We start from the raw sequence: 144,179 nt of genomic DNA, 5'->3' as shown, positions 1-144,179 counted from the left end.
CGCGCTGTCGGAGGAGGACATGATGATGGATCTGAAGCATTCCTGGTTCCGTCACAATCTCCTCATGAAATTACCTCATTTCCGGTCAGCTTCCAGCACATCACTTCCGGTGGAACGTCATGCACGAGTTTTAAAGTGCTCCTCGGGGCTCTGCCGTGTACTCCTGTGTCCGTGAGAAAAGCCCACTTTGTATGCCTCATACACACTTGGCTCCGCTCCGTAAATGCAGTACACATATGGCTCCACTCTGTACACACGCGGCTCCGCTCCGTACACAGGTACACACAGGACTCCGCTCCGTACACTTCATACACGTGCGGCTCCGCTCCGTACACCTGCAGTCCGCTCCATACACATGCGACTCCGCTCCGTACGCCTCATACACAAAACGTGGCTCCGTACACCTCGTAAATGCGGCTCTGCTCTGTACACCTCATACGCACAAGACTCCGCTCCGTCCACCTCGTACACATAAGGCTTCACTCCGTACCCCTCGTACACATGCGGCTCCGCTCCGTACCCCTCGTACACACGTGGCTCCGCTCCGTACCCCTCGTACACAGATGGCTCTGCTACATCCACACTGTAAACCCCTCCTGACCCCACACAGAAACTTCACCTCATCCAGCACATGACAACCAGCACAGCAGAGTCCTGCAGACACAAACCCTGATCATGTGATCCCTGACTCCTCCCCTCCTGTGACCTCATCACAGGTCCTGTAGTCGCTCCTCTCCTGCAGCTGTAGCATCTTCACTTCAGATATCATGTGACCCCCTGACTCCTCCCCTCTCACAGGTCCTGTGTGGGCAGCCACAGAACATCCCAGCCACATTATTGCAGGCTGCAATGGATCTCTCTGGGACGGCGAGGATGGGGTCGGTACATGGGGGGCATGGCGGCTGAGCACAATGCGGGAAAAATAGCGTCCCGGGCGGGATGCTGGAGGGGGTGTCAAAAACAGGATTGTCCCACGGGAATCGGGACGCTTGGGAGCTATGCGAGGTATACGTACACACGCGATTCCGCTCTGTACACCTCATACACACGGGGTTCCGCTCCGTACACCTCATACATACATGGTTCCGCTCCGTACACCTCGTACACATGCGGCTCCACTCTGTACACCTCGTACATGTGTGGCTCCACTCTGTACACCTCGTACATGTGCGGCTCCGCTCCGTACACCTCGTACACACACGGCTCCACTCCATACACACGCGGCTCTGCTCCGTACACCTCGGACACACACAGCTCCGATCAGTACACCTCGTACACACACGGCTCCGCTCTATACACGTCGTACACACAGCTCCGCTACGTACACCTCGTACACACACAGCTCCGCTCCGTACACCTCGTCCATGCGCAACTCCGTCTGTACACCTCATACACACGCGGCTCTGCACCGTACACACATGGCTCCGCTTTGTACACCTCGAACACACACGGCTCTGCTACATCCACACTGTAAAACCCTCCTGACCCCACACAGAAACTTTACCTCATCCAGCCAGCACCATGACAACCAGCACAGCAGGGTCCTGCAGAGTGCAGACAGACACAGAGGCAGACACGGTCCCTGATCATGTGACTCCTGATTCCTCCCCTCTCATAGGTCCTGTGCGCACAGAACACACACAACCCAGCCACATCATTGCAGGCTGCAGTGCGTCTATGGATGGCGAGCATGGCTTTGGTTGATGGGGGGGCGTGGCGTGGCGGCTCACTGCAATGCGGGAAAAATAGCGTCCCGGGCGGGACGCGGGAGGGGGGTGTCAAAAACGGGATGGTTGGAACTTGGGAGCCATGAATTAGCCATGCGGTGCTGGAGGGGCCCCCTCTCCTCCGTTCAATGAACGGGCTGCACGGGCAGTAGGTTCGCCCCTGAAATGACAAGGTGGGATACAGCAGGCTGTTACACATTTATCTTGTGAAAAAATATTAATTAGAATGCTATAATCTTGCATGGAGCAAGATTTGTTTGGCTTTGTCTGCAGACCTCAGTAATGACAAAAAAAAATGCTAGAATGTAAACTTAGCAGCCACACTAGACACTAGCTCTCTACACTATCTGACTGATATACAACTACCTAGCTAAATAGCTAAAATGTGGGATACAGCAGGCTTTTTCACATTTAGACTAACAGCACGCTAGTACCGATAAACTAACAACAACTTAAAACTAGTGTTGAGCATTCCGATACTGCAAATATCGGGTATCGGCCGATTTTCGCTGTATCGGAATTCCGATACCGAGTACCGATATTTTTTCAATATCGGACACCGGAATCGGAAGTTCCCATAATGCAATGAGCCACTGTTGTGGCTGTGATTGGCTGCTGAAATGATGTCATCATGATGCGCGGTCTGTGCGCATCATGATGCGCGGTCTGTGCGCTTCATGATGCGCGGTCTGTGCGCATCATGATGCGCGGTCTGTGCCGACTGCGGGGGGTCTGTACGGGCCTGCCGGGGGCCTGTGCCGACTGCCGGCGGTCTGTACGGGCCTGCCGGGGGCCTGTGCCAGCTGCCGAGGGTCTGTACGGGCCTGCCGGGGGCCTGTGCCGGCTGCCTGGGGTCTGTACGGGCCTGCTGGGGGCCTGTGCCGGCTGCCTGGGGTCTGTACGGGCCTGCCGGGGGCCTGTGCAGGCCTGCCGGGGGTCTGTGCGGGCCTGCGGGGGGTCTTGTGTGTGTGCAGGCATCGTCCGATGGGACTACAAGTAGTAGTCCCATCATCCAGCTAATGTGTTGAATGTAAAAAAAGAAAAAAACATACATACTACATACATACTTCATATATACTACATTCATACAAGATACATACATAATTCATACATGCTACATATATACATTCATACAACATACATACTACATACATATATACTACATTCATACTACATACATACAACATACAACATACATACTACATACAACATACATACTACATACAACATACATACTACATACAACATACATACTACATACAACATACATACTACATACTACATATATACTACATTCATACAACATACATACATACTACATACATACTACATACATACAACATGCTAGATATACAACATACATACTACATATATACTACATACAATTCATTCCTACATTCATACAATACATACATATAGACATACAGTACATATAACAGAGTACATACTCACCATCACTTGTCTCTTTGATCCCCGAAGCCAGTGTCATCTATGAAAAAAATTATAAAAAAACAAACAAGCAATATACTCTCTGATCCGCAGAAATCCACGAGTGTCCCACGATGATCTGCTGCACTGCATCACTGAGAGGTTACTATCGTTCAGTGGTCTCACTTTATGGCAAAAGCTGTGTGGGAACTTTCTCGCACAGCAATGCCAAAAGTGAGACTAGGGACTATTTTTTTACAGTGGCGGAGGAATACAGTGCAGAAGGATACCTACCTCCCGTCATTGTATTCCTGGAGCCCCCTAGAGAGCGGTCGCATCAGCTGATGCTGCTGTTCCCACAGGAGATCGGCGTAGGACACTCATGGATTTCTGCGGATCAGGGAGTATATCGGTTGTTTGTTATGTTCATATTTTTTCACAGATGACACTGGCTTCTGGGATCAAAGTGACAAGTAATGGTGAGTATGTACTCTATGTTATATGTACTGTATGTCTATATGTATGCATTGTATGAATGTATTGTATGTAGTATGTATGTAGTATGTATGTAGCATGTTGGATGTATGTTGTATGTATGTAGTCTGTATGTTGTATGAATGTAGTATATATGAAGTATGTAGTATGCATGTATGTATGTTGCATGAATGTAGTATATATGAAGTATGTATGTAGTATGTATGTATGTTGTATGATTTTTGTATATATGTAGTATGTATGATGTAGTAGTATGTATGTATGCTGTATGAATATAGTATATATGTAGTATGTATGTATGTTGTATCAATGTAGTATATATGTATGTATGTTGTATCAATGTAGTATATATGAAGTGTGTATATATGTAGTTTGTATGTATGTTGTATGAATGTGGTATATATGAAGTATGTATGTGTGTTGTATGAATGTTGTATATATGTAGTATGTATGTTGTATATATGTACAGTATGTTGTATGAATGTAGTATATATGTAGTATGTATGTATGTTGCATGAATGTAGTATTTATGAAGTATGTAGTATGTATGATGAATGTTGTATATATGTAGTATGTATGTGGTATATATGAAGTATGTATGTGTGTTGTATGAATGTTGTATATATGTAGTATGTATGTATGTTGTATGAACGTAGTATATATGTCGTATGTATGTAGTATGTATGTTGTATGAATGTTGTATGTATGTAGTATGTATGTATGTATGTTTTGTTTTTTACATTCAACACATTAGATGTCCCATCATTGGCTAATGCGTCAATCACTGTCATTGTAGCAGGCATAGCCTGATGGGACTTTTAGTCCCATCGGACGATGCCTGCACACACACAAGACCCCCAGCAGGCCCGCACAAACCCCCGGCAGCCGGCACAGGCCCCCGGCAGGCCCGTACAGACCCCCGGCAGGCGGCACAGACCCCGCCCACACACACAGACACACACAGTGTCCGCCCACACTCTTCCCCCCTCCCGAACTGGATATGCAAGGAAAGAAAGGGTTTTTTTTAATTCCGATATTTCTGTCCCATTGACTTGAATAGGACTTCCGGTATCGGAATCGGCAATACCCGATACTTTTTGGGTATCGGTCCGATCCAATCCGATATTTCTCTATATCGGATGGTATCGCTCAACACTACTTAAAACTAATCTACTTTAATAGAACCCATTAAAAAGGAGAAAATCCTAGTAAAAGTGCACGTGACAAAAACAGACAAACACATATAGACTGTCCCAATATCCTACAGAGATAGTCAAGGAATAACCACACTGATCTCCAAATAAGCACACTGCTATTATGAAAACCCTTTAATTGTCTTCAGGGGCAATACAATCAATCCCTCTGAAACCAGGCTTTCCTTTATTATATGATCATTGCAGTCAACAATCCCATTTCTCATTATATTAGTAGATGGGATAGAAGAATTGTCTATGGTAAATCAAAAGCTTAACTCAAGCATTCAAAATGGTACATCCCCCTCTCTACAAGGAGGGCATCCAAGACATAGACAATCTAGCAGCAATATATATCTTCAATGCAAATGACATCTCTAGCAGACTGAGGCACATTCTCTAGTAGATATTATCTTCCCATTCGGGCATACATCAAAATTTACCCAGCCTCCAAGTGACTAGAGTTTGCATAGTGGCATACACACAGGGAGGATCTCACCCATTCATATGGTAATGGATTCCTCCATCTCAAAACATCTCCATTCTCCCGACCTGTTTCACTGTTATCCAGATCATCAGGAGAGTTAGTATGATGTGAATTGATGCCTTCACATTCAAAAACTGCCATCAGACAGGCTGCTCACCAGTTTCTCTTTATATCATGTGCCACCACTCATGCTTCCTGTCTTCACATGTGTGGTGAATGAATTAGTGTTGACAACTTCCTCCACACCAAGTCACAAGGAACTCCCAGTACACTCATCGCACAGGTGCAGAGCTAAGCGGTGAAGGGTGCACCCACCACACTAGCGCAGAGCGAAATAACATCACCGCTCTCACATCGGGCACCCAATGCACTGACAGCGCAGGCGCACACCAAGGCGGCACTGAAGGGGGATGACTCATCACGCAGGCGCATATCAGAACAGCCAGAGGGAGATAACTCAAAACCTGCGCAAAGCGCAGTTCGTGATACTGCTTCACCTTACAAATCGCCACCCCCATTCATCGCACAGGCGCGATTTACCGTAGCGTCATCAATTTTCACGTGCACGAGCAGGATCAATTGGCATCCAGGGCTCCTATCAGGACCGCCCCCTGCCTTGTTCATGCAGGCATGGGTACAGATAATGTCACTACAGGACTTAACCATTACTGACACAGGCACAGGGCAAAACAAAAAACATCAGTCTCACCCAATGCACATGTGGAGAGGCGCAAGGCCAAACAGTGCCACCAAACTCAGGACAAAAGGATAGAGAGAGATACAAGAGTACCAATCCTTCAGGGAAAAAAAAACACCTTTTTAAGTATCTATCACACCTACCTCCTTCCTGTAATAATATATCGTATACACACAGCCATCATTGTAACATGAACAGAAAAATATATATATATATATATATATATATATATATATATATATATATATATATATATATATATATATATATATATATATATATATATATATGACCTTAACCACACATTGCAAAGAACGTACATCCTCTCAGCATCAGAAAATTCTGCTACAACAGATGTACCATCTATGTGTATATAGATAAATATATCTATTCCCGTGGCCCATCGGACAGGCAAGCCCTCTATGCCAAAAAAATCATAAACATTGTATTGGCAATACCATAATCAATTAATTTAATCAGGATTAGTAAAGTCAAGGTGTCAGCACCATTCAAGAGGCATAATTAAACACCTCAGAACAAATCTCATGTTTCAAAATTGTTTCAAAATTATGACCGCTCCTATGGATAAAACCTTGTCATAATTAAGATATACATCACAAACTAGGCTATATGCCGTCCCCTAACATAGTAAAGAAAATTGAAGAGGTAGAGGTAACTCTGTTTATTACCAAATTTTCTAATGGATCGGCAAAATTGAAAGAAATCCTTCAACGCCATTGGTCCGCTCTTCAGATGGACGTGGACATTGAAGGAACTCTGGGACCAAGACCTCAATTTACGTTCAAAAGAAATAGATCTTTAAAAGACAGGTTGGTTCATAGCCATTTTAGAGAGGAAAAAACCTGCACCTGGATTGGGAATGAGTTGAAAGGCTGCTATAGGTGTGGGAACTGCAAGGCTTGCCAGTCAGTGATACAAGGAAAATCCTTCAAAAGGAACAATACAGGGATGATGTACACTATTAGACAGTTCATAAATTGCCGCACTGTAGGTGTGATCTATAAGGCGACCTGTTTGTGTGGTCTTCAATATGTGGGGAAAACAAGGAGGGAATTTAGAAAAAGGATCCGTGAACATGTTGGAGATGTGATTAATCGCAGGGACACAGATAGCGAATCACATTAATCAGGTACACCAAGGGGATTATAAGATCATGAAGTTTATGGGGATAGATAAAGTCCCCTTTCCTATTCGTGGTGGAGATTGGGACAGACTCATTTTGCAAAGGGAATGCAAATAGATTTTTTGGCTTAAAACCCTTCAACCTACGGGTTTGAATGATCAGCTCTCCTTTGTTTCATATTTATGAGCCTTCCCCCCTTTTTCCCTATTGGTTTCTCCGCATTCTTTTCTACCCCGTTTTTGGTGCATTTTCTAGGATCTTTCTCAACTGGACTCCATGTAAATCCAGATCCCTGTATAGGGGTTTAAGGGCTGTGGAGTTTCTCGGGAGATTGCTCTCGGGATTTGCACTTCTTTTTCGGGTTATTTTTAATTATTTTTTTGGTTGTTCTGATCTGATTTTATCATTTTCGATAGAAACCTCCATTTCCTTTAAGATTAAAATCAGGCTTGGTTTTCTTTACTATGTTAGGGGACGGCATAAAGCTTAGTTTGTGATGTATATCTTAATTATGACAAAGTTTTATCCATAGGAGCGGTCATAATTTTGAAACATAATTTTGAAACATGAGATTTGTTCTGAGGTGTTTAATTATGCCTCTTGAATGGTGCTGACACCTTGACTTTACTAATCCTGATTAAATTCATTGATTATGGTATTGCCAATACAATGTTTATGATTTTTTTGGCATAGAGGGCTTGCCTGTCCGATGGGCCATGGGAATAGATATATTTCTTATCTATATACACATAGATGGTACACCTGTTGTAGCAGAATTTTCTGATGCTGACAGGATGTACGCTCTTTGCAATGTGTGGTTAAGGTCATATATATATTTTTTTTTCTGTCCATGTTACAATGATGGCTGTGTGTATACGATATATTATTACAGGAAGGAGGTAGGTGTGATAGATACTTAAAAAGAGTTTTTTTCCCTGAAGGATTGGTATTCTTGTATCTCGCTATCCTTTTGTCCTGAGTTTGGTGGCCCTTTGGTGGCGCTGTTTGGCCTTGCGCCTCTCCACACGTGCATTGGGTGAGACTGGTGTTTTTTTGTTTTGCCCTGTGCCTGTGTCAGTAATGGTTAAATGCTGTAGTGACATTATCTGTACCCGCGCCTGCGTGAACAAGGCAGGGGACGGTCCTGGTAGGAGCCCTGGATGCCAATTGATCATGCGTGTGCGCATCAAAATTGATGACGCTGTGGTAAATCGCGCCTGCACGATGAATGGGAGTGGCGATTTGTAAGGTGATGTAGTATCACGAACTGCACTTGCGCAGGTTTTGCGTTATCTCCCTCTGGCCGTTCTGATATACGCCTGAATGATGATTCATCCCCCTTCGGTGCCGACTTGGTGTGCGCCTGCGCTGTGAGTGCATTGGGGGCCCGATGTGAGAGCGGTGATGTTATTTCGCTCTGCGCTTGCGTGGTGGGTGCACCCTTCACCGCTTAGCTCTGTGCCTGTGCGATGGGTATGCTGGGCGTTCCTTATGACTTGGAGTGGAGGAAGTTGTCAGCACTAATTCATTCACCATACATGTGAAGACAGGAAGCATGAGTGGTGGCGCGTGATATAAAGAGAAACTGGTGAACAGCCTGTCTGATGGCAGTTTTGGAATGTGAAGTGTTATGAATGGGTCACCGAGGAGGAAAAAACCTAAACATGCTAAGCCCAGAAAAACCAGAGAGGTTGGTAACTATGCAGATTGCAGATCCCTGATCCTACCACACAACTAGCAGCAGCCGTGGAGCGTGCCTACGATGCTCCTAGACGCCTCGTCACGGCCAGAGGACTAAATAAGCCTAAAGCAAGAAAAGGGTAAACTAACTGCCCCAGAGAAGAACCCCAAAGGAATAGACAGCCCCCACACATGTATTGATGGTGAAACAAGATGAAAACACAAACACAGGTAGGAAAATAGGCTGAGCAAATGATGCGGCACAGACTAACCAGAAAGGAGAGGAAAGGAAACGCACTGTCTGTAATCTGCCCAAAACCCTACAAAATAATGTCCAACACTTCTGATAACAAAATTAACCCTGAAGTCACTAGACTTCTCCCACTATATCAGCACTCTGAAATATTCTGAGACAGAGCAAAAAGAGGCCAATCTAATAAGGGACAAAAAGCAATTTGGCAAATACAGATAAATAAGAGTGGAAATTCAGCACAGCCCCTAGCCGGGGCTGGCTGACCACACAAAAACCTGAATAGACCAACAAAATCAAGTGTGAACATTAGCAGAAAAACTTAGCTTTAGATGACTGGAACAGAGCAGAAAACCAAGAGCTGACAAGCCAGAAGGAATCACCAGCAACTGAATAGGGCGTCGGTTGTCTTAAATCCAATCTGAGACTCCTGAGATCCAATCGTCATCCTCATTCTCAGGTGGCAGACCTCCACCTATCAAATCAGCCTCAATACCTCCTGTTACCACCAGAGGGAGTCTGGAAGGAGAACTCACAACTGGTGAACCAGAGAATGAACTCAACAGTGAAGGCATCTATTCACATCATACTAACTCCCCTGATGATCTGGATAACAGTGAAACGCGTCGGGAGACAGGAGATGTTTTGAGATGGAGGAATCTATTACCATATGAATGGGTGAGATCCTCCCTGTGTGTATGCCACTATGCAAACTCTAGTCACCTGGAGGCTGGATAAATTTTGATGTATGCCCGAATGGGAAGATAACATTTACTAGAGAATGTGCCTCAGTCTGCTAGAAATGTCATTTGCATTGAAGATATGTATTGCTGCTAGACTGTCTGTCTTGGATGCCCTCCTTGTAGAGAGGGGGATGTACCATTTTGAATGCTTGAGTTAAGCTTTTGATTTACCATAGACAATTCTTCTATCCCATCTACTAATAGCAATGAAAAATGGGATTGTTGACTGCAATGATCATATAAGGGAAGCCTGGTTTCAGAGGGATTGATTGTATTGCCCCTGAAGACAATTAAAGGGTTTTCATAATAGCAGTGTGCTTATTTGGAGATCAGTGTGGTCATTCCTTGACGATCTCTGTAGGATATTGGGACAGTCTATATGTGTTTGTCTGTTTTTGTCACGTGCACTTTTACTAGGATTTTCTCCTTTTTAATGGGTTCTATTAAAGTACATTAGTTTTAAGTTGTTGTTAGTTTATCGGTACTAGCGTGCTGTTAAGGTACTGTCACACTAAGCGATATCGCTAGCAATATCGCTATAACTTGTGACGTTATAGCGATATTGCTAGCGATATCGCTGTGTCTGATACTTACCTACGACCTGCTCCCCCGCTGGTTATCGCTGATCGCGCGAGAATGTCCCGGACTGATTCTCGTCGTCAGCTTCCTGCCGCGCTTCCTGTGGAGAGACGAGCGACGAGCATGGAGCCGGGCGGGAGGACGTCAGGATCGCCTTGTGTGATAGGTAAGTAGCGACCTCCGTCCCCAGCGATGTCGCTGGTGAGATCTGCCTGTGTGGCAGCTCACTAGCGACCACTTAGCGATGTACCAGCGATCCCGACTGTGTCATATCGCTGGTCGGGATCGCTGGTACATCGCTAAGTGTGACAGTACCTTTAGTCTATTCTAATTCCGGCTAGTGGATCACTTGCTATTTTGATTTTTCATATTTAGCTAGTGAAAAAATAATTAGAATGCTATACTCGTGCATGGAGCACAATAGAAACAGTGCACAACACGTGCCCTGCTGGCTTTCTTTGTGGACCTCAGTAATGTCCAAAAAAGAAATAAAAGTGCTGGAAGATAAATTTATCAGCCACACTGTACAGTAGCTAGCTACACGATCTGATATACAACCGCCTAACTAGCTAACTAAAATCTTGCTGCTAATAGTGCCAGCATCAGGAGTAGCCTCTCTGTGCTGTTACAGTATCAAAATGGAGCTAAAACAAGGTGTCCGCTATTTATATGGAGAGGGACATGTGATTTCAGCAGCCAATGATGCGAGCCGTTGTGTCAGGACACTGTGGGCGTTTCTTGCACCCTGATTGGCTAGCTGCAATGTGCACACTTAAAGTTAACCCCTTAACGACCGCCGATACGCTAATTAAGGGCGCTGTGGAAAAAGTAAATAGTGCCTCCCAGAGTCGGAATTTCTCCGGGGTCTCAGCTGCCAGGGGTAGCCGAGACCCCAGAGAACATGATTCGGGTTGATATTTACTGACCCCGGTGTTGCGATTGCCGTTCTTAACCCTATAATGGCGACCGCAACACAAAAAAAGCTGCAATTTCGCATTAAATTTCTCTCTCCTCTGATGTGATCGCACATCAGAGGGGAGAGAAATAGAGCCCCCAGGTCCCCCGATCAGTCCCTCGTACCTCCCGGTGTCCCCACCGTCCACCCACGGCTCCCGGAGCTCCTGGTATCTTCTTCCTGTAAAGAAAATGGCATGAGCAGTACACCCGCCGAGATCTGCCGGCCGGCACCCGGCAGATATCATTCATTCATTCCAGGTACATTTTCATCACTGTGATAGACCCTATCACAGTGATAAAAATAAAAAAAGTAAATAAAAGCCCTCTTTATCATCCCCTTAGTTAGGGAAAAATAAAATAAATAATATGTATTTCCATTTTTCTATTAGGGTTACGGTTGGGATTAGGGTTAGTTTTGGGAGTAGGGTTAGGGTTGGGATTATCGTTAGGGTATGTTTCCACGTAGCGTATGCGGTAAGGATTTGCTGCGGATTCAATGCTGCGTACAGATGCAGCATCCAGATGTTACAGCATAGTGGAGGGGATTTTATGAAATCCCGTCTCCACTATGCATGCAGGGACGCGGGTGTCACATCCAAAATTACAGACATGTGGTGCGTCTTTTTAGACTGCAGCATGTCTATTTATCTTGCGGAGACACTCCGTCACCGCAATATAAATAAACCAGTCCATGGATAGGATGCAGTGATTCCGCATTTGTTCAATGAGCACATCCAGAATCGCCCTGCGTACAAAAGCCGGCAGCGCTTTGGGTGGAGCTGGGTATCTGCTGCATCCAATGCGCTGCCAGCATGCAGCTTGGAAACATGCTCTTAGGGTTGGTATTAGGGTAAGGGGTGTGTTGGCAATAGGGTTATGGTTGGGGTTGGGATTAGGGTTAGGAGTGTTTTGGGATTAGGGTTGGGATTAGGGTTAGGGGTGTGTTGGAGTTAGGGTTGTGGTTAGGGTCATTGTTAGGGTTGGGATTACTGTTAGGGGTGTGTTGGGGTTAGGGTTGTGATTAGGGTTGTGATTAGGGTTAGGGATGTGTTAGGATAGAGTTGAAGTTAGAATTGAGGGATTTCCACTGTTTAGGCACATCAGGGGGTCGCCAAACGCGACATGGTGCCACCATTAATTCCAGCCAATTTTGTGTTCAAAATGTCAATTGGTGCTCCCTCCCTTCTGAGGTCTGCTGTGCGCCCAAACAGTGGTTCCCCCCACATATGGGGCATCGGTATACTTAGGGCAAATTGCACAACTTTGTCTAATTTCTCCTGTTACACTTGGGAAAATAAAAATTGGGGGCTAAAAAAATGATTTTTGTGGAAAAAAATGATTTTTTATTTTCACGGCTCTGCATTAAAAACTTTTGTAAAGCACTTGGGGGTTCAAAGTGCTCACCAACCATCTAGATAAGCTCCTTTGTGGGTCTAGTTTACAAAATGGGGTCACTAGTTGGGGGTTTCTACTGTTTAGGCACATCAGGGGCTTTCCAAACGCAACATGATGCCCACAGACTATTCCTCAAAGTCTGCATTCCAAAATGGCCCTCCTTCCTTTCTGAGCTCTGCCATGCGCCCAAACAGTTGTTCCCCCCACATATGGGGTATCGGCATACGACAAATTGCACAAGAACTTTTGTGGTCCAATTTCTCCTGTTACTCTTGTGAAAATAAAAATTTGGGGGTGAAAACATTTCTTTTGTGGAAAAAAAATGATTTTTTATTTTTACGGCTTTGCGTTAAAAACTTCTGTGAAGCAATTGGGGGTTCAAAGTGCTCACCACACATCTATATAAGCTCCTTAAGGGGTCTAGTTTCCAGAATGGTGTCACTTGTGGAGGGGTTTCCTCTGTTTAGGCACATCAGGGGGTCTCCAAATGCAACATGGCATCCGATTTCAATTCTAGCCAATTCTGCATTGAAAAAGTCAAACAGCACTACTTCCATTCTGAGCTATGCCAAGCGCCCAAACAGTGGTTTACACCCAGGTATTAGCGTACTCAGGACAAATTGCACAACTTTTTTGGTCTATTTTTCTCCTGTTACCCTTGTGAAAATAAAAATTTTGGGGCGAAAAGACGGCAGTGCTTTGGGTGGAGCTGGGTATCTGCTGTGTCCAATGCGCTGCCAGCACGCAGCGTGGAAACATACTCTTAGTGTTGGGGTTAGGGTGTGTTGGAGTTAGGGTTGTGATTAAGGATATGGTTGGGATTAGGGTTAGGCGTGTGTTGGGGTTAGGGTTGTGATTAGGGTTATGGTTAGGGTTCAGATTATGGTTAGGGGTGTGTTTGAGTTAGGGTTGTGGTTAGGGTTATGGTTGGGATTAGGGTTAGCCCTGACTTGTGGCCAAACATAGGTTTACCCCCACATATGGGGTATCAGCATACTCAGGACAAATTGCACAACAACTTTTGCGGTCCAATTCCTCTTGCTACCCTTGGTAAAATAAAAAAATGGGGGTGAAAAGATCATTTTTGTGAAAAGAATATGATTTTTTTATTTTTATGGCTCTATGTTATAAACCTCTGTGAAGCACTTGGGGATTCAAAGTGCTTACCACACATCTAGATAAGTTCCTTAGGGGGTCTGTCATGCCCGCCATGTCTGGTATGCCGCATGACTCCTGGAGCAGTGTGCACATGCACTAAATTCTCATGCCAGTTATGTCTCATGCTGCAAGATCCCTGGAAGCAGTGTGCACATGCACCTCATGACTGTTGTGCTGCAAGATGCCTGGAGCAGTGTACATGCGTGCCTTACCTCTTGGCGGCATGCCGTTGCTAGGTAACTATCCGTCTCTGCTCTGATTCTGCAATCCTCTCTGTATTCCTGGAGCCCCTGATCATGTGACCTTTCCTATTTTCCAGCACTGTCTGATTCTGCAATCCTCTCTGTATTCCTTGAGCCCCTGATCATGTGACCTTTCCTATGTTCCAGCACTGTGATTCTGCAATCCTCTGTATTCCTGGAGCCCCTGATCATGTGACCTTTCCTATGTTCCAGCTCTGTCTGACCCAGCTAACCTCTCAGTGTTTGTGGAGCCCCTGATCATGTGACCTTTTCTATGGTTCAGCCCAATCTGATCTAGCAACGCTCTCTATGACCCTGGAGGATCTGAACCGGAAGACCTTCCCTGGTCCTGACCCGGAAGTGCAGGTGCTATATCAGACCGCCCCATCCTATGGTCGGGGCCTGAGTATTGTGTTGCTTCCCTGCATGGTTGCTTGGTCTGCTCGGTCGCTCCCTGTATTCTGTGCCCCTGCACTCTGCCCTGTCATGCGTCTCACCACACGCTCTGTGCTTGTACTCTGCCTCTTGTCTCGTGCCATGTCTTGTGTTTGTCCATTGTGCCATGTTTTGTCTCTGTCATGCTTGGACTTGTAGTCCTTCCTGTGTTATCTGCCTTTGCCTGCTTTGCCATGTTTTGTCTATGCTATGCTTTCCTTGTACTGCTTCCGCTTCCCTGTTTCTGCCTTGTCTTCCTTGTTCTGACCTATGGTGCTCTGTTGTGCCTCCTGGCACATGCAACATTCCTCTGCTCTCTGACCTATGGTGCTTCTCAAGCACATTTCCAGGCTAGACTCAAGGTTCTTCCTTGACCCAGCTCTGGGCTTCAGCCTACGCTCTGCTGCTAGCCCTTTTCTCTGCCTGGTTCTCTGTTGTGCCTCCTGGCACACGCACCATCTCTGCTCTCTGACCTATGGTGCTCTCTTGCACATTTCCAGGCTAGTCTCAAGGTTTCCCCTTGACCCGGCTCTGGGCTTCGGCCTACGCTCCGCTGCTAGCTCTGTTCTTGCTCTGACCTGACTCTGGGTTTCTTCCTACGTTCTGCTCCTTGTCCTGTACCTTGTTTCTTGCTTTGCCTTGCCTTGTCTCTTGCATTGCCTTGCCTTGTTTCTTCGTGTGCACTTTGCATGCGCCTGGCCTTCCTAGCCTCCTGTTTGTGCCTCAGCCGTGCTCGCCCTAGCCGTGCTCGGTCAGTGACAGCTGTGTTGCCCCAGCCGGGTTCGCTGGAGTTTTGCCCGCCTGTTTGTGCCGCAGCCCGACCAGCTAGCCAGTGCCCCAGCCATGCTCTCTGTGCTTCTTTGCACCCACGCTGTCTCTGCATTGTGTCTTTGCGTGCTCCATTAGCACGCGCAGGCCCTCGCCTTCCCCTTGGCATACCTCCCTGTTCTTCTGTAAAAGTACTCGAAGGTCTTGCCATGTACTCTGTCGTGCCCTCTAGCACACACAGGTCCTAGCCTATACCCTGGCATGCTCCTCTGCTCGCGCAGGACTCTGCTTTTAACCCTGACCCTGGCGTGCCCCTCTGCACACGCAGGACTCTGCCTTGAACCCTGACCCTGGCGCACCTCTCTGCACGCGCAGGACTCTGCCTTGAACCCTGACCCTGGCGTGAGCCTCTGCACACGCAGGACCTTGTCTCGAACCCTGACCCTGGCGTGTCCCTCGGCACGCGCAGGCCCTCGCCTGCCCCTTGGCATACCTCCCTGTGCTTCTGTAAAAGTACTCGAAGGTCTTGCCATGTACCCCATCGTGCCCTCTAGCACGCACAGGTCCTAGCTTATACCCTGGCATGCCCCTCTGCTCACGCAGGACTCTGCTTTTAACCCTGACCCTGGCATGCCCCTCTGCACACGCAGGACTCTGCCTTGAACCCTGACCCTGGCGCACCTCTCTGCATGCGCAGGACTCTTGCCTTGAACCCTGACCCTGGCGTGAGCCTCTGCACATGCAGGACCTTGTCTCGAACCCTGACCCTGGCGTGTCCCTCGGCACGCGCAGGACCTTGCTTTGGACCTTAAATCTGGCGTGTCTCTACACACGCACCCTGTCTTGTATGTTGAACTTTGAACCCTGGCGTGTCCCCTACACACTCACCTTGCCTTGCACCTTGCCCTGGTGTGCCCTAGCACGCATCCTGCCTGGAATCTTGCCTTGGACCTCGTTGTGTTCCCTAACACACACCATGCCTGGAGATCTGTCATGCCTCCTTGCCTGTACCCTGGTTTGCCTGCTGGATTCCAGGAACTTGCCATCACTGCCAGAGATCGTAAGCATGAAGACTACAGCCTGATGCCCTGATCCAATTCCATCATGTCCTTGCCGGTAACCGGGCTTGCCTTCTAGCACGTACCATTCCATGGACCTTGGCGTGCCACGCACGCACCTTGCTGTGTTTGCTTGTTATCACGTTTTGCATTTAATACTATCCTAAATTTGCCTTAATGAAGATACCTTGAATTCACATATTGTCTTGTTTCCTGCACGTCCTTTGTCCTCAGACACTCGTACCTAGTGTCTACTTGAGCCGGCCGTCTGGTTCCAGCAGACGTGGTGGCTCACCCCCTGGGTCTTGCCCCTGACACTCCCTGTATAGGGGGTGACTCCTCACAAGGTCAGCTCGCCCTAGGTGGGTGGGTGCCACGACCCAGAGGGTCCACTCTAAAGAAAAAGTCGACTCAGCGTAAGCTGACCTCGTCACAGGGTCTAAGCAGACAGCTGAGGGTTGCAGCCTGCAGCGGTCAGTTTTGCCTGACTGATCGTTAAAAATAAAGGGTAACATATGTCGCTTTTTTTAAATGATTTATTTATAGCACAGGTGCCGACTGATGAATGCTCCCATCAGCTGCGCCTGTTCCACTGTTTTTAGCAGCAGCAGGCATAATTTTATGGGAGTAGTAGTCCCATCAGCTGATGCCAGTGACCATAGGTAAACTTTTTACCTCCGATCACAGCTGGGGGTTCAAACTGTAATTTGACCGTGGCTCTCTGATCAGCAGTAATGATTTTACTGCCAATCAGAGGCAGTGTTTGCTGCACTGTCATGCACATGATAGATTGGCAAACACTGGATGTTCTGCTCCCCCCCACTTAACTGTTCGACGAACCCGAACATACAGAGGTGACTCTCATGACTTAAAATAAGTGGTTGCATTACAAATATGTGGGTATCTAAAGTTATATTTGCAGCAAACTAAAAAGATGGATTACAGCTAGTTCTGTCACATATTAAGAAAAAATAACAAATGTCTCCAATTAAAGCAAATACTATTTGTAATTAATGACATTTGATAATTGTTATAGCGGACCTGTTGATTCGGAGAATTAAAAATGACAAGATGAAAAAAATAAAAATGTTCATACGTCATTTGCAAGCAAAATATTTTCAATCTACTTTAAAGGTCCACAAGCTCTATATTTATTTTAACAGAGAGAAATACAAGCCGTTTTGCTGTGTTGTTAACTTGCTGGTCTATGAATGCTAATATGAGAATTGAATCACTTATTGTACAAATGTGGTAATTTTTTCTCAAGTGCATGCCAATCTGCATCATGTCAGAAAAACTTAAATCATTCACAAATTTTCCTAACCTCCCACCAGGATCCTGATCTTCATACTCAATCTTATCATACTGTATATGAGTCATGTAACCACAAATCTGAAGAAATTAATCAACAGACTAAAAAGAGTTCCAGATAATATAAAATACAACTTTTATTTATATTAAAAGATCATACTACAGTAATAAAAGATTGTCTCACCATAAGAGACGCCATCCAATTTATAATACATTTTAAATGCACACATACAAATCACTAATAGAACTCTGGAGTATATACAGGGTGAGCCATTTATATGGATACACCTACCGTATTTTCCGGCGTATAAGATGACTGGGCATATAAGACGACCCCTCAACTTTTCCAGTTAAAATATAAAATCCTCTTAAAAGTCAGGGGTCTTCTTATACGACGTGTGTCATCTTATACGCCGGGTGCGGAGCAATCTGCATATGATGGGGGAGTGGCCCCAATGATGAAGGGAGGGGGCATCTCACAGGGAAGGTGGAAGTGGAGTTATCCCCCTTTTACCTCATTGGTGGCAGTGGTGCTATCTGCGGGTCTCTGTGCTGGGGGCGGCGGCGGCTCCTCTTTATGCAGCGTGAGGGCTCTGTGTTGGGGGCGGCTGCGGCGGCTTTGTCCAGCTTAGAGGCTCCACCGGCATTTCCCCAAAGCCCAGAGGCCCAGGCAGCTCCATTGCTGCGATGCGGTGGCCTCCGGGGAAAATGGCCGCTGGAGCCCGCTCATACTCAGATTCAGATCTCGTCTCCCGAGATCTCAGGACGAGATCTGAATCTGAGCATGCACGGGCTCCAGCGGCCATTTTCCCAGAGGCCACCACATCGCAGCAATGGAGCTGCCGGGGCCTCTGAGCTTTGGGGAAATGCCGGCGGAGCCCGACGCTGGACAAAGAGCCGTCGCAGCCTCCCCCAGCACAGAGCCCCCACGCTGCACAAAGAGGAACCGCCGGCGACCACAGCATAGAGACCCACAGATAGCACCGCTGCCACCAATGAGGTAAAAGGGTGGATAACTCCACTTATACCTTCTCTGTGAGACTCCCCCTATCTTCGTCATCGGGACCACTCCCCCACCATATGCAGATTGGTTTGCACTCGGCATATAAGACAACACCCAGCGTATAAGACGACCCCCGATTTTAAGAAGATTTTCAGGGGTTAAAAGGTCATCTTATACGCCGGAAAATGCGGTAAATAAAATGGGCATAGTTGGTGAAATCAACTTCCTGTTTGTGGCACATTAGTATGTGGGAGGGGGGAAACTTTTCAAGATGGGTGGTGACCATGGCAGCCATTTTGAATTTGGCCATTTTGGATCCAACTTTATTTTTTCCCAATGGGAAGAGGGTCATGTGACATCAAACTTATTGAGAATTTGCACTTTATGATGCAAAATGCATCATAAATGTAAAGGATTGTTAAGCATGTGGCCTTTTTCAAGCATAAACAAAAATTGAGCTTAATTTGCCATTGTTTTATGCTTGAAAAAGGCCAGCTGCTGGCTGAAACCTTGCTTTTATGATGCATTTTGGATGATGAAATGAATAGAATCATCTCTCTGGTGTCTTGGAAACTGTTTGTCTCTGTACGGGATAAAGTGGACATCTGAAACACAATATGCCCAGAACATCCTGGATCCTGAAACAGAGGAGAGCTCTACTGCAATGATTATAGATAAGAGCTCAATGAGTTATGGTTAACCTTGTGCTAGCACAGGTATAGAGGGGCGGAAGAGAAAACAATGAGACCAGATTTGTGAGCCTTTCTAAATAAATAATGGACTTGTCAGGTTGGGGCAAGGGCACCTTATGAAAGAAAAATTAAAATTACATATTCAGAATGGGAGGAAAAGAAATAAGCAACAGTACATGTGAAAAATACTTGGCTGTACTTCTAGATCACAGACTGCACTTGAGTCAACAGTGTGATGCAGCAGCTAAAAAGGAAACCAGTGTTAGAATGTATTGAGATGCATAGAGTCTAGATCACATGAAGTAATTATCCCCCTCTCCTCCATGGTCAGGCCTCAACTGGAATACTGTGTCCAGTTCTTGGCACCACATTTTAAAAGAGACATTGAAAAACTGGAACAAGATCAGACAAGAGCTACCAAGATGGTGAGCTGATTGCAGAGTATGTCCTATGAGGAACAGTTAAAGAATCTGTGAATGTATAGCTTGCAAAAAAAGAAGGCTAAGAGAATTAATAACTGTGTACAAATGTCTGAAGAGATGTCACAGTGTACAGGGATAATTCTTATTCTCATGTGCATGTGGAAACACGAGAAGCAATCCAATTAAACTGAAAGGGAGAAGATACAGATTAGATATTAGAAAAAAAACCTTTTGACAGTGAAGGTGATCGAGTGGAATAGCCTGCCACAAGAGGTGGTGAGTTCTTCAATTGAAGTCTTCAAACAGAGGCTGGACAGACATCCATTTGAGATGGTTTAGTGAATCCTGCATTGAGCAGGGGGTTGGGCACAATGACTCGAGGTCCATTCCAACTCTTACATTCTATGTATCAGGATCCTGACAGCGCCGGCGTACAGCCTCCGCTGAGCAGGGACTCACCCGCACTGTAGGGACCCCTGGGGACCAGAACAGCCAGAAAGTATAGGTGCACAGGACCTTAGTGATGAAGTTTAGCAAGCCGGCACGGGACCAACGGTCATGTGACTGCAAGGGGGCGGGGCTTAGCGTCCTGCTTTCAGAGAAGACAGCAAACTCAGAGTCAGGCAAAATGGAGGTCGTTCACAGTACGACAGTGAGGTACAGGAGGGGTAAACAGACAGGAGGTCACACAAAGCCAAAGGTCATACACAAGAGGGCGACGCGGTACCAAGGGGACGAGCAGAGAGAAGTCGGGTCACAAGCAGAGAGTCATACACGAGAGGTAGCGCAGTACAAGAGGGACAGGCAGAACTCGTAACAGGGACCGAACCGAATCAAAACCAAACAGTCATGATCTGAATTTGATCTGACAGTTTTTTAAAAGCACAGAGTGAACTTTTTTTCCTTTTGGCAAGTTGCCAAAGTGACTTGACTGTCCCCGGTGGTGGTTAGTGGTATCACACCTTAGGTTTCAGTTTAATGTGCACGTAATTAGGAATCAGGTGTGGGGCTCTATAAATGAGTCTCAGGGTGTGTAATCACTGCTGGTGATATTCATTCTTTCATTGATTCTGAGTTGGTGAGAGCCTGGTGGAAGGATGGAGCTGAGGAAGAGTCCTGTGCAGCTTAGCCAGGGGGGACGTGTGTCAGCTATGGTGTCTGGACGAAGGGCTGGCATGGCATGGTGGGGTCGCAGTGATGGTGTCAGCAGGAAGTGTCTGCATGGACTGGTGGAGTGGCTACTATGGAGAGTGGCACTCACCATGTGGGACTTGGCTGCTGAGCTGGACTCAAGCATGCTTGACTTCGTGGCAGAAGCTGAACTCATCCTTGGGACTCTGTTACTAAGCAGCAACTGGTGGTGGACTCTGCTCCAAGGCTGCACTATGGTGAAGGATCCTGTTATGGTGATGGATCCGGGTGGAGAAGACGCACGCAGGTGGAGGGCTCTGTTGCAGGAGCATAAGCACAGAGCATAAAGCTAAGTGGTGTCCCCCTGTATTGTCTCTTTCCCTCATGTGTTATTAGTGCAGTGGTGGGATTAGTTTCCGCACCGACCAATTCCCTAGTGAGGGTTTAGGGTCAGGGCGAGCAAGGGCTTTGAGGTACACGTGCAGCGCCCGGTGCGGAACCGGCATAGGGAACGTTAGGAGTGCAGGGACACTGGCTCAGGGGAGCTCAGGAGGTCTCCACTTCCCTTTTCCCTATCACAGGGCCCACCATTGTTAATGTTTCCCAGGTCCCCCTTATTATTTAAATTCGCCGTACTGGAGGCGGAGTTTCCAGAATTTATATTAACGTGTAATACCTAAATTTGCCAGGTGGAGGCGGTGTATCCATCTGCACGTTTTATTATTTAAATTCGCCCCACTGGAGGCGCTGTATCCAGGGTCACGTGTGTTATGGGTCCGCCTTGCGGTATCATCTGCGTCCAGACACGTGACCATGACACAAGCAAGCAAGATATCAGGCACAAGGCACACGTACGCACAAGGTCAACTAACTCAGCCGAGGGCAGGAGTATAACTGACACCGGACCTAGATCCAGTGAGCATTAAATAGCCGCCCTCTGCCAGGGAGAGGCGGAATAATTAACCCCCAATCAGGACAGGCCAAAGCGAAACCCCGTCCTGGATCATGACGCTATGATTGTAAGTTAGCTATGGTCAGTTAAGGACAGAAAGAACGAATGTAGTATTCAAGTCAATCATGCCATATTGTTGAAATGTTGTTTACAAGTAATGTGCTGCCACATAAAACCAATACGTAGAAACACAAGATGTGAAAACAAAGCTTTGTACTTGCTAGCCAATGTATTTATGTAAAGAAGACTTTATAATTATAAAAATGACTGCATCATTCCTTGCTAATGCACATCTGGGGTTCTTGAGTCCTCTCAGGGTATGCGGCTTGAGTGGCAAACATCACAAAGGAATAACATCTAACACAAATTAGGCTTGTTTTTTTACTCGTTTTTGTCCACTCATTACTATGGGTGAAATCTGTCAAACGCTGAAAGAATTGACATGCTTCAGGATTCTTATTCACTTTGCTGGCACTAGTCCTTCAGATTTTCTGAAAAATCTGTGCAGAAACAAATGTATCAAGAACATGACAAAACGGCAACGTGTACAGAGACCCTCAGTATGACTCTGCTTGCTTCATCAACTTCACTTCTGCCAAACTTGGATTTTCATCAGTTTCTGACTGCTGGCACCAAACTTTGGCTATCTGATTGCAGAGCAGATGGTTTAAATATATAAAGTAAATATACAGTGTCTCAGGTTTAAGAAATCTATATTTGCAGCAGATATTATTTAAGCTTTTAACTTAGATTACACAATCTGTTATTTTGTTTCATTCTTTTCTTACTTTCTCTTTTCGTAAAGTTAAGCAATAACAAGATAAAAAGATTTACATCACTACATTTTACTTTAGATGTCCATGAAACATAGAAATGTGTACAATGCTCATAAACTATCATTTTAATGCTAAACAGTATACATTTCATTTACAGATGACTCCAAAATTGATTTGTGTTAAAGGGGTTGTTTCCTTTCAGAAAATAAAAGGCTTTGCCTGTGTAGGTATAACTCCCTGCTAGGAGCATCTGATCTCACTGATTGGCTGCTGCGCTGTCAATGCGATATTGGTGCTGCAGCCGATACAGGACACAGGGAGCAGGAGCAGAAATTCAGTTCTGGACCTGGGAATTGTGGGCAAGGTGTAGTTTGCTTATGTTTTATAAGCAGCTGCACCCAGAGACCAATATTTTCTGAAAGGGGACAATATTTAAATTTGCTTTATAAATGAAAAAGAAATATCTCTTTTAGACACATTTTCCAGGGCATAGTCATCCAATCTATGGCATTTGAATTAAGAAGAAGTGCATGTAGCGCATGACATTTCACCCTGTAAGGCCGGGATCACACACAGCGAGATACGGCCGAGTCTCGCAGGTTAAAACCAAGCTCTGGCGCCGGCACTCCGGAGCGCAGCGTGCAGCCGCACAGCAATACATGGAGCTGCACGCTCCGCTCCAGAGTGCCGGCACCACAGCTTGGTTTTAACCTGCGAGACTCGGCCGTATCTCGCTGTAGTGTGACTGCGGCCTAAGAGTGTGTCCAGGACAAATATGCTCTTCTTTCCTCACTACTAGTGATGAGCGAGTGTACTCGTTACTCGAGATTTCCCAAGCATGGGGATCTCCGAGAATTTTGGATATGCTCGGAGATTTATCTTCTGTCACCGTAGCTGCATGATTTGCGGCTGCTAGCCAGCCTGAATACTGTGGGGATTGCTTGCTTGTTAGGAAATCCCCATATGTATTCAGGCTGCCTAGCAGCCACAAATCATGCAGCTATGGCGACACAAAGTAAATCTCCCGAGTACATACAAATACTCGGAGATCACCAGAGCATACTCGGGAAAGCTCAAGTAACGAGTATACTCGCTCATCACTACTCACTACTAAAGCAGATACACTTTTCAGGTATTTTAAGTGCATACAACGTTATGAGCAGTTTATGTGTAATAATACAAGTAACATAGCATGTACGATTTTGTAGCTATTTGATATGTGGATGACTTATACTGATGCATTTTGATAGTTATAATGTAGAATTGCAATAAGATAGGGACAGTATAAAGTTAAGAAATAGGAATAAGATAAGGAGATATAGATAAGAAACTGTGAATTACAGTGGAGGGCACAATAGAATCAGGAAGGAGATTGTTACAGTGTAGGAACAGCTAAACTGTTCAGGGACAGCCCCAGTTTGGGAGGGGCAAGGGTAGACATATGGGCAGGCATTTCCTGGTTATAATGTGATTAATAAAGCGATAATTGGAGTACTGACTTCATAAATTGAACATGATTTTAAAATTAAAATCATACATAATATATAGCCAAAAAATATCAAACAAAAATACAGAGGTAGATAAAGATAGGATTCACAATTTGTAGCCCGGGAATGGACTGTCTCTATTGAGAAAGCTTACGCGAAACGCGCATCTGGGGTGGCCCCAGAGAATTCTTTGGTCTGTGCATGTGCACTTTATGCTCTGGGTGCCTTTGATATATCTTTGCACATACATGCATTCCTACAAGGTGCCTCATTTCCACATAAAATTTTATTGTATCAGGGTACAAGAACTTCCCTGAAATTTGTTGTGCAGTGTATCTTATAGATTTTGATATGCTGAACATGAATATGTGCTCCAAAAGTCGGTATCACGTAAGGTTTAACCCCTTCATGACTGGAGCTTTTTTCGTTTTTTCATTTTTTCACTCCCCTTCTTTCCAGAGCCATAACCTTTTTATTTTTCCATCAATATGGCCATGTGAGGGCTTATTTTTTGTAGGATGAGTTGTACTTTTGAACGATACCATTGGTTTTACCATGTCTTGTATTCCAAAATGGGAAAAAAATTTCAAGTGTGGTGAAATTGCAAAAAAAAAGTGCAATCCCACACTTGTTTTTTGCTTGGCTTTTTTGCTAGGTTCACCAAATGCTACAACTGACCTGTCAGTAGGATTCACCAGGTCATTATGGAGTTCATAGACACCAAACATGTCTAGGTTCTTTTTTATCTAAGTGGTGAAAAAAAATTCCAAACTTTAAAAAAAAAAATTGCGCAATTTTCCGATACCTGTAGCGTCTCCATTTTTCAAGATCTCGAGTTGGGTGCGGGATTATTTTTTGCGTGCAGAGGTGACTTTTTTCATTGATACCACTTTTGTGCAGATATGTTCTTTTGATTGCCCGTTATTGCATTTTAAAGGGAAATCTGTCACCCATATTTGGTGATATCATGTAAAGATATCACCCAATTGCGCGTCCCATAAGAATTCTATTAGGGCTTTTGACTCCCCCGACCCCGCACCTTTGAGGCAGAAATACCTTTATCTTGTTGGGGATGTATGCAAATCGCCGCGGTCCGGTTCGATGGGCGTGGCTTAGTCGCCTTCTTCCCCCCCTCGGCTTGATGCATGTAATCTTCATCTTTGAATATCACAGATAACGTTGGTTTCCGCGCTTGCACATTGTAAAGGCCACCGGCAACTGCGCAGTATGCTTTGCCCAACTGTGGGCAAAGCAGATAATCGCTACTGCGCATGCGCCGGTATTTTCCAGCGCGATCTATGCACCGGAAGTCTTCACATGCAGGACACACTTCCGGGGCATAGACCGTGGTGGAAAATAGAGATTACAAAAAAATTCTCTTCAGAGCCCGATTTTGCAAAGAAAGAGACACAATTGCAAAACACAGTAGAGCGATACCAATACCATCTCAAAGAAAAAAAAAGCATAGATTTTTCATTAGGGACAAACAGGAATTTAAGGATAAAGTCTATTCCTTTTCCACTATAAAGTCCATTAGGAAACCCGAAACAGACATATCTTCGTCTGAAGCGGAAGCCTCAGATTGTGACATTCGTTCCAATAACCCTAGAGGTAGGGGAAGAGGCAACGGTAGAAGACCCCCCCAGGACAGTGGTTTTTTAGACCTAAACTATCCACTCAGAAATCGCACCCCATCCCACAATCCATCCTAGGACCTCAGGTTATCAATCTATCCTCTAGGCCCCTAAAACCTGGAGATGGGCTTACTAGATAGGGGTTTGTCTTTTGTACCTACCTCTGATATTGATATTTTTGAAACTGTGAAAGATTTGAATTTATTTGCCAGGCAGCTAAAATGGAAAAGGTTTTTTGCAAGGGAAGAAACCAGAAAATGTGAGGAATTAAGATTACGGGATGATCTACTGCACGATATTCAATTCCTTTACCATCTAAGTGACCGTGATCCCAATTCTGAAGGACTAGGTCCTTTTACGGACCTAAAAAACAAAAGTTCCAGAATGCCCCCGGTGGGAGTGGACGTTAGTCCAATTGATGTTTTTATAAGTGTAGTGACTGAGGATTTGTTGAAAATACCAACCAATGTTCAGAGACATAGCCATAACTTGACTAAAGAGGAAATAGCATGTCTTTGTGATCTTGAAAAAGATGGTAACATCACGATAAAACCTTCCAATAAAGGAGGCAACACAGTAATCATGGATAGCTCTGAATATCGGTTGATGTGTTTGGCTATTTTGGAAAAAGAGGGCGATTATGAGATTCTTGAAAAGAATTCCACCTCTGGTTATCTAAAGCAATTGAAATCATTAGTTGAAAAAGGTTTTTTAGTCGGCGTGTTGGGCAAGGATGAAAAAGCTTTTCTAATTCCAGAGTACCCAGTTATGCCAACTTTCTATTCTCTCCCAAAGATACATAAAGGCACTAATCCCCTTAAAGGGAGACCAACAGTATCTGGTAACAACAGCCTTACCAAAAAATTGGGAGTATATTTAGATCAAACTTTAAAACCCTTTGTGACATCCCTAAATTCATTTGTAAGGGATTCCATGGATCTACTGCGGAAGCTAGATGGCATCTGTCTTGATGATGACATGGTATTGGGCAGTATTGATGTGGAGTCTTTGTACTCCTCCATCCCACACGACAAGGGTTTGCTTGCAGTAAAGTATTTTCTTGGTACTAGGGGGACCCAGTTTTCCAAGCTTAATTGTTTTATTTTGGAGGCCTTGGAATTTTGTCTTACAAAAAATGTTTTCACATTTGATCGCAAGTATTTCCACCAACTCAGGGGCACCGCAATGGGCAGCCCCTGTGCGCCATCGTACGCAAATCTGCTCCTGGGCTGGTGGGAAGAAGTGATCTTTGGGGACCAAGGGCCTGGTCCAGATGACAGGATTGTCATGTGGTTACGATATATTGACATCCTGATCATCTGGAGAGGAGACATGGTGGAATTTGGAATCTTTGTAGAGAGCCTCAACATCAATAGCATTGGCCTACGGTTTACCTATGAAGCCCCCATACTTTGAACTTTCTCGATTTATGTGTGACAAAGAATGCGGAAGGCCTTCTTTGTACTAAAACCCACAGGAAGGATAATGCCACAAATTCCTTTCTTAAATGGGAGTAACCATCCATTACCTCTAAAAAGAGGGATACCGAAAAGTCAGCATTTAAGGATACGTAGGAACTATTCTGAAAAAAATGGACTTTGAAATTCAAGCAAAAGACCTCCAAAAGAGGTTTTTGCACAGAGGTTATCCTAATGAGGTTCTGAAAAAGGCCTACAAGGAATCAGCTGGAAGGGATAGGAGGGAACTCCTAATCCCTAAACCAAAAAATGATGATGAGGTTGTCCGTTTCATTGCAACATTTTCCAATGCGTCCAGTAGAGTAAGGTCTATTTTGCAACAACACTGGCCAATCTTGAGGATGGACAACATCATCACCAAATTTGTCTCCACGAATCCCCAAATTTCCTATAGGAGAAGCACCTCCTTACAGGACCGTTTGGTCCATAGCCACTTTCAACCCAGAGAGACAAAAAACATTATCTGATCAACCTAAGGGATATTTCAGATGTGGTAGGTGTAAGGCCTGCGCATCTGTTACACAGTCAAAAAAACTTTAGGAGTAATGTGACTGGGACAACCTATTCAATATGGCAATTCATCAATTGCCGCACCAGTGGGGAGATATATAAATCCACATGTAGGTGCGGCATTGAATATATTGGAAAAAGAAAAAGAGAATTTCGTAAGAGAGTGGGTGAACACATACGGGACATCATTAATGGGAGACATACCCCAGTAGCAAACCATGTGAACATGTGCCATCAAAGTGACCCCAAAGTGATTTCTTTTATAGGTATAGATAGAATCATGCCCCCCCAAGAGAGGTGGAGATTGGAACAGGATGATTCTTCAAAAAGAAAGCAAGTGGATTTTTCAAATGCGCACGACACATCCACATGGTCTAAATGAGCAATTGTCGTATTGCTGCTTTCTATAAAGATTCTTGAAGCATATGTGGCATTTTTTGACAATGGATATTAATTACATTATCTCTTTCAAATGGTTATGTCTTCATTTTTGGGAGCCGGTCTCTTGGTTTTTTGTGCCGTGCGATAGGGTTCTCTGGGCCTGCCCCCAACACTCCCTGTATAGGGGGTGGTCATCTCACCCAGCTTGTCCATCTCACGGCCCCAGGGACCCACTCCTTTTCAATAGTATATTCCTTAGACTTAAGTTCCGTTCTGAGCAAAAATATCAAAGGATCCAGATCAACTATTTAAAATTGAGTACACATACACTTCCTTGGACATGTTGCACATGGTTTGTTCTACACTGTGTGGTGAGGAATTCGAGACTGTTATTTGGGATTTCCTTTCCCCATTTTTAGCCTAATTTGCACATGGGGAGTTATCTTTTAGGCATATATAAACTGATACTATGATTGCAGTTTATTATGATATGCATTGCCTATGGAGTGTTAACTAAGCACCAATAGCGACTCCTAGCTATAAACAGTTAACTTAGTAATACGGCGCCATGATAATACACATTATAAGATAATGAACACTGGCATTGGGTTTTTTTCCTCTGGCTTCTAATGCTGCTATAGCAACAGGAGCGCTCCATTGCCTGTATGGATGTGACATCACTCTGAGCACCGTCCCATTAGAGGCGCATCACACGCCGGAGGCGTGGCTTGCTAAGGACGCGGCCCCCAACCAACCTTATATGAATCACAGGAATGGGGGGATCCCGGTAAGGCAGCCATACTTTTGCTAAACTCCCCTGATGAGTTATAATAACGAAACGCAACTCTAAAGGCAGGTAGTGTCTGGTACCGCTCTTCACGGTTTCACAGAATGATAAAGGTTTATGGACAGAGCGAACTCCTCAATATGGGTGAGATCTGACAATTTTCAGCCGCTATAACATATGATAAGGTGGTATATGCTTAATTGCCTACGGTCACTTGGAACGCTCACTGTTAGTGAGGCAGCATGGTTCCTATAAATGTGATTTTGTTGCAATATCTTTGCCTTTACACCTGTCTTTATTAATCTGCACTGTTATACTTTTGGGCCTCATGTTTAATATGATGTACCTCTGTCACCTCCAATGACTATTTGGAGGGAGTGATTTATCTATTATCTGGGTTATTTAATATACCATATTGTGGTAACAGGTATAGGAATCATTGTTGAGATTTGGCAGTTATCAGTCTGCTAGAGTACCCATTATGATCAAGAGGCCATGTACTCATTGAAGGCAGGAAAATACCTGCGAGTACTTTTATGTACGTGTCTTCATGTTCTTGTGGTATTGGTTTGTTGTTTGCTTGCGTTCAATCACATGGGTGTGTAATATTTTAATGTGAATTGATTAAAAGTTAAATTTTATCCTTGCTAATCATACGCGCTGGAAAATACCAGCACATGCGCAGTAGCGATTATATGCTTCGCCTACAGTTGGGCAAAGCATACTGCGCAGGCACCGGTGGCCTTTACAATGCGCAAACGCGGAATCCAACGTTGTCTGTGAAATTCACAGATGTGCAGCAAGCCGAGGAGGGGGGAGAGAAGGCGACTAAGTCACGCCCACCGGACCGCGGGGATTTGCATACATCCCCAACAAGATAAAGGTATTTATGCTTCAAAGGTGCGGGGTTGGGAGCCAAAAGCCCTAATAGAATCCTTACGGGACGCGCAATTGGGTGATATCTTTACATGATATCACTAAGTATGGGGGACAGATTCCCTTTAATGCAATATTGCGGCGACCAAAAAAAACGTAATTCTGGCTTTTCTTATCGCTAATTCTTTTTCATTTCTAGATCGGGCAAGTCTGAATGCGGTGATACCAAATATGTGTAGGTTTGATTTTGTTATTGTTTTATTTTGATTGGGGCGTAAAGGGGGTGATTTGAACTTTTATTTTATTACATAGTGTATTACATATTTACAATTTATTACAGTTTGTGTTCTAAAGTTGTATTCCAATAAATATATATTCTGTTCTATCTAAATATCTTGATTATCGAACATAAAAATGATTAAATGTCTGATGTTCACATTGTACTACAATAAATTTTTCACTTAAATATAAGCAATATATGTGGGAGTCAGAGTCAGTGTAAGGGAAATTGAGGAGTCGGAGGTTTGGCTTACCGACTCCACAGCTCTGTTGAAGCTATGGACTGGCGCGCCCGTTCCCCAGACCTGAATCCGATTCAGCACATCATGTCTCGCTCCATCCACCAATGTCACATTGCACCACAGACTGTCCAGGAGTTGGATACTTTAGTCCAGATCTGGGAGAAGATCCCTCAGGAGACCATCAGCTGCCTCATCAGGAGCATGCCCAGACGTTCTAGGGAGGTCATACAGGCACACTGAGGCCACACAAAATACTGAGCTTCATTTTGACTTGTTTTAAGGACATAACATTCCACTTTAATTTTGTATGTGACTCCAAATCCAGGCCTCCATTGGTTAATAAATTTGATTTCCATTAATGATTTTTTTGTGATTTTGTTGTCAGCACATTCAACGAGAATATATCATTCAGATCTAGGATGTGTTATTTGAGTGTTCTTTTTGAGCGGTGTATTTTTAATAAAAATGATATAATGAATCATTGTTTTAAATTTGATAGAATTTTTTTTTTTAAACAAACATGACTTTGGGGGTAGTAGGATTGTTTCACTCTCCAGGGTGGGCCTATATGGATATACCTAAATAAAATGGGAATGTTTGGGGACCCAGATCAGCGTGCTGAATTTGCAGAATGGGCAAAACAAAAATTGGACCAGGACCCTTAGTTTACACAGAACATTATGTTCATTGATGAGGCAAACTTTTTTGGGTGGGCCATTTATATGGATACACCTAAATAAAATGGGAATGGTGAGTTTTCTTGCATTGAAATCTGCTGCAATTACCCAGGTACTGCTTCACCAGACAACAACACAATTTCTATCCGCTCCTGCAAGACAGGCACAACACTATGTTCAAATTTGATAACTAGTTGGGATCCAACCTCGTGGCCTGCCACCCCCTTCCAATTGGTGTGGAGGTGTGTTAGTCCTGTTGCATTCACAACTCCAAAAAGGGAAATATGAGAGAAGAAAATTCAGAGGCGCAACTCCCTTTTGTGGAGGAAATCCCAAACAAAGGGCAGATGTGGAACATAACTCCGGGTAGTATTCGGAGTAGTGATGACACTGAGTTTGAATTACAATTTTAAAAATCCATAAGGCGGTAATGATCTGTGCATGCTGGTTACAAATAAAATAGCAAGAAAACCTAAATACATTTCTGCTCAAAAAGCCTTCCTCAGGTGTATAAAGCAAAATGACATGTGGGGAGTTTTGTACATCCCCATCAATTGTGGGCAGTTTCCACATTGAAAGCTTTCGTTTCTCCTTTCTTGAAACAAAATCCTGTGTGTTCGAGTGGAGTCAAATTCTGTCTGGAGCCATTAGAAGTGATATCTAATAAACTCCTCTTCAAAACTATATGTAAAATTCACCTTGCAGAGAGAACTCCTTAGGTTCATCTTCCTTCCTGTATACCTACTGTCTAAAACAATCATATTGTGTTGGAATCCTCTTAAAAGCGAATGTCAGCAGTTTTGGCCGATACAAGATGAGCCCTGAAAGGCAGTGGCTGTATCTACAGCATTATAGAATGCTGTAGATAAGCCCCCGATCTGACCTGCAAGATAATAAAACTTATTTTTCTCTCTCTGGGGCAGTCCGGTCCGATGGTGTCACAGGTCCGACGCCTCCCATCTTCTTGCAACGCCACCATCCTGCTTGCTTCATACCTCTCCGGCGTTGCATTGCTGCGCAGGCGTATTTCTCCGCCCTGTTGAGGGCAGATAAGTATGCCTGCGCAGAAGTGCGATGCTGGGGAGCCATGAAGCAACAGGAGGGTGACGTCGCAAGAAGATGGGAGGCGTGGGACCCAGACTTGCGACACTGATCGGACTATAATAAAAACTTGTTTGTCATCTTGCAGGTTGGATCAAGGGCTTAGCTACAGCATTCGATAATGCTGTAGATAAGCTTGATTTCCCCCCCCCCAAAAAAAAAGAAAACCTGTTGATTTAAATATTAATTGTATTCCTTGCATGACCGTTTAATTTCCTTTGCCCCACGATCAATTCCAGAGTTCCCCTCATTAAAAAAAAAAAAAAAGTCTTAGTTACTCACCGGTTAACGGTATTTTTCGGAGTCCATGACAGCACCACCTGAGAGAGGGGATCCGCCCTTTAGGAACAGGAAACCTACAGATACAAAAGGGTGGCACCTCTCCCACGCATCAGTTGGATTACAGAGCACAAGAGGACTTCCAAAGTTAATGCATGATTTATGTACAGTATTCTTATTATAAATGTTTATCACCAGTGGGCATATACAATAGGAAGACGTGCACACCCAAATTAAACTAAAGGGAGGGAATATACGGGTGCTGTCATGGACTCCGAAAAATACCGTTAACCGGTGAGTAACTAAGACTTTATCGGTCGTCCATGACAGCACCACCTGAGAGAATTACACAGAGTAAAACTATTTAGGGAGGGACTACAGCCTGCAGTACCCTTATACCAAAAGAGGTCTGTGGAAGCACCCAAGTCTAGCCTATAATGACTATAAAAGGTGCTTGGAGAGGACCAAGTAGCCGCCTTACATATCTGGTCAATGGAGACTTCTGATCTTTCGGCCCACGAGGTCGCCATGGCCCTGGTGGAAAGCACCCTCAGCTTCACGGGTGGCGACCTGCCCTTTGAGGTGTATGCTATTGAAATCGCCTCTCTAATCCATCTGGCTAGTGTATTTTTCGAAGTTCTACAACCTTTCCTAGGGCCTTGATGGGAGACAAATAGGGTATTATCTTTCTTCCAGGGATCGGTGACTGCCAGATATTCTATGAGGCATCTCCTAACATCCAGGGTGTGTAGTTTCTCTTCCTTCTCGTTAGCTGGGTTAGGGAGGAAGGATGGGAGGACAATCTCCTGTGTCCTATGAAAGCAAGAAACCTTAGGTAAGTACGCTGGATCAGGTCTAAGTATTACCCTATCGTCTTTAAACTGTATATAAGGAGGACGCCTAGATAATGCCTGGATGTCGCTTACTCTACAAGCTGACGTCAGAGCTACCAGGAAGGCTATTTTGAGGGACAGCTTTTTTATGGAAGCCGATGAGATAGGTTCGAATGGGGTTTCTGTCATAGCAGTGAGGACTAGGTTCAAGTCCCATGGCATGAATCTATCTTTCACTATTGGTCTGGTTCTACCTGCCACCTTAATGAACCTGCTGACCCAGTAATTACCAGCGATGTTGCAGCTAAAAAGGGCCCCCAAGGCTGATACTTGTACTTTAAGGGTACTGATAGAAAGCCCCATGTCCAGACCTTTCTGTAGAAACTCTAATATCTGAATTATAGGTGCTGAATCCCCAGCGACTACTCCTGAGTTTCGAAGGAATTTTTTCCAAATTCTAAAGTAAATTTTCGTGGTAATGATTTTTCTACTTTTAAAGTAGGGTGTTAATTAGGTATGGGGAGAAGCCTCTCTCTTCTAGCAGTGACCGTTCAAACTCCACGCCGTCAGATGTAGGCCAGCCACCTGAGGATGGAACACTGGGCCCTGGGATAGGAGATGCGGGATGTCCGGAAGAACCCAAGGATCGGATACCGACATGGTCCTGAGGCATGAGAACCATGCCCTCCTGGGCCAAAATGGAGCGATAACTATAACCCTTGCTCTATCTTTTCTGATTTTTCTTATCACCAGGGGTAGTAGAGACAGAGGAGGGAAGGCGTAGGCTAGCCTGAAGTCCCACTTTATCAGAAAGGCATCTACCGCCAGAGGATTCTCTCTGGGATTTAGGGAGAATTGTCTCAATTTTTTGTTCTCCTTGGTGGCGAAGAGATCTACCTCTGGATGGCCCCACTTTTGTACAATTAGGTTGAATATGGAGGTGTTTAAGGACCATTCTCCTTGCTTTAGCTGATTGCGGCTTAAAAAGTCTGCCGTGATGTTGTCCTTCCCTTTTATATGTAGAGCTGTTAAAGATAGAAAATGCTGCTCTGCTAGTTGGAACAACCGCTCTGCTACAATCAGGGGTCTGGAACGGGTCCCACCTTGGTGATTGATATACGCCACGGTGACCTGATTGTCGGAGAACACTCACACGTGATGGCCCTGTAGATACACAAGGAGCTTTTTAGCCGCCTGTTCTACTGCTGTCAATTCTTTTAGGTTAGACGACATTCCTAACTGATGATGTTCCCATTGGTCCTGGACTAGCATCTCACCCATGAGCCCCCCAACTGGAAGGACTAGCATCCGTGGTGACTATGAGGGTTATGTTATACTCCCAGGGTACCCCTTTAGATAAATTATCCTTGTCTAGCCACCACTCTAGGGACTCCCTTGTGTTACGGGACAAGGTTAGCTGGCCCTCCAAGTAACCCCCAAGGATTTTTTGATGTAATAAAACTTCGCTCTGTAGTTTCCTTGCATGAAACTGGGCCCACTGGACTGCCGGGATACAGGCCGAGAGAGAGCCTAGAAGGGACATGGCTTTCCTGAGGGACATGGTGGGGTTATTGGAGGCGTTCAGGACCTGGTAGTGGAGGCGAACAAGCTTCTCCGGAGGCAGATGGCATTCCTGTTTCTCAGAATCTAGGATTAGGCCCAAGAATTGTTGGACTCATCGGTTGCAACCGAGATTTTTTGATGTTCAGCAACCATCCTAACCGTTCTAGGGCAGACATTGCCCTTTGTAGCTGTTCCAAACAATGGTTCGCCGTTTTGCCTACAATAAGAAAATCGTCCAGGTAGGGGACCACCAGAATGTCAGATTCACGTAGATGGGCCATGACCTCCGCTATCACTTTAGTAAATACTCGGGGGGCGACTGGTCTTAGTGCGCCTGCTGACATCTCCCATGTTCCTTTTAGAAAAGAATCTGCTTTTTTATCTAGCGGATCTTTCAAGGAGGCCATATCGTCAAAGGGTATGGAGGATTTTTTGGACGCTTTGGCTACTGCTGCATCTAGTTTCGGGGCCTTATCCTATCTTACTGGGTCATCAAAGGGGTATCTCCGCTTGAAAGCTGGTGGCATGGTGCCCCTTTTTTCAGGTCTCTTCCATTCTGTCTATTAGGCTCTGGACTTTATCATTTAATGGAAAAGCCCTGCGTTTTCTGGGGTCTAAACCCCCGAACATTATGTCCTGTGCTGAGAGTTCCCGTTTTGTGTCCGCTGCTACCCCCATGGTGGACCTTATTGCTTTCACTAGTCTGTCCATTTGATCTAAGGGGAAGCAGAACCGGCTAGTCTTCATCCGAGGAAGACGACGAGGAGGCCGAGGAATTATCGCCTTTCCTAGGGGTGACTGAGGCCTCCGAGCCTGAAACACTAGCCTCTCTTCTTCTAGAAGGTTCCCCTTGAGATAAGACTTTCATCTCCGACCTGATTATCTCCCTCAGGCTTGAAGTGAAGTCAGGTGTCTCTTCCGCTACCTGCGTAAACGGGGGAGAGTATAAGGGCCTGACAATCTACCCCTGGACTCCCTGTCTCTATCAACCCCTACCGTCTGTCGTATGCATGGCTGACATAACTTTTTAGGGTGGCCATCTGGTAGGGGGCAACTACAGAGGGCACATTCCCTGTGCTTCTGTTTTCCCATAGCTTTCTTCCCCTGCGAAAAAACATAATGGAACACTGCATCAGGGTACATTCACGGAGATCTCTTACCCATGCAGTTGAAGCAGGTACCGGATCACGGAGGGAGGCAGGAGGATCCTTTAGTCTGGAGGAGCTTCCGCAGCTTTGGTCGCTTGTTCGTCTGTTTCTTTTGCTGGCCACTCGTCTGTGGTTTTGTTGTGGCCTGTTTTTTGCGGGCGCTCCTGCGCCTCGTCCTGCTGGTCTATGGGGGCTTCCGTCGTATCCATCGCTGGGCCCTTCGGAAGCACCCCAGCAGCGTCCCCCCTGCCTTATATGGCCTATTGGTGTCCGGGTCAGCAGGGATCTGGCCATGGCACCACCCACCCGGGATTCTCCCGTGACCTCCCCCAGCGCTCTGGCCCCCCCCCCCCCCCCCCCGCGACCCCCAGACAGGAGTGCACCCGCAGCGCGCATCGGAAGCCGGCCGGCACCCGACTTCCGGCGTTCCCAGCTCCGCCCCTCACCAGAGCTTTGCAGGAGCACGCGCGAAAGAGGCGGTGCCTCCCGCCCAGAATGCCTCCCAGCCCCACGCGCGCCGCCATGACCGCCAACCAGGCGCCAACGTCGACCGGGAGGACCGGACCCGGGGGAGCGCACCAGGAGGGCCCGGGGCATACGTACCCGGTGCTGGCGTTCTGGAGGCGGTGTCCACCGGACCCTCTGCTCCACCTGCTCCGTCCACTGCCGTGGTGACCTACCCAGCCCCACCATGGCGCTTCCAGGGACCCCGCACTGACCAGGTAGCGGGGGGGTCTCCTACCTCGGTTCGGTCAGCCGGCCTGGGAATCCATGACGACTCCATGACGGACGATCTGTAGGGAGTCCTGTCCTCTAGGAACAGGAAACCAACTGATGCGTGGGAGAGGTGCCACCCTTTTGTATCTGTAGGTTTCCTGTTCCTAAAGGGCAGATCCCCTCTCTCAGGTGGTGCTGTCATGGACGACCGATAGTTAAAATTTAAGAGGATTCCAACACAATTGTATCTAAAACAAGGTACGGTATACAGAAAGGAGGAACCATCTAAGGCGTTCTTCTCTGGAAGGTGAATTTATATATATTTTTGAAAAGGTGTGTATTTTTCGGACTATAAGACGCACCCCAATTTTCAGAAGGAAAATAGGGGAAAAAAAAAAAAAGTCACATGGGGGTCCGTCTTACAGTCCGAATTCAGCTTACCTGGGAAGGAATCCGGCACAGGTGGAGGAGGGGTCATTCAGTGGTCCAGGCTCGTGCAGTGGCGGCGCTGGGCTGGGGCAGGTGGGCTCTCTGTGCTCCGCTGCAGGGGCGGCCGCCGCCATGTTGCAGTGGACTCCGGGAGCATGGACGCCGGAAAGATGGACGCCGGAAAGATGGCCGCCGGTCCGGGGACAGCGCATGCGCAGGTTCAGATCTCGTCCCGAGATTTGAATCTCGTCCCCCGAGATCTCGGGACGAGATCTGAACCTGCGCATGCGCTGTCCCCGGACCGGCGGCCATGCTCCCGGAGGCCACCGTAACATGGCGGCGGCCAGCAAGGGATGTGTGGGGGCCTCCGGGTTTGGCGGAAATGCCGGCGGAGGAGCCGCCCCTGCACCGGAGCACAGCCCGCTGCCACCACCGCACTACAGAGCCCCGCGGCACCCGCACCAGCCTCGGAGGTAGGAACACTGCGACCATAAGGCACACCCCCCCCCTAAAATTTTTGGGGAAAAAAAAGTGCGTCTTATGGTCCAAAAAATACGGTACATATCATTTCTATTGGCTGCAGACAGAATTTATGGCTACAATCGAACACACGATTGTCTCAACTAGACACATTTAAAGGCTTCCAAAGTGAAAACCATGCCTACAATTGATGGGGATGTATATAAAGCTCTCCACATGTCATTTTGTTTTATACACCTGAGGAAGGATTTCAGAGCAGAAACACGTTGCATTTAATAACTTTAGGTTTCTCTTGCTATTTTATTTTTAACCAGCAAGCAAAGATCATTACCGCCTATGGATTTTTAAAATACATTTAATTCAACAAGCACTAAAGTGTCATAATCACTACGCCGAATACTACCCGAAGGCATGTTACACATTGACGTTCGTTTGGGATTCCTTCCACAGAAGGGAAGGGCCTTCAAATTTTCTTCTCACATTTCCTGTTTATCCATGCAAGACTCAAATTGACTGAAAGACGCTGGCGCTGGCTTTACTTCTACATATAGGACTGTTCATTGGGTACACCAGAGGGGGAATGAGGGTGGGGAAACATTTTTTTGACCAAACTTGATCCTGAGCAGTTTATATCTGCACATAAATTACAACACGTACTTTAAAAACAGCTCTTTATTTAGGAAAAAATGAAACATTGTTTACATACAAGCAAGATAACATTTTTCTGAATAGTTTTACTGCACATTACTTCCCTTCTTGCTAAAATATCTATGGAAGGAGGGGAAAACAAAAGCTTGAAATATGAATTCCTAATAAAGAGCTTACAAAAGCACAGTAAAATGTATTTAAATATACTGTGCATACAACACCAAACCCTTTCCACAATTTGGATGTGGTGATATTTTACACAAGCATATTTAGGGATTTATATTTGAGGCAAAACAATCATACTATTATGTTGCAACATGACCTAGGCTATATGCCTTTTAACTCTTTAAAAGCGACCCTCCATCCTGGGATTGAAGTGACATTTCTCATGTATGGTCACTGTACTTGGTGGCCTCCATTCACCTCCTTTGCCGAGACAGTGTTCCTGTGCTCCTGCTTCCAAGATGGCTGCACAGTGGCATTGGGTGGGCAGTAATATGACTAAACCATGCCTGCAAGGAAAGAAGGCAGAGGGCGCCAAGTACGACGACTACACATGGGAAATGTATAATAGCTTTACAGATCCAGCACAAGTAGTCTTTCAATGAAAAATTATATTCCTTCTCCATGAAGTGAGCACTACTACAAGAGGGATGGCTTTTACACTAAATTATGGATTAAGCTGGAAAAGCCTTTTGTAAATTATAAAATAAAAAAACAAAATACTAACACGGTATTTCAATATGCCCAATCCCTTAATCATCATGGGAAATAAGACTACCAGAAGGGCATGGTGGCATCCTTCACCTCTCACCACGTTGAAAACATGCACGCTTTGATTAATTGGGTGTAGTCAGAGAATATCTGCTGGCCAAACGTACATTTGGTTCACAGCTATCTAGAGAGCATTGTTTTAAGAGATTAAACTACATCAAGTTATTCAAACCTATGAATAATTCATATAACTGTAGAAAAAAAAAAAAATGTATATACGTAGCAGTGTTACACAATTTTGGAAGTTCATCCGAAAACTTTATAGCAAACGCGACTGAAGACCACGGAGCCGAAAATATCTTACCTAAAATACAAAAAAAGGGTAGAAAATTGCAGTTAAAACATACTGAAATATGTATTTCTACTTTAGATAGAGGAGTGGCATCAGTAGATTAGAACACCCATATCAAATAAATTGCAGCAAATCATGGCAAAAAAAAAAAAAAAAAAAGTGTTCCATGGTTTGTGAAATTTCATTCTTTCCTGCCTTGTGCCATAAGCAGCTCTGTTTGTTTTTTAACAAACATCTGCGATTCTTTGTGTAGTTTACTTTCTCTAAAGAACTGTTCTGGCTGTAAGCCATGACATGCAGCTAAAGTGCCACACAGAGATTGGCCAGTCAATCAATTGTAAGATTAGAATATAGTTTAAATGGAACATGTCACCAGGTTTGGCCAGTATAATATATGGCCACCGCCTTTCAGGGCTTATCTACAGCATTCTATAATGCTGTAATAGATAAGCCCATGATCCGACCTGCAAAATGAGAATATATTTTGGACTAGAAGACGCTCCGGATTATAAGATGCACCCCAAATTGAGAAAAATAAGTTTTGTTTTTTTTTAATAAAATGGTGGGGCTTCTTATTATCCATGCGTCTTATTGCTTACCGAGGGTGGTGGCTGCAGTGAAGCGGGGTCCCAGGGTCGCTGATGGAGGAGGCAGGAGTGGGGCGATGCTGCAGGCCACAGGCTCAGATGAAGGGGGGTGTCCAGCACTGCTTTGGGGCTCTGCCGACATTTCGTGAAAGTCCAGAGCCCCCCGCAGTTCCGTGGTCTCCGGGAAAATGGCTGTCGGGGGCAGCGCATGCGCAGATCTCGGCATCCAAGATCTCAACACTGAAATCTTATCTCCAGAGAGCTTGATGCAGAGATCTCCATCTGCGAATGTGCCGCCTCCCGTGGTGGCCATTTTTCCGGAGTCCACCGCACAGGAAACCACAGAACTGCAGGGGGGGCGCTCTGGCCTTTCACAAAATGTCAGCAGCACCAGACAACCTGGGCGGCACCCCCTCATCACATCCTACAGCAATGGTACTGGCAAGGTATAAACGCATTATAAGATGCACTCCCCAAATTAGAGGGGGGGAAAAGTGCGTATTACACGTCAAAATGTTTCATTATACTCACTTGAGGGGCAGTCCGGTCCAATGGTGTCACAGATCCGGCGCCTCCCATCTTCTTGCGATGCCGCCCTGTTGCTTGTGTCACAGGCTCCCTGGCATCACGCTCCTGTGCAGGCGTACTTATCTTCCCTGATGTGAGCAGGGCAATGTACTGCAGTGTGCTGGGCCTCTCTGACCTTGCCTGGTGCCTGCACACTGTAGTACTTTGCTCCTCAGCAGGGCAGATAAGTACGCCTGTGCAGGAGCGCAATGCCGTGGAGCCATGAAGCAAGCAGGAGAGCAGAGATCAGATGGGAGTCACCGGACATGTGACACTCACCTGACCAATCCACCCCCGGGTTAGAATAATGAAACTTATTTTTCTTCTCTTTCAGGCTGGATCTGGGGCTTATCTACATCATTACAGAATGCTGTAGATAAGCCCTGAAAGGCGGTGGCTGTATCTTATATCAGCCAAACCTGGTGACAGGTTCGCTTTAACAAAGACACACTACTCATCACCCGATACTTTAGTCTTTACCTCCTGGACCAACATCAGGAGCTGTCACTGCGACCTGTGCCTAACTGAGCAAGCAGTTTGTGTGCAGCAAGAGACGAGGAAGCAAAACAGAGCAACAGGGTATCAGAGGAGATATTACTAATTTTCAAATCCAAATGTAAAGAAGTGAACAGGCACTCACTATCCCATTTATGTGCTTTATTTGGAGATCACAAAAACAGCAAGGAAGTGTGAAGAGGAGACAGACGGCCGTTTCACGCCTGTATGCATTTCTACGCAACTCGTCAAAACGCATACCGGTACGAAACGGCTGTCGTCCGTTGCATCTCCTCTTCCCACTTCCTTGCTGTTTTTAATGAGATTTCCAAGTAAAAGGACAATTGGGACAGTGAGTGCCTGTACCACTTCTTTACATTTTCAACTGTTGAACTTTATGTGGAATGGCACCTGAGGTCCCACAGCCGGCATCTAACTGTAGTCCGAGTAGTGCCTGGCTGTTCTGATCACTATTACTATTTTTTAGCCTACTCGAGAGCTTAAAGCAGCACTCCAGCATGTTTGTTATTTCACCGCCAGAGTGGTGCTTAAAATTTAAGTCCCCTGTCTGATACTCCCCTTCTGACATTTTCACCTGTTTTCACCACTACTCATCAGTATCCTGTATTGTTTCATGGAGCGTGCAGAGGTCACTAATCAATGCAAGTCTATGAAAGCCTCTTTCTGGCTCAAGACTTTTGAGAGGTTGTGACAGTGTCTGACTTCTGGCCAGTCAGCAGCTGCGCTCACAAGATGGCGCCAAAGGACCGTAGCAGGCCCCAAAAACTGGTGAAGATGCAGGTGGTACAGTATAAGACGGGGCAGGGAACTTATGTTTAAAGCACCACTCCAGTGATTAAGAGAGAAAAAATAAATAAGATATTGAGTGGCTGGACACTGTCAGTTACTAGTAGGAAAACAAAACTTTAAACATTAGCAACATTACATAGTACTTTTTGCAAACCAGTGGCAGCTAGGCCGCTCTTATAGTCCAATAGCTCAACTGTATTAAAAGAGTGAAGTTCTTCACAAATCGCAGCTAGGTGCATTCAGACGATTGCAAGCCACAGGAATGTAAAATCACCACTCCCTTATAAACACTTTCCTAACCTTGTAGAATAGCGATTTAATAACTTACCTGCAACTATAGGGCATCTAAAATTAACATTTGCGAAAATTAAACGCATACACTGCTCAAATGCAAAACGATACAGGAAAAAAATGTGACTACTCTAAAGCAAATTAACAGCTTCTGTTCATGTGTTCTCTCAACTGAACCTTTTGTGAAAAGGAGGAATACAAGTTAAAAAACATTTTCCAGAAAAAGGGCAGAAGACAGAATGGAAAAGGATTAGTTACCAAAGTATAAAATCACGAGGGGGAAGTTAAATAAAAAACCCTCACCTCCTGAGCTTAGTAATACCGCGTGCGATCAGCGTAGTTATTCCGTATGTATCGTGGGGTTTCATAGAGAGTGTTACGCATTGTAGGGGCTAACCTGCGATCAGCGACATATTCATCCACAGCGGCGGTCGCAGGAGGAGGAGGCGGACGACGAATTGGGCTTCGCTCTCGTGCGTAATAGCTGGGAATTGGAGGAGGTGGCGGCAACGCATGCCTCTCATATGGAGAGGTCTCCAGACGTTTTCTGTGCGATAGACCGGACATTGTTGGAGGGGGGATAGTAGGCATTCGACGATCCATATAGGCATCATAAGATGAGGGACGTATACGATAGCGATGGTAATAGTCAATGAGGTTGCGGCGTTCATAGTACATATGCTCGTAGGCAGCAGCAGCCGCCGCATTGCGCATAGGGACATAAGGATCTGCGAAAGGGTCATGACCGTAGGGCGACGCCAGATCCACCTCCTGAGCCATTTGGTCTAATGGACACACTCCGGACCAGTGGCCATCCTTCCCGCAACGATAACACTGACTTCGTTCTCCCATCCCCGGGGTGACTCGCAGACGACTCGTAGAGAGCTGAACGTGCATCCGTTTGCCTTCAAGAGAGCAACAACAACCAACAAGGGTCAGGACAGCTCCCTTATTCAAGCACTAATATGACCAACTATAAATGTTACATCAGATCTGACTTTGTAGACAAAGAACAAAAATAAAAGGTCACAGCTATGGATATGTAAAAAATATAAAAAAAAAAAGTCATTTGCTTCTGTATCTTATATTCAGGTGTTCAGACAAAGTTTTAAATAGCCATCCATTCAGCAATATGCGTGAAGACATGCTGAAATAATTATCTACATGGCCAATAACCTCAATATTGCTTAATGGTAGGTGGCGTATATTCATTAAAGGGAATCTGCCGCCTACTTTTGGCAGGCTAATTAAATGAGGTCGGTCCGGTCTGATGGGCAGCGTTTACGATATTAGCCGCCTCCCCATCCTTGGCCGCCGTCCGCAGTTTTTTCATGAATAGGAGGTGGCCGCCATTTTTCGCGCGTGCACCAAGCATTCTTGGCTCGCGCAGTATGCTTTGCCCAACTGCAGGCAAAGCATACTGCACATGCAAAGAATTCTTAGAGCATGCGCGAAAAACGGCAGACACCTACTCCTATTCATGAAAAAACTGAGGACGGCGGCCAAGGATGAGGAGGCGGCAAAGATCAGAAACACTGCCCATCAGACTGGACCGACCTCATTTAATTAGCCCGCCAAAAGTAGGTGACATTCCCTTTAAATTGAGAAGGCAGTGCTACCTGGCACAACAAATTTGTCCAGTGTTGTGCCAAGGACAAATTTACTTACCAACGAGGAAAAATTACTTTCTGGGATTCTTCTACGGTCGTGGAATCAGCAATTTGAGAAACTAGATTTGTAACTTTAAAAAAAATTCAAACACGTGAAGTTAAACACCTCTAAACTTTGATAACACTTCTTGTTTAGTTAAAGGGTTTGTGTGGTCCAAAGGTGCCTTTAATGACTGGTGTCCCTGTAAAAAGTCATGTAACCAGTGTGTGAATAGCTGGGACCTCCTTTCATCTTTTCTTTGATGTGTATTTAGCTGCTGTGCCGCTGGTAACATGATTGTTTCTGTTTACAGACTGCACAATGCTCAGTTTTTTTATGCCAAGCCTTTCTGGTTACTGCATGCAAGGAAGCAACGAATTTACTCAGTCATAAAAATGAAACTCGTTAGCAATTATTAGTCTGAACACATACCGCCAACCTGCGAAATACTATATGGCCAATTGGATATTTTAGTGCTGGCATGAATAGTCAGTTGTCCAGAGCGCAATATAGGTAAAAGTGCTGCGCACAACACTATATTGTATGGGGACTGAACAATTATTAACCCCTTCACCACTTTGTTTTTCCATATTTTGCTCCCCTTCTTCCTAGAGACAGAACTTATTTTTTGTCAATATGGCCGTGTGAAGGCTAGTTTTTTTGCAGGACGGGTCATACTTTGGAAAACCATTAGGTTTGCCATATAGTGTACTAGAAAACAAAAATTCGAAGTGTGGTGAAATTGCATAAAAAGTGCAATTCCAGTGTCGATTTGTTATTTTACCATGTGCACTAAATGCTAAAACTGACCCGCAACTATGAGTTTGTAGATACCAAGCAGCAGCTTCTCAGTCATAAGTACTTGGCTGTTAGCGATGTGAAGTGTCTTGGGAAAGTCAGTACTTTAATCAGGCCTATGTACATTTGTAGGAAGAGTAATGAGAAGTAAGCCTATTTTTTTAATCTGCCTTTTGAATGACTACCTGAAAAGAAACCTTTAAATCAATGTTTTATAACGCAAGTGCCGAGACACAAGTTTGCAGAATCTAGCCATTTTGGCTGGAGCCCACAATGATGTGTACAGTCATGGACTGACATTAGTAAAGTTGACCTCATTGCATTTTAACATGCAAGATCCTTGGCTCTTACAAATCCATCATATGTGCAGCTAGAAGTGTGATGGCAACTTAGTCGCTCTCAAAATACACATGAACACTAGCTCGATCCTAGAGACCCAAGAGGAAGTCAGCAATAAGATATCCTATGAGTGGTAAAAAAACAATGAGTATTTTCAAGATTTAAACTTCTGTTCCTTGAAGGCACAGCTTAATATGGCTTTAAAAAAGGACATGGACAAACACCTTAATAGCTCCAGTGACTATCAAAATAGTCACCTTTGAAAGTTTCCTTACACAGCGGCACTGTTCCAGTGATGTTAGCACTACAATCACGGACAGTAGTGTGACAGCCAGTGAGCTCTGACTGCAGCATCCACTATTTGTTAAAGCAGACTCCTGTCTTGATGGAATAAAAGCTGCAGCTGATTAGTTGCCAGTCTCTCAACCGCAGTTTGGGAACTTCACCATTCCATCAGGCAATTATCAAGGGTTTTTATTTTAGGATAGACCCTGGAGCAATTAAGAAGGCATTGTCTAGTAGTGGACATGACTTTTAAAAAATTGTTTGTTCAGTTCTTAATCATACAAGGAAGAGTGAAAGAGGCTTAACCAGCTCTGCTATATATTTTCACAAGCTATCCCAATTATATATTTCACCTTTAAACTCATAGTTGTTTAGATTTCTGATGGCTTCAAGTGCTTCCTCTGCTTTCTCCATGTGAACAAATGCGAAATCCTTGACAATGTCACATTCTAAGACGGCGCCGTACTCTTCAAACTTTTCTCTTAACTCGTCACTGGTGCAGTCAGGGCTGATGCTACTGACGTGAAGCTTGGTTGAAGCTTTTGGCTTTCCCCTGCTGTGTTCCACATTAATGGAGACACCATGCAATTTATATTGGTTTAGACTTGCGACAGCTTCATCAGCTGACTTTTTATCTTCCATATGGACGAAGCCATAATTTGTTATGATGTCACATTCTGTCACTTTCCCATACTGTTCAAACAGTGCCTTCAGCTCTGAAGGAGTCGCCTCAGATGGGATGTTACCAATAAATAGTTTCACCATCTTGGCAAGCTTCAAAAGAAATAAGAAAAAAAAAAAAAAAAAAAAAGACAAGTCAGCTACACAGGCTTTCAATTACACTGAACTAACTACATCCCTGGAATCGACAAATGACGCATTTCAAACGCACATGTTGTTTTGTCAGAGCTTGGCAAATGTTGCAGTCAATCTCATAGCAGCATTCAGAGAGCAATAGTCATTTTTAACTTATTTCATAAATCAGTAGAACACCTGAAAATTTGCAATACTAGGTATACATTGGTGCTGATTAAATCCTATAGAAGTGAATGGGAGGGAACTAGAGGCAGAAGAGCTCCTCCCATCTACATAGAACCTTAGCAACAACTGATACATACATAACCATCAGGCTACTCATGCATAAGGGTTGCAATGGCAGCTTTAAGCCTCCTGACATGGGTCACGTCATACTACATATATAAAAATTGCTTAACAGGGTGGTCCGAAGGCAAAGCATTGTTCCCTATTTAGCCCAATAAGCCAACATTTTTTAATATACTTGCTATAAAAATGGCCTAATGACAATTAGTTATCACCACTGCATGCTGGGATACTCAAAGCATTATCAGGGGACAGAGGGTGTGGTCATTATCACAAACCCTACCCCATCTAGTGTCATCAGTAACTTGTTTCTGGAGCTGGTCCCTGCTCTGCCCCCCTCCCTTATGCAGTCTCCTCCAGTACCCTGTGATAAATGCAACGTACAGTCTAATGTCCACTTTGCGGTGTCACTATACCTCACAGAGACCAATGATGTCACTTGCGGGGGCTGGCCCTAGTCCTCATTAACACCGGGTATAGCATCACCGCACTGCTGCCAGCTTATTAGGGTACGTGCCCACGATAAGGAATTGCTTCGGCATTGACTCTGCGTATATATGCAGTGCCAAAGCCGCAGCAGCCACATGTTGCAGCATAATGGATGGGATTTCTAGAAATTCCATGTCCACTAGGCTTATAAATGTGCATGCAGATCACCAGTGGAAACTGACATGCGAAGCATCTTTCAGGGCCGCAGCTTATCAATTTCTCAAGAGCATGTATTGAATGCGGTAAATCCGCATAATTTAGTGGACACATGCAGATTTACATGCATTCAATAGAACACAGTAAAAATATGCTGCATGCAAAGTGATACTTCCTGGTTGTGGTAAAAGGGAATCTGTCAACTATTTTTTCGACTAGAAGCTGCAGCCACCGCCATCAGGGGCTTATCTACAGCATTCTGTAATGCTGTAGATAAGGCCCGGATGTAACCTGAAAGAAGAAAAACGAGTTATATTATACTCACCTAGGGGCGGTCCAGGTCCTGTCCGAGTGGTGTCGCGGTCCGGCGCCTCCCATCTTCTAGCGATGATGTCCTCTTCTTTGCTTCCCGTCGCACTGCTCTGCCCCATTGAGGGCAGAGCAGTGCGCCTGCACCGGAGCCGCGACAGGAAGCAAAGAAGAGTACGTCATTGCTAGAAGATGAGGTGCCGGACCGGACCGCCCAGGGGTGAGTATAATATAACTCGTTTTTCTTCTCTTCCAGGTTATATCAGGGGCTTATCTACAGCATTACAGAATGCTGTAGATAAGCCCCTGATGGCAGTGGCTGCAGCTTCTAGCCAAAAATATAGGTGACATTCCCTTTATGTAGCCTCACTATTTATTTAACAGGACACTGTGGGTATTCCAGCATGCACTGGCGATACTCAAAACAAATTGTCAGACAGGAAGTAGGAAAAAAAAAAAAAAAAAAAATTATATATATACACACATACACACACACACACAAGAGTAGTTGGTGTAGGTTGGTAACAGTGAGGAATTTTTAAAGCAAGTATATTAGAAAATAGCTTAGATTATGGGTCTAAAGAGATAAAAGGCAAAGAAGGACCACCCATTTGATCAATTTAGAAAGGAAAAAAAAAAGCCACAGAATTGCCATTTATTGTACCCATAAAAACTACAGCTTACTATGAACACAAGAAACCCCTCATACTTTGACAGTAAGCATCTTAAAAAGAATAAATAAAACATTAAGTACAGTTCTGAATTCAAGCCACATACAAAAACTGGCTAAACCACCACTCCAGCACTGGAATAGAGCTTTTGGAATGGCAGTCCCTGACCCCACTCTAAGGTGATGTGCACACGCTGCGGATTCTGCTGCAGTTCCGCAGTGTTTTTGGCCCTGCGGAACTGCAGCAGTTCCGCAGACATGGTACAGTACCATGTAACTGTATGGGTTTAAAGGCTGTGTGCACACGCTGCGGATTATGTGCGGATTCATCCGCGCGGATTTTGTAAAATCCGCAGGTCAAAAGACCTGCGGATTGCTCTGCGGTTTTTCATTTCCTCAATGGAGGAGATGGCAAACCGCAGGAGAATCCGCAGAAAGAATTGACATGTCAATTCTTTCTGCGGATTGAAAACCGCAGATAATCCGCGCGGAAAATTCCGCACCGTCTGCACTGCGGTTTTTGATTCCCATAGGGAATCATGGTACTGTACACCGCAGCAAAAACTGCTGCGGGTCCGCAGCGGCCAAAACCGCAGAAAAATCCGCAGCGTGTGCACACAGCCCAAGAACCGCTGTGCTCACGCTGCGGTATTTTCCACGCGGTTTATAAACCGCAGCATGTCAATTGTTTCTGCGGATTCCGCTGCGGTTTCACACCTTTAACATAGTAGAGGTGTGAAACCGCAGGCCACTTTACCTGCGGTTCCGCACAGAAAAACCCACAGGTGAATCCGCAGTGTGTGCACATAGCCTTAGGGTGTGTGCACACGCTGCGGATTGTCCTGCAGATTTTTCCGCATGGATTTGTCAAAAACCGCAGGTAAATCCGCAGGTCAAAAGACCTGCGGTTTATCTGCAGTTTTCCCCTGCGGTTTGACACCTGCCATGGAGCAGGTGCCAAACCACAGCAGAATCCACACAAAGAAATGACATGCTGCGGTTTTGAAACCGTGGAAAAAGTCTGCACCGTGGTTTTTCATTTCTATTGATTTTAATGGTACTGTACACCGCAGGACCAAAGCTGCTGCGAATCTGCGTTCCGTTGCGGATCCGCAGCGGAATTGGCCCTGCGGGTCCGCAGCAGTTTCTGCTGCGTTGTACAGTACCCTTTATAGTCTATGGGAAATTAAATCCGCAGTGCAAACGGTGCAGAGTTTTCCGCGTGGATTTGCTGCGGTTTCAAAACCGCAGCATGTCAATTCTTTGTGCGGATTCAACAGCGGTTTGGCATCTGCTCCATGGCAGGAGAAAACTGCAGGCTAAACCGCAGAAAATTTGTAGATAAACCGCAGGTCTTTTATCCTGCGGATTTAGACAAATCAGCGCGGAAGATTCTGCAGCAGAATCCGCAACGTGTGCACACACTCACACGCTGCTGTGTTCTCATGCCACCATCTTAGGACAACAGAGGTAAACGGTGAGCGGTAGTGATCGTTACCATTGTTTGCCTATGGTGCCCGGTTATGAACCGAGTGACATTTTCCAGTCCTCGTGCCCTAAAGTTTCATGGCTGTTAAAACAGCCACAGAACATGCCGGGACCGCCTACGTATGTCAGGCAATCCCTGCAGGCTTTCTTGTCGCCTAAAATCTCATGTCACTCAAGCACCCGCGATACTAGGCGCATACCCGAGCACTCCAGGCAAACTCGAGTAATGAACCCATGCGCTCATGGCTAACCACAAGTTCTCAATGAAAGCCTTTGAGAGGCAGAACGAGGCTCTCATACATGTGTACTGAAGCTGTGACCTCCAGCAAACAATGGAGCTATCCGGCAAAGTGACAAAACTGCTGGAGAACAACGGGAGCGGCGGCGATACAAGGGGGCAACACAGCGCAGGTATGTGCAGCAAACTTGCACAATACACAAGCCAGTGACAATTGTCCCCCATCTCCCAGTACTTTATAGTATAAAATTAGTGTTAAGTTCATCAGAGGAAGAAAAACCCACACCTCATTGGTTACCTAAACGGAATAAATTAAGCTTATTTATAATAAAAAAAATACAGAATAAGTCAAAAAGGTAATGTTTTTGTTAAACTTTCTTCCCCAATATCAGCGGTTTCTGACTATACACGGAAAGCTGTAGAAAACAGAGCAGGGCTGCAGCGAGCATGGCGTGAAGCCCTCAGGAAAACTCCCAGCACTAGGCGCACACCAAACATCAACGCTAACGACGCCATTACACCAGCTCGCACACATATACCGGCCATTCGTGGGCCAATTTCACCTCAGACTTGCACCTATGCCGCTCCCCCTAGTTATTCAGCGGTAAATCTCTGGAACATCCGGACGAGACTCACCGTACTAGTACCTCACGAACGATCCACACAAAATGGCACCTGCCGAAGCTGCTCTCCAAGAGCTGTGAAAGAGATGGGCGGGCTCACACGTAACCGTAAAACGAAGTTGATTGGCCGGCTCAGGATGCGTGTATCATGATTGGCTAGTTCAGTTTCCTGCCTTGGTGGACAGGAAGTGGCTCGTTACTCGTCAGCTTGCACCGGCGCCCGCGCTTCCTCCTGAAGTCGGCTGCCATTTTGTCGTTCAGTCATTGCTCGTTCTTTGTGCTCCGAGAATGGCGTAGTGTAAAATAGTGCCAGGAAAAACCGCTCAGAACGGAAACTATAGAAAGAGTTGGCGCATATGCGATACTGAAGTGGCATCGCATGCGAGTTTTTTTACCTCGTACGTCATGTGGCAGCCATTTTTTTGCTGAGGTAAACTTAGCAGAGAGCTACCATTCTGACACGTTTTTTCTGCAATAGCTATTTTCTCACAAGAGCAGTGACTTGCACCAAGCGCTTCAATGTAAAATCTCACCCTTTCACAACTGAAGTCTAGTTTCCATTTTTGGTTCTTCAAGACTTTTTTTGTTCTGTCGATATGGCTGTATGAAGACTTTTTTTTTAACCCCTTTACTACCAAGGGTTGTTTGCACATTAATGCCTGGGCCAATTTTTACAATTCTGACCACTGGCCCTTTATGAGGTAATAACTGAAACGCTTCCATGGATCCTGGTGACTCTGAGGCTGTGTTCACACACAGCGTTTTTTACTGCGGTTTTCACTATAAAACCGCTTAAAATAAGCTGCACAGTCATTTCTATGCATTTTGCACTTTGTGTGCACATTGATGCGTTTTTTACCGCGAAAAAAACGCATCGCAGTAAAAACCGCAGCATGCTCATTAATTTTGCGTTTTTTTCCGCGGTTTAGGCTTCTCCCATGCTTTTAGAAACCGCTGCGGTAAAAAACGCACAAAAACCGCCGCGGAAAAATAGGTGCGGTTTCTGGGAAGGGATTCAGGTTTTTGTGCAGAAATTTTCTGCAACGTGTGCACATACCCTGACACTGTTTTCTCGTGACATATTGTACTTCATGTTAGTGGTAAAATTTCATTCATATAACTTGCGTTTATATGTGAAAAAAAAACAAAATTTGGCGAAAATTTTGCAATTTTCCAACTTTTAATTTCTATGCCCTTAAATCACGGCACACAAAACACTAAATAACATTTTACACGTTTACATGAGCACAATTTTGGAATCAAAATTTTTTTTGTTTGGAAGTTACAAGGGTTAAAAGTTGACCAGCGATTTCTCATTTTTGCACCATTTTATTTTTAGGGACCACATCACATTTGAATCCACTTTGAGGGGTCTATATGATAGAAAATATCCAAAAGTGACACCATTCTAAAAACTGCACCCCTTAGGCTGTGTGCCCACGTTGCGTTTTTTGTAAGCGTTTCCGCAGCGTTTGTGCCGGCTCAGACCCTGCAGAAATGCTTACAAGATGCTTCTAATTAATTTGCATGCGTTTTTGGCTTTTTGTGCCAACCGCTCAGGAATCGCTTAGCGGCTAAAAACGCAGCATGCTCATCATTTTCCGCATAGCTGAGCGTTTTTAGCCATCCCCAATGTTCCCAGAAAACGCGTGTCAAAACGCGCAAGAATCGCGCGGAAAAAAGACGCGCGTTTTCTGGGAAGGGGATCCTTTTCCTGGGCGTTTAAAAACCCTAGCGTGGGCACATAGCCTTAAGGTGCTCAAAACCACATTCAAGAAGTTATATTAACCCTTCAGGTGCTTCACAGGGATTTTTTGAATGTTTAAAAAAATGAACATTTAACTTTTTTTCACAAAAAAAAAGTACTTCAGGTCCAATTTTTTTTATTTTACCAAGGGTAACAGGAGAAATTGGACTGCAAACGCTATTGTGCAATTTGACCTGAGTACTCTGATACCTGATATGTGGGGGGGAACCACTGTTTCGAAGCATGGCAGAGCTCAGAAGGGAAGGAGCGCAGTTTGACTTTTTCAAAGCAAAATTGGCTGGAATTGAGATCGGGCGCCATGTCACATTTGGAGAGCCCCTGATGTGCCTAAACAGTGGAAACTCCCCACAAGTGACCCCATTTTGGAAACTAGACCCTCCAAAGAACTTATCTAGATGTGTAGTGAGAACTTTGAACCCCCATGGGCTTCACATAAGTTTATAACGTACAGCCGTACAATTAAAAAATCATATTTTTTCCACAAAAATGATGTTTTCACGCCCAATTTTTATTTTCCCAAGGGAAACAGGACCCCAAAAGTTATTGTTGAATTTGTCCTTAGTACGCTGATACCCCATATGTGGGGTTAAACGAATATTTGGGTGCATGGCAGAGCTCGGAAGGGAAGCTGCGCCATTTGACTTCTATGGCTGGAATTGAGATCGGACGCCATGTTGCATTTGGAGAGCCCCCTGATGTGCCTAAGCAGTGGAACCCCCACAAATGACACCATTTTGGAAACTAGACCCCCCAAGAAACTTATCTAGATGTGTGGTGAGAACTTTGAACCCCTATGGGCTTCACTGAAGTTTATAACGTACAGAGCCATAAAATTAAAAAATAACATTTTTTCCATAAAAATGATCTGTTCACCCCCAATTTTTATTTTCCTAAGGGAAACAGGACCCCAAAAGTTATTGTGCAATTTGCCCTGAGTACGCTGATACTACATATGTGGGGGTAAACCACTATTTGGGCGCATGGCAATGCTCGGATGTGAAGCAGCGCCATTTGACCTTTATGGCTTGAATTAAGATCGGACGCCATGTTGCATTTGGAGAGCCCCTGATGTGCCTAAGCAGTGGAAACCCCCCACAAATGACACCATTTTGGAAACTAGACCCTCCTAGGAACTTATCTAGATGTGTGGTGAGAACTTTGAACCCCCATGGGCTTCACATAAGTTTATAACGTACAGCTGTAAAATTAAAAAATAATATTTTTTCCACAAAAATGATCCTTTCACCCCCAATTTTTATTTTCCCATTGGAAACAGGACCCCAAAAGTTATTGTGCAATTTGCCCTGAGTATACTGATGCCCTATATGTGGGAATAAGCCACTACAAACATGACCCTTTAGTCCCCAATTTTTTTAATTTATCCAAGGGTAACAGGATAAATTGGACCCCAAAAGTTGTCCAATTTGTTCTGAGTACACTGATATCCCATATGTGGGAGTAAACTACTGTATGGGCACACGTGGGGGCTCGGAAGGGAAGTAGTGACGTTTTGGAATGCAGACTTTGATGGAATGGCCTGCAGGTGTCATGTCGCATTTGAAGAGTACCTGGTGTGCCTAAACTGTGGAAACCCCCCACAAGTGACCCCATTTTGGAAACTAGAACCCCAAGGAACTTATCTAGAGGTGTGGTGAGCACTTTGAACCGCCAAGTGCTTCACAGAAGTTTATAACGCTGTGGCGTGAAAATAAAAAAAATCATATTTTTTCCACAAACAATGACATTGTGGAATGGTCTGCGGGTGTTGTGTCACATTTGGAGAGTCCCTGATGTGCCTAAACTGTGGCAACCCCCACAAGTGACTCCATTTTGGAAACTAGACCCCCAAGGAACTTGTTAGGCATCAGGTTTCTGGCACTGCACAGCAGGCATCCCAAGCATTGCCTTCAGCAGTCTCCCATTCCTCTCCAGCCACAGTGGATCCTGCTCAGCATACTCATCAATCCCAGTGCTCTGCCCACACCAGCATTGTGGGTTTGGTTTCTGCTGCCACCTCTCTTCCAGCTATAGCAACGCATGCTGGCCAGCAGCGAATGATTCCAGGGACTAAGTCCTCCTTTCGGTCCACTGAGCATGCCCGTGGGACGATCTCCCATTGGAGATCGGAGGTCACATTTTCAGGTCTTTCTCCAGCTCGGATTGGGCCAACAGGAAGGCCCTGGAAGGACGCTGCTATAAAAGGTTCACATGGCCGCCCCGCCATGCACTATGATAGACTTTGATGCTATTCTGTTTAGTGGTGTGTGATGATGGATGTATGAGACTGGTGTCTGACTCATTAAGATCTCCTCCCTTTGATACGTATGAGTTGGGGCTCAGGAGTCAGAGTCAGCACCTTAGCACTGCTTAGCGCCGCAGTGTAGTCAACTCACTGTCCTGTAGCGCCTTGGGGCGTCGGCCCGTACAGGCCTTACATACCGCTGCTACCGCAGTGTCTGCCAGAGCGGCGCCGTGCGCAGTTACGTGCGCTTACCAGCACGGTTCTTATGCTGGCTAGTGGTGTCCACCAGGGCAGACATTGTACCCGCTCTGAGCGGTAGTTCACATAGCCATGATCTGTGATGTTAACAGGTCACGCTTATACGCCGGCTGGTGCGGACTCCGTGAAGTACTGGAGTCTGTCCCTGCACGCACCGGGTCAGTGGTTACCCGCCGGTGTCCGGCTATCTCCTGCTATATTTCATTCCTCATTGCTTAACTGCAGTTTGTCACCTCTGCACGGTGGAACGCACCATATATCTTATACCATCTTTATTATTTGGTGCGTTCCGCCAGCCCCTAACAGAACTTTTCTAGATGTGTGGTGAGCACTTTGAACCCCCAAGTGCTTCACAGAACTTTATAACGTAGAGCCATACAAATAAAAAAAATTATATTTTTTTTCCACAAAAATGATATTTTTGCCCCTAATTTTTCATTTTCCCAAGGGTAACAGGAGAAATTGGACCCCAAAGTTGTCCAATTTGTCCTGAGTATGCTGGTACCCCATATGTAGGGGTAAACCACTGTTTGGGCACATGGCAGAGCTTGGAAGGGAAGGAGCACTGTTTTTCAGCGTAGAATTGGCTGGAATTGAGATCACACGGCATGTTGTGTTTGGAGAGCCCCTGATGTGCCCAAACAGTGGAAACCCCCCAATTCTAACTCCAACCCTAACTCCAACACATCCCTAACCCTAATCTCAGCCCTAACCCTAATGGGAAAATGGAAATAATTACTTTTTTTAATTTTATTATTTTTCCCTAACTAAGGGGGTGATAACGGGGGGTTTGATTTACTATATATGGCAGGTTTTTATGTTTGGCAGCTGTCATTCGCGAAAAGATGCTTTTTATTGTAAAAATAGTTTTTGCATCACCACATTTTCAGAGCTATAATTTTTCCATATTTTGACCCACCGAGTCATGTGAGGTCTTATTTTTTGCGGGACGAGTTAACGTTTTTATTGGTACCATTTTCAGGCACATGACATTTTTTGATCGCTTTTTATTCTGATTTTTGGGACGCAGAATGAACAAAAACCAGCAATTCATGAATTTCTTTGGGGGGGTGCGTTTACACCGATCCGCGTGTGGTAAAATTGATAAAGCGGTTTTATTTTTCGGGTCAGTACGATTACAGCGATACCTCATTTATGTCTTTTTTTATGTTTTGACGCTTTTATACAATAAAAACAATTTTATATAAAAAATTATTTTTGCATCGCTTTATTCTGCAAGCTATAACTTTTTTATTTTTTCGCTGATGACGCTGTATGGTGACTCAGTTTTTGCGAGACAAGATGGCGTTTTCAGCGGTACCATGGATATTTATATGCGCCGTTTTGATCGCGCGTTATTGCACTTTTTGTTCGGCGGTATGATGATAAAGCATTTTTTTTTGCTTCGTTTTTTATTTTTATTTTTTAAGGGGTTCACTGAAGGGCTTAACTAGTGGGACAGTTTTATAGGGTGCATCGTTACGGCCGCGGTGATACTAAATATGTGTACTTTTATTGTTTTTTTTTTTATTTCCAAAAAAGGAATTTATTAGGGAATTTTTTTTTAATTTATTTAGCGATTGTTTATAAATTATTTTTACACTTTTTTCTTTTTTTTTTAACTTTATTACATTGTCCCAGGGGGGGACATCACTGTCATGTGTCAGATTGCTGATCTGACACGTCACACAGCGCTGTGTCAGATCAGCGATCTGACAGGCTCTGCACAAGGCTTCCTCATAGCAAACAAAATCTTAAGGACAGTATACATATAAATGGAGGTGGCCCTGACCCAGAATGACCACCCCATTGCATGCAATAGCCATGGAATTACACCCAAAATGCCGTATACAAAAAGAAAATGGAGTAAAAAAGATTCCACCAAAAAGAAATAAAATCAGAATAATTTTATTTAACTCATAAGTTATGAGACACCAAAGTACATGAAACAAGGTCACATTAATACAGAGCTCCTATAAGAAGAAGAATTCAGGTGCAGAAAAAGCACACATGCAGCTGTCCAAAAACAACCAAGCAAGGGTACATAGAAGGGTATATGGACTATAATAAAGTGATAGTGCTTCAAGTCAAATCGAGAAGATAGTTTAGTAACCCAGTATGTGTCCACTTCACAGTGTTAAATCCAGCATAGTAGCGCACATATTGGCCAGAGGGACCACAAACCAGGTCACAGTTTTTAAAGGTGCTTACCCATGGCTGCAGTACGCCGCATATATTATTATATATTTTTTGCACTTTAAATTATGCACTTTATTCTATGGCGTTTAACGCGATTTAAATAATATATATGATTGTGTATATTTTCTGACACGTCTAAATATGACTGCTCCTATCTTGGAGTGATAAATGTATGATATGCACTTTATATTGGTATGTAAATGTATTATATGTATATCTCACTTTGTCTCATACACTGTTTTTCTATATATGTTTATATCCCGCAACATACTTGTATATATCTTGCATTTCAGTAAGATGGCACATTAATAGACTTTTTTAGTACACCGCTGCATCAGAACATGATTATTTTGGTACTGAAGGAGTTTGTTTTTCCTGGTCGCGTTATCTGTATTGAGATCTTCAGTGTGCATGTCCTCTGTGCAGGTACAGCCGGCGTGTCATCTTCGGCGCCGCTGTATGACGTGTGCGGTTCAGTGACGTCATCGGAGACCCCTGGTGAACCGCACCGCCATTTTGGCGCCATCTGCTGATGCGAATTCTGGGCCCTGTTTTCCGGTCACATGCGCCGTTCATGATGATCTTCTGCAGCTGCGGTGGGGGTTTATAAGGGATACAGGGACAGATCATACTATCACAGCCCCCCGACGAAGCCCACGCGAAACGCGCGTAGGAGCTACACGTGCGGCATACTTTGTAGTCATGGGTAAGCACCTTTAAAAACTGTGACCTGGTTTGTGGTCCCTCTGGCCAATATGGGTGCTACTATGCTCATGCCCACGCGGCTGCGCTCCCTACACCTCGTACACACGCGGCTGCGCTCCGTACACCTCGTACACACACTGCTCCGCTCCGTACACCTCGTACACACGCGGTTCCACACACCTCGTACACACACGGCTCCGCTCCGTATACACGCGGCTCCGCTCCGTACACCTCGTACACACACGGCTCTGCTCCGTACACCTCGTACACACGCGGCTGCGCTCCGTACACCTCGTACACACACTGCTCCGCTCCGTACACCTCGTAAACACGCGGTTCCACACACCTCGTACACACACGGCTCCGCTCCGTATACACGCGGCTCCGCTCCGTACACCTCGTACACACACAGCTCTGCTCTGCACACCCCATACACACACGGCTCCGCTCCGTACATACACAGCTCCGCTCCGTACATACACAGCTCCGCTCTGCACACCCCATACACACATGTTCGCTCCATACACCTCGTACACACACAGCTCTGCAACATCCACCCTGACCCCACACAGAAACTTTACCTCATCCAGCATCATGACAACCAACACAGCAGAGTCCTGCAGACAACAAGGCTCCTGATCATGTGACCCCTGACTCCTCCCCTCCTATGACCTCATCACAGGTCCTTTGCGCACAGAAAAGGACTTCATTGCAGGCTGTGGGGGGCTACTGAGGTGGCTCTATATGGGAGAGCGAGGATGGGCTGCATGGGCATGGGGGGGTGGCGGATCAAAAACGGGACTATCCGGCGAGAATTGGCACGGTTGGGAGATATCACGATCTAACCTGCCGGGCTCCTGACTCCCCCGGGCCCAGTCGCAGTAGTTACGCCCCTGACGCCTGCGCAGGAGTGCAATGCCAGGGAGCCATGAAGCAAGCAAGAGTGCAGCATTGCAAGAAGATAGGAGGCGCCAGACCAGGACCTGCGACACCCATCGGACCTGACCGCCCTGCAGGTGAGTATAATATAAAGTTATTTTTCTTCTCATCTAGGTCAGATCGGGGGCTTATCTACAGCATTATAGAATGCTGTAGCTAAGCCCTGAATGGTGGCAGTAACTTGTATCTGCCAAACCTGGTGACAGGTTCACTTTAATCTATGAGTCCTTGCTCACTTGAAATTTTTTTTCTCAGCTAAATCGGACTGAGAAGAAATGGCAGCATACTGAGATTGTCTTCGTATATCGGACAAGACTTGTAAATGCAAGTCAATGGGTGCGAGAGAGAAAAAAAAACGCACAGTACTCTGACCATGCGATTTTTACACACCCTTGAAAAGAAGACATTTTAGCAGCCACATACAGTAAAATCACAGCATGACGTGACAGAATATAATTGATATATAGACATAAAATAAATAGCTATAAAGATGTCAGTGACATATGAGTACAGTGACTGTGCAGCTTATTGTAAATGTATGCAATTAATAAATCTTGGAAAAATGTCATGTGATCCCCTGATATTTTATTACCCAGCAGAGGGACAGCGGACAGCTGAGAGTAGATGTTTATTACCTCGGAAGGGGGAATTACTGTTCACATGGTCAAGTTCTAAATACATTAGATAGGACTGCTCTGATGGGTATACTGTGGCGTTTGGTAGAGCGGCTTAGCATACATTTTTTGCAAAAAATGTATCAACTAAATACCTTGTTTTATTATCATCTTTTTACTAGCACTTGCTGTTTATTTTTGGAATTTTTTTTACAGCAGAGTATTTTTTCACGTTTGTTGTACTGTGTATCTCTATGTTCCAGTTTCTTGGTGGTGTGAACACTGTCTTACGGACTTGTTCACTGTATGTGCATGGCCCATGCATTAGTTTGTATTCATATAAGAAAGGCGTCTAGCTGGGATACCTTTGTTTGGCCTTTCTGATCTCCTGACTGGAGGCTGACTTGGTTCTTCTGTGTCTTCCTTGATGGCTTCAGAGCTTATCCACACTTCAATGTTTTCCTTTTCGTCATCTGGGATTGATGATTGAAATTCTTGTTCTTGCTTCTTAGGTGGAATAACTGGTGTAACTTCATGGAATATGAGTGATACAGAGTTTTCATCAGTCACTACATTTCTGCTGATTGTTGCTGTGTTTGTCTCTGGTTGCAGGTTTCTGTATCCATTTTGAGTTTCGCTATAGCCCACCAGGACTCCTTGCTTTGCATGTGATTCTCACTTAGAACATTTTTCTTTGGGAACATACATAAACGTTTTCCTGAGGTGCTTGAGGTTTGACTTCTCGCAGTTCTATAGCTCATATGGAGTTTTATTTGTGGCATTACCTGGCAGTCTGTTTTGAAGATAGCAAGCTGTCATGATGGCTTCTCCCCAATATGTTGTAGGTAGATTCGCATCAAACAACATACTTCTTCCACTTTCACAGAGAGTACGGTTCTTTGTCTCTGCAATGCCATTTTATTCTAGATTGTATGGAATGGTAGTCTGGAACACGATTCCATCCTTTTTTAAAATGGTTTGAACTTTACCACTTCTATATTCGGTTCCATTATCTGCATGCAGGGCTTTTGGCATTCTTCCAAATTTGTTAAACACTACAGTAAGATTTTCTTAAAGTTTCTGTGGAGCTTCATCCTTACTGTGAAGCAGGTAGGCGACTGTATATCTGGAGTAGTCATCAATAAATGTGAGAAAATATCTCTTCTCACTAGGAGTTTGAACACTCACTGGACCACATACATCTGTATGTATCAGATCGAGAGGCTGTGAAGATCTAGTGGTGCTTATTTTAGGAAAGGATTTTCTGGATATTTTCCCTTTAAGACAGCTAGTACACTTCATCATTTGACTACACTGGTTGATTTCAATACCATTCGCAAGTTGAGCTAGTGTAAGGATTCTGGATGTTCCCTGTAGACTGTTTTGCCCTTGTCTGAGATGGAGTCTGGTACTTTGTCCTGCCCTTGAACTTAATGTCTGTCCTGTTATTTAAGTCCAGGTTGGGAAACACCCCCTGCCTGAGTATTTTGTGTGCTGTTGGCTCCTGAACTTCCTCCTGGCTTGCTTCTGTAGTTCATACTGCTGCTCGTTACTCAGTGCTCTGCCTCATCACTTCCAGCTGCCTTCAGTCATCTGTGCTGCTTCCTGATCCTGTCTGTGGTTACTTTTGTTCGGACGTCTAAGTGAGGAGTTATACTTTTCTGGAACTACTGTGTCCTTAAGAACCTTTGACATTATTATCAGTGTGCTAATTCTTGAATTGTGTTGGTGTGGGCTGCAGTGCTGGACTTTGTGTGACTTTTTCAGCCCTAAAGGAGTACACTGGAAATCCTCCTCATTGCTGAACATCACCCGCATATTTCTTTACTTCCATGAAAGTTGCTTGACATTTTCATTATGTATAAGTGCTGGTCTCTCTCAGTTTCATTTAACGCTGTTGCTGGACATTTTCTTTTTCTGCTGTTTGCACTTCATTGTAAATTCAGGATAATCTCTGTTAGTTTATGTTGTACACCTTCTTTGTTAATGCAGTTTATTTTGTCACAACCTCATTCTCAGATTTGTTATTATCCTATGCAATCAGATTCCATAGTTTCTTCATAATTGTTACAGCTAGCTTACTTACTGCTTCTGGGTCTCTGTGCCCAAGACATCTGTGCCATACATGGATACAGTTCTTATGTAGATCTTGTCTATCACTGTACACTCTTTCTTTGCATTATAGCTGATAAAGTTCATCTTGGATTCCTTCTGCAAGAGTGTGACCCTTCTTTGAGATGATGCAGCTGTTGTCTCTAAAAGTAACTATATCCCCCTTTTGCCTGAGCTTCCTTACTGACAGAAGATTGCTTTCAAGGCTGGGATCAAAGAGAAGATCTTTCATTGGGATTTTCTGCTTTGTGCTGAGGAAACTGGACAGTGGAGGTAGAGGTCTCATACTCCTTCTGAAGTCATATAGTGACCATTAGCTAATATGACCTTTTCTGACTTGCTTTCATTAAGGTGAGTGAAGAAATCCTTGTTATTTGTCATACGACTGCTTGCACCAGAATCTATATAACATATTACCATATATGCTTTGCAGATGGGCCTATACTGGCATTAAATGCGGCTTCAACACAAGCAGAATCTTCAATTACAGCTGTTTTAACCCTTTGATGACTGTTCTGCTTTTTAAGCTGACTCATTCTTGCTTTCCAAATTCTGCAGTCTGCTTTAAGGTGGCCAGGCTTTTTATAGACAAAACATTCACGAGTTTCTCTTAGATTATAATAATAATACTAAATAATATAATAAATTTTATTTCTATAGCGCCGACATATTCCGCAGCACTTTACATTTCGGAGGGGATTTGTACAGACAATAGACATTACAGCATAACAATAATCACATAAATTATAACAAATACCAAGAGGAATGAGGGCCCTGCTCGCAAGCTTACAATCTATGAGGAAAAAAAGGGAAACACGAAAGGTGGGTGGTAACAGTTGCTCTGATTGTATGGACCAGCCATAATGTTAAGTGTGTATCAGTACAGACACAGAGGGCTAATGGATGCATAAAGCATATGGGAACATGATGCGGGGAACCTGACAAAGCAGCAAATCACAGGTGATTATTATGAGGGACTTCAACTACCCCGACATAGACTGGGAAACTGAAACCTGCGTATCTCAGAAAGGAAACCAATTTCTGTCAGTGACCAAGGATAATTATCTGTCACAACTTGTGCAGGAACCAGATGACCAATTTTGGAGAAATGGTCAGTGACTACCCAAATAACCCTTTTGTTACGAGACTTGGGCAGAGCCTTAATAAAATCCATCCCGACCATCTCCCAGGGCCTATCTGCCACTGGCAAAGGATGTAATAAGCCCGCAGGTCTCTGCCTGGAAGACCGATTCCTGGCAAATGAGATGCAAGCCTGAACGTAATCCCTCACGACCCGCACCAACTGAGGCCACCAATAAGTTCTCACCAATAATGTTTAGGGAGAGAGGATAGATCTGTGGAGACCTCAGATGAACCAACCTGAACCTGGGGCTGCAAACACCATCACTCACACGACTTACTCCATCCCAGTATACTCCCAGTAGACCAGTCAATGTGGGGTGAATGGTGATGCAGCCATGGTATACTCAACAATACCTCATCAATACCCTCAGGAATAATTAATAAAGAAATGATCTCCTGATGTTTTGGAGATATAGCAAGGAAGAGGGGTGTAGACTGATGTGTGATCAGAGAGGGTAATGTGGACCCATTTACCACTCGGATGGTGATCGGCTTGGTGAGCATTACTAGAGGTATTGTGTGCCGTTGGGTGAAGGCAGAAGACATGAAATTACCCTCAGCACCGGCATTCACGCAAACCTCTGGGTCGACCCGTAAGACAGTGTCACCCTGAAAGTTGGCTTGGAGGACCTCTCCGCCGTGTATAGTAAGCCTCCTCCAAAAGCCATTAGACACGATCTTCTCCCCTGCCGCTGGGGACATCTGTTGGCGTAATGGCCTGCCTGCCTACAGATATGGCAGGTCATGGGTGTGTGAATGGAACGGGACTTTGATTCCGCTCGAGGTACCTCCATGGCCTCCACTGGCTCGCTAGACTGAGCTGGAGATTCCAGAGATTTGGCGAAATTTCGTGCTAGATGAAACCTTTGCCTACACTGGGCTCACTCCAACCTTCTTTCGGCATACCGAAGTTCGAAGCGGATGGAGACTGATATTAAGTCCTCCGGTGTGACAGGAATCTCTCTATTGGCCAGGGCGTCCTGTACATAATCAGTGAGTCCCTTCCAGAATACGGGGATTAGGACTTTATCCGACCACTCCAACTCGTTTGCTAGAGTCCGAAATTGGATGGCAAACTAGCTGACCATGGAGGAGCCTTGAGTTAACGCCAAGAGTTGGAGCGTGGTGTCGTGGGTAACACGAGGTATTAAGAAGACCTGTTTCAGAGCACTCAGAAAACAAGAGACGCTCTGCACCCCCTGGTCATTGCACTCCCACAGCGATGTAGCCCACTCCAACGCCCTGTCAATCAAAAAGGAGACCACAAATCCCACCTTGGCCCGCTCTGATGGGAAGCGTGAGGCCAGAAGTTCCTAATAAATAGCGTACTGGATCGCAAATCCCTGGCAGACTTTGCTGTCACTTGAGAACTGCGGCGTGCCAACGTTTAACATGCATGATGGGAAGCTGTGGCATGTGGTAAGCCAACAAGACCTTCGAAGAGGGAAATGTGGAGTGTCTGTCACCGGCCGGGACAGCACTCCTGAAGAGCCGTGGTATTAACCCACGTTCTATTGGCAATATACCTTTGACTCCACATCAAGATATACAGTGCTCATTACCACATTGGTCCACAGGAGTCAAGACATCCACTCAGACTACACCTTAAGGTGCATTGACCACATTGGTGGTGTGTTCCTAATTTGCAGCAAGTGTTCCTCTTTTTAATAGATACTAGCGCCACTTACAATTTATATTAGATTTTAATAATTTTCACACCACCCTTTTATATGTTTTGTTTAAGTCCAGTCAGACAGGACCTTGCTCGTGGACCAATCTGGACCTGCCACATCACCCAAGCAGCTGACGACCGACCGCCAATGAGAAGTCGCCACCTCACGAGAATGCTTAGTAGGGAGAAATCTGGACTTAGCCTCTGGAACGTCTCTTTACCGCTGCCTGTTGTTAGTTACTATAGCTTTGGCTGGAGAGCTAACAACAACCATGTGCACAGCACGGGTCTCAGCAAGACGCTGAGATCGATGTCTTTGCTGAGCAGCCTCCACTGTGGCCGGAGCAGAACGGGAGACTGCAGAGACAGACAAGGCTTGGGATTTACCCTGTGCAGCGGGAGAATCCCGGCGCCTAACATTCTGTCTCCCAAAAATCGGTATAGAAAGCGTTCAATACATGTTCTATGCTTGAAAATGGTACTAATAAAAATGACAAGTCATCCCACACAATAGCAAGCTGTCACATGACAGCAGAAATATAAACAAAAATATAGCTTTCAAAATATGGCAATGCTAAAACTTCTTTTGTGAAAAAAATGTATTTTAGTGTGTAATAGCAATTCTTGACCTGCTGTAGATTTGCTTATTCTGCCTCCCAAAAATCACAGCAAGGCTCCGCTCACATTTGTCCTGTGTAGAGTTGAGCATTCCGATACCGCAAGTATCGGGTATCGGCCGATACTTGCTGTATCGGAATTCCGATACCGACATCCGATATTTTTTCAATATCGGGCACGGGCATCGGAATCGGAAGTTCAAAGTTGATTGACAGCCGAAATGACGTCATCATGATGCGCGGTCTGTGCGCATCATGATGTGCCGTCATTTCGGGCCTTCCGGGGGTCTCTGACGGCCTGCCGGGGGGCTGTGTGGACTGCCCGGGGTCTGTACCGGCCTGCCGGGGGGCTGTGCCGGCCTGCCGGTGGTCTGTGCACCCTGTGGGGGTCTGTACCGGCCTGCCGGGGGGCTGTGCCGGCCTGCTGGGGGGCTGTGCACCCTGTGGGGGTCTGTACCGGCCTGCCGGGGGGCTGTGCTGATGTCCGGGGGTCTGTGCAGGCATCGTCCGATGGGACTACAAGTCCCATCGGGCGATGCCTGCTACCATGACAGTGATTGACACATTAGCCAATGATGGGACAGTAGTAGTCCCATCATCCGGCTAATGTGTTAAATGTTAAAAAAAAAAAAAATACTACATGCATGCTACATGCATGCTACATACATACCACATATATACTACATGCATGCTACATACATACTACATGCTACATGCATGCTACATACATACTACATACATACTACATGCATGCTACATACATACTACATGCTACATACATACTACATATATACTACATATATACTACATGCATGCTACATACATACTACATGCTACATACATACTACATACATACTACATGCATGCTACATACATACTACATGCTACATGCATGCCACATACATACTACATGCTACATGCATGCCACATACATACTACATGCACGCTACATACATACTACATGCTACATGCATGCTACATACATGCTACATACATACTACATACATGCTACATGCATGCTACATACATACTACATGCTACATGCATGCTACATACATACTACATGCTACATGCATGCTACATACATACTACATGCTACATGCATGCTACATACATACTACATACATACTACATGCATGCTACATACAATACATTCATACAATACATACATAGACATACAGTACATGTAACATACTTACCAATACTTGTCACATTGTTCCCCGAAGGCATTGTCTTTTACGGAATAAATATTAACATAACAAACCACAAAAATACTCACCCATGATCCGAAGCAGTCCACGAGTGTGTCCCACGACGATCTTGGGTAGAGAACTGCAGCATCAGCTGATGCTGCCGCTCTCTACGGGCTGCAGGAATCCAATGACCTACCTTCCGTCATTGGATTCCTGCAGCCCGTAGAGAGCGGCAGCATCAGCTGATGCTGCAGTTCTCTACCCAAGATCGTCGTGGGACACACTCGTGGACTGCTTCGGATCATGGGTGAGTATTTTTGTGGTTTGTTATGTTAATATTTATTCCGTAAAAGACAATGGCTTCGGGGAACAATGTGACAAGTATTGGTAAGTATGTTACTCTATGTTATATGTACTGTATGTCTATGTATGTATTGTATGAATGTATTGTATGTAGCATGCATGTAGTATGTATGTAGTATGTATGTAACATGTAGTATGTATGTAGCATGCATGTAGTATGTATGTAGTATGTATGTAGTATATATGTAGCATGTAGTATGTATGTAGCATGCATGTAGCATGCATGTAGTATGTATGTAGCATGCATGTAGTATATATGTAGTATGTATGTAGTATGTATGTAGCATGTATGTATGATGCATATATGTAGTATGTATGTAGCATGCATGTAGTATGTATGTAGCATGCATGTAGTATGTATGTAGTATGTATGTAGCATGCATGTAGTATATATGTAGTATGTAGTATGTATGTAGCATGTAGTATGTATGATGCATATATGTAGTATGTATGTAGCATGCATGTAGTATGTATGTAGCATGTAGCATGTAGTATATATGTAGCATGTAGTATGTATGTGGCATGCATGTAGTATGTATGTAGCATGCATGTGGTATATATGTAGTATGTAGTATGTATGTAGCATGCATGTAGCATATATGTACTATGTATGTAGCATGTAGTATGTATGTGGCATGCATGTAGTATGTATGTAGCATGCATGTAGTATATATGTACTATGTATGTAGCATGTAGTATGTATGTAGCATGCATGTAGTATGTATGTATGTAGTTTTTTTTTTTTTTTTTTTTTTTTACATTTAACACATTAGCCGGATGATGGGACTACTACTGTCCCATCATTGGCTAATGTGTCAATCACTGTCATGGTAGCAGGCATCGCCCGATGGGACTTGTAGTCCCATCGGACGATGCCTGCACAGACTACCGGAGCCTGCACAGCCCACCGGCAGGCCGGCACAGCCCCCCCGGAGCCTGCACAGACCACCGGCAGGCCGGTACAGACCCCGGGCAGTCCGCACAGCCCACCGGCAGGCCGGCAGAGACCCCCGGAAGGCCCGTACAGACCCCCGAGAGGCTGTACAAGGGCAGGAAAGGGTTTTTCCAATTCCGATACCGGAAGTCTCATAGACTTGAATGGGACTTCCGATATCGACATCGGCGATACCGATACTTTTTTTAAAGATCGGCCGATCCATTCCGATCCGATATTTTGAAGTATTGGACGGTATCGCTCAACTCTAGTCCTGTGCTCTATGCTGAGACTTAACTCCCGGATTTCTGTGTAAATCTCTGAAACGTGATTCAGACAGAAGCCCTGGCAGAAGATACCCTATAATGAGGCAGATGGGTGCAATGTGGACCCTGTCTGGCCTATGTTCATGAAAGGGTGGTCGGCCTCAGTTTTGTGCACCTCTGAATAGAAAGACACCGCTGAATAGAGGCCAGACATAGTCCAAGGTAATGCTGCCTCATTATAGTGAATAGATCCCTCAGAGGATCTATCTGAATCACATCATTTGGAGATTTGTATGGAAATCCCAATGTAAATGCTCAGCATACAGAGCACAGAATAAATCTGATCCAAAATGTTTTGTAAAATGTTCCCAATAAAAGCTTTAAATCAATCCACAAAAAAAGCAAGTCCCCACTCAAATGTCAATGGAAATATAGGAGGCTTCAATGTTACTGGTAGTAAAAAGCCTCTGGAAATGCGCTATGGCTCCTCGCCCCCCAAAAATAAATCCAGCAAATTATGCACTCCCATTATGCCTGAACCACATATAGCGTCTACATGATTGGCATTTCTCTAGCGATGAGAGTATGTTTAAATTATTGGTGGTTGTCTAGAGAAGCAAGAACTGGGCATAATGTATTTGGCATTACAAAGCATGAGCTCTACAATCGCAGATTTGCTATTTTCATTTAGCAATATCCATTGCTGCTTGTTTCTGGAATTCACCCATGGGGTCAAAATCATCAATACACCTATAAATACATTTGCAGAGGGGCATAATTTCCAAAACAGGATCATTTGATGTGTGATTCAGCTCTCCTAACACTTAGGGGCTCTGTATATGGAGTCCGCAAACTATTCCATGATTATAATTTGTTCTCCCAGAGCCAAATAGCATTTCTTCACTCCCGAGTCTCGCCTTGTGGCTAAGCAGTACTGTACAGCTTATAGGGTATTTCCCAATTTGGTAGAAATTGTTTGACAAATTTTGGTTCCATTTTTGCCCATTTTCTCATCTAAAATCTGGGGCTAAAACAATATTTTTTTTCACTACTCAATGGTATAAAATTCTGTGACACACCCATGGTATGGTATGAATACAATCACTGCACTCTTGGATGAATTCATTGAGAGGTGTAGTTTGTAAAATGGGTCACTTGTGGGGGGTTGTGCTGTTCTGGCAATTCAGGGGCTCTTCCAGTGGGCCATGGCACCAGCAAACCAAAACAATAAAATTTGAACTATAATATGGAGGTCCTTCTCTTCTGATCTTCCCACGGTGTTTGAAAAGGTTTTCCCGATTACATATAGGGTATTGGCACACTCAGGAGAAATTGCACATCAAATTGTGAGGTCCATCTTTTCCTATTTGCTCTTGTAAAAATTAAAAATTTGGAGCTTTAACAACATTTTAGTGGTAAAAATGTCATTATACTTTTGTATATAAAAGAATGTACCTAGAAGGAATATAGAGCGCACATAGGGTCTTATCCGAGATAAAAGGAATTTTCGTGAAGGATAATCAAATTTACTCACCTATTATAGTTGTGTGAGACAACCACTGCACTTAGCACTGGCGGCTGCTGAAAGCCCCGATGTGATGATCCTTTGCTAGGTGAAGAGAATGGGGCATCAGGCTGCGCTGTTTGCCTGTCAGGATGATGTACCAGAGGAGTCCAAGTGGATGTAATAGAAAATAAAGGACGCGTCTCCATCTGCCTCCTTTGCTATAAATAGTAGACCCTGTATGTGTATAGACTGTTATGATTGGGTCACCGAGGAGGAAAGCAAGACCAAGCTAAGCCACAGAAAACCTGAGAGGTTGGTAACTAAGCGGATGCAGAGCCCTGATCCTATCCACACAACTAGCAGTAGCCGTGGAGCGTACCTACGATGATCCTAGACGCCTCGACACAGCCGGAAAACTAAGTAAGCCTAAAGCAAGAAAGGAGAAATCTAATCTGCCCCAGAGCAGACCCCAAAGGAACAGATAGCCCCCAAACATATTGTCGGTGAGTCAAGATGAAAGCACAAACACAGATAGGAAAATAGACTGAGCAAATGATGGGGCCCACACTAACTAGACAGGAAAGGAAAGACTCTGTAATCATGCAAAAAACCCTGCAAAAAATGCCCAACACGTCTGATAGAAAAATACTGAAGTCACTAGACTTCGCCCACTATATCAGCACTTTGGCCTCTTTTTGCTCTGCTTTCAGAATATACCAATCTAATAAGGGACAAAATCAAACTGGCACAAGCAGTAACATAAGGATGGAAATTCAGCACAGCCCCAGCTGGAGCTGGCTGAACACACAAAACTGAAATAGACAAAACCAGATCAAATGTGAACAATAGCAAAAGACCTCAGGAGGCAGGAAAAATTCACCAGCAGGGATAGAGGGAGTCGGCTGTCTTAAATCCAGTCAGAAACTCCAGATCTACAGTCATCCTCTTCATTATCAGGTGGCAGGACTCTGTTAATTAGATCAGCTCCATTATCTCCAGTAACCACCAGAGGGAGCCCGGGAAGAAAACTCGCGACCCCTCTGTCAATATAACCAACTCCACTACCTTCACTAGTAATCAGAGGTAGCGCAGAAAGCGAATTCACAACAATAGACTGTCCTGAGGAAGTGGTGTGATCACCACGAAACGCGTAGAAATAAAGTCTATTTTCTATTACATCCACTTGGACTCTGGTTCATCATCCTGACAGGCGAGCAGCGAAGCCTGATACGCCATTCTCTTCACCTAGCAAAGGTATATAAAAGAATAAAATTCTGTATAAAATTCTGTGAGGCAAATATGGTGTAAACTTGCTCACTCATCCCAAGGTAAATTATTTGGTGGGTGTAGTTTGTTAAAGGTGGTCATTTATGGGGTTTCCACTTATTTTGACCTCAGACATCTGCCAATGTGACATGGCACCCTCAAATCATTCCAGCAAAATGTGAACTCCAATATAGCGCTTGAGCTTAGCACTGTAACTCAAAAGTAGTTTTCAATCACATATGAGGTATTGGCGTACTCAGGAGAAATTGCGTAACAAATTGTACTGTTCATTTTTTCCCATTATTCTCTTTGAAAAGTTAAAACTTGTGCACAAAGCAACATTTTATGGGAAATAATTGTAATTTTCCATTTACTCAGTTAAAATTCTACAATTCTGAGAAATTATCTGAGGAATAAAAATGCTCGCTATGTCCCTAGATGGATTCCTCAAGAGATGTAGATTCTGAATTGGGGCAACTTGTGGGGTTTCTGATATTTTGGCATCTCATTGGCTTTTTAACCCCTTTCTGACATTAGACGTACTATTCTGTTCATGTGACCTGGGCTTTACTTCCCAAGGACGGAATAGTACATCATTAGCGATCGTCCATGCACACGGGTATGCGTGGCCAATCACGACCGGGTGTCAGCTGATTCTCACAGCTGACACCCAGCACTAAGTGTCAGGAGCGGTAACGGACCGCTCCTGGCACTTTAACCCTCGGAATACTGCGGTTGAACATGATCTCAGCATTCCGAGAGCAGGCAGAGGGCTGCCAGCCCCTCTACCTTTGGATCTGAGACCCCGCGGCATGATGCGGGATCCCGATCGCTCCCATGGTAACTCGATGTCGACATGAGAAACTTCCTGTCATGTGAAGTGCATGTCAGGAAGTCTCTCAGGTCAGTTTGCACAGAGTGCAATGCTGACTGCATCTGTAGCATGCAGATGCTGCTTCATCTGCATGATATAGAAGTGATCAGCCTGCACAAAATGAATCTCTCACAGTGGGACTAAGTGTAAAAATTATAATTAAGTAAAAAGAAAAATTTAAAATAATTGTAAAAATATTTTTTTAAAAATAATAATAGAATAAATATTTTTTATCATTAAATCAATATTTGAATACAAAATCTAAACATTAAAAGTGCACATTTGGTATCCCCGTGTCCGTAATGACCTGACCTATAAAACTGTCCCAATAGTTAACCCCTTTAGTGAACACGATAAAAAAACAAGGCAAAAAACAACTTTATCATCATACCGCCGAACAAAAAGTGGAAAAACACGCGATCAAAAAGATGGATATAAATAAACATGGTACCGCTGAAAACATCATCTTATCCCGCAAAAAAACAAGCCGTGATACAGCATCATCAGTGTAAAAATAAAATAAAAGTTATAGCTGTCAGAATAAAGTGATGCAAAAACAATTATATTGTCTAAAAATTAGTTTTTATTATACAAAAGCGCCAAAACATAAAAAATATAAATGAGGCATCGCTGTATTCATACTGACCCAAAAAATGAAACTGCCTTATCAATTTTACCACACGCAGAATGGTGTAAACCCCCCCCCCCAAAAAAAAGAAATTCATGAATTGCTGGCTTTTGCTCATTTTGTCTCCCAAAAATCGGAATAGAAAGCGATCAAAAAAAGTCATGTGCATGAAGATTATACCAATAACAACGTCGGCTTGTCCCTCAAGAAACAAGACCTCACATAAATAACTCTGTGAGCCAAAATATGTAAAAATTAAAGCTCTCAAAATGTGGTGATGCAAAAACTATGCAAAAGGTGCAAAACATCTTTTAGTATGTGACAGCTGTCAAACATAAAAACCCACTATAATGCCTCTTTCACATGTCCTGATATTTCCGGTACCAGAGATATCAGTGTCCGTGTGTGTAATATTTGCGGCACACATGTGGCATTCGTGTGCCGCATAAGTACCACACGGACGGGCGCCAGAAAAGAAGTATTGCAGCAAGCACTGTTACCCCGCGCCGGGTGCTGAACTTGGCTCTGCAGGCAATCGGCGCAAGCAGGAGAGATTGATGAGTTACATTTTACCGCCGATACGCCTTTTAATGGTGGCATTTAAGGGTACTTAAACCACAGCGCCACTTTTTAACGGAGCTGAGGTTTAAGGTTATAGCACCCACCAGCGTATACCCACCAACACATCTTTTAGTATGCGACAGCTGTCAAACATAAAAACCCACTACACATGTGGCATGCGTGTGCCGCATAAGTACCACACGGATGGGCGCCAGAGAAGAAGTATTGCAGTAAGCACTGTTTCTCGGCGCCGGGTGCTGAACTTGGCTCTGCAGGCAATCGGCGCAAGCAGGAGAGAATGATGAGTTACATTTTACCGCCGATACGCCTTTTAACGGTGGCATTTAAGGGTACTTAAACCACAGCGCCACTTTTTAACGGAGCTGAGGTTTAAGGTTATAGCACCCACCTGCGTATACCCACCAACACATCTTTTAGTATGTGACAGCTGTCAAACATAAAAACCCACTACACATGTGGCATGCGTGTGCCCCATAAGTACCACACGGACTGGCGCCAGAGAAGAAGTGTTGCAGTAAGCACTGTTCCCTGGCGCCGGGTGCTGAACTTGGCTCTGCAGGCAATCGGCGCAAGTTGGAGAGAATGATGAGCTACATTTTACCGCCGATACGCCTTTTAACGGTGGCATTTAAGGGTACTTAAACCACAGCGCCACTTTTTAACGAAGCTGAGGTTTAAGGTTATAGCACCCACCAGCGTCAGAATTTCTCTGGGGTCTCGACTGCCGGGGGTAGCCGAGACCCCAGAAAACATGATTCGGGTCTGTTTTTACTGACCCCGGTGTTGCGATCGCCGTTACTAACGGTATAATGGCGACCGCAAAAACAGTCCGATTTTCCATTTAATTTCCCTCGCCTCTGATCTGGTCGCACATCAGGGGAGAGAGAAATAGGGTCCCCAGGTCCCAAATCACCCCCCATATTACCTCCGTTATCACTGCAGGCCACCCTGAAGTCTCCAGGGCCACTGGCTTCTCCCAGGAGAAAATGGTGGGCGCATGCGCAGTGCACCTGCCGAGATCTGACGGCTGTCACCCAGCAACAATAGGAGACTGTTTGTTTCCTTTTGGTTCACCTTGATCACTGTGATAGACCCTATCACAGTAATCAAAATAAAAAAATAGTAAATCAAACCCCCTTAGTTAGAGAAAAAAATATAAAATAAAAAAATGTATTTATTTCTATTTTCCCATTAGGGTTTGAGTTGGGCTAAAGTTAGGGTTAGTGGTTGGGTCTAAAGTTTGGGTTAGGGTTAAGGTTAGAGCTGGGGTTAGGGTTAGGGTTGGGATTAGGGTTAGGGTTGGGAATAGAGTTAGGGGTGTGTTAGGGTTAGGTTTGTGGTTAGGGTTATGGTTGGGGCTGGGATTAAGGTTAGGGGTGTGTTGGGGTTAGGGTTGGAGTTAGAATTGGGAGGTTTCCACTGTGTAGGCACAATGCTCCTTCCCTTCTGAGCTCTGCCATGCGTTCAAACAGTGGTGTATCCTCACGTATGGGGTATCATCGTACTCAGGACAAATTGCACAACAACTTTTGTGGTCCAATTTCTCCTGTTGTCCTTAGGAAAAAAATTGGAACAAAAAGATCATTTTTGTAAAAAAAATGATTTTTTGTTTTTACAGCTGTACATTATTAACTTCTGTGAAGCACTTGGGGTTCAAACTGCTCACCGCACATCTAGATAAGTTCCTTAGGGGGTATGGTTTCCAAAATGGGGTCAGTTGTTGGGTATTTCAACTGTTTAGGCACATCAGGGGCTCTCCAAATGAGACATGGCGTAAAATCTCAATTCCAGCCAATTTTGCATTGAAAAGTCAAAGCGCTTTTTAAACATTACAAAAATTCCTGTGAAGCACCTGAAGGGTTAATAAACTTCTTGAATGTGGCTTTGAGCATCTTCAGGGGTGCAGTTTTGGGTATTTTCTCTCATATAGACCCTCCAAGTGACTTCAAATGTGATTTGGCCCCCCAAAAAAAATGGTCTTGTAAAAATGAGAAATCGCGTTTATTTATGAAAAAAAAAAAATATGGAGAAAATTTTTAAGATTTTGCAATGTTCAAACTTTTTATTTTTAGAGAGATATGTCACAAAAATACTTAATAAATAAAATTTCCCACATGTCTGCTTTACATTAGCACAATTTTGGAACCAAAAATTTTTTTTTGTTAGGAATATAAGGGCTAAAAGTTGACCAGCGATTTCTCATTTTTACAATAAGATTTACAAAACCATTTTTTTAGGGACCGCATCACATTTGAAGTCACTTTGGGAGGTCAATATGACAGAAAATACCCAAAAGTGACTCCATTCTAAAAACTGCAACTCTCAAGGTGCTCAAAACCACATTCAATAAGTTTATTAACCCTTTACGTGCTTCACATGAACTGAAGCATTGTGGAAAGAAAAAAATTAATATTTAACTTTTTTTTTACAAATATTTTACTTCAGAACCAATTTTTATTTTTTTTATTTTCAAAATAAAAAAGAGAAACTGAACCACAAAATTTGTTGTGCAATTTCTCCTGAATACGACAATACCACATATGTGGGGGTACACCACTGTTTGGGCGCATGGCAGGGCTTGGAACGGAAGGAGCACCGTTTGACTTTTTCAATGTAATATTGGCAGGAATTGAGATCGGACGTCATTTTGCATTTGGAGAGCCCCTGATGTGCCTAAACAGTGGAAACCACCAACAAGCGACCCCATTTTGAAAACTAGACCCCCCCAAGGAACTTTTCTAGATGTGTGGTAAGCACTTTCAATCTCCAAGTGCTTCACAGAAGTTTATAACGTAGATCCGTGGAAAATAAAAAATCATTTTTTTCCACAAAAATATTTTCGCCCCCAAATTTTTATTTATACAAGGGTAATAGGAGAAATTAGACCACCAAAGTTGTTGTGCAATTTGTCCTGAGTATGCCCATGCCCCATATGTGGGTGTAAACCACTGTTTGGGCGCACAGCAGAGCTCAGAAGGGAAGGAGCACAGTTTGACTTTTTCAATGCAGAATTGGCTGGAATTGAGATCGGACGCCGTGTCGCGTTTGGAGTGCCCCTGATGTGCCTAAATAGTGAAAAACCCCCCACAAGTGACACCATTTTGGAAACTAGACCCCTTAAGGAACTTATATAGATATGTGTGTTGAGCACTTTGAACCCCCAAGAGCTTCACAGAAGTTTATAACGCAGAGCAGTGAAAATAAAAAATCATTTTTTTCAAAAATGTTTTTTTTAGCCTGCTATTTTTTCTTTTCACAAGGCTCTCAGGAGAAATTGTACCACAAAAGTTATTGTGCAATTTGTCCTGAGTACACTCATACCCCTTATGTGGGGGAGGGAAACTGTTTGCACGCATGGAAGAGCTCAGAAGGGAAGGAGCACCACTTTGGAATGTAGACTTTGATAGAATGTTCTGCGGGTGTCATGTTGCATTTGCAGAACCCCTAATGTGCCTAAACAGTAGAAACCCCCCACAAGTGACCCCATTTTGGAAACTAGATCCCTAAGGAGCTTATCTAGATGTGTGGTGTGCACTTTGAACCCCCAAGTGCTTCACAGAAGATTATAACGCAGAGCCAAGAAAATAAAAAATCATTTTTTTTACACAAGTGATTTTTTTTTTTAGCCCCCAATTTTTTTATTTTCCCAAAGGTAACAGGAAAAATTAGATCCCCAAAGTTGGTGTGCAATTTGTCCTAAGTGCGCTGTTAAGCAATATGTTGGGGTAAACCACTGTTTGGGCCTACATCTGGGCTCGAAAGGGAGGGAGCACCATTTGACTTTGTGAACGCAAAATTGGCTGGAATCAATGGTGGCGCCATGTCGTGTTTGGAGATCCCCTGATGTGCCTAAATAGTGAAACCCCCTCAATTCTAGCTCCAACCTTAACCCCAACACACCCCTAATCCTAGCCCTAATTCTAACCCTAACTCTAATTCTAACCCTAACCCTAATGGAAAAATGAAAATAAATATATTTTCCTTATTTCATTATATTTCCCCAACTAACAGGGTGATAAAGGAAGGGTTATTTACTATTTTTTTATTTTGATCACTGTGATAGTTTATCACAGTGATCAAAATGTACATTCAATGAATGAATGGAATCTTCTGGCCGGCAGATTCGGTGTGCGCACTGCCATTTTCTTCCAGGAACAAGATGACAGCACCAACTGGAGAATGCAGGAGGACCAGAGGGCCACCGGGTGGTACCGGGGGGATCAGGGACCCTATTTCTCTCTCCTCTGATGTGCGATCACATCAGAGGAGAGAGAAAGTTAATGCAAAATTGCGGCTTTTCTTGCGTTCACTGTTATACGGTTAATAACCCAAATCATGTTCTCTAGGTTCTCGGCTACCCCCAGCAGTCGAGACCCTGGAGAAAATCCGACTCTGGGAGGCGCTATACACTTTTTCCACAGCACCATGAATTCACGGCTCTGTGGTTTAAGTACCCTTAACTACCGCAGTTAAAAGGCGTATCGGCAGTCGTTAAGGGGTTAAGTTACAAGTATGCAGTCACTTTATGTGATTGCAGACTTTTGAATCCTCACATCATGCACACTGCGGATTTTCCAGTGTTGGACACCAGGAGATGGTGATTATGTGACTGTAAGTATTCAAAATGCATATTCCTGGCCACATTCCAACTAAACTGTTTCCGGCCTCAATCAATAGACTTGCATTAAGATTGCTTCCATCTAATTGGAATGTGACTGGGAATATGTATATTGCATACTCGTGGTCATATAACCACCGCTCTCGATGAGAATCGTCACAACGACTATTGCGTGCGATGTTAGGATTCACTAACCTGTAGCCACATAAAATAAATGCAGCCTTGTATGTTAAGACCTGACAACCCCTTAAAATATTTTAGAGTAACACATAGTGATGAGCGAGTATACTACTTACTCAAGATTTCCAGAGCATGCTCGGGTGATCTTCGAGCATTTGAATGTGCTCGGAGATTTAGTTTCTGTCACCGTAGCTGCATGACTTGCGGTTGCTAGACAGCCTGAATACATTTGGGGATTGCTCTGAGCCGGAAGCAGGAACTTCCTGCTCCCAAAAGGCTGCAAATCCAGCCCACCCAATTAACCTGTGCTGGCCCTGCCTCTAACACATATAATAACATTGCAGACACAGCACAATAATACATAACACAATGTAATAACAGTAACATGTTCATAAGCACATCATCTGGGTACCACACAGGAGAGAGAGAAAGAGAGAGAGAAGCAATGAGGTTCTCCGCCACCTTTGTACACTCCCATACCAGGAGGTTGTATGCCCTGTTGCTAATAACCAAATCACTGACTTGTGAAGCAGAAATTATGAGTCACTATTTTTTATTAAAAATAATAGAAAGTTCCACATTCAAAAAAAGATGCAGCGGTTTGGTTGAGAGAAGGGTCAATAGCCTGCATCACTCACTGCCTAACATACAAAACATATACAGAGTATTTTGCAACCTATTGCAGATATTTACCAAAACATTGTCAATTTATTGCAATTTGTGTCTACCTTTACTTAAATTTGGTTAATGACTTAAGTTTCTCACAAAAAAATTCAATAAAAAACTTTGGTATGTTTGTAAAAAAAACTCGACAGACCGCAAGCCACGCCATCTCCACTGGGTAGCCAAGCATAGATATAGCATACACATTGCTTGACAGAGTAGCACAAAATCATGCCTATTAAAAAAAAAACATACCACAAATGTGAGGATAAGTTAGGTTAGAAGCAAAGTCAAGGAAAGACAAGTCAGTATAATTATTTTACAGGTTTGTGTTTGAAGTATTACTTTCTTTCTTACAAATTTCAAATCACAGAAGAAGAGATATATCAACACATCCTCACCGGTTCAGCAGTATTTAAAAATTGGACAGCAGCGATATAAATTTCATTCAAGGCTTTGGCATATCTTTCCTGGTTGTTTTTCATTTAACTTTCCTCATAATGTAACTTTTCTTTACAGCTAGAAACTGTTTACAGTTCAACTAAGGATCAAATAGCTTAAGCACTTGCATTCAAAATTTATTATTGTTTGTCATTTGATCTTCCATTTTCTTAGTGAAGGATATATCCTCCAGCATTGTGTAAAGAAATGCTAACATTAAAAAGAACAACTGCACATTTCAACTTAAAAAAGATGTTAACTGCTATTTTTCCCAACATACAGTGTGATGGTGCTAAGTATTCAGTGCATACATTTTGACAAGTTGTTTTTTCTCACATAGAAAGTGATACGTTTAGAGATGCCCTTTATGTTTAACAAGATAAGGTACCCATTACATTTTGGTCATTGTTGCAGTTTGTGATTTAACTTTATTTTATACCAAACCACATGTTAATTTCAGTGTCTGGAAATCAATGAATAAGGCAATCACTATTCTACTAGCTCAACGAGGACATACAACCAACAGTCAAATAATAATACCCTACTAGTTGGCTGCTTAGCAGTTGCAGTTGCGATGACTCCAATATGAACAGAAAAGAAGAGCAAGCCCCAGTGTTAGGGCAGATGGAGATGACCATGTACTGTAGTCTCTCATCTGAGATGATTGGGTCAGTTATACAAATCACCAATTGTGTGATTAAAGTATGATTCGATTTTCTCCGATGAGAAGATGGAGAAAAAAAAATCTCCATCTTTACCATTGTGTCAGTCTATGGCAATCAGACTGCACTCCTATGTCAATCTAGTGCAGTGCAATGTTTCCCATGCACTCATTGACTTGTATGGCCAAGTGCGATCTGAATATCAGATCCTATTTGGACATATTGCAATTTTTTCCATGGAATGGTTCTGACTGAAGAAAAAATGGGACATGTGCATGGCCTCAGCATAAAACTCATCCAGGTGCAATCTAATATTTTCTCAGATTGCACTCGGACCGAAAATTCGCTCTTCTGCACATGCTCTTACTCATGGTCCTCCCCAGCATAAAAATAGCAAACTGCAGTCTCTCCAGAAATGATATCTATTAGATGCGCAAATTCTGGTGCTTTGCCAAACTCTTTCCACTTGCCCTGGTGCGGTGGCAAGTGGGGTAATACTTGTGGGATTGATGTCAGCTTTGTATTGTCAGCTGACCTGAAGAACACAGGTTCACAGTGAAGAGGCATCTATAAGGCACTCGTTTACTGATCCCATACTCAAGTCTCATGAATAAACACAGACTTAGTGAAAATTCCTTTATTTGAACTAAAAAAATCCTTTATTTGAAAGGAACACTCCATATGTCCCATGACATGTTCCAGCTTTGCTACTTCTGGACTGCATGGCTGAGCAGTGGCATGATGTGACTGCTCAGCTGTGAATTTAGGAGACGTGGAGCTTGAGTGCAGCTTTAATGACCTGTGGTGATGTCATTGAGGATACCGCCAGTTACAGGCAGCGGTTCTCTGTTTCAGCTCAGTGTCTCCTGGATTCACGGCTGAGCGATTGCATCATTCCACCGCGCAACCGTGCAATCCATATGAAGCAGAGTTGAGCATTTTGTGGGACAAATGGATTATTGGTGGACAAGTGAGGTATATGGAGTTTTATTATGTTTAATTTTACAGCAATAAATGGGTCAAATATGCTGGGAAATGTTTATTTGAAATAAAGAATTTTCTCTGTGTTTACTTCAATTAAAGGACTTTTCTTCTGTGTATCTTTATTTAATTATCACTGTGGGGTTAGTAATGGGAGCTTGTCCATTACTATCCCATGGGCTTGATGTCCGCTAACATCACAAAGCTGACATCAACTCCATAAATATTACCCCTTTTGCCACCATGCCTGGTCAAGTGGGAAGAGTGAAGCTAAGTGAAAGATTGGGCCCATCTTATGGCTGTGCCATTTCTGGGTCGATTGAGGGCTGATGTTCTTAATCTGGGAGGGGGCTAATATCCATGGCCCCTTCCTATGCTATTAATATCAATCCGCAGCTGTCTGTTTAGCCTTTGCTGGTTAGTAAATATAGAGTGGACTCAACATCATTTTTTTGGGGTTCTTCCCTATAATATCAAGTAAAGGCTAAGAAAACAGCTGTGAGCAGATATTAATATCCTGTAAACCTTTTATGTCTATTGGCTCATTCCCAGAATATTAACATAAACCCACAGCCATCAACTTTCTATCAGCTGGTTAGGAAAATTATGGGGAATCCCATGCTTTTTTTATTTATTAACAAGTACAGTAAGGTCTTCTGAGTTAATTTTTGAGGCAGCTAAGAGCTGATGATCTTAGTCTGGGAGGGGGGGCAATATCCAGGGCTCCTTCCTATGCTATTAATAGGCTGTTTGTTAAGCCTTTGCTGGTTATGAAATATAGGGAGGAACCCACATCATTTTGGGGGGAAGTTTCCCTATAATAATAAGCAGTAAAGGCTAAGCAAACAGCTGTGAGCTGATATTAATAGCCTGGGAAACTTTAGGGCTATTGGCCTGTTCCCAAAATATTAACATTAGCCCACAGTTTTCCCTCAGCTTGTTATAAAAATTACAGGGGACCCCATGCCATTTTTTTTCATTTTTTTATTCAATAGATACATTGCACAGTAAAATGTACACGCACTGACTGCACTATATCACACTGCCATCTTTATTATAATGCACAGGGACCAGCTCATGAGTAGTACTCTCATCAGCATCACCTGCTCTCACTCCTATCAAAGAGAGCAGGCGTACCCTGATGAGAGTAGTAGTACTCTCATCAGCTGATGCCTGACCAAATGTAGCCTTTTTAACTGCGGGTCAAAGATGCTGTGCTGGCTCACACACTGCCATCTATTTAACAGAGTGGTAATCGAAGTGTGTGACCAGCGGTAATGTGTAATGTTAACACAGGTCAGAGACGCTGTTTCCCGTTATGTCACACAAATGACAGCATGGGAAACGCCATATGTTTGGGCCCTCCATACATTTTACTGGGGTCCAGCTTAGGGTACTATTCTGGAACGTGAACCATCATTTTTTAAAAAGTTTTACAGAACCTGCAGGACCCAAACATGTACGGGTTTTCTCATCACTACTTAAGACCTAAGCTCAATGATGACAAGGGTTTGAGCTGCGACAATTTAGAGTCAGTAAATGGGCGAACACAAACAGCAAAGTTCACGGCCTGCACCAAACACCTAGTGTTTGTGCATGGATCCCGAACACGAACTTCTTCAGGAATGCAGTGTTACTGTTTGGGGTTGGCACCCAGAACATTGGGTGTTTCCCACACTCAAATCGGTATGACAGCACGAAAAACACCAGTGGCTCTGATTGGAAGTAAAATCACAACTGCCTGTCAGAGAGGGGCGGCTTCCACACTTTCAGATGACAGCATGACCATGCAGCTGTGACTGGCAATAAAAAGTTTATCGCCAAATAAGATAAGATAATCCTTTAATCGTCCCACCATGGGGAAATTCAGAGCATTTCAGCAGCAAAGCAGGAACAAGTACAGATACAGATGCATAAAGGCATTACATTGACAGTAGGTAGGTACATATACGAAAAAAAAGATGTAACCGGACTATCACAACTTTGGATCTATCAGTTCACTGTTTGGGTCATTCTCCGTTTTGGACAGTGCTGGTTATACAGCCTAACTGCAGCAGGAAGGAAGGACTTTCGATAGCGCTCCCTCTCACATTTAGGATGAAGTAGCCGGTCACTGACAGTACTGCACATCTTTGTCACGGTCTCATGCATGGGATGGGAATCATTCTCCACCATGTAGCTCACCTTGGCCAGCACCTTCCTGTCACCTACTTCCTGAACTGGATCAAGGGGGCATCCTAGGACAGAGCTGGCCCTTCTAATCAGTTTGTCCAGCCTATTCCTGTCCCTGGTTGATATGCCACTACCCCAGCACGCCACACCAAAGAAGATGACTGATGTCACAACAGAGTTGAAGAAGGATGCAAGGAGTGCCCCCCTAACTCCGAAGGCTCTCAGCCTTCTGAGCAGATAAAGCCTACTGTGGCCCTTCCTGTACACTGCATCCAAGTGATGGGCCCAGTCAAGCTTATTATTGAGGATCACACCAATACATATATAAATACAAATATACAATATAAATACAGTATACAATATACAATATAATATACAATATATATATAATATACAAAATATATATATATAATATACAAAATATAATATACAATATGAATACAGACATCGGCTGTATTGAGAGTACTACTGATAAAAGTGAGGGCAGGCACCGTTGAAGGGAGTATTCATCAGCCAATGCCTGTGCATGTTAAATAAATATTTTTTTTCTTTTTATATGCCATGGGGTCTCTTGGCGACCCTCACCTGTTAGCTTATTATGGCTGGTTATCAAAAATAGAGGAGTCCCACTCCATTTTTTAAATTATTTAAAAAAATCGGCATAGGGTTCCTCCCATTTTTCACAATCATTCAAGCTAAAACAAACAGCTGGGGGCTGGTATTCTCACACTGGTAAGCAGCCATGGATATTGGCCCCCCAGCATAAAAAAAAGCCCCCAGCTGCCCAGAAAAGGCGCATATATTAGATGTGCCGATTATGGCCCTTTACTCGACTCTTCCCAGTTGCCCTGTTGCGGTGGCAAGTGGAGTAATGGTTGTAGGGTTGATGTCAGCTGTTTTTTGGCCACTTACATCAATTCCACAGGTTAGTAATGGAGAGGCTTCTATAAGATGAACCCTAAAAAAAACTGCCAGAATAAAATACTTTAATTGAAATAATGACGCAGACTCCTTTATTTGAAATAAAAAAAAAAAATCATGGTTATATTCACCTTTATGCCTAATCCATTCAAGCCCATGTCACCTGTAAAAAAACTGAAAATAATAATCAACCATAACACTCACCTTTATGCCTAATCTACCGATGCCGATCTAACTATGAGGCTAGAAATAGGGATGTTTTATAGACGCCTCTACATTACTAACATGACGACTTGATTTCAGCGGCCATAAAACAGTTGACATCAACCCCACCACCATAACCTCACTTGCCACCACATTAAGGCAAGTGGGAAGAGCCAGGCAAAGTGCCAGAATTTGCACATCTAATAGATGCACCTTTTCTGGGGCGGCTGCAGGCTGCTATTTTTAGGCTATCAGGGGCCAATATCAATGGCCACTTCAAACTGTGAGAATACCAACCCCTAGCTGTTTTAAATTATTTATTTAATTTTAAACTTAATAAAAAAAGGCATGGTGTTATGAATGGGTCACCGAGGAGGATAGCAGGCCCAGGCTAAGCCACAGAACACCAGAGAGGTTGGTAACTAAGCGGATTGCAGACCCCTGATCCTGTCCACACAACTAGCAGTAGCCGTGGAGCATAACTGTGATGATTCTAGACGCCTCGGCACAGCCGGAGAGCTAACTAAGCCTAAATCAAGAAAGGGGAAATCTAAACTGCCCCGGAGCAGACCCCAAAGGAATAGATAGACCCCAAACATATATTGTCGGTGAGACAAGATGAAAACACAAACGCAGGCAGAAAAATAGACTGAGCAAACGATGGGGCCCACACTGACTAGACAGGAAAGGAAAGACACTGTCTGCAATCACGCAAAAAACCCTGCAAAAGTCCAACACGTCTGATGCACAAAAACACTGAAGTCGCATGACTTCCCCCTCACTATATCAGCACTCTGGTATATTCTGAAAGCAAAGCAAAACGAGACCAATATAACAGGGGACAAAACAAACTGGCACAAGCAGTAACATATGGGTGGTGATTCAGCACAGCCCCAGCCGGAGCTGGCTGACCCGCACAAAGCAGAGGTAGACAAAACCAGATCAAATGCAAACAGAGTAGCAAATGAACCACTTAGCTGAACATGCAGGGAAAGAGCTGGAGACATCATACCTCAGGAGGCACAGGAAGAAAATCACCAGCAGGTATAGAGGGAGTCGGCTGTCTTAAATCTCAATCTGAAACCCCAGATCTCCAGTCATCTTCCTCATTATCAGGTGGCAAGCCTCTGTTAATCAGATCAGCTCCACTACCTCCAGTAACCACCAGAGAGAGCCCAGAAAGAGAACTCGCAACCCCTCTGTCAATCTGATCAGCTCCACTACCTTCAGTAATCACCAGAGGGAAGCCAGAGAGAGAATTCACAACAGTACCCCCCCCTTGAGGAGGGGTCACCAAACCCTCATCCACACCACCAGGCCGGTCAGGATGCCGGTGAAAAGCACAAACCAATCTTTCAGCATGAATATCAGAAGCAGAGAACCAAGAATTAACCTCCTGGCCATATCCCTTCCATTTTACCAAGTACTGGAGTCTTCGTCTAGCCAAACGAGAATCCAATATTTTCTCTACCTCATACTCAAAATTACCTTTAACCAATACAGGGTCAGGAGGCGCCGCCACCATCGGAACTACTGGCTCTGCAAACCTCTTCAACAAGGATTTATGGAACACGTTATGAATCTTAAACGTAACTGGAAGAGCCAAACGGAAAGAAATGGGATTAAGGATTTCCAAAATCTTATAAGGTCCAATGAATCTTGGCTTAAATTTTGGAGACACAACCTTCATAGGAATATTCTCTGAAGACAACCAAACCATATCACCCACTTTAAACGGGAGACCAATGGTCCTATGCCGGTTGGAAAACCGTTGGGAGTTTTCCTGAGAGTGGGACAACTTATCCACCAGTTGGTCCCAAATCTGCTGCATTCTCTCTACCACAGAATCCACTCTTGGGCAGGCTAAAGATTCCATCTGCCCTGAAGAAAATCGAGGATGAAACCCAAAGTTATAGAAAAAGGGCGACATCAAAGTTGCAGAACTAGCCCTAATGTTTAGTGCAAATTCGGCCAAGGGCAAAAATAAGACCCAGTTATCCTGATCAGCAGATATGAAACATCTCAAATAGGATTCCAAAGTCTGGTTTGTTCTCTCAGTCTGCCCATTGGTCTGAGGATGAAATGCAGAGGAGAAAGATAACTGAATTCCCAGTTTGGAACAAAAAGCTCTCCAAAATCTGGAAACAAACTGGACTCCTCTGTCCAACACAATGTTCTCAGGAATCCCGTGCAACAGAACCACCTGTTGTAAAAACAAGGGCACCAACTCAGAAGAAGATGGCAACTTTGGGAGTGGTGCAAGATGGACCATCTTAGAAAATCTATCACAGATCACCCAGATAACAGTCATCCTCTGAGAGACAGGAAGATCAGAAATAAAATCCATTGAGATATGAGTCCATGGCCTCCTGGGCACCGGCAGGGGCATCAACAACCCACTAGAATGAGAACAGGGCTTGGACCGAGAACAAGTCCCACAAGACTGCACAAAATTCCTGACATCCCGAGATAAGGCAGACCACCAAAAAGACCGACTCACCAAATCTCTGGTACCAAAAATACCTGGATGACCAGCCAACGCGGAGCAATGAATTTGAGACATTACTCTTTTCCTCCACTGGTCAGGGACATACAATTTTCCCATAGGGCAACGTTCAGGTTTGTCCTCCTGAAATTCCTCCAGGGTATGTCTCAAATCGGGTGAAATGGCAGAAAGAACTACACCCTCATTTAGAATGGTAGTAGGCTCCGTCACATCAAGAGAATCCACAAAGAAACTCCTAGAAAAGGCATCCGCCTTAACATTCTTAGTGCCCTGAAGAAAAGCGACCACAAAAAAAACAAGGCCCACCTAGCCTGTCTAGGATTCAAGCGTTTGGCTGATTCAAGATAAATCAAATTCTTGTGGTCGGTGAGGACCACAACTTGATGTCTAGCTCCCTCCAACCAATGTCTCCACTCTTCAAATGCCCATTTCATGGCCAACAATTCCCGATTCCCCACGTCATGGTTACGTTCAGATGGAGAGAATTTTCGAGAAAAGAAGGCACAGGGATTCATCTTAGAAGTCACTGGATCTCTTCGGGACAAAACAGCTCCTGCACCAATCTCAGAAGCATCTACCTCCACCTGAAATGGGAAAGAGGCATCCGGTTGCCGTAGAACCGAAGCAGAAGTGAATCTCTGCTTAAGCTCCTGAAATGCTGAAACTGTCTCTGGAGACCAGTTCACCACATCGGCGCCATTTTTGGTCAAATCAGTCAGTGGTTTAACAATACCAGAAAAATTACTTATAAATTTACGGTAGAAATTAGCAAAACCCAAAAACTTCTGGAGAGCCTTCAAAGAAGTGGGCTGAACCCAATCATAAATGGCGTGTATCTTGGCTGGGTCCATTTTAATAGCAGACGGGGACAAAATGAATCCCAAAAATGAAATCCTCTGTACACCAAAGAGGCACTTCAATCCCTTAACCTACGAGAATTTTCCCTCAAAATCGGGAACACAGTCCAGACATGTTCCACATGAGAATCCCAATCACTGTAAAAGATCAAAATATCATCCAGATAAATGATCAAAAACTTATCCACAAAGTCCTGGAAAATATCATTCATAAAAGACTGGAAGACAGAAGGGGCATTAGTGAGCCCAAAAGGCATCACCAGGTACTCAAAATGTCCCTCCGGAGTATTAAACGCCATCTTCCATTCATCCCCGTGCTTGATGCAAATAAGATTATACGCCCCCCTGAGGTCAAGCTTGGTAAACCAACAGGCACTTTTAACTCCGGAAAATTAAATCAGAAATCAGGGGCAACGCGTACTGATATTTAACAGTGATTTTGTTAAGGGAACGATAGTCAATACATGGCCTTAATCAACCATCTTTCTTGGCCACAAAATAAACCCAGCACCTAAAGGTGAAGAGGATAGTCTAATATGACCCTTCTCCAACAACTCCTTGATATAAGATCGCATAGCATCATGTTCGGGTACCGATAAGTTAAAAAGCCGACTCTTGGGAAATTTACACCAGGGCATTAACTCAATTGCACAGTCATAACTCCTATGAGGAGGCAAAGACGCAGACTTACTCTCACTGAATACATCAGAAAAATCAGCCAAATAGTCAGGAATATCATGAGACTGGGGAGAGGTGGAGAAAACAGGAGTGTCACTAAGAACACATTGACAACCCCAACTCACCACAGACACAGATTTCCAATCTAAAACAGGATTATGAGTTTGCAACCAAGGGCAACACAGAACAATAGTATCATGCAAATTATGCAACACCAAAAATTTACAATTTTCTTGGTGGTCCGGTGTGAACCGCATTATCACCAGGGTCCAAAACTGGGGTTTATTCTCCGCCAAAGGAGTAGCATCAATACCTGTTATGATTGAGTCACCGTAGGAGGCAAAAACAGAAATGCTAGCTAAGTCCAGAAAACCAGAGAAGTTGGCAGCTATCGGATTGCAGACCCTATCAACCTATCAACACAACTAGCAGTAGCCGTGGGGGGTTCCTACGATGCCCTAGACCCCTCGATCACAGCCGGAGATATAAATAGGCCTAAAGAAAGAAAGGGGAAATCTAAACTGCCCCAGAGCAGACCCCAAAGCAATAGGCAGCCCCCCACAAATAATGACGGTGAAGCAAGATGAAAACACAAACACAGACAGAAAGATAGGCTGAGCAAAGACGGGGCCCAAACTAGCTATATAGAAAAGGACAGGAAGGCTGCTGTCTGCAATCCGTGAAAAACCCTATGAAAATAAGAGCCAACAGACTGACAGTGAAAAATGCCCTGAAGACGCTAGGCTTCAAAAAGCTATGTCAGTACCCAGGCATATACTGAAGACAGAGCTACAGGCAAAAGGAGATTCAGCTCACCCCAGCAGGGAATGGCAGAATCCAGAAAAGAAAGGAAAACAAAAACTAAACACAAATGCAACAGGCAAAGCAAAAAACTTAGCTTTAGGAGAGCAGGAATCAGACTGGTGTCCTAGGAGTCCACAGAGAAATCACCCGCAGGGCAGAATGGGCGAGGCAGCCTTATATCCAGTCTGTGACTCCACTCAGCCAGTCATCATCATTAGTCTCAGGTGTCTGATAATCAGGCTCACTACCTTTCCTTACCAGAAGAGGGAGTTCCCCGGGCCTCAGTGATGAAGGGGAAAATGAACTCACAACAAATACCCCTCAAAGGGATAGGAGTCCGCGGGGTATCATGGGAAAACCAAAATGTTTAGCAAAGTCCAAATCCATCAGATTCAAAGCTGCTCCTGAATCAACAAAAGCCTTAGCAGAAAATGTAGACAAGGAGCAGATCAGGGTAATCGCCAAAAGGAACTTAGGCTGTACACTGCCCACCGCAAATGTGTGAGCAAAATGCTTTTCTCTTTTAGGGCAGACAGCAATAGTATGAGAGGCGTCCCCACAGAAAAAACACAACTTATTATGCCTTCTAAACTCCTGACGTTGCGTCCTAGACAAAACCCTATCGCATTGCATGGGTTCAGAAGTTTGTTCAAAAGGCGTCAACGCCTCTCGTGTAGATTTATGTTCACGTAAACGCCGATCAATTTGAAAGGCCAATGACACAGAATCGTCAAGACCAGAGCTAACAGGAAATCCCACCATAACATCTTTTACAGTTTCTGCCAAACACTTCCGAAAGAGAGCTGCTAGGGCATCGTCATTCCATTTAGTAAGGACAGCCCACTTTTGGAATTTTTGAAAATATAACTCTGCAGAATTCTGACCCTGGTTCAATGCCAATAAGGTTTTCTCAGCTTGATCAATAGCATTAGGTTCAGCATACAACAACCCCAAGGCTTGAAAAAATGCGTCCACATTAGCCAGAGTAGGATCTCCGGGTGTCAAAGAAAAGGACCAATCCTGGGGATCGCCGCGCAGCAAGGAGATGACAATTTTAACCTGCTGCACAGAGCTCCCCGATGAGTTAGGTTTCAAAGCAAACAATAGTTTACAATTATTCTTAAAATTCAAAAATTTTGACCGATCCCCAGAAAACATATCAGGGGTAGGGATTTTTGGTTCAATAGCAGATGATTGAGCGAGATAGGCAGAAATTCCCCACACTTCAGCAGCGAGCTGCTCAACACGATCAGACAATTGCTTAGTCTCCATTTAGAGAAAGAAAAAAAAATCTCCTCCTGCAGCCCCAGAAGAAAAAAGAGGAAAAAATATATTAAAAAATTCTGACACTTTTTTTAATTTTTTTTTTCCTTCTTTAGAGTACCCTAGAGTCTACAGTTAGGCTGCTGATTCTGTTATGAGTAGGTCACCGAGGAGGATAGCAGGCCCAGGCTAAGCCACAGAAAACCAGACAGGTTGGTAACTAAGCGGATTGCAGACCCCTGATCCTGTCCACACAACTAGCAGTAGCCGTGGAGCGTACCTACGATGATCCTAGATGCCTCAGCACAGCTGGAGATCTAACTAAGCCTAAAGCAAGAAAGGGGAAATCTAAACTGCCCCGGAGCAGACCCCAAAGGAATAGATAGACCCCAAACATATATTGTCGGTGAGACAAGATGAAAACACAAACGCAGGCAGAAAAATAGACTGAGCAAACGATGGGGCCCACACTGACTAGACATGATAGGAAAGGAAAGACACTGTCTGCAATCATGCAAAAAACCCTGCAAAAGTCCAACACGCCTGATGCACAAAAACACTTAAGCCGCACGACTTCGCCCCCACTATATCAGCACTCTGGTATATTCTGAAAGCAAAGCAAAAGGAGACCAATATAACAGGGGACAAAACAAACTGGCACAAGCAGTAACATATGGGCGGTGATTCAGCACAGCCCCAGCCGGAGCTGGCTGACCCGCACAGAGCAGAGATAGACAAAACCAGATCAAATGCAAACAGAGTAGCAAATGAACCACTTAGCTGAACATGCAGTGAAAGAGCTGGAGACATCAGACCTCAGGAGGCACAGCAAGAAAATCACCAGCAGGGATAGAGGGAGTCGGCTGTCTTAAATCCCAATCTGAAACCCCAGACCTCCACTGGTCTTCCTCATTATCAGGTGGCAAGCCTCTGCTAATCAGATCAGCTCCACTAACTTCAGTAATAACCAGAGGGAAGCCAGAGAGAATTCACAACAGCATGGGATCTCATAGAGCTGACAGCTGAGATTTGCAGCCTGCAGCTGTCAGTTTTGCCTGCACTGATTATCAAAAATAGAAGCGACTCCACGTCATTTTTTATTTACAGTGGGGCAAAAAAGTATTTAGTCAATCAGCAATAGTGCAAGTTCCACCACTTAAAAAGATGAGAAGCGTCTGTAATTTACATCATAGGTAGACCTCAACTATGGGAGACAAACTGAGAAAAAAAAATCCAGAAAATCACATTGTCTGTTTTTTTTTCATTTTATTTGCATATTATGGTGGAAAATAAGTATTTGGTCAGAAACAAAATTTCATCTCAATACTTTGTGATATATCTTTCGTTGGCAATGACAGAGGTCAAACGTTTTCTGTAAGTCTTCACAAGGTTGCCACACACTGTTGTTGGTATGTTGGCCCATTCCTCCATGCAGACCTCCTCTAGAGCAGTGATGTTTTTGGCTTTTCGCTTGGCAACACGGACTTTCAACTCCCTCCAAAGGTTTTCTATAGGGTTGAGATCTGGAGACTGGCTAGGCCACTCCAGGACCTTGAAATGCTTCTTACGAAGCCACTCCTTTGTTGCCCTGGCGGTGTGCTTTGGATCATTGTCATGTTGAAAGACCCAGCCACGTTTCATCTTCAATGCCCTTGCTGATGGAAGGAGGTTTGCACTCAAAATCTCACGATACATGGCCCCATTCATTCTTTCATGTACCCGGATCAGTCGTCCTGGCCCCTTTGCAGAGAAACAGCCCCAAAGCATGATGTTTCCACCACCATGCTTTACAGTAGGTATGGTGTTTGATGGATGCAACTCTGTATTCTTTTTCCTCCAAACACGACAAGTTGTGTTTCTACCAAACAGTTCCAGTTTGGTTTCATCAGACCATAGGACATTCTCCCAAAACTCCTCTGGATCATCCAAATGCTCTCTAGCAAACTTCAGACAGGCCCGGACATGTACAGGCTTAAGCAGTGGGACACGTCTGGCACTGCAGGATCTGAGTCCATGGTGGCGTAGTGTGTTACTTATGGTAGGCCTTGTTACATTGGTCCCAGCTCTCTGCAGTTCATTCACTAGGTCCCCCCGCGTGGTTCTGGGATTTTTGCTCACCGTTCTTGTGATCATTCTGACCCCACGGGGTGGGATTTTGCGTGGAGCACCAGATCGAGGGATATTATCAGTGGTCTTGTATGTCTTCCATTTTCTAATTATTGCTCCCACAGTCGATTTCTTCACTCCAAGCTGGTTGGCTATTGCAGATTCAGTCTTCCCAGCCTGGTGCAGGGCTACAATTTTGTTTCTGGTGTCCTTTGACAGCTCTTTGGTCTTCACCATAGTGGAGTTTGGAGTCAGACTGTTTGAGGGTGTGCACAGGTGTCTTTTTATACTGATAACAAGTTTAAACAGGTGCCATTACTACAGGTAATGAGTGGAGGAAAGAGGAGACTCTTAAAGAAGAAGTTACAGGTCTGTGAGAGCCAGAAATCTTGATTGCTTGTTTCTGACCAAATACTTATTTTCCACCATAATATGCAAATAAAATGAAAAAAAACAGACAATGTGATTTTCTGGATTTTTTTTCTCATTTTGTCTCCCATAGTTGAGGTCTACCTATGATGTAAATTACAGACGCCTCTCATCTTTTTAAGTGGTGGAACTTGCACTATTGCTGACTGACTAAATACTTTTTTGCCCCACTGTATTTATAGCACAGATGCCTATGGATGAATACTGCCATCAGCAACGCCTGCTCTCGCTGCTATCAGCGACAGCAGGAGTAGGGTGATGAGTGTAGTACTCTCTCACTAGCTGATACTTGTGACCGGAGGTAACCTTTTTTCCACCAGTCACAGCTGCTGGCTCATGCTGTCATCTGACAGTGTGGGAACCGTACCTCTCTGAGCGGCGGTAATGATCTTACTACCGATCAGAGCCACGCTGTCATGCAGATGACAGTGTGGCAAAAAACAAATATTCAGGGTCCCATTCATCTGAACTTTTTTTCAGATGTTCGTCTGAACCCGCTGAACCCAAACATCTACGGCTTCCTAATATATAACTGAAAAAAATGAACTGGAGTATAAGTTGGTATGCATGCAAAAAAGGAGCGTTTTCCCAGTGGCCATTAAATATACTTAAATATACTTTTCACTGTGACACATGATAAGGTTTTAATACCAGAGGTTAGGAACATTTCAACTGTGGTACACCTTCATGCTGTTGGGATGGCTTTTATGCTTTTTTTTAATCAAAACTGTGTTTACTAAGTACCCTATGTTATTTATATGCATTATTTGATTTACTTATTTACTAACAGCAGAGTTTATGTTAATTTTGTTTTTGTCTTCAGTTAAGCCTCCTAATATAACTGAACAGGTAGAGGATGAAATACTGGAACAAGTTAAAAAGACAGCTTTTATTATTATTATTATTATTATTATTATTAATAAAATCCCCATTATTGGGGGATTTTAACTATCCAGATATTCAATGAAACATAAAATTTTCCGGTTGTGCTAAAATCTGCAAGTTTTTATCTGCAGTTCAAGAAAATGACCTCTCTCAGTTGGTAGATGAACCAACCAGGGGAGATAATCTGCTGCATCTGTTCCTATCAAACAGACCAGATAAAATTTAAGATCTACAGGTCTAGGAGCATTTGGTATGCAGCAACAATAACAATTTTAGTTTCATTGTAATATTCAAACAAACATTTCAAAGGAGAAATGCAAAAACCTAGAAGTTTAGCAAAGCTAATTTCAACAAATTTAGTGAAGAGCTTAAGCATGTAAACTGAGACAATGTCATAGTAACTGGTGATACCGAACATAAATGGGGCATGTTTAATGATATACTATTAGAATTCTAACAAAACATATAACATCTGTAATAAAATGGCCAGGAATAAAAATAAATCATTATGGATAAATAAGACAGCACAATGTTTAATAAAACAAAAACAAAGGGCATTCAAGACCTTGAAGGCAGAGAATACAGAAATAGCATTTCAGGAGTATAAAGATCTCAACCAGAAATATATATAAAAAGAAATAAAGCTAGCAAAGTTACCTACTGAAATACAAATCACCAGTGAGTGACATTAAAATAAATCCCAACATTTTTTATAAACATACCAATGGCAAAAAGAAAATACTGGCGTATTGGTCCCTTAAAAGATGATAATAACAATGAAGAATATTTAGAATTGAGAGTCCTCAGTGGTTGATACCTTTTAATGGCTAATTGAAAAGATAGTAACAAACTGCAAGCTTTCAAGACTACGCAGGTCTCTTCATCAGGATAGACTAATACAAAATCTGAAGAATAACATTTATATAAGATATATATCTTTCTGATAATAACAATGATAATTTTAGAGGGCAAAGAAAAGGCTGAGATATTAAACAGGCCCTTTTCACCCATTTTCAGTTCACCAATGAACTGATTGTTCCAGGGATCATTCAACAAAGCAAAAATCAAACTTCAATGCCTGATATAACTAGTATAAAACAACAAGCAGTGTGCCTGCGTCTGAGCAAATTAATTATTGTCCCTGTGTCAATATTATTAATTATTATTAAATAATTAATTATAGACAAATTAATTATTATTTAGTCCCCTGGACCAGATTGCATTCATCCACAGATACTGGGAGAATTGAGATCAGTAAATGACAGCCCACTGTATCCCAACTTCTTTGACTGTCTTGTAGCAGGGTTGGTGCCACAGGTTTGGAGGATGGCTGATGTGATACTGATATTTAAGAAAGGTAAGAAGGTGGATCAAGGCAACTACCGTCCGGTAAGCCTGACATCAGTAGTGTGATAAGTTCTTGAGGGCACTATAAGAGATGACTTGCAAAAATATATTGGAAAGAATAATATAATAATGACAACCAGCATGGAATCATGAAGAATAAGTCATGTCTAGATAACACGTTAGGTTTTTATGAGGAGGTAAGTGCAAGTCTGGATGTAGGTAATGCAGCTGATGTGATTTATCTGGACTTTGGAAAGGTATTTGATACTGTGCCTCATAACAGCCAAATACTGAAGCGACAGAAGCAAGGACTGGGGGAAACTATATGCAGATGGGTAAGGAATTGGCTAAACGGCAGGAAACAGAGTTGTCATAAATTATGTGTTCTCTAAATGGGAAATAGTCAGCAGTGGGGTACCGCCAGGATCGGTGCTAGGACCAATTATTTTTAATCTCTATTATTAACTTTGTGGATGGGATTGAGAGTAAAGTGTCAGTCTTTGCTGATGACACCAAACTATGTAAGATAATAAAAACTGACCTTGACATTAAATTATTACAAAACGATCTGGATAAGATGTCTGGAAAACAAAATTTTAGGTTGAAAAATGTAGAGTAATGCACCTAGGACTAAGTAATCCTATTGCTGCATATATATTAAATGGGAGTACACTCGGGACTACAGAACAGGAGAAGGACTTGGGTATTCTGGTTGCAAGTAAGCTGATCAGCAGTACTCAATGTCAAGCAACAGCGGCAAAAGCTGACAATATTTTAGGTTATGTAAAAAGAGAGAGAAAATTCCGCCATCCCAATGTATTGTTACCCCTTTATAAATCACTCGTGAGGCCACATCTAGAATATGAGATCAAGTTTTGAAAGGATATTCAGAAGTTAGTCAGTTCAAAAGCAGGCAACTAGATTATTGCAAGGGATTGAAGGCCTCTCATATGATGAGAAGTTGGAAAATTGAGCTTGTTTAGCTTAGAAAAAATACGCCTCAGAGGAGATCTCATTTACATGTATAAATATATGTGTGGTCAGTACAAAGGACTGGCACATGAACTATTCCTTCCAAAGACCATACTAATGACCAAGGGGCACTCATTACAAGAGGAAGAAAGGCGATTCCAGCAGCTAAGTAGGAAAGGGTTCTTTACAGTTAGGCTATGGAATGTCCTACCACAAGAGGTAGTAATGGCAGACACTATAACAGCTTTTAAAAAAGGGATGGACGATTTCCTCAGTACATACAGTGGGGCAAAAAAGTATTTAGTCAGTCAGCAATAGTGCAAGTTCCACCACTTAAAAAGATGAGAGGCGTCTGTAATTTACATCATAGGTAGACCTCAACTATGGGAGACAAACTGAGAAAAAAAATCCAGAAAATCACATTGTCTGGTTTTTTTTCATTTTATTTGCATATTATGGTGGAAAATAAGTATTTGGTCAGAAACAAAATTTCATCTCAATACTTTGATATATCCTTTGTTGGCAATGACAGAGGTCAAACATTTTCTGTAAGTCTTCACAAGGTTGCCACACACTGTTGTTGGTATGTTGGCCCATTCCTCCATGCAGATCTCCTCTAGAGCAGTGATGTTTTTGGCTTTTCGCTTGGCAACACGGACTTTCAACTCCCTCCAAAGGTTTTCTATAGGGTTGAGATCTGGAGACTGGCAAGGCCACTCCAGGACCTTGAAATGCTTCTTACGAAGCCACTCCTTCGTTGCCCTGGCGGTGTGCTTTGGATTATTGTCATGTTGAAAGACCCAGCCACGATTCATCATCAATGCCCTTGCTGATGGAAGGAGGTTTGCACTCAAAATCTCACGATACATGGCCCCATTCATTCTTTCATGTACCCGGATCAGTCGTCCTGACCCCTTTGCAGAGAAACAGCCCCAAAGCATGATGTTTCCACCACCATGCTTTACAGTAGGTATGGTGTTTGATGGATGCAACTCAGTATTCTTTTTCCTCCAAACACGACAAGTTGTGTTTCTACCAAACAGTTCCAGTTTGGTTTCATCAGACCATAGGACATTCTCCCAAAACTCCTCTGGATCATCCAAATGTTCTCTAGCAAGCTTCAGACGGGCCCGGACATGTACAGGCTTAAGCAGTGGGACGCGTCTGGCACTGCAGGATCTGAGTCCATGGTGGCGTAGTGTGTTACTTATGGTAGGCCTTGTTACATTGGTCCCAGCTCTCTGCAGTTCATTCACTAGGTCCCCCCGCGTGGTTCTGGGATTTTTGCTCACCGTTCTTGTGATCATTCTGACCCCACGGGGTGGGATTTTGCGTGGAGCACCAGATCGAGGGAGATTATCAGTGGTCTTGTATGTCTTCCATTTTCTAATTATTGCTCCCACAGTTGATTTCTTCACTCCAAGCTGGTTGGCTATTGCAGATTCAGTCTTCCCAGCCTGGTGCAGGGCTACAATTTTGTTTCTGGTGTCCTTTGACAACTCTTTGGTCTTCACCATAGTGGAGTTTGGAGTCAGACTGTTTGAGGGTGTGCACAGGTGTCTTTTTATACTGATAACAAGTTTAAACAGGTGCCATTACTACAGGTAATGAGTGGAGGAAAGAGGAGACTCTTAAAGAAGAAGTTACAGGTCTGTGAGAGCCAGAAATCTTGATTGCTTGTTTCTGACCAAATACTTATTTTCCACCATAATATGCAAATAAAATGAAAAAAAAACAGACAATGTGAATTTCTGGATTTTTTTTTCTCAGTTTGTCTCCCATAGTTGAGGTCTACCTATGATGTAAATTACAGACGCCTCTCATCTTTTTAAGTGGTGGAACTTGCACTATTGCTGACTGACTAAATACTTTTTTGCCCCACTGTATAACAATGGGGTTATCAGGGGCATACACTGGCATCTTGGGACCCCTGTGCAAGAAATGTGTCTGGGCCCCTCTCCTTGTCGACAAAGATATATATATAGCCACACACACATGCATGTATATATATAACATAGTCTCCTTTATTATGTATATTGCCATCCCTTATAATACAGTGCCCTCTCTTGTTATGTACAGCACTGTCCCTTACATATTGGATTATATAGAGCCCTGTTTTTTATTACATACCGTACTGTCTTGTTAGCTGTATAATGCAATGATTGCTGATGGAGCATGGGAAAGCTTCCTTTCTAATGGAGGAGCTGATGGACTAGTAGTCTGGTCACCGACTCCTCCATCAGCAGTCATTTTATATCTAACAAGAGAGGGGACTATGTAATGAAAGAGGGCACTGTGAATAACAAAAATACCAAGAATACACTATGTAAGAGACAGCAGTGTACATAACAGCAGAGGAAGCTATATAATAAGGGATGGCATCATAAAAAGAGACTACATTATATACTGAGGGATGGCGCTATACATAATAAGAGAGTACACTATATACTAAGGGACTGTGTAAGTCACAATAAGCAATAATAACGTCTTCCTTCACCTTCCCCTGTTCCTAAATCCATTGTAAATCCCCCTTCCTTCCATCCCTATCCCCCACACCCCTCATTGTCCTCCTCCCCCCCCGCATCCCATTATTGTCCTGTCCCTCACCCCAATCATCGCCCTCTTCACCACCCCATCATAGCTTTCTTCTCAACCATCCCATCATTGCTCATTCCACGACCTTCATAATTTTCTCCTCCCCACCTCCTCCATCATTGCCCTTTCTACAATCATTGTCTGCTCCTGTCCTTTCCACTACCACCCCATCATTGCCCATTCCACCACCTCCATCATTTCCTCCTCCACCACTACCCCCATTATTGCCCTTTTCCACCACAACTATCATTTTCCTTTCCACCACCACCATCATTGCCTTATCCCCACCACCCCATCATTGCTCATTACACCTACTCCATCATTGCTTTCTCCCCCACCACCCCATCATTGTCCTTTCCACCACCTCTATCATTGCTTTCTCCCCATCACTCCCATTATTGTCCTTTCCACCACCTCCATCATTGCATTCTCCCCCACCACCCCATCCATTGCCCTTTCCACCACCTCCATCAAAGCTTTCTCCCTCACCACCCTCATCATTGCCCTCTCCATCGCCCATTCATTGCCTTCTACCTCACCACCTCCATCATTGCCTCCTTTCCCATCACCCTTTCATTGTCCTCTCCATTGCCACCATCATTGCCTTCTCCCTCACCACTCCCATCATTGCCCAATCCACCACCACCATCAGTTACTCCTCCCCCACCACCCCCATCATTATCTTTTCAACTGCCACATCATTGCTTTCTCCCCTAACACCCCCGTCATGCCCATTCCACCACCTCCATCATTTCCTGCTCCCCCACCACCCCATCATTGTCCTTTCAACTGTCACCATTATTGCTTTCTACCCCACCACCTCCATCATTGCCATTGCTCTTTCCGTCACCCCCATCATTGCCTTCTCCCTATCACTGCACTCTCCTCCACCTACAAACAGGACCATTCATGTTCCCCCACAGCAACACACACATACATATACACATACCTCTCTGCATGTTCCCCCGCAGCGACACATGTACACGTACATACACACAAACACAGCATTCCGCATGCTCTCCTCCAGCATCACCATCAGCTTAGTCTCTCTGGCACAGCAGCCGTGGTGCTGAATGATGATGTCATCCAACCGCACTGCTGACTGTGAGAGACAGGAAGCTCAGGGAGGGAGCATGAAGAATCACTACAGCTCCACTCCGCTGCCATTTTCTCTTGCAGGCAGCGGAGCTGCAAAAATCTCTCACTGCCCACCGCACATGAGGGCAATCTGGCAAGGGCCCCCCCGGAGCCTCTGGACCCCGATGCAGCCGCACCGGCTGCACATGCAGTATGTCCACCCCTGGAGGTTATTGTTAATTTAGTGATAAAATGCATAATTGGTGAAGAAGGGTTCAACTTGATGGACCTAGGTGTTTTATCAACTTATGCAACTATGTAGCCATGTAAGAAGATTGTTGATGAAGCAAATGTTTGCAGTTATTTATTACAAAGAGTGTGCAACCAAATATTAAGATGATGGTGCCAACAATTTTGTCCGACCCATTTTGGTGATATGTGTAAAATTATGTCTAATTTGCCTTTTTCTCTCTCTTTTTTGTGTTGTTCCAATACACTCAAAAGAAATAAATGTGTATAACAAAACATTTGTACTTGCAATAATTTTCTGTGAGAAAAAAGTCATTTTCTGGAACAATTTCAAGAGTGCTAACACTTCCAGCCATGATTGTTACTATACTTTGACCTGTTGTAGCATTTTTAGAGGATGTTCCTACCACCTGACATTTTTTGGGGGGCAAGGGAAATAAATGTGCTTTAACCCAAAAGTTGCAAACAAATTATTACTGTAAATCAAAATATTTAACTGCACTAATCTTTTTTGCCACACCTGTCTAAACTATCCAATTGGAGACACATACATTCCACACAAAAATTACAGGAATGCTGTTGTAGAATTATCTTTTTTGTCTGTCACATGAACCTTGCCTAGCATTTCTGTTGATTTCAAGTATTTATAAGCATGGTAACAAAGTTTTTACACAAATTTTATATACTATTAAACATACCATCTTAAAAATGTACAGAATGTTACACCAAAATGCGGCATGGGATTCGGGCATGGTAGTATAATAGGGAAAAAATTCCACACCATGTAAAAAGTTTGAGAGCTGCAACATCATCACCAGCACTACTGTCAGCAGCAATCCCGGCTGTAAAAGTACCAAACCCTGGCTACATTTGGCCTTCTTTGCCTTTGACAAGCATATCCAGCAGATAAGAAATGAAGGGTAAAATGCGATATCTGCCACAATACTTATCCCACTCACAGCAGTACGATGTAGCTTATGACAGCAACAAAATCATCAGGAGACAGTGTTCTGCTCAGTCCAGTTATTCCACTGACATAACGTTTAATGTTGTATAGACTGTAATTTCTATTCCATAAATGAACACCTTTTTCTCTTCAGTTCCTTAGTCCCTGCACCTACAGCAATGCAAGGGTTACGAAAGACATTACACCAGAACAACTTCTTCTAGTTGATTTATTGGAAGAGATGAACAATCAGCCTTTGCTCTCAAATGACATGTGGACTGATAAGATGGAGAAGGTAAATTTGATGCCATGTGGTGATGATCGCTTGGGGATGGTGGTTGTGGTGGTAGGTAAACTGGCAGTGGAAATAGCCCTCTGAGCCAGCAAAAAATCTCAATGCTAGAGTCAGCCAAATTGGGAATGACAATGATGACTTCTTTGTGATGGACAAGACCTCTGAACTGACCATGATTGCTGAGGAAAGGAGATTATTGGAGGAATGTGTTAGTTTTGAAGATATACAGAACAGGTGAGGTGTGGCTACAAGATCCTCTGGGACAAAATCAGCAATTATTTTCTGTCTTCAGCTCCAGGACAGGTGCAGCGTAAGCTTTTGGTGAAGAAAGCTTAACAGTGCTTGAAGAGTCTGATAGTGGTCGTATGTGAGGGAACCTTACATAGTTACATAATTTGAAAAAAGAAAAAGACCTAGGTCCATCAAGTTCAACCTTTCTCCATCAATTGTGCATGTTGTCACCAAATTAACTATAACCCACAATTTTATGTGCATTGAGAAAATCATCCAACCCTTTTTTAAAAGCTGCTATAGTACCTGCCATTACTACCTCTTATGGTAGGGCACTTCACAGTCTGACTGCTCTATCTGTAAAGAACCCTTTCCTATTTAGCTGTTGGTATCACCTTTCTTCCACATAAATGAGATCCTCTCTGAGGCATCTTCTTTCTAGGCAAAACAAGCCCAACTTTTCCAGCTTCTCATCATTTGAGAGGCCTTCCATCCCAAAGGTGTACCTAGGTTGTTTAAACATATTAGGGAAGCACACAAAGGTAATCCACATGCCATTTCTTTTGCAGGTTTGGAAAAAGTGGTGTTACCCCAGCAAAGGGGCGATCTTCACAAACTACTTCTACAGAGGAAGACCAAGTGAATCATGGGTTCTCAAGCGCTTGGTCCCAACAGGTTTTAATGATCGCAATCAGTGTTTCTCTGATTTTCTAGTTGCATTATGAGCATTTTGTATAGATGGATTTAATATGTCATTTTTCATGGTGCTTTTTGATTTTTATTTTTAATTGTTATATATCAATTATTTGTTGTATTTTGTCGTGTTTTAAGTGATGGTTGGTAGGCGGGTTATACCTTCCCTTGGGTATTTAATTTCCCTCCTCCCCCTTCAATTCAGTGACCCATAGAAGTGCAACACAGCACGAAACGGCCGTCGTCTTTGCACTCCTCAGCCCCCCACCTGCCTGAGATGTTTTAAACATTTTTGACCAATATAGTTTGGACTTCATTCCAGTGAGTACCAGCTCTTTTCATTTTACTTGCAAAATTCCTCCAGAGAATTGTAAAAGACTCATTGCCAGTTATTACAAGGTTTTTAGGCTTGCGGTATCTCTATCCAGCTGATGGTATTGGCTCCAATGAGCCACCGGTGGTGCTAAGCAATTTCTACTTCTTGTGATTGCTATCTGGAGGAATTTTGGCCCACTCATCTTTGCAGAATTGTTGTAATTCTGCCACTTTGGAGGCTTTCCGAGCATCAACCACCTTTTTAAAATCAGATTAAGTTCAGGACTTTGACTAGGTTACACCAAGTCTTAATTTTGCTTTTCTTAAGCCATTGAGATGTGGACTTGTGGTGCATTTTGGATCAATGTCCTGCTGCCTAACTCAAGAGTGCTGCAGCTTGAGGCCACTAAAAGGTGTTTGGACATTGTCCTTCAGGATTTGTTGGCAGAGAGTGGAATTCACAGTTCCATTTACCACAGCAAGTCTTCCAGGTCCTGAAAAAGTAAAACAGCCTCAGAACATCACACTACCACCATCATATTTTACTGTTGGTATGATGTCCCTTTCCTGAAATGCTGTGTTACTTCTACACCAGATGTAATGGGACATAGACATTCCAAAAAGTTCAACTTTTGTCTTATCAGTCCACAGAGAATTCTCCTTGGGAATCATCAAGATGCTTCCTGGAAAAACTAAGATGAGTCTTTATGTTCTTATTGTACAGAAGTGATTTTCATCTTGGACCTCTGCCATGCAGGCTATTTTGCCCTGTCTCTTTCGTATGGTGGAGTCATGAACTCTGGCCTTAACTGAGGCAAGTGGGGCCTGCAGTTCTTTGGATGTTGTTGTGGGGTCTTTTGTGACCCTTTTTGTGAGTTATCACTACACTCTTGGGGAAAATTGGTTGGCAAACCACTCCTGGGAACGTTCGCCACTGTTCCCTGTTTCTCAATTTTTGGATAATGGCTCTCACTGTGGTTCACTGGAGTCCCAATGCTTTAGAAATGGCTTTATAACCTTTTCCAGACTTATAGATTGCAATTACTTTGTTTCTCATGTGTTCGAGAATTTCTTTGGATTGCAGAATGCTGTATAACTTTTAAGGATCTTTTGACCTACTTCACTTTGTCAGGCAGGTCCTATTTAAGTAATTTCTTGATTGAGGTGTGACAATAATCAGACTTGCGTGTGACTAGGAAATTTGAACTCAGCTTCCCAAAGATGTGATAAACTACAGTTAATTTATGTTTTAAGGGGTATGGGGTCTATCACTTTTTCAAACAGGGCCCTGTAGGTTTGGATTTCTTTTTCCCTTAATAATAAAGACCTGTATTTAAAAACTGCATTTTGTGTTTACTTGTGGTAACTTTGTATAGTTTTTAAATTTCGTGATCTGAAACATTGAAGTGTGACAAACATGCAAAAGACTAGGAAATCAGGAAGGGGGCAAACATTTTTTCACACCTCTGTATATTTTATCAATTATATAGCACCATTAGTTTCCACACCTAATCACTGTGGTCACTGGGGTTCTCAATCTAAATACCCTATCAGTAAGTCTTGGGAATGTGGGAGCAAGCCAGAGTACCTAGAGGAAACTCATGCAAACACAGGGTGAACATACTAAGGCTCTTTAGCTGAAACGCGTCGGTTTCTTCTATGGTTGCCAACATGTTAATTTTTTTAACTAATAAACACAATGTTTTAATCTTATACTTACTCATCAGCACTGGTGGAAATCTTCTTAGCTGCAATAGCAATAAATGGTTTAGTTTGCTATGGGCTTGCTATCATGTCCAGCCTCAAGTTTCATGTCAGAGAGAGTATTGCCGAAACATTTCTTTACTGTCTGGAAAATATGTCAAATAAAAATTCATCTTTATTGATCACAAATTGAGTGCTAAGTTTTTTATATATCTATCGTTCAACAAAAGAAAAAGCGGACGGCACCACTGTTACCATGCTTTTACTAGTGGTCCGTGGCTGGCAGGAAAGTTACACCGAGTCTCCCGGGTGCTTGACCTCGTAGTGATCAATCTTGTATTCTGTATAGATGAAAGGTCGCACTCATCGGGATAGTGAAATGCTGCTTTATTATTACATGTTAATACATGTCAGTTCGGAACAATTTAGCAAGTGCGTGAAGGCTGACAACGGCCGTTTCGCGTAGAAGCGCTTGAATAGCGCGAAACGGCCGTTGTCAGCCTTCACGCACTCGCTAAATTGTTCCAACCTGACATGTATTAACATGTAATAATAAAGCAGCATTTCACTATCCCGATGAGTGCGACCTTTCATCTATACAGAATACATTTTTTATATATCTCCATATGGGATGGGATCCTATTTGTACACTACCTATCAGAAGTACTGCGTTGAATTTTTATTGGTTATCCTAATGCTCGACCACTTAGATTCTGCCGCTGCCACTACACAGACATGCCAGTCACACATTGCTTAGTTGTCTGCCTGTTGTGTTTTATAGTGCTAACATGTACTGCTGCTGTCGAGCCTACATTGCTGACCTTACTCAGCCTCATATCTCCTTACATGCCCAGTCATAACTGTCTACTTTGTAACTTCTGTGATTGCCGCTGATGAGCCAAGCCAGCCATACATCTACTGGCTGTCCAATGTATTTTATTGTGGTCGAGTTCTTCATTTTCAAAACAACTAGCCTGTTAACGTTTTCTAACAATGAGAGATATTTTTTGGATAGCTTGATAAAAAGCCTTTGTAACTGCTTTGTCATTTTTTGAATTGCAAACCTGTTGTGGATCACATAAAAGGGATAATTTTCCACTCCTAGTTGAGAAGCTTACTTATTCTCAATCAAAGTAGCACATCTGTTTTTGCTCCTTAAATGAAGGGATAATATTTGGATGGTTTGGATATAGCTATCACTACAAAAATGGCAAAGAACAAAACTCTTCATACTTCTATTGCACTCTCCGTGTAAAAAAGCTATCGCTTCTTCTGTTTGCATCGCCTGCGTCTAAGCACCAGCAAGGAAGACATCTGCTCTCAATAAGGGATAATTTTTGGAGTCTTCATACTATCAACATAACTTACAAAGTCTTAAACTTCAGTGTGTGTAGTAAAGTAGGTTGCTGATTGCCATCGGATAGAATCTCTTTTCCACTATCCTGAAGAATTGAGGTCACTTGGACATTGATAAGGCTGTTTTTGCAAAAAAAAAAGCCTAACACTAGTTCAATATACATCTAGTAGACCTCAGAGTATTATACATATATTGTAAGGGGAAATAAAGATATTGCAGTAAAGGGATTTGCTGCAAATTTATTGGAGGGTGAATTACATTTTTGGGGCAAATTTGACAAAATTGGTGAATTTGAATTTCACATGATCCACTAATCTCTACTTGGCAGCTAATTGTGGTTCATAGCTTTTCAGACTCATCCCATTTTGCTTTTTTCCTGATTCTGTGGTTTAAAGAATCTTTTTCTCCTTCAGGTATTTGTAACAACCAGTAGTGACAATTGATAGATGTAGACACTGTGCTCTTTTGGAAACCTTGAATCTGTGGGTTCACCTTTGTACAAGGTATCATAATCTGTAAGGTGTCAAAGCTGCAGGGCTCTTTTTGGAGGATCACACAGCAATACAAAAATACTTTAGCCTACTCTCTGATACTTCAGCAGTGAGGAAAATGGTGCCTGACAAATTAATTTTTTTTTTAGTCAACTGTCATTCGAATCTCAAAATGTTCAAATATTCTTGAAATTGTGAATTTTAGGAAACTCAATTTGAAGCTGAGCCTCTGTAGATCGATTATCTCATCTTTACTCATTACTATAATGCGACAGAAGAATAAAATGAAGTCATATGATACAAATATCGTAAGCATTTAGTGTCCAAATTCTTAAACGATGATATTAAATCTTCAAAAATAACTAGAGATTGAAAGCTGCAAAAGGAATGAAGCTGGCACAATTTGTGCACAAAAAAGAGGTTGTCTCTAAGAATAAATTAGGGTAAAGTGATGCAGTGGCCAATAAAATTACAGGATGTTTCCAAAGAGTGTTTTGAAAGTGCTTAACTAGTATCTTATAGGTGATTATATACAACTAATATGGCTCTCTTTTTTCTTGTTTATTTGGACGAATTTCCACAATAGTCTCCTGCAAACTTAGGTTTACTGTTTGAGACCTAAGCTACTTTGCTAGATATTCCCTTTATGAAAAGATACTACAATTTTGCATAATGGTTATGTAATATAATTATTGTAGCAATTAATGTGGGTGACAATATGTTATTCAGAGGAGGGTGTCTGGAAGATCAAAACCAAATAAAATACTGTATACCAGTTACTAACATACATACTTTGAATCTGGGACATGCTTATCCTTGTGATAAGATATGTTCAAACTCATCATCTTCTGTCCCTAAACAGAAATCAATGGCTGTGCATACTGAAGGTCTGATGAAAAGAGCTGATTGAGCGAAAAGGAACACAATAAGAAATTTGACTTGTTTACATATTCATTTCTCTGGCAGAGACTTCAGGGTAAATAAGTGTCAAGACAAAGAAACGCTACTTAAGGCCTTTTAGTTTATAAACCGTGCATGAGGCACTTTTTTCTCAACCAATAAAATGTTGTTCCCTTCTACTTTGTTGGCACTATAAGCTTTTTAAATCTGATGGTCTGTTTGTTTCAGCAACACCTCAACAAAATATTAAGCCTTCGGCTATCAAAGTACACTACATGGCTAAAACAAATTGTAAAATAGATTAGTGGTCCTTAATAAATAATAAGTTTAATTGCTTATTTACTTATTTTACTCATTTATATAGCGCCGTTAATTCCATAGCGCTTTACAGACATTAACTAGAAAGAAAACAATAAATACATAGTAAGAGAAATTAGAATACAAAGGTAGATAATACAGATACACAGAAACAAAAGAATGCAGCAGCACTCTGTATGTACTAAGATTTATGCAAATATTAACCCCTTACTGACATCCGACGTACTATCCCGCCATGGGACCCGGGCCCCTATGCCCATGGACGGGATAGTACGTCTACCGCGATCAGCGGCGCCCACGTGGTGAGCGCCGCTGATCGCGGCCGGGTGTCAGCTGATTATCACAGCTGACACCCGGCACAATGTGCCAGGGGCAGTCACGGACCACCCCCGACACGTTAACCCCTTGCACACCGCGATCAAACATGATCGCGGTGTACCGGGGATTAAAGGGAAGCATCGGCAGGGAGGGGGCTCCCTCCGTGCTTCCCTGAGCCCCCCACGGCAGCGCAATGTGCAGCGCTGCTGCGGGGGACTCCTTTCCTGCAGGCCCCCGAATCCAAGATGGCGACGGGGGCCTTCGGGGGCCTGCAGGAAGCTGGCTTCCTCAGTGCCTGCAAAGCGCAGGTATGAGGAAGCCTTCTCCACTGCCTGTGACAGATCGCTGATCTGTCACAGTGATCTGTGATGTGACAGATCAGCGATCTGTCACAGGACAGTGATGTGCCACCTGGGACTATGTAATAAAGTTAAAAAAATAAAAAAAAGTGTTAAAATAATAAAAAAAAATCGCCAAATAAATTAGAAAAAAAAAATATTCCCCCAATAAATCCATTTTTTGGAAATAAAAAAAACAAAACAATAAAAGAACACATATTAGGTATCGCCGCATCCGTAACGACCCGCCCTATAAAACTGTCCCATTAGTTAACCCCTTTAGTGAACCCCTTAAAAAATAAAAATAAAAAACGAAGCAAAAAATAATGATTTATTATCATACTGCCGAACATAAAGTGCAATAACGCGCGATCAAAAAGACGCATATAAATATCCATGGTACCGCTGAAAACATCATCTTGTCCCACAAAAAACGAGCCACCATACAGCATCATCAGCGAAAAAATAAAAAAGTTATAGCTCGCAGAATAAAGCGATGCAAAAATAATTATTTTTTATATAAAATAGTTTTCATTGCAAAAAACCGACAAAACATAAAAAAACGATCTAAATGAGGTATCGCTGTAACCGTACTGACCCGAAGAATAAAACCACTTTATCAATTTTACCGCACGTGGAACGGTGTAAACGCACTCCCCCAAAAGAAATTCATGAAACGCTGGTTTTTGTTCATTCTGTGTCCCAAAAATCGGAATAAAAAGCGATCAAAAAATGTCACGTGCCCGAAAATGGTAGCAATAAAAACGTCAACTCGTCCCGCAAAAAATAAGACCTTACATGACTCGGTGGGTCAAAATACGGAAAAATTATAGCTCTCAATATGTGGTGATGCAAAAACTATTTTTACAATAAAAAGCGTCTTTTAGCGTGCGACAGCTGCCAAACATAAAAACCGCCATAAATAGTAAATTAAACCCCCCGTTATCACCCCCTTAGTTAGGGAAAAATAATAAAATAAAAAAATGTATTTATTTCCATTTTTCAATTAGGGTTAGGGCTAGGGTTAGGTCCAGGGCTAGGGTTAGGGTTAGGGCTGAGATTAGGGTTAGGGGTGTGTTGGGGTTCGGGTTGGAGTTAGAATTGGGGGTTTCCACTGTTTGGGCACATCAGGGGCTCTCCAAATGCAACATGGCGTCTGATCTCAATTCCAGCCAATTCTGAGTTGAAAAAATCAAATGGTGCTCCATCCCTTCCAAGCTCTGCCATACGCCCAAACAGTGTTTTACCCCCACATGTAGGGTATCAGCCTACTCAGGACAAATTGCAAAACAATTTTTGGGGTCCAATTTCTCCTGTTACCCTTAGGAAATTAAAAAATTGGGGGCAAAAATATCATTTTTGTGGAAAAAAATGATTTTTTTATTTTCACGTCCGAGCGTTATAAACTTCTGTGAAGCACTTGGGGGTTCAAAGTGCTCACCACACATCTAGATAAGTTCCGTGGGGGGTCTAGTGTCCAAAATGGGGTCACTTGTGGGGAGTTTCTCATGACAGCGTACTCATGACAAATTGGACAACAACTTCTGGGGTCCAATTTCTCCTGTTACCCTTGGGAAAATGAAAAAATTGGGGACTAATTGATCATGTTTGTGTAAAAAATACGATTTTTTTATTTTCATGCACGGGCATTATAAACTTCTGTGAAGCCCTTGGGGGTTCAAAGTGCTCACCACACATCTAGATAAGTTCCTTAGGGGGTCTCGTTTCCAAAATGGGGTCATTTGTGGGGGGTTTCCACTGTTTAGGTACATTAAGGGCTCTCCAAAGGCAACATGACACCCGCAGAACATTCCCTCAAAGTCTGCATTCCAAAACGTCACTACTTCCCTTCCGAGCCCCGACGTGTGTCCATACAGTAGTTTTCTCCCACATATGGGGCGTCAGCGTACTCAGGACAAATTGGACAACAACTTTTGGGGTTCAATTTCTCCTGTTACCCTTGGGAAAATAAAAAAATTGGGGACTAATTGATCATGTTTGTGGAAAAAATACGATATTTTTATTTTCATGCCCTGGCATTATAAACTTCTGTGAAGCCCTTGGGGGTTCAAAGTGCTCACCACACATCTAGATAAGTTCCCTAGGGGGTCTTGTTTCCAAAATGGGGTCATTTGTGGGGGGGTTTCTACTGTTTAGGTACATCAGGGGCTCTCCAAAGGCAACATGACACCCGCAGACCATTCCATCAAAGTCTGCATTCCAAAATGTCACTACTTCCCTTCCGGGCCCTGACGTGTGTCCATACAGTAGTTTTCTCCCACATATGGGGTGTCAGCGTACTCAGGACAAATTGGACAACAACTTTTGGGGTTCAATTTCTCCTGTTACCCTTGGGAAAATAAAAAAAATTGGGGACTAATTGATCATGTTTGTGGAAAAAATATGATTTTTTTATTTTCATGCCCTGGCATTATAAACTTCTGTGAAGCCCTTGGGGGTTCAAAGTGCTCACATCACATCTAGATAAGTTCCTTAGGGGGTCTAGTTTTCAAAATGGGGTCATTTGTGGGGGGTTTCCACTGTTTAGGCACATTAGGGGCTCTCCAAAGGCATCATGACACCCGCAGACCATTCCATCAAAGTCTGCATTCCAAAACGTCACTACTTCCCTTCCGAGCCCTGACGTGTGCCCATACAGTAGTTTTCTCCCACATATGGGATATCTGCATACTCAGGACAAATTGGACAACAACTTTTGGGGTTCAATTTCTCCTGTTACCCTTGGGAAAATAAAAAAATTGGGGACTAATTGATCATATTTGTGGAAAAAATACGATTTTTTTATTTTCATGCCCTGGCATTATAAACTTCTGTGAAGCCCTTGGGGGTTCAAAGTGCTCACCTCACATCTAGATAAGTTCCTTAGGGGGTCTAGTTTTGAAAATGGGGTCATTTGTGGGGGGTTTCCACTGTTTAGGTACATTAGGGGCTCTCCAAAGGCAACATGACACCCGCAGACCATTCCATCAAAGTCTGCATTCCAAAACGTCACTACTTCCCTTCCGAGCCCCGACGTGTGCCCATACAGTAGTTTTCTCCCACATATGGGGTATCAGCATACTCAGGACAAATTGGACAACAACTTTTGGGGTCCAATTTCTCCTGGTACCCTTGGGAAAATAAAAAAAATGGTGACTAAAAGATCATGTTTGTGGAAAAAATACGAATTTTTTATTTTCACGCCCGGGCGTTATAAACTTCTGTGAAGCACTGGGGGGTTCAAAGTGCTCACCACACATCTAGATAAGTTCCTTGGGGGGTCTAGTTTACAAAATAGTGTCATTTGTGGGGGGTTTCCACTGTTTAGGTACATCAGGGGTTTTCCAATCGCGACATGGTGTCCGATCTCAATTCCAACCAAAAACGTCAAATGGTGTTGCTTCCCTTCCGAGCTCTGCCATGCGCCCAAATAGTGGTTTACCCCCACATGCAGGGTATCAGCGTACTCAGGACAAATTGCACAATAACTTTTAGGGTCCTGTTACCCTTGGAAAAATAAGACTTGATGGTGAAAAGATCATTTTTGTGGAAAAAATATGATTTTTTGATTGTACGGCTGTATGTTATAAACTTCTGTGAAGCCCTTGGGGGTTCAAAGTTCTCACCACACATCTAGATAAGTTCCTTAGGGGGTCTAGTTTCCAAAATGGTGTCATTTGTGGGGGGTTTCCACTGTTTTGGTACATCAGGGGTTTTCCAATCGCGACATGGTGTCCGATCTCAATTCCAGCCAAAAACGTCAAATGGTGCTGCTTCCCTTCCGAGCTCTGCCATGCGCCCAAATAGTGGTTTACCCCCACATGTGGGGTATCAGCGTACTCAGGACAAATTGCACAATAACTTTTAGGGTCCTGTTACCCTTGGGAAAATAAAAATTGGGGTGAAAAGATAATTTTTGTGGAAAAAATATGATTTTTTAATTGTACCGCTGTACGTTATAAACTTCTGTAAAGCCCTTGTGGGTTCAAAGTTCTCACCACATATCTAGATAAGTTCCTTGGGGGGTCTAGTTTCCAAAATGGGGTCACTTGTAGGGGGTTTCCACTGTTTAGGTACATCAGGGACTCTCCAAACGTGACATGGCGTCCGATCTGAATTCCAGCCAATTTTGCATTGAAAAAGTCAAACTGCGCTCCTTCCATTCTGAGCTCTGCCATGCGCCGAAACAGTCGTTCCCCCCCACATATCAGGTATCAGCGTACTCAGGACAAATTGCACAATAACTTTTGCAGTCCAATTTCTCCTGTTACCCTTGGTAAAATAAAAAAAATTGAACCTGAAGTATTTTTTTTGTGAAAAAAAGTTAGATGTTCATTTTTTTTTAAATATTCAAAAAAATTCCTGTGACGCACCTAAAGGGTTAATAAACTTCTTGAATGTGGTTTTGAGCACCTTAAGGGGTGTAGTTTTTAAAATGGTGTCACTTTTGGGTATTTTCTATCATATAGACCCCGCAAAGTGGCTTCAAATGTGATGTGGTCCGTAAAAATAAAATGGTGTTGTAAAAATGAGAAATCGCTGGTCAACTTTTAACCCTTATAACTTCCTAACAAAAAAAAATTTTGGTTCCAAAATTGTGCTGATGTAAAGTAAACATGTGGGAAATGTTAGTTATCAAGTTTTTTGTGTGCTGTATCTCTGTGATTTAAGGGCATAAAAATTCAAAGTTGGAAAATTGCGAAATTTTCAAAATTTTCGCCAAATTTCCGTTTTTCTCACAAATAAACGCAAGTTATTTGAATGAAATTTTACCACTAGCATGAAGTACAATATGTCACGAGAAAACAATGTCAGAATCACCGGGATCCATGGAAGCGTTCCAGAGTTATGACCTCATAAAGGTACAGTGGTCAGAATTGTAAAAATTGGCCCGGTCATGAACGTGCAAACCACCCTTGGGGTGAAGAGGTTAAATATATGAAATTTGACCTCCATTACTGCTATATGTAATATAATTATAAAATGAAGGTACTTAGCGCATAAATTGGTCAATTCATAAAAGTCAATCAACCACGACAAGGTGACCTTTCTTTGATATGACCCTAAACCTAATATTTATCAAACATGCCTCTCCTGAGCTTACAGCCCACAAATTTAAATGGCAGGTTGGTTCCATTACTAATTAAAGGCCAAAATAAAATCATGTTTTATTTTTTAATACACTGTACAGTATTATGGACACATTGATAAATCTGTCTCATTGTTCCCTCAAAATACACTACGCTGCTGAAATGTCTGATTATAGTGGGAGCTTATTGTTATCATCACATAGGATACATATTTATAACTTTAATTTAATCCATTGCCCTTACCACAGGATGATAAGCAAATTTTGAGTCTTTTTAAAATTTGCTATTTAAAGAATGACTACATCTATGTCATTCTCAGATTCAAACATATAGAAGCTGATTATTTTTAAAAATATAATTTTAGATCCGTTTAAATTAGAAACATATGCAACTTAATATAATTGAATTTTAAAATTCCCATGACCTTGAGCAGTTATCAGCGGTCCAAGATCTTGTTATGTCCACTTCAGGCTTGTTTTTGGCATAGAATAAAGATTCCTGTCATCAGTACTGTGTGAAAGGAGCCGCTTGCTGGCTCAATTAAAGTGAAGCCAGCTAGCTTTGAAGTGAATCAATCAACCAGCCATCACATATGAAAATGGTCATATGCTGACACAGGAAGTCCTCTACCATGTAAAACCCAACCAATATACATAGGTGTTGGACCCAAAACTAGGACTGACTGGTCAAGAGTAGGTCATCTTTCTAAATTTAAGTATATTGCATGCATAATTATTAGGCGATTTGTATTTTTGACAATTACCATATTTTAAGGACTATAAGATTAGAAATGAGAAATCCTTTCAAGACTTGGTTCAGTTCAAATTGGCGAACATCCTGATGTTCGTCAGACATTTCACCAAATGTATCCGAACCTCAATGATTACAATGGTAGGCAAAACCAAGGTCATAGATAAAAAAAGAAAATATAGCCAGATTACCAGAACCTTCTGATGTTTCCTGAAGTAGGAGCCAACTCCCCGTACGGATCAAGGCAGATCAACCAGACAGATGCAGCAAAATATGAAAAAATCCAACGTGGAGTAGAATGGCTAAAATATAACTTTTATTCCATAGTTACGAAAGAAACATTGCACATAGTTATAAAGGCAGATAGAGTTCCATGAAGACAGATCGACTTTTTCGATAAAAAGTTACATTAATTGTAATACATCCAATGTCGTGTATCTTATTGAATGCACTATGTGAAAAATACCGGCGGCACAACCTGTTCATTATAAGTACGCATAGGATGGCATCTGTCAGATGCTGTCAATTCTAAAGCCGCATCGGCATCTGCAGCGTCCAAACAATTTTTAAATGTGCATAACAGCAGTTTGGATTTCTTCAAATTTTATGGTATTGAAAAGGTTTCTAAACCTCTAAGAGAAGGTGATTACAAACGTAAACTGTTAAACAGAGAATTCTTTTGCATTTTTACTATAAATACTCCCATCCCCCTTGGCATGAATGCAAGACGCAATTTAATCAAACACTATTAGAAACCATCATGTGACCCTTCTTAGATTTCCATTACATTTTTATAATTAAGCCAACAACTAAATGACAACCAAGATCACTCAATAATTCTATAACATATTAGGATATTCATGATAAACATCATAACCTTCTCAAAAAATGAATATACCAGAGAGTCCAGAAATACAAAGACTCAAATGATTTTATTTGGTAGTACAAAAAAAAGAGAACAGAACAAATGGACATAATAGAATACCATAAAAAATTAAAAATATAACAAGGAGATAGGTGCATGATAAACACATTGGTCACATTAACAGAGTAATCATATGAATATAATACCAAAAAAAAATAATAATAATAAAGTGCATAGTGTAAACAGGCTAAAACTAGCCAGTTAAAATACTTAAGAAATATGACTAAATCATAGATACCTGTAATAAAGTGGCTCAGTGTGCCTCCAGCTCCCTCCAACGTACGTTTCGCCTACCGTGGCTTTTTCAAGGAGTGAGGTGTAAGGGAAAGGGGAAATATTTATATGTAACCCCGTCCAATAGAAACTTGGTTCCTAAGTGAATTAATAATAAATACAACCAGTGCAAAAATTAACAATCAGATCCCTAATAGATCATTATAATAACCTAAATGAGTGTATATGTTAAAAATATTGATGCCAATGTGTCTCATTAAAATTGGTCAGTATTCCACAATAAAGTGATCACCGCTGCTACCACTGCAGAAAACCGGAAGCGCATGAGGACAAAAATAAACAAAGAGAGATGTCTGCGTATCTTTAATAGAAGCTATGTGCGTTCCAAGCTGAGACGCATGCTATCGCTGCCATCATCAAAGCTGGAAGCAGAGGGAGACAATCATAATGGAACACCAGCCACCGCCGCTACCACCGAAACCGGAAATGACGCAGCCAGGGGCGGGGCGCTTCACAGTGAAGAGAACGTCATTGGAATTTCCTCCTCTGTAACAACATAACGTGTCACTACTATGCGCCTACCCATAGAATGTAAACAAAGAGGCACAATGATGACGTGATAAGCCTGGGGCACATAGAAAAGAGTCACCTCCCATAAAACAACAGATAATGCATCGCTGTTAATATATTCAACAGAAGAACAACAGCAGAGTGATACAATCTAAATACTCATCAAGGAGAATCACATAGATCATAATAAATAACAAACATAATATATACAACTAAATAAGTTAAAGAATCCATTATAGAGATAGTAATCTCACAACACTTGAATATAAAACAAAATAATAATAAATAGACAAAAAATATATATCTTTAAAAAATCGTATTTCCCTATATATCCATAATGTGATCACACATATATAATTATGCATAACAGAAATAAATATATATACCATAAAGTGAAATAAGTGAAGTGCAACACACGTGCGACAGAGTGAACGTGAAAAAATTAATAAATAAAAATAAATATATATGTACAATAAAAGAATATATATAACAATTATACATACATAGTGAACATACAAATTTTATTGATATAAATATTATACAATAAATATAATAAAAGTGCTATGGAATATGGATAAATATTGGATAAAGATGTTTCCAAGGACCGGGTTCGAACTAAAAGCAAAAAGCAAAAAACATAAAGAAAAATAGAAACAATAAATAATAATAAATAAAGTAAAATAAAATAAAATAAAAATGAAAAATGGGAGGAAAGAGAAAATAATTAATATAAATTCATAAAAATACATTAAAAGATAACTGTTCATTAAGACCTTTCGGTGCAACAGTGTCTAACCTAAAAATCCATTTCGATTCAATCAGTGCGAGACGTTTCTTAATATCACCCCCCCGGCACTCAACATTACGTGATCAATACCCCGAACTTTCAATAATGATTCATTACATTGATGAAATAATTTGAAGTGCCTGGGTAATGTTTTTAAAGACTCCACATCAGAAACGTTTTGTGCTGCTCTGATATCCAGAACATGCTCTCTCACCCTGCGTCTAAATTCTCTAGATGTCAAACCCACATATTTGAGATTACAAGGACAACTCGCACAGTAGATCACTGCAGTTGTGGTACAAGTAATATGATGCAAAATCTTAAATATCCTATTCTCATCAGCATTAGAGAAATCAGTACACCTTTCAATGTTAGAACATGCTACGCAGGATCCACATGAACGGCAGCCCCATTGTGGACCCCGTGATCCAAAAACATTTGTTTCCCTTTTCTTGTAGTGACTATGTACAAGTGTGTCACGGAAATTCCTAGATCTCCTATATGTAATGGACGGCCTGGGAGGTAGATATTGGGCTAAAACCGGATTTAATTGCAGAACTTGCCAATGTTTTGTCAGTATGCTGTTAATCTCACGCCATTTACAATTAAAAGTTTGGATATATCGTATCCTGTCTGAAGACTGTTTCTCAATTTTTCATTTATGAAGGGTCTCAAGACGTTCTGTTCTCTTTGCACGCCAATATCCTCTCTTGACACATGTGGTAGGATATCCTCTTTCCTTAAATCTCCGACTCAAATCCATACTCTGTTTCTCGAATAATTCTTCTTTAGAGCAAATATGTCGCATACGCAAAAACTGTCCCACCGGTATACCTCGTATGAGACTCTGTTGATGTGACGAAGAAAAATGTAAAAGACTATTTGTTGAGGTGGGCTTACGAAAAACATCAGAATGGACAAAGCCAGCCTCATCAACTGGGAAAACAATATCCAAAAATTCAATATTAGATCTTCCAGCTTTATAAGTTACATGTAAATTTAGGTAGTTTTTATTCAGATGATCCATGAAGAGATGCAGCTCATCCAGGGAACCCTGCCAGATACACAGAATGTTATCAATGTATCTCCCCCAGTATTGCACTCTATCCACCAATGGTGTATAATCAGTGGTAAAGATATTTCTCTCCCACAGCCCCAGGAACAGATTTGCATACGAGGGCGCAAAAGCCGCCCCATAGCAGTGCCCTGGAGCTGTAGGAAAAACTGATCAGAAAAAATAAAAAAATTGTGGGTGAGTGCAAACTTGTGAGATCCACAATGAAGCTACAAAACTCACCATCCTCATTGAACATCGACAAAAATTGTTTGACCGCAAACAGACCATCCTCATGGCGTATAGATGTATAAAGGGATTCGATGTCACAGGTCACTAAGATCATGTCCTCTTCCAATTGTAAGCCATCCATTTTTCTCAAAACATCATTTGTGTCCTTTAGATAGGAAGGTAAAGTTTCTACCAAAGGATAAAGAACATAATCTATTAGCTTGCAAATTGGTTCACAAAAATTATTATTGCCTGCCACAATTGTGCGGCCAGGTGGACAAGTAGTATTTTTGTGTACCTTTGGAAGAATATAAAATGTCGCAATAGTTGGATTTTCCAAGGTGAGATATTCCATCTGTTTTTGAGTGATAACTGAGGACTCAACCGCATGTGTCAAAATAGTCTTCAAATGTGAACAAAAAGAATTTAGAGGATTAAAAGTAAGCTTCCTATAGCACTTGGCATCCCTCAGTAGTTTGTATACCTCTTTCTCATACATAGTGCATGGCAAAATAACGATGTTACCACCCTTATCGGATGGTTTAATGACCACATCTGTTCTAGTAGAAAGCTCTTTAAGTGCTTTTACCTGTGCCAACGTACAATTGTACTCTGAGATACCTGTTGATACTTTTTTCAAATCAGAACTAACTAATTATCAAATAGATCAATGTTGGCATTAAGAGTTAGAGGTGGAAATTTCTTTGATCTGGGGACCAGGGCACTGGGAAACTTACTTTTTTGGGTGCCTGCTCCAAAAGTAATTCGTTCAAAGTTTCTAATGCCTCAATTTCTTCCTCCGTATTGAACTCATTATTAACGTCAACATTTGTCCTATGATGTAGCTTTTTGAGAAGAAGTCTACGAGCAAAAAGATGTAAGTCTTTTATAGCAAAAAATTGATCAAACTTAGCAGTCGGTGAAAAATTAAGTCCCAACTCAAGGACTTCCAACTGCGATACCGTCAATTCAGTAGTAGACAAATTAATTACCTTATTGAATGTTGTATCATTTGAACCCTAAACATCCTTCTTTCTGTTAGGGGACACTAGTGTAGGGTAATTCTTCCGTTTCCAATCTCTTGTATTGTACGTTCTTCTGATCCCAGAACTAGATGATTCAATAGATGTGGAAGAGGTCATAGAGGCACTCCTCATTCTATTCTGTCTCGAAGGGAGTTTCCATTTATATACCCTATTATTCTCTGCATCAGACAGGTCACTCGTATACTTCTTAGTTTTAACTTCTTTAATTTGTTTCTCCCATGTAGAATGTAGATCTTCTAATTCCTTCTTAAACCTCTCCATCTCAACAGGTGTAATTAATTTACCTAGATCTTTATTAAGATCCTCAATTTCCTTCTCCAATACCGGTAAAGACTGTGAATTGTAATCAATTATTAAAGACAAAAAGGACCGAGAACAGGTGTCACAGATATTCTCCCATGCTGATGAAAATGTCGCATCCTCCCTGCCGTAAGAGGGGAACAGTTGCACCCTTAGGCCTCTAGGTATAAGATTTTTGCTCAGATAATTTTCTAAAAACACTTTATTCCACCAAATTTTTATTCTACGGTGGAAACAATTCTAGAGTTTGCTTTTAAGCTCACGTATATTATTATGGTTAGGGTTGTCCTGGGTCTGTTCCCCTTTAAAAACATTTTCTGCCTGTAAAAACCAATTGGCCTTAAGAGAACGAAGATCCATCTTGAAGAAACGGAAAAAAACACACCAACTTTGGAATTAATAACCCAGTAAACTGGGATAACAAGTAAGCCAACAACTAAGTGACAACCAAGATTACTCAATAATTCCATAACATATTAGGATATTCATGATAAACATCATAACCTTCTCAAAAAAATGAATATACCAGAGAGTCCAGAAATACAAAGACTCAAATGATATTTGTGTTTTTTGCTTTTTGTTTTCTATGGTTAATGGTCATGTGTTAATATGCACTTACATTGTGCATACACATTAACTTACTTTTCTCAGTTCAGATTTGTTTTTTATTCATTTCATTGTGCATTCAGTGCATGTATGGGTGTGACCGCCCTCTTTCTGAGCTGGGAAAGCCATCCAGTCTGGCCTAAGCTGTTACTAGTGGTTCAGCCGCTCGACCCTTATTCACATTCACGCCACTTGGCAAGTGAAAAGGTTTTAAATACTAGAGTAGGGACTGTCCCACAAGGGTTGCCGTGACGTGGCGGGATGGCTTGTACATTATTTTGATCAAAATTATGTTTACTAAATACCCTTATTATTATTACCTTTATGCATTATTTGCAGTATATTTTTTACTTTTAGTTCAGGATATTTGTGTTTTTTGATTTTTGTTTTCTATCAAAAGATAACTGTTCATTAAAACCTTTCGGTGCAACAGTGTCTAACCTAAAAATCAATTTCGATTCAATCTGTGCAAGACGTTTCTTAATATCACCCCCCTTGGCACTCAACATCACCTGATCAATACCCCGAACTTTCAATAATGATATATTACATTGATGAAATAATTTGAAGTGCCTGGGTAATGTTTTTAAAGACTCCACCTCAAAGTTGGCAGATAGCATGAGTTGGGTCATCCTTTGCAGCCTCAGAAAGGTCCAGTCTAGGCAACCCTTGCTGACCCTGTGGACTGCAGACCCGCAACCACTGCAAGCCACCCCCACAGTTGTGGAAGAGGATGCAGTGCTTGTCATCATTGAAAGGGAGTTGAATAGCCTGTCCAGTAACAGATGTTGTTAGTTTTCTTTGGATAGGATGAGATGGTGTTTGCTAAGTAGAGCTTTCAGTAACATTACCACCTAATACACAAACACCTTGAACACCAAGTCTATTCCCCTTTCCACCACAATCTCGCTTTTTCCCCACTCATGTTGGAATTATCCTTCCCCTCTTTTAATCAGCTGTTTCATAACCCTAGGCCCAGACTCGTGAGTCACATGTCACTAAATTAACAAATAAATAAATCATGTTTCTGTGTCACATTATGTTAGGCGTCAGATTTCTGGCTCTGCACAGCAGGAATCCAGAGCCGTACTTTCAGCGGTCTCCCATTCCGCTCTGACCGCTCAGGGCCCTGCTCAGCAATCATGGCGAGCCAGGCGTGCTGCTCAGACTTGTTCTGTGAGCCTGGACGTTGCTGCCACCTCTGGTGCAGCAATTGTAGTGCAACCTGCTCCAGAGGCTAAGTCCTCGTGCCGTGCTACTGGGCATGAACGCAACTTGACCTCTAACTGGAGAGCAGGGGTCATGTGCTCAGGTCCTGCGTCGGATCTGATTGGTCTCTTCCAGGGTACTGGAAGGTCCCGGAAGCGCATGGCTATAAAAAGCCTGCATGGCGGCTCGGCCATGCGCTAGTGTAGCATATTATGCTGAGTGTGAATGGTGATGGATGCATGTTCTGGTGCCTGACTTATTAAGAAACCCCTTCCCTCTGATATTACGAATGGTGACAGAGTGTTGGTGATAGTCAGCTCCCATTAGTGGCAAGTAGAGTTGAGCGAAACGGGTCGAAAAAATTCAAAAGTCGCCGACTTTCGCCAAAGTCGGGTTTCATGAAAGGAAAGCCGACCTTAGCGTGAGGTTGGCCACGAGGTTGGCGACCATCGCACCAAAGTCGCGTTTCAAAACATGCTTTTGCGCCCTTTTTCAGCCAATCAGGAAGAACGGACATTGTGGGCAACGTGATGACATAGGCAGCGGTTACCACCATGTTTGTGAAGGGCATGCAAGTGATTGGCTTGCTTTGTGTGGCGTCACAGGGGGTATAAAAGGGCGTGCATGCCGACCGCCATGTTACTTATGCTGATCTCAGAATAGGGAGAGCTGCTGCTGATGATGATTCTGTAGGGAGGGCGATAGGCAGGGAAGAAGATACCAAAAACTACTTCTGCTGCTAGCGATTTTGCCTGTACAACACACCAGTTACTGTGCAGTGCAAGGGGAGGCTATATTTTGGTGCATCAGCTCTGTTGGTTATTAGGCTGCCTTTTAAGGATCTCTGATAGCTGCATTGCTGTTTTCACACTTCTGACCAAACTGCTTTTTTCAAACTAATCCAAATTTTAATGTTTTGTCCTGGTGTGTTACTGAGCGTTCATTTTTTCACACACCGTACAGCGGTGTACGCTCCTCACACAGTACCGTGTACCGGCTGGTATCATGGCCAAATTGAAGCTATCAAAGTGTGTGACTCTGTAAGGAAAAGCCGAGGAGTTTGTCCGTTCTTACAGACCTACACTCTAGGGAGAATCCAATTCTGCCCAATTCTATATACACCTTGTATTTAGTCATACACTAGGCAATTTCTGCCTGTCACATTGCGGTGTAATCTGTCCTGGGCCAGAGACAATAGTTCAGCGGCCAAATTGAAGCTATCTGTGTGTGACTCTGTAAGAAAAAGCCGAGGAGTTTGTCCGTTCTTACAGACCTACACTCTAGGCAGATTCCAATTCTGCCCAATTCTATATACACCTTGTAGTTAGTCATACACGAGGCAATTTCGCCTATCATAATGCGGTGTAATCTGTCCTGGGCCAGAGACAATAGTTCAGCGGCCAAATTGAAGCTATCTGTGTGTGACTCTGTAAGAAAAAGCCGAGGAGTTTGTCCGTTCTTACAGACCTACACTCTAGGCAGATTCCAATTCTGCCCAAATCTATATACACCTTGTAGTTAGCCATACACTAGGCAATTTCTGCCTGTCACATTGCGGTGTAATCTCTACTGGGCCTGAGACAATAGTTCAGCGTCCTCCAATCTACAGTGAGATTCAAATTCTCACCAATACTCTATACAGCTTCTATCTTCTCATACACCAGCCAATTTCTGCCTGTCACATTGCGGTGTAATCTCTACTGGGCCTGAGACAATAGTTCAGCATCCTCCAATCTACAGTGAGATTCAAATTCTCACCAATACTCTATACAGCTTCTGCCTTCTCATACACCAGCCAATTTCTGCCTGTCACATTGCGGTGTAATCTATACTGGGCCTGAGACAATAGTTCAGCATCCTCCAATCTACAGTGAGATTCAAATTCTCACCAATACTCTTTACAGCTTCTGTCTTCTCATACACCAGCCAATTTCTGCCTGTCACATTGCGGTGTAATCTCTACTGGGCCTGAGACAATAGTTCAGCATCCTCCAATCTACAGTGAGATTCAAATTCTCACCAATACTCTATACAGCTTCTGTCTTCTCATACACCAGCCAATTTCTGCCTGTCACATTGCGGTGTAATCTCTACTGGGCCTGAGACAATAGTTCAGCATCCTCCAATCTACAGTGAGATTCAAATTCTCACCAATACTCTATACAGCTTCTGTCTTCTCATACACCAGCCAATTTCTGCCTGTCACATTGCGGTGTAATCTCTACTGGGCCTGAGACAATAGTTCAGCGTCCTCCAATCTACAGTGAGATTCAAATTCTCACCAATACTCTATACAGCTTCTGTCTTCTCATACACCAGCCAATTTCTGCCTGTCACATTGCGGTGTAATCTATACTGGGCCTGAGACAATAGTTCAGCGTCCTCCAATCTACAGTGAGATTCAAATTCTCACCAATACTCTATACAGCTTCTGTCTTCTCATACACCAGCCAATTTCTGCCTGTAACATTGCGGTGTAATCTCTACTTGGCCTGAGACAATAGTTCAGCGTCCTCCAATCTACAATGAGATTCAAATTCTCACCAATACTCTTTACAGCTTCTGTCTTCTCATACACCAGCCAATTTCTGCCTGTCACATTGCGGTGTAATCTCTACTGGGCCTGAGACAATAGTTCAGCGTCCTCCAATCTACAGTGAGATTCAAATTCTCACCAATACTCAATACAGCTTCTGTCTTCTCATACACCAGCCAATTTCTGCCTGTCACATTGTGGTGTAATCTCTACTGGGCCTGAGACAGTAGTTCAGCGTCCTCCAATCTACAGTGAGATTCAAATTCTCACCAATACTCTATACAGCTTCTGTCTTCTCATACACCAGCCAATTTCTGCCTGTCACATTGTGGTGTAATCTCTACTGGGCCTGAGACAATAGTTCAGCGTCCTCGAATCTACAGTGAACTTCAAATTCTCACCAATACAATATAGACCCTTTACCTTGTTTTACAGTACCATATAGCTGTTGTTATTTTGGGTACCTTTTTAAAAAAAATGAAGAAGTATGGTGGAAGAGGCGTGGAAGTGGGCGGGGGTTGCCAGCTGGTCCTGATGGTGGTGTTGGTGGTGGTGCTTCTGCTGGTTGTGGCAATAGCACCTAAGGCAGGAGGTGGTGAGCCGGCGTCATTGTCTGGCTCCACAAGGCCTCGTAGGCTCCCTTTTCTGGGAGTAAGTAAACCGCTTTTAAAGCCGGAGCTTCAGGAACAAGTTTTGGCTTACATTGCTGACACAGTCTCCAGCTCTATCGCCTCCTCTTCTGAAGTTTCTAAAAATAAAAGCACTGCGTGGTCAGTGGAGGCTCCTGGTCAGGAACAACACCTTTCCTTGTGTCCTTCACCTCTACCAAAAGTGAAGGATGCAGCAGGCCACAATACAGATTACTCCATGGAGCTCTTTTCTCATACAATGCCTGGGTTATCAAGTCAAATCGTGAATTCCCCAGTCCAAGATGAATCTGACATGGAGTGCACTGATGCACAGCCACTGCTAGATTGATCTGCTGGTACATTCACTCAGAGCACTACGTTGTCCTCGCAGTGTACTGAGCCAGAATCTGACCCTGATGAAACTCAGGTGCCCCTTCCCGCATACTATACCACCATACACGGTGACACAGAGGAAGGAGCACATGACATTGAAGAGGAGGTGATGGATGACCCAGTTGTTGACCCAGATTGGCATCCATTGGGGGAAGAGGGTGCCGCTGCCAATAGCTCAGAAGAGGAGGAACATCCGTAGCAGGCATCGACATCGCAACAGCTGTTATCTGGCAGGCCCGGAGCAGTCCAAAAACGGGTTACAAAAACCAAAAGAGTTGCAGGACAGCTTGGCCAGATGGTCAAAATAGCACAGCATGCAAGGCCTCAAAATGTCTTCCATAGTAGGAAGAGTGCAGTGTGGCACTTTTTTGAACAAAATCCTAATGATCAGGCAAAGGTTATCTGTAAGAAGTGCGCGAAGACCTTTAGCCGAGGGAAAAATCTGAGAAATTTGATTACCAGTTGCATGCTTAGACATTTAACCACGATGCACTTGCAAGCGTGGACGGACTACCAAACCTCACGTACCACATGTGCAACTGCTCCCAAAGAAGGTAGTCAGCAACGCTACATTGTTTCCCCCACTTTACAGCCCACCGATTAGCACACCTCCAGCAGCAAATGTTGAGGTGTCGTCGCAAGGCCAAAGCAGTCAGGGAATCACAATGTTATATCAGCGAAAGACTGAATCTAGGCCATCAGAAAGAACACCAACTCCATCACCATCATCAACCCCCTCTCAGTCCGCCATGTCCACCTCTAGTTCCACCATATGCAGCTCTCAAGTCCAGCTCACCTTACCAGAGACTATGAGTAGGACAAGAAAGTACTCATCCTCTCATCCGCATACACTGGGTTTGAATGCACACATTGCCAAACTAATCTAGTTAGAGATGATGCCCTACTGGTTGGTTGAAAGCGCAGCTTTCCGCGAACTCATGGCCTACGCTGCACCACACTATGACCTACCCCGTCACCACTTCTTTTCTCGCAAAGCCATCCCAGCCCTCCACCTTCATGTGAAAGACCGCATTGTCCATGCACTCAAGCAATCAGTGAGTGGAAAGGTGCACCTCACAACTGATGCATGGTCCAGTAGGCATGGCCAGGGCCATTACGTGTCCATCACTGTGCACTGGGTTAATGTGGTGGATGCAGGGTCCACAGGGGACAGCGGTGGTGGGACAGTGCTGCCTAGCCCACGGTATAGGAAAGAGTTGGCTGTAGGCATTCGCCCCTCCTCCTCCTCCTCCAGAAGCGAAAGCTCGTCCACAGAGAGCAGCTGCACGAGCACTCCATCCGCAGCTGCCAGTGTTGCACACGAGGTGTCCCCCTATCGATCAGCTAGTGGAAAGCGTCAGCAGGCTGTGTTGCAGATGATGTGTTTGGGCGACAGACACACCGCGGGGGTACTGGCTGACTACTTTCAGTGACAAACTGAGTCATGGCTGGGCAGTCTACATCTTGAGGCAGGCAAGGTAGTTAGTGATAACGGCCGGAATTTTGTGGCAGCCATAGCCCTTTCAAAACTCAGCCACATACCTTGCTTGGCTCACACCTTGAACCTGGTGCAGTGCTTCCTCAATAATTATCCGGAGTTAAAAGGCCTGCTCCATAAAGTTCGAAGACTGTGCTCGCACATCCGCCGGTCGCCGGTACACTCCAATCGTATGCAGAAGCTACAGTGATTGCTCCACCTTCCCAAGCACCGCCTAATTATCGACATTGCAACAAGGTGGAACTCCACCCTGCACATGGTTGAGTGGCTGTGCGAACAGAGGCAGACCATAATGCATTTGTGGGAGGATACACGGGCAGGCACTTTGAGGGCAGACATGGAGTTGACAGGTGTGCAGTGGTCGAAGCTGAAAGACCTCTGTAAAGTCCTTCAGTGTTTTGAGGAATGCACACGGCTGGTAAGCGCAGACGATGCCATCATAAGCATGAGCATCCCACTTATGCGTCTGCTCATGCAAACTTTGATGCACATTAAGGAGCAGGCGTCTGCAGCTGAGGTAGATGAGGAGGAAGAGGAGGAGGGAAGCCTTGATGACAGTCAGCCATTGTCTGGTCCGGGACCTCTCCTGGACGAGGTGGAGGAAGAAGAGGAGGAGGAGAAGGATGATGATGGGGATGATTATTTAGGGGAGGAGGATGCTTCTCGTGGGGCAAGAGAAAATGTTGGCGTGGCAAGGTCTGGTACAGGGTTTGTGCGTGACTGGAGGGATGTGGATTTGCCAGAAAGTGCTCCTCCACCCAGTACTCGCAGTGCATCATTGACACCGGGAACATTGGCCCACATGTCAGATTATGCCTTGCAGATCCTAAAAAGGGACCCCCGCATTGCCAAAATGATGAACAATGACGACTATGGTTGGCCAGCATCCTGGATCCATGCTATAAAGGCAAATTCCAAAACATCATGCCACAGGAGAACCTTGACCTAATATTGGTTAGCAAACAAGCAACTCTGGTAAACCGGTTGGTTGAGGCATTCCCAGCACACAGCAGCGGTGATGGTTCTCACACGAGCCGTAGAGGCTGGGGGCAGCTTGGAAGAGGTGTTCGTGGTGCACACATCAGAAGTGGCGCTGGGGACAGGGGTTTCATGACCATGTTGTGGACTGATTTTTCAAGTCCCGCTCACACGACTGGTAATACTGCATCGATTGAAAGTGACAGGAGACAGCCGTTGTCAACTATGGTTACAAACTACTTCTCGTCCCATATCGATGTTCTCCTTCACAGGTCATTCCCATTTGACTATTGGGCCGCTAAACTGGACACCTGGCCTGAATTGGCACAATATGCCTTACAGGAACTCACTTGCCCAGCTGCAAGTGTGCTATCAGAAAGAGTCTTCAGTGCAGCTGGATCACTCCTGACAGAAAAAAAGGACCCGTCTGTCGACCCAAAATGTGGATGATCTAACCTTCATTAAAATGAACCCTGCATGGGTTTCCAAGGATTTTGTCCCACCTTACCCTGATGACACATAGGTTGCCAGAAAAATGGCTTGCTTTGGTCCTCCTCGGACTTGACCAATTTCACCTTTAGCAGCAACTGAATGTCCCAGATCAACATATGCCATTTTGTAAACCTCCCTAACTGGGCTGCCTCCCCCCCCATGGCCGGGGTCACCACCTAGCGCACACATCCGTGTGAGTGCCGTTGCCCTGGACAGGTGGGTAGGCCGACTCTTGGGCGCGGGCACTGGCACAGGGTCCCTCATAGTGCAATCAAGTGTCTCTGATGGTGGGGGCGCACACCCGCCGTCAGACCCACCGCCGTACTATGAGGGGCCCAGTGCCAGTACCGACACCCACGAATGTGCCCCCCTTGCTTTGGCAGGGCCACAGCATTTGCAATGTTTACCTCTCCCTGCTCCTCCGCTGTGTAGTCTGGGCTGTCAAATCCTTCACTGGGTCTGCCACTACAAATTTGTTGAACTGATAGATGATGGTTAAGACGTAGCTATGCCCTGTTCCGCTGGCCGGGCTCTAGCTTCAGATGATCAATGGCTTCCATTTCTTATGGACGTCGACTCACAATGACATGCAGTGGTGGTTTATCATCAGCTTTCACAGTTTTCCTACTCATAGACGTGTGACATTCCGGCGCACATTTTTAAATGTGCCGTCTCATGCCAATCCCATAGAATCGCCTACGGCCTGTGGCTTCTGTCTTTTGCACTCCAAAGTTACGTGACAGATCATGATAGGCAGTGAGCAACATGTTTACATCTCTCCCTGTGATAAAAAATTGATGGAGATGAGTAACGCTGATGGGATCAACGGTAATGCGATACAGCAACACTTTCTTCACAAAGTTTTGTTTTCGCTGTCTCCACACACAAATTAATTGAGGGTCAGCATCGCCTCTGAGAATTGTGTCGGAAGTTTTTTCCCATGATTATTAATTCCTAGATTTCTGCAATCACTAGACTTTAAGTCAGTAATTGTATGTATCTCATTTCGTATTGCGGAGATGCTGGACTGTCTTACTGAGACAGAAATATATATGAAGATTTAAAAATACCACCAAAAGTGTATACTGGTGTACGCTTCAAAAACATTTCCTTTTTTCTACTTTTTAGATTGTTGTCTAATCCATACTGAGAACACGGAGATTTTAAATGTTTAAACTATGCTATATATACCTGCTATCCAGTGATAATGTACCCTTTCTCACCTTTGTCCAATCACGTCTAATCCATACTGGGCCTGAGACCGTCTGAGCCTGCCTCCTGATCTATAGACATAGGTTTTTAATGTGTAGACTATGCTATACATACCTGTAATCCGGTGATACGTTACCCTTTCTCACCTTTGTCCAATCACGTCTAATCCATACTGGGCCTGAGACCGTCTGATCCTGCCTCCTGATCTACAGACATAGGTTTTTAATGTGTAAATCATGCTACATATATACGTGTTAGCCGGTGAAACTGTACCCTTTATCAACTTTCTACAATGTTGTCGAATCCATACTGGGCCTGAGAATGGCTGCCGAGCTGTTAAGCAAGCTACAGCACCTGTGGTTTGGACACGTAATTTTTTCATTTTGTCAGGAATGCCGGTTAGGCCTAATTCCGTAATTGCGGTTGACCTGCACTTACTGGGAAATCATCGTTCGCGGGGAATAATTGGAATCCCAGATGCCCATCACTAATGGTGTTCAGCGGGTTATCAGCACCTGTAAGCGACAAAAACTGGTCCTTTCAGTGTAGCGCGCATGCAGCCCTGGACATGTAAGGGCATGATAGACCTGTTATTGCTCGATCTCGCGTGCCAGAGCCTCGCGTATCCCTCTAGTAAGCTTGACGCGTACCGCGGGGGCATGCCGGCGTCTCGGTCGTTAACGGAATAAAGCTGAGAAATCGCTAGCACAACTACAAACGGACATACCACACCACACACAGAATCGACAAAGCTTGCAATCTGTCCATCTTTTCTGTAGCTTGTATGGTTGTGGTTTCCCGGGTGGAGTCCAATTAAGCCACAGGCTCCACTCCTGGTGGTGCCCTTTTGGACATTGTTTAAGGTTCAGCTTTGCAATCATACAGCCCCCCGGAAACCAAACACTGCCTTCATGGACGCAGTTTGGAGGTTCGTGGGAATAACGCCGCCCCATCGGCAGTTGGCATAATTTATTGGTGGGAAGTCCGACGGTATATGATCGTGTTCGATTTCAGAATTTTTTTTTTTTTTGGTTTGTATTTTACATTTTTATTCCAGCCTTTCTTGACTTCATAAGGGCATGACAAGCCTATATCTGTGTCTCCTCCACCTCCTCCTTTTACTCCTCCACCTCTTTTCTAAATGTAGTTGCCCTTTTCCATGTGTTATTTTTGTCTTCTGAGCATTTTGTCTGCTTTGGGACGCCTTTAAAGGTGTTTTGTAATTGTTTTCTATGTGTTTGTATGTGTTTGTGTTTGCCTGCCATTGTTTTCAATGGGGTTCGACGGTGTTCTTCGAACGTTCGACGAACATTCGACGAACTTGCCTCCTGTGCGACGAACCAAAACACTAGCGGGGTGGCTCAACACTACTCCTGATATATAGATGTAAATTGTTAATGTTTAAACTATGCTATATATACCTGGTATCTGGTGATACTGTACTCTTTCTGCCAGAAAGTCCTCCTCCAACCAACACTATAAGTGTATCATTGACACCTGGAACATTGTCCCACATGTGTGATTATTTCTTGCGGATCTACTTGTTATATTGTGGTGTGATCCATCCTGAGCGTGTGAGTGTCTATGGGTTACTCGTGCAATTTAGATGTACATTTAAAAATTACCCCAACACTGTATACAGCTCTACGCTTGAGATACATTACCCATTTACTGCTTGTTATATTCTGGTCTAATCCAAACTGACCAAGTGAGAGTTATTTTCTGACTGTGGAAATAAATACAGAAATTGACAACAATGACACCTACACTGTGTACAGCTGTACTCTTGAGATCCATTACCATTTTACGGCTTTTTAGATTGTGTTGTAATCCAATACTGAGCCTGAGAGTGTCTGTGTGTGCCTCCTCAAATATCTACGGAGATTTAGAATGTTTAAACTATACTATATATACCTGCTATCTGATGATACTGTACACTTTGTCTAAATTTTATATTCTTGTCTAATCCATACTGAGCCTATGAGCATCTCTGTGTGACTGATGGAATATATAGGGAGATTGACAATTATCCTTTGACTGAATAGAGCTGTATGCTTCTGATACAGTGCCATATATCTGATGTTATTTTGGGTCTATTTTCTGCAAAATTTTGAACTTTGGTGGAAGAGGTCGCGGACGTGGGCGTGGGGGGGGCCAGCTGGTGCTGATGGTGGTGGTGCATCTGCTGGTAGTGGCAAAAGCACAATAGCAGCTAAGGTAGGAGGTGTTGAGCCTGCGTCATGGTCTGGCTCCGGAACGCCTGGAAGGCTACCTTTTCTGGGAGTAGGTTAACCGCTTTTAAAGGTGGAGCATGAAAAACTGGTTTTGGCTTACATTGCCGAAACAGACTCCTACAAATATGCCCTCCTCTTCTGAAGTTTCAAAAAATGCAAGCACTGAGTCATCAAGTGCTGGCTCCTGGTCAGGAAGAACCCCTTTCCTTGTGTCCTTCACCCTCACCAAAAGTGAATGATGCAGCAGGCCACACTTCACATTAGTCCATGTAGCTCTTTCTATCATACCATGCCTGGGTTATCAAGTCAAATCGTGAATTCCCAAGTCCAAGGTGAATCAGACATGCAGTGTGGGTGGCCAGCCAGGGCAGTGGGGTTAATCGGTATCGGGCCGGTGTCTCACAGGGATGTGTCACGGTGGGGGTGACCCATTCCGTAGCCCTGGGCGTCCATGCAAAGGGGTGAATTACATTTATAGGTGAATGATACGTGACGCCACCTGTGGTTTCTGATTAGATTGATCAGCGCTGCAGTGTCGCTTCTCTGGGACAGATCTTGTGGTGCAGCTAAGATGTAGAAGCCCTGCACAGGTTGGGCCATAGTCGCAGGGCAGATGAAAGAGTTGGTAGATGGTGTGCAGTGCAGGATGTAGCAGAGCCGTGCGTCAGGCGCAGGAGAAAGATGACAGACACAGTCTTGCAGTTCCTTTACCTGTACTTGGTAAGTGCCGTCGAGGACCCAGAGTACAGATGGAGAAGGAGTTGGTCAGCCTGGAAGCCAATTTCGAATTCTCTCTCTGCAAATAGGCAGTGTGTCCTCTGTTCTAGCGCTTATCTGAGGTACTCGCAGTGCTGAGTTCAATGAAGTTGACTCTCTTTTGGAACTTTCTCGTATGGCAGGCAGTCGTAGCCTTTTCCTTCTTGCTCCCACACGTCGATGCTGGGGCCTCTGAGCCTTAGTTGGATACAGAGCATTTACAGCTGCTACTTCCTCCGGTTTCTGCTGCAGGAACGTCAGTGTCTCTACAAACTCGGAGACCGGAATCCGGACCATGCGCTCCAGCTAGGAGTGAGCCTTAACTCTGCTCATCCTCCAGCTCCCCTTCTCACATCCACACACTTCCCCTTCCCTGCACAGAGTGCCCTAACTTACCTCCTCCCGACCACAGAGAGCAGCTCCTCAGCAGTCAGGTTCAGAGGTCTCCCTGCTGGCGTGGAGTGGGAAATGTGTTGTGTGTTGGTTGAACTGCTAGAGAGATCCTTCGTTGCTCCCAAGCATGACATCACACTCCCTAGGAGGAAGGTAATGCCACTGTGGCGACCGTACTCCTGGGGATGCCACAAGTGCACTGATGCCTAGCCACTGCTAGATGATTCTGCTGGTATATTGACCCAGACCACTACATTCCCCTCACACTCTACACAGCCAGAATCTGACCCTGAGGAAACTCAGGTTCCCCTTCCCGCATACTATACCACCTTACAAGGTGACAAAAGAGGAAGGTGCAGATGAAAGTGCAGGTTCCTTGAGCAGGTGTGGGGGGCATACTCATGGGCGACGGCACTGGCACAGGGTCCCTCATAGTACGCAAAAGTGTCTCTGCTGGTGGGAGGGCCCACCCGCCGTCAGACACACCGCCACACACTGCCGTACTATGAGGATCCCTGTGCCAGTGCCATCGCCAATGAGTGGGCCCCCCCTGCTTGCTCTGGATCACAGCACTTGCAAAGTTGAAATACTTATCTCTCCCTGCTCCACCGCCATGACGTCTTCCGCGTGTCCTGACAGTGATATTCTGATCAGAGAGCGCAATGACATCACGTCTGTACGCCCTCTGCCTAAACAGCCAAGTGCAGTGAGATGGAAGATGGGGACGACGAGGAGTCCAGACTAGTACAGGGATTCCCTAGTGAGGAGACTTATTTAATTGTTTTCAATGTTGGGACAGCAATTTTTGGGAAGCACTATACTCTGGAGAATGATATATGGGGCCCACCATACAATGGAGCATTCCAAAGGTGGACATCAGACACTGGAGCAGCATTTACCGGGCCCATTATACACTGGAGCATTAGAAATGGGGCCCATTATATATGGAGCATTATTTGGGCCCATAAGACAGTGGAACTTCATCCATGGGGACCAACATATACTGTAACATTATGTGGAGCTCATCATATACTGTTTCAAACATTATATGGGACCAATGATATGGAGAAATATATGGGCCTCATTACTCTGTATAGCGCACTATGTGTTGCCCATAATACTGTATGGAGTAATATACTGTCTGTTTTTGGAGCTATTGGAGAATTTAAAATCGATATCAGTCATGAGATGTAAAAAGTGAAGTATTTTTCATTGTACTATACCGCTATTTCTCTACCGTATCGGAGCATCATGAGTTGTGGTATGTGTTAAAGGGGCGCTCTTTGGCCCAGGGTACATGAAAACCTGGAGCCAGCTCTACCCCTCCATAACTTTAGCCAAATAACCCCCAGTTTTCAGTGCGTAACTATTATTATGAAGTAAATTATGGTTGACAAGCTTCAGTAATAAAAATTGATGTTTTTGTCATTCAAATGGGCACTGTAGGTATGTTTAATGTCCTCCCTCCACTCCCTGCTGACTTTGCTTCCCCATTGACTTGCATTGGATTTCGTGTTTCAGTCGGCCTTTGACTTTTCACGATAATCGGCCGATTTTGTTCGACCCGACTTTTGAGAAAGTCGGGTTTCATGAAACCCGACTATACCCGAAAAAAGGCAAAGTCGCTCATCTCTAGTGGCAAAGCAAGCGCCACTGTGCTTCCTGCACTGCACACTAGCGTCCGGCGGTGTCCGGCCTCCCGGCGCCGTCGTCTAGTGGCTGTAGTTATTGCCACGCTGCGGTAGCAGCGTCCATTGGCGGTTGCGATTGCAACGCCACCCGCTGGTTATCCTGTGAGGCTAACAGGGCCAGCGCCTTTGTGTTAATTACTGTTAGGCGACTCTGTGTCTGAACAGAGCCGCTCTTAGCATTCGAGTGACGTTAACCCGAGCACAGTACTTCACCTAGTGGTGTATCTGCCATTGTCCAGCAGCGGTCTTATCATCTACCGCACGGTGGACCCCGGGCGGCGAACGCACCTTCTATTATTTATATCTGGTGCGTTCCGCCAACCCTACCATTACACTAGCGCCAGGGTCTGGCTGGTAATGGCAGACGTGCAGCAGTTGCAGCACTATATTCGGCAGCTGGAGAGCAGGTTGGCGGCTATTGAGAGCGCCAACCCAGCTGCGAATACTGCGCTAGCTGCCGCTCAGACAGTCACTGAGGCTGTCTCACGTGTGCCTGCACTTTTGCCCACGCCGAAAATTACTCGCCTCCCGCTTCCCGACAAGTTTTCGGGTGACAGTGCCACCTCTAGGGGATTCGTGAGCCAGTGCTCAATTCAGCTCGAGTTACTGGCTGCACGTTTTCCTACAGAGCGGGCTAAGGTGGGCTTTATTGTGTCACTCTTGTCTGGCTCGGCATTACAGTGGGCTACACCGTTGTGGGAACGTGATGATCCAGTGGTTCAGGGTGCTGCTCAGTTCCTCGCGGCCCTGAAGCAGGTCTTTTTGGGACAACGGATCACGCACGATACCTCTCTCCAATTACTATCTCTAACACGGGGTCACTCTCGGTCAGCCATTATGCCGTCTAGTTCCGGACATTGGCATCCGAATTAGAGTGGCCTGACAAAGCTTTAGTCCCGGTGTTTTGGAGAGGGTTAGCTGAACACGTTAAAGACGCTCTAGCTACCAGAGAGGTTCCCGCAAGTCTTGAGGAATTGATTGCCGTTTCCACCCGCATAGACCTCCGGTTTACGGAGCGCGGGCTGGAACGGGCACAATCCAGATGCAGGGTTCACTTGGCTCCCACATTCTCCGAGCCGCTAACATACCCCGCACAGGAGCTTTCGCCCTCCGAACCTATGGAGGTGTCTCGCACCAGCTCAAAGCCACGGCCCATGCGAAGCTCTGTAGGTTGCTATCTGGCCCGACAGTTTGGTCACCCGGCTAGCACGTGTCCACTGCGGGCGAAAACACGTCCACGTCCAGTGGCCGTAGGTGGTGGGCAGTCCAATATGAGACCCTTCTCACCCAAACCGGTATTCCAGGGCATCTTAGACAGTGGGTCCTCCACCAGAGCTTACCGTGGATTCCGGGGCCGAGGGGAACTTTATGTCTTCTACCTTCGCCCAGAAACACGCCATTCCCCTGGTACTATTACCACAGCCTCTGACCATCAGGGTGGTTAACGGAGCACCGTTACCCTCTCAGGTGACCCATCAGACAGCTCCACTTGGCCTCTCTATCTCTCCCTCTCATCATGAGACTCTGTCCCTACACATCTTGCCAGATGGCATCGATCAGGTACTTCTCGGGGTTCCCTGGCTTCGTTGCCACTCTCCTCAAATCGAGTGGGTGGCAGGGAAGATCCTGGCCTGGAGCAAGGACTGTGAGGGAAGGTGTCTGAGGAGCAGTCTTCAGGTGGCTTCCACTGAAGTGCCTGCGGATCTTTCCGCACTACCTAAACCCTACCACCAGTACGCGGACATCTTCTCCTTAAAATCTGCGGAGACGCTCCCGCCGCACCGTCCATACGAATGCCCGATAGACCTCATGCCAGGCACAGAACCACCTAGAGGCTGTGTGTATCTGCTATCACTCCCTGAGACAGAAGCTATGTCACAATATATCCGGGAGAACCTGGCTAGGGGTTTTATCAGAAAGTCGGTGTCGCCAGCTGGTGCAGGATTCTTCTTTGTTCAGAAGAAGAGAGGAGAGTTACGTCCCTGCATTGACTACAGAGGTCTCAATGCCATAACTGTAAAGAATAAATACCCTCTTCCGCTGATCTCTGAACAGTTTGACAGGTTGCGAGAGGCCCGGATCTTTACGAAACTAGATCTACAGGGGGCATACATCCTGATCCGCATTCGCGAGGGAGACGAGTGGAAGACAGCCTTTTATACCAGGGATGGCCATTATGAATATCTGGTCATGCCCTTCGGTCTGTGCAATGCACCAGCTGTCTTCTAGGATTTCGTCAACGACGTCTTCCGCGACATGCTCTCTACCTCGGTGGTGATCTATCTGGATGACATCCTCATCTTCTCGCCAGATTTGACTACTCACCGGAGAGACGTCTGCAGGGTCTTCGACTGTTTACGGGCGAATTCCCTTTTTGCCAAACTGGAAAAGTGTCAGTCCTTGCCGTTCCTGGGCTACATCATCTCGGCCAAGGGATTGGCTATGGATCCAGCCAAACTGCAAGCGGTAATGGACTGGCAAGAACCCCATTCACTCAAAGCGGTGCAGCGCTTTCTGGGGTTCGTCAATCATTACCGTCAGTTCATACCACACTTTTCCACACTGGTTGCTCCTCAGGTTGCTCTCACAAAGAAAGGAGCTTACCCCAATGCTTGGACTGAATAGGTCTCCAAGGCCTTTTCGGCTATAAAATCTCATTTTGCTGGCACTCCCATTTTACATTGTCCCGATGTGAACCAACCATTTATACTGGAGATAGATGCCTCTTCTGTCGGTGTAGGAGCAGTCCTTTTCCAAAAGGATGCCCAAGGTCGGAAGCATCCCTGCTTTTTCTTCTCAAAGACCTTTGCACCGGCAGAGAAGAATTACTCCATCGGTGACAGGGAGCTGCTAGCCATGAAGTTGGCCTTTTCAGAGTGGAGACATCTCCTGGAGGGAGCTCGGTTTCCCTTCCAGGTCTACAAGGACCATAAAAACCTGGTCTACCTACAGACGGCCCAACGCCTGAACTCTCGTCAGGCCAGGTGGTCGCTCTTCTCCCGCTTCTGCTTCACCCTGCATTATCTATCAGGAGAGAAGAATGTCCATGCGGATGCTCTCTCACGCTCGGTGGTTTCAGTGGAGGAAGGGGAGGCTGAGCCTCGGTTAATTCTCCCGCCGGAGAGTTTTACGACCATGGCTCCAGTGGCTCTCGAGTCAGTGCCACCAGGCAAGACCTTGTTGCCTCCTCAGCTACGGCCGGAGGTCCTCACCTGGCACATGCCTCCAGGGTGGGTGGTCATTTTGGTAATAAACGGACCACCGAACTCCTGGCAAGGTCATATTGGTGGCCACATATGGCTCGAGATGTCAAGGAATACGTGCAAGCATGCATCTCGTGTGCTCGGAGCAGACCCTCTAGACAGAGGCCAGCGCGCCTGCTGTATCCCCTGCCAGTGGCGGATAGACCTTGGGAGATGGTTGGCATGGATTTCGTGGTTGGCCTGCCAAGTCTGGTGGCAGTACGGTCATCTGGGTGGTCACCGACCATTTTTCCAAAATGGTGCATTTGGTGCCACTCGCACGGTTGCCTTCCGCTCGTGGTCTTGCCATTTTGTTCATCAAGCACGTTTTCCGCCTACATGGCATGCCGGACAAAATCGTTAGTGATCGAGGTCCCCAGTTCGCGTCTCGGTTTTGGAGGGAGCTCTGCAGCTTACTCAGCATCGAGCTAAATCTGTCCTCCGCTTACCATCCCGAGACGAACGGATTGGTTGAGAGAGCCAATCAGACCTTGGTCAGCTATCTACGGCATTTTGTTTCTGCCAGGCAGGATGACTGGGCATCCTTGCTACCATGGGCCGAATTTGCCCTAAACAATGCAGTGGCTGATTCCACTGGTCAGACGTCCTTTCTCCTAAACTACGGCCAACATCCACGCGTCCATCCCGAGACGAACGGATTGGTCGAGAGAGCCAATCAGACCTTGGTCACCTATCTACGGCATTTTGTTTCTGCCAGGCAGGATGACTGGGCATCCTTGCTACCATGGGCCGAATTTGCCCTAAACAATGCGGTGGCTGATTCCACTGGTCAGACGTCCTTTCTCCTAAACTACGGCCAACATCCACGCGTCCCTGTCCCGATGCCAGTATCCTCCACTGACTCCAGGGTGGCAGACTGGGCAGTGGAGGCCCGGGACATTTGGGACCGCACTCAGGATGCTATCTGTGCTTCTAAGGAAAGGAGGAGGGTGTCCGCCTACACGCATCGGCGACCCGCTCCAAGCTTCTCCCCTGGCGACATGGTGTGGCTCTCCACCCGAAATATCAAACTGCGGGTCGAGTCCCCCAAGTTTGCGCCACGTTACATTGGGCCTTTCAAGGTCCTCGAGCGAATTAGCTCAGTGGTCTATCACCTGGCTCTTCCTCCACATTTAGCCATTTTGGACGTGTTTCATGTGTCCCTCCTCAAACCAGTTCACATGGCCCGGTTTTCTGAGTCATCGGCTGGGTCGTCAGACTTATTGTCTGATGAGTTTGAGGTTAATGCCATTGTAGGGAGCAGGTTTGTCCGTGGCAAAAAATTTTTATTTAGTGGATTGGAAGGGTCATGGGCCTGAGGCTCGAACCTGGGAGCCGATGGAAAACATTCACGCACCGCTCCTGATCGCGGCCTTTGAGCACAGTGAGGCACAGAGGGGGGCCCTAGGAGGGGGGGTAATGTTAGGTGTCGGATTTCTGGCTCTGCACAGCAGGACTTGTTCTGTGAACCTGGATGTTGCTGCCACCTCTGGTGCAGCAATGGTAGCACAACCTGCTCCGCAGGGAACCGCTCCAGAGGCTAAGTCCTCGTGCCGTGCTACTGGGCATGCCCGCAACTTGACCTCTAACTGGAGAGCAGGGGTCACATGCTCAGGTCCTGCGTCGGATCTGATTGGTTTCTTCCAGGGTGCTGGAAGTTCCCGGAAGCGCATGGCTATAAAAAGCCCGCATGGCGGCTCGGCCATGCGCTAGTGTAGCATATTATGCTGAGGGTGAATGGTGATGGATGCATGTTCTGGTGACTGACTTATTAAGAAACCCCTTCCCTCTGATATTACGAATGGTGACAGAGTGTTGATGATAGTCAGCTCCCATTAGTGGCAAGCCAAGTGCCACTGTGCTTCCTGCACTGCACACTAGCGTCCGGCGGTGTCCGGCCTTCCGGCGCCGTCGTCTAGCGGCTGTAGTTATTGCCGCGCTGTGGTAGCAGCGTCCATTGGCGGTTGAGATTGCAACGCCACCAGCTGGTTATCCTGTGAGGCTAACAGGGCCAGCGCCTTTGTGTTAATTACTGTTAGGCGACTCTGTGTCTGAACAGAGCCGCTCTTAGCGTTCGGGTGACGTTAACCCGAGCGCAGTACTTCACCTAGTGGTGTATCTGCCATTGTCCAGCAGTGGTCTTATCATCTACCGCACGTGGGCCCCGGGCGGCAAACGCACCTTCTATTTTTTATATCTGGTGCGTTCCGCCGACCCTAACATATTATTAGCAGAAAGGATTTAGATTCAGAAATGTGGGTTGGTGTCTGGACACAATATTAGCACAAACAATTTAGATTCTGAAATGTGGATGGTCTCTGGCCCACACTATTAGCAGAAAAAATTTAGATTCTGAAATGTGGACTAGTGTCTGGACAGCACTATTGGCATAAAAAAGATTTAGTTTCTGAAATGTAACCTGGTGTCTGGCCCACAATATAAGCACAAACGATTTAGATTCTGAAATATGGCCTGGTGTCTGTCCCAGCTCTCGCTATTACCACAAACTATTTATATTCTGAAATGTGACCTGTTCTCTGGCCCATGCTATTAGCAAAAAAGATTTAGATTCTGAAATGTGGACTGCTGGTTGTACCACACAATTACCACAAATGATTTGGATGCTGAAATGTGGACTGGTGGCTGGACCACACAATTAGCACAAAGGATTTAGATGCTGAAATGTGGACTACTGGCTGGAGCACACAATTAGCACAAATGATTGATATGCTGGAAGGTTGACTTGAAACAGGATCCTATCTGTCTGAAGTAGCTGATATTAAATAGCCTAGTTAACTTTCTGACTACTCGCAGCAGCAGCAGCCGCACTATGCTGTTAGGCTAGTTTCACATTTGCGTGTCAGGGCGCAGCGACGGCCTGCGCACGGCCACCGCTTAGCCCTGCCCCCTGCCGCGCCTCCTCCGGTAACTCCGTCTACCGGCGCATAACGCTGCATGCGTCCTGTGTCCCCTATCTTTATCACTGGGGACGCAGGCTGTGTGCAGTATGCGTTTGGTGGCGCATGCATCCTTTTGACGGTGCGCCGAGCACTACCAAATTGCAACAGGTTGCGTTTGGTGCTGGTCGGCGCACCGTCAAAAGGACGCATGCACCGCCAAAAGCATACTGCACACGGCCTGCGTCCCCAGTGATAAAAATAGGGGACGCAGGACGCATGCAGCGTCATGCGCCGGTAGGTGGAGTTACGGGAGGAGGCGCGGCAGGGGGCAGGGCTTAGCGGCGGCCGTGCGCAGGCCGTCGCTGCGCCCTGACAGGCAAATGTGAAACTAGCCTTACACTGACAAAATGGTGCCGAAGCCTCATGTTTTATAAGGAGAGGGACATGTGACCTTGGCAGACATTGTGGATGGTTTCTGCACCCTGACATGGCAACTGGGGGACTCTCCACACATTAAGTTAATTAAAAATAAAATAAATAAATAACAGTCCGCCACTCTAATCTCTCCCCATCACCCTCTCCTCACCAAACATGTCACCCCACCTGCACATCATACAGCACCACTATCCTAGTCAAAGTCCAAAAGCATTAGTGGAAACGTAATCATTTACTAAAGTTTTGACAAATTTTGCATATTTTGAGGAAAATTCTTGGGTACCCAAATGCGAATCCAAATGTGCAACGTTCGTGCCAAACTTGAGATTGGCGAATGTTCACTCATCTTTACATAAGACACACTTTTTTTTACCCCAAATTTAGGAGGAAATTTGGGGGTGCATCTTATAGTCCAGATGAACCTGGCTGTGGAGAGGATGGCTATAGCAGATCAGCGGGTCACAGAAGGTAGGAGCAGGGGCACAGGAAGCAGGAATTGGCACTGGGGCCAATTCCCATTTAATTTCTCTCTCCTCTGATGTGATCGCGTAAGAAGAAGGACTGTGCCATGGGTGACTGTTCTGTGTCGGTTCCGAAAATGTCGGGGCTGTCTCCTGTTTTGTCTGGGGGAAAACTTAAGGGACCGGACCAATTCTTGCAAGCGGAAGCAGGAGGTGTGGCTAAAGGTTCACAGCCTCATCGCACGAGGAAACAGGGAGTCTTGGCCGGAACAGACAGTGTGCAGCAGACAGATATGAGTGCTCCAACCCTCGAGCATCAGTTCAGTGCAGGCCCGCACCCGAGAATCGCCACCATTGCTGACAGAGACTGTGAGGAGAGATGTGCAGTGTGCCTGTTGGTCACTATGAAGTGACGTGCCAAACTCTCCGGGCCCGTGAGTTCAGTGTGTGTCTTGCCTAAGAGAGAGCGGGTGCAAGACCGCTATCTGTGCCCCGATTTCCCAGTGCACATCCACTGGACCATGGTGGGCTCAGACAGTGCGGTGGCCCACACTTCCTTGGCCACATCAGTATATGGGCTAGGGTCTCAGCAGAAGGTACCACAGACCAATCACTGCCACCAGAAGACGGATGATCGTTACTTTCAGAGCCTTATCGGACATATGTCCCACCAGCCGTTATGGGCATCATCACCTGCTCTGTGATCCACCATGCCGTAAAAAATGTCTGACAGGATAAGTTGACCCAACAAGAACTTTTAATACCCTTTCTACTGTTCTTTAAGTCTGCATACTATTTATATTTTAAACAGTTTACTCCCCTGCTAACCATTTACCTCCCTGCGTGCAGTATTCCAGTGTTAATTAAAATTGCTAACCCTTGCTCTCTCTCCTGTCCTCACTGCAACCCCCAACCTACTCACAATCGCACATCAGAGGAGAGAGAAATAGGGTCCTCGATTCCCTTTCAGTACCTCCCAGTGTCCCTGGATCTAACTGCTTCCCCCCACGGTTGCCAGCATCTTCTTCCAGTAAGAAAATGGCATATCTTCTTCCAGTAAGACAATGGCAGGCGCATGCGCAGTGCGCCCGCCGAGATCTGCCCGCTGGCACCTAGCAACAATAGGAGAATTTTCCTATTGGTTCATTTTGATCACTGTGATAGACTCCATCACAGTGATCAAAATAAAAAGAAATAGTAAATCAATCCCCCCTTTATCACCCCCTTAGTTAGGGAAAAATAATAAAATTAAAAAAAATTTCCATTTTCCCATTAGGGTTAGAATTAGGCTCAAGTGAGTTGGGCTAAAGTTAAAGTTAGAGTTGAGGCTAAAGTTAGGGTTGGGGCTAAAGCTACAGTTGGGGTTGTGGCTAAAGTTAGGGTTGGGGCTAGAGTTGAGGTTAAGGTTACGGTTGGGATTAGGGTTATGGTTGGGATTAGGGTTAGGGTTGAGATTAGGGTTAGAGTTGGGATTATTAGGGCTAGAGTTGATATTAGTTTTAGGGGTTTGCTAGGGTTGGTTTTGTGGTTAGGGTTATGGCTAAAGGTTTATTCGGGTTTGTGGTTTGTTGGGGTTAGGGTTGTGGTTAGGGTTGGATTAGGGTTAGGGGTGTGTTGAGGTTAGGGGTGTGGTTAGGGTTATTGTTATGGATAGGATTAGGGTTAGGGGTTTGCTGGGGTTAGGGTTGGAGTTAGAATTGGGGGGGTTTCCACTGTTTAGGCACATCAGGGGCTCTCCAAATGCGACATGGCGTCCAATCTCAATTCTAGAAATTCTGCGTCAAATGGTGCTCCTTCCCTTCTGAGCTCTACCATGCACCCAATCAGTGGTTTACCCTCACATATGGGGTATCAGCATACTCAGGACAAATTCTACAACAACTTTTGGGTTCCAATTTCTCCTGTTACCCTTGTGAAAATTAAAAAATGGGGGCTAAAAACTCATTTTTGTGGGGAAAAAAATGATTTTTTATTTTCACGGCTCTGCGTTATAAACTTTAGTGAAATACTTGGGGGTTCAAAGTTCTCACAACACATCTAGATAAGTTCCTTTGGGGTCTAGTTTCCAAAATGGGTCACTTGTGTGGGCTTTCTACTGTTTAAACACATCAGGGCCTCTGCAAACGCAACATGACACCTGTAGACCATTCCATCAAATTCTGTATTCCAAAATGGCGCTCCTTCCCTTCCGAGCTCTGCCAAACAGAGGTCCCCCCACATATGGGGTATCAGTGTACTCAGCACAAATTGCACAACAACTTTTGTGGTCCAATTTCTCCGGATACCCTTGGGAAAATAGAAAATTGTGGGCTAAAAGATCATTTTTGTCGAAAAAAGTGATTTTTTTATTTTCACGGCTCTACATTGTAAACTTTAGTGTTAGACGTCGGGTTCCTGTCGCTTCACAGCAGGAATCCTGAGCCTTGCATTCGGCAGTCTCCCATTCCTCTCTGGCCACAGAGGAGGCTGCTCAGCAGACTCATCGATCCTGGCGCTCTGCTCAGATCAGCTCTGTGGGTTTGGTTGCTGCTGCCACCTCTGGTCCAGCTATAGCAATGCAAGCTGATCAGCAGAGAGCTACTCCAGGGACTAAGTCCTCCTTTCGGTCCACTGTGCATGCCCATGGGACGATCTCTCATTGGAGATTGGAGGTCACATGCTCAGGTCCTTCTCCAGCTTGGATTGGACCATCAGGAAGGTCCCGGAAGGACGCTGCTATAAAAGGTTCGCATGGCTGCTCGGCCATGTGCTAATATAGAAAAAGATTAGACCATGTGGAGTGAGTGTTGTATGCATGTATGAATGTCTATGGTGAATGACTCATTATGAAACCCCTACCCTTGGTATGCATGTGTTGTGTAGCCTAGCCTGCTAGCGCCCAGGCTGAGGTCTAGGTAGAGGCCGAGTCAGAGACTGCCATCAGCATTCACTGGTGGCTTTGTCTGTACGTCACGGTGCACATAGTCTGCACTCCTTGGTGGTCAGCGTCCATTAGAGGAGTCCGAAGGTGCAACGCCGCATGTTCAGTAGGTCTAGAGGGACTCAGACCTCGTGTCCTTGGGGCTGAGTTCTGTGACCATTTGCTGAGCGTTCTCTTGCTGAGCGATGTGTGTTTTAACAGGCTCCAACATTTATGTTCCACGGTACTGCGGCTCTGTGACGTAACAGAGTTCACGCCTGTTGACAGTGGGTGATGTTAACCCACGTGTGACCTATTGTATACCGCTACATACATCTGCCATTGCTAAGCAGCAGCTTACCACCTCTGCATGGTGGACCCCGGGCTGCTAACGCACCTTACTATTATTTTATTATTTGGTGCGTTCCGCCAGCCCTAACATTTAGTGACACAATTTGGGGTTGAAAGTGCTCACCACACATCGAGATAAGTTCCTTGGGTGGTCTAGTTTCCAAAATGGGGTCACTTGTGGGGGGTTTCCACTGTTTAGGCACATCAGGAGCTCTCCAATCTCTTTTCCAGCCAACTCTGCATTGAAAAAGTCAAACTGTGCTCCTTCACATCTGAGCTCTGCCGTTCACCCAAACATTAGTTTATCCCCACATATGGGGTATCGGCATATTCAGGAGAAATTGCACAACAAATTTTGTGGTTCGCTTTCTCTTTTTACATTGGTGAAAATAAAAAACTGGTTCTGAAATGTTTGTTAAAAAAGTTAAATGTTAATTTTTTTTCTTCCACATTGTTTCAGCTCCTGTGAAGCATGTAAAGAGTTAATTAACTTTTTGAATGCAGTTTTGAGCACCTTGAGAGGTGCAGTTTTTAGAATGGTGTCACTTTTGGGTATTTTCTATTCATGTACATCCCTCAAAGTGACTTCAAATTTGAGGTGGTCCCTAAGTAATTGGTTTTGCAAATTTTGTTTTAAAAATGAGAAATCCCTGGTCAAATTTTAACCCTTATAACTCCCTAACAAAAAAAATTGTTTCCAAAATTGTGCTGATGTAAAGTAGACATATGGGAAATTTTATTTATAAACTATTTTGTGTGACATATCTCTCTGATTTAAGGGCATAAAAATTAAAAATTTGAAAATTGTGAAATTTTAAAAATTGTTGCCATATTTCCATTTTTTTTAAAAGATAAATGCAAGTCATATTTTACAAATTTTACCACTTTCATGAAGTACAATATGTCACGAATAAACATTCTCAGAATCAGTGGGATCCGTCAAAGTGTTCCACAGTTATAACCTCATAAATTGACAGTGGTCAGAATTGTAAAAATTGGTCTGGTCGTTAAGCTGCAAATTAGATCTGTCACTAAGGGGTTAAACACTATATATTTTTAAACTCAAGTAATCCCTTTCCAGCATAGAACATAATAATAAGCCCTATGTTGGATGTGGGTGTATGGTGCAGGCGCTTTGCTGTAGCTGATTTTTTTTAGCCCTTTGCTATAACAAACTTTTTAGCACAATGGATAAACACAATAAAACATTAAAGGGGTTGTCCAGGACATTAACGTTGATGGCCTATAATTTGGATAAGTCATCAATATCTGACTGGTGGGGGAACGACATCCGGCGCCTCCACCAATCAGCAACTGGAACTGCTCAGTTACGGAGCTGCACCAAAACAGACTTTGATGACGTATCCAAATGGATAGGTCATCAATGTTAAAGTCAAGGACACAATGAACACTGTAAAAAGTAAAACCTTAAAACAAATCAGGGAATTTGGTCTTGTAATTTTCTTTCCTATTTCCAAGTACATTGTATGGGAAAAAAATATTTGTGCAATTCAAAACTATAGCTTGACCAGAAAATAATCAATATCTGGTATGGCTATAGTGACAGAAAAATGAAAAAAATACACTTGAAAGAAGGGTAGGGAAAAAACGAACACATGAAAACAAAAGTTGACTTGGTGGGAAG

The 144,179-nt window shown here is 44.0% G+C and overlaps 1 protein-coding gene and 1 long non-coding RNA gene across 5 annotated transcripts; one reads left to right on the top strand and one right to left on the bottom strand.

Moving 5' to 3' along the window:
• Positions 1–38,278: 38,278 nt before the first annotated feature.
• Positions 38,279–50,400, bottom strand: LOC141088975 (RNA-binding protein 4B-like). Of its 4 annotated transcripts, none has more exons than XM_073575241.1 (4): positions 50,248–50,400; positions 45,514–45,934; positions 42,392–42,993; positions 39,246–39,350 (listed from the first exon to the last, which is right to left on the bottom strand). In XM_073575241.1, exons 2-3 carry the CDS (start codon positions 45,923–45,925, stop codon positions 42,401–42,403), a joined length of 1,005 nt encoding a protein of 334 aa, XP_073431342.1. In that variant the 5' UTR covers positions 45,926–45,934; positions 50,248–50,400; the 3' UTR covers positions 39,246–39,350; positions 42,392–42,400. The 4 variants fall into 4 exon arrangements, with proteins under 4 accessions (XP_073431345.1, XP_073431342.1, XP_073431344.1 ...); XM_073575243.1 differs by having other exon boundaries at positions 42,486–42,993; XM_073575242.1 differs by lacking the exon at positions 50,248–50,400 and adding an exon at positions 50,175–50,195.
• A 7,741-nt stretch (positions 50,401–58,141) lies between these two features.
• Positions 58,142–103,099, top strand: LOC141089026 (uncharacterized). Its single transcript, XR_012232146.1, has 3 exons — positions 58,142–58,422; positions 99,827–99,967; positions 100,768–103,099. It is a non-coding gene; the product is annotated as an uncharacterized lncRNA (long non-coding RNA).
• The last annotated feature ends 41,080 nt before the right edge of the window (positions 103,100–144,179 follow it).

Source organism: Dendrobates tinctorius, unplaced genomic scaffold (genome assembly GCF_039654945.1).
Source record: "Dendrobates tinctorius isolate UK_male_01 unplaced genomic scaffold, ASM3965494v1 ptg000043l, whole genome shotgun sequence".
Lineage (NCBI taxonomy): Eukaryota > Metazoa > Chordata > Amphibia > Anura > Dendrobatidae > Dendrobates > Dendrobates tinctorius.
The sequence above is the reverse complement of the archived record's forward strand: the minus strand, read 5'-3'. Positions and strand labels throughout refer to the sequence as shown.

Excerpts from the sequence above, each read along its gene's own strand:
- LOC141088975 (XM_073575241.1), bottom strand. The coding sequence starts at position 45,925 with ATGGTGAAACTATTTATTGGTAACATCCCATCTGAGGCGACTCCTTCA. Across the intron at positions 42,994-45,513 it reads AAACAACTATGAGTTTAAAG|GCAAACGGATGCACGTTCAG; the intron begins GTGAAATATATA and ends GCTCTCTTGAAG.